Source organism: Ascaphus truei, chromosome 20 (genome assembly GCF_040206685.1).
Source record: "Ascaphus truei isolate aAscTru1 chromosome 20, aAscTru1.hap1, whole genome shotgun sequence".
In the NCBI taxonomy this organism is placed as follows: domain Eukaryota; kingdom Metazoa; phylum Chordata; class Amphibia; order Anura; family Ascaphidae; genus Ascaphus; species Ascaphus truei.
This window is the reverse complement of record NC_134502.1, coordinates 11,177,155-11,299,948: the sequence shown is the minus strand read 5'-3', so window position 1 is coordinate 11,299,948 and position 122,794 is coordinate 11,177,155. Positions and strand designations below refer to the sequence as shown.

The following is a 122,794-nucleotide window of genomic DNA, read 5'->3' as shown; positions in this document are numbered from 1 at the left end:
TGTTCTATATTAATGATTCCGCCGTATGCCTTAACAGAAGAGATTACTCTGTCTGCAAATTCTTCCGCAGTTTCTCCCTTTTTCTGTTTCATTGAATTAATCTTTCCCCAATTAACTTGCGGCGAGAAAGCCTTGTGAAGTGCAGCTATGATAGCAGTATTTAATTGTGCACGTTGCTGATCATCTCTTTGAATCCCAGCAATGTCTGCCCAATCTGGTGATCCCACAATCTTATCTTCGTTGTAAACTTTTACAAATTTGCTCCTTTCAGTCACAGTCATGATTACTGTCAGTAAATGTTTTATGTCGCCACAAGTAGGGTCATATGCAGTCATAACACTGTGCATTTGATCACAAAAGCCTTCTATATCATCCTCTGGGCGCGGGAATTGTTTTTTTAAAGTCATAATTTCATTTGGCGTCCAGGGCTGGTGCACATGTCTGACCTCTGCACCCACTCCTGCAATTTCTCTCATCGGCATAATCTGAGTGTCAGTGTGAAAAGGCTGTTCCCTTTGCAGAATGGGGGGCAATAATGCGCTTCTCAGACGCTTTGCTATGGGTGTGTATAGGTGAGGCATTGTGGGTGATTCAGGGGAAGTTGGCACATACTTTGGTGGCTGTGTATGTGACTCTGTGGTTTCTGAGTATGTAGGAACTGGTAGATCTAAATAGTCTAATCTCCGTGGGTGTAACTGTAACTGTGGGTCTAACTGTAGACGTGGGTCTAACTGCTGTAAATCAAAATACACTCTGTTGTCCCTCCTCACAGGAGTGTCTAGATGAGGGTTTGGGGGTGTGTGTTCTTCTGCTAACACTGGTGCAGGTGCAAGTGGTTGAATTATGCCTATCTGCGGTGCGTATTGTGGGGCCGTAGGGAGGCAGATCATTGCTTGATCAAGGATAAAATCTACTTCATCAGCAATAGTCTGTTTTGGCTTTGTTTTGCCGTCCTGAATCCTTACAGGATACAGTACAGACGGTGTGATGTCACAGATGTTTGATGCAGTGAAATGTGCGACATCTAGTGCGTGCCTCTCCCACTGGAGAAATGTACGCCACTCATCTCTTGGTACAATTTTTTGTGAACACACGAGGGCATTGCGCAAACATTTAACAATTACAGGATTAAATGAACCTTCTCTTGGCCAAGTAAATGCATTCGTTTTATCTGTTTCCGTTCTCTGTACCCATTTCTTCGCATATTTCTCTGCGGAAATTCCATATAAATCACTCATTACCTTTCCAGGTGTCTCTGCACTTTGGCGAGAAGCCTGGTTTCCCATAACTCCTCTGCTACAGCAATCAAATTTAATTGACCTGTACAATACTTCTACAGCATCAACTGTTAATTGACCTGTACAATTCTACGGCTACAGCAATCAACTGTTAATTGACCTGTACAATATTTCGGCTACAATAATCAACTGTTAATTGACAATGTACAACTTTAATGCGGCGAGTAAAACAACCTGATTACTCCGAATCCACTTGGTATATTATTCACAAGACAGAGCAAAGTTATAGACACAATCCCTTCCTCTTGAGAATACGAATAATTAACTACAACCCAGGTAATGTCTGGCAGCAATCCTTTAAACGTGCAAATACTCCCATTCATTACTATACCAATTTTCTTTAGGACTCTCACTTAGTCCCTGATAATACTCTAACAACTAACAACTCTGTCACTTTCAAATGGGTACAGGAACACAGATATATAAATTCACGTGAAACTGCTAGGGATTCTTACTCGTCACATCAGATAAGACACCGTTCAAAAATCAGCTCCACGCACCACTCAAAAACAATTTAAACAGGCTGTTTGTCTAAAAAATGCAGGTAGCCTTACCTTGATTCAATATGTGAGCGCTCAGGTTTGAGTGATGGAGGAGTGATTCATCCGGGTGCTCGATTCCGATGATATTGAGTCCCTATTCGGGCGCCAATCTGTGAAAAGCATAAATAAGAAACAGAATCTGAGGGTTATTTTGAAACAGAATAACACGTGAATTTATTCAAGTCAAGTGCACAACGGAGACAGCTTTTGAAAAAAAGCTCTCTAAATAATAAACATGGTATGCCATATATTTATACCCTAAATCCTAAAAAGTGTCCTCCCTCAATGGGGGCTTGCGCGTCATTAATATTACCTCATTTTGTAATACATAACAATATTAAAGTTGATGTCATTTTGTAATACATAACAATATTGTATAACTACCTGTCAGCTAGAAACCATTCTGGGGTTAAATGGGATGTGCCTATTCTGTTGCCTAGCAATATGTTATGAGAATAAGTCTACTGCAAGAATCTAAGCTTATCTCATGGGTTCTCATAACTTTTAGCCTGTTTACTCTTTTAATTTGAAGCTGATTGGATGAGGAAGAATCAATAAAATTTTGCTAGGAGCGAAAACATTCCTGTCTGCTTTACACATTTGTTTATACAGAAACGAAACACAGAAATTAGACTCACAAAGACAAGACAAAATGGCGGATTGCAATATTCACACAAAATGGCTTCATCCTAAATGCTGTTATGTTGTTATGCCAGACCCCCTAATGTCTCAACTTTGTCACCTTCATTTTCTTTAAATGTGCCAAATAGGCCGTCATGTGAGGAAGGATCAGTGTGATAGCTGGTACCTGGAAATGTACTCCAGATGTGAATGTCTGATGTAACAGAGGTGGAATAAGTGTAGTACCATAACACTGTATACTCTCATTAACCGTGACAAGTGATGCCTGAAAAGGAGGAATATCGCAATCCTTTTCTGTAGATAACACTATGTAACTCCCATTATCTAGGCTGTGAATTAATGTAAAAGGGGTTTGAATAGGCATTACAGTTATCGGGCAGTTGCTACCTTGCATTTGATTATTGCAAGGCATGTGCTGTATAATGTCATCACAAATCAAATAACCTCTATCAACACATCTTATAGTGCTGATGAAAAATTCACGATCACATTTCACAGACATGTAATGAAATGGTTGAGCAACTTGCACCCTTGCGAAATAAGAACCTGTGTGTGTTATGTGTCCAAAATGAAGCAGTTCCCAATTTGTTGTATATACGTCTCCTGGAATAAATAATTCATAGTATAAAAAAACTTCCCATAATGAGTCATCAGGGTTATGAACCCGTCTGTGGTTTCTTTCTCGTATGTCATAAACTGTGGTTTGTGAAACATATGCCAGGATTTCAGATTCTTTCGGACTTAAATTGAGAGTCTGTGTGATCAAAGTGAGATTTAAAAGTGATATGTCAACCTTTTTACTTTGCAATGTTAACCTGATAGAAGTAATGTGATTAAGAATAACCAAAGCTTTAATTTCTTCAGATAACACTGTTATATCTGAAATTGTGTAGGAAGCAAATTTTATCATGTGATCTCTTAACACCAAAATACCTCTCCTTAATTCTTCATCATTTGAGTCAGAGATTTGACTTATAACAGAAACAGAATCACTCAGCAGGTGTCCTGTGGTTATAAGAATATCATCGTTAGTAAGCAATTTTCTTGTAGATGTTTTACTTGAAACTTTACATTCATTCATGAACTCTGTGTCATTTTCATAATACACTATGGCATTAATTGTTGCATTCGTACCCCACATTGCCTCTGAGTAGGGCATGTTAACAATATTACGTGTGGTGCACGTGTCATAATCACAGGGTTTATCATCTGGAGCTATTTGAACATTCATCAAATCGCTCATCGCCCTGATTACCGTGTCAACATTCATATGCAAACTATCATTGAGACATTTCTGGAACAGGGAGTAGACTTTGTAATTAGGTTTCATAATCACTATTCGCTCCACACACCAAAAACCTCGTAACCAGAAAAATGTAAAAATCCTTGATCAATCATTTTCGGTTGCCAGTTAAAATAGCCTTGCGTGAGATTGTAATAAAAGGAACACGGTTTACAACCGTATTTGAATACTGTAGTGTCCTTATCACAGATTCCTTCATTAATCAATTTCTCCAATGTGACACCACACGCATTCTTGAAACCTTTACATGAATGGCTGTAGTATGTAGTATTGGTAAATGTAGCAAAGCGTGGTTGAGTGCAAGTGTCCCATGCTGTAGGTTCACGAAACAACATACCATCACCTTTTGTATTCCATTCTTTCGGAAGTGCTGCTGTCTTTAGCTGTCCAGTTTTAGCATCTTCCATCACATCTTGAAGTTTGTGTAACAGGTCCTCAGCGGTTATCGATGAGTTCCACCATTCTGAGTAAATACTGTCAGTACAAAAAACAGCAGATGTATAAGGTCTTACCCCTCCAGGTATTCTGTACTCTTCTTCTTCAGCACCTTCCCAGAATGCCACTCTTGGATCAGTCTGTCCATTGGGAACGAATCCGTTCTGAGTGATTTGACCTGTATTCAGATAGAAAATAGGGTATTGCTTATACCTTATATTGTCCATGGTCACACCAGGCCGAGGGCAATGATCAGCTTTCAGCTCCTTCGTTGGCCATTTACGTGTTCCTTGAAAGTCAATGAAATAGCAATGTCCAAACTCAGCATGACAACGTTGTTCACGGTAGCTTTGCTGCTTCCAATGGTCATGAAGGGGTAAATCATATTTCAGGCTTGTAGATTGCAGCTGTTGCATCTGTGCATTCAGATGTTGTGTCACCAGCTTCCTTCCTTCTGGCGTAGTTATACCAGCTTCTTTAGCTAGCACAGTAGAATCAAACAGCACAACCTGTGAAATCCCCAAAGTCTTTCGTTTCTGGATGATAGGTTTAGGAAACGGCTTCCAATACACACCTTGAGGTATACCCACCGACTGTATGTCCACCGGTTTCAAATCGTAATGTAGTCCTCGTTTCACGATTCCGGAGTCTGGTGTGGTAATACCGTGTGCTGCTGTACGTTTCCAGTCGATGATCTCTCCTTCTTGCTGAGTCACAAAATGCCATTGTAACCTGAAAATAACGCTGGCCGATATTGCTAGAAAAGCAAAACAGATTGAGAGACACAAAATAGTCTTTAACAGTCTTTTCTTTGTGATCACCTTAGCCATTGTTTGATAGGCCTTCTGGTAAATATTGCGTTGATCCGGTATGGCAGGTAACACATATATATGTCTTTGGTCACTGTCAGGGAAGTCAGCTTCAGCTTGTAGGACCTCACCTGCATGATTATTTTCCACATCCTGTTGTCTTGCAATCTGTGCTTCGAGAGGCTGCAGCTCCATCGAAGTCTGTCGCAGATACGGTGTCTCCTCCATCTTGAACAGTGACGTTACTGCAATGAGCTGTAGGCTTAAGGTTATCGATACTCACTTTTCTCTCTTTTCCTTTAGTATCTTGGATGATAAAGGTTCTTTCATTTATCTTTTTCAGTATCGTGGTAGGTTTTTTCCACTTAGGCCGCAACGGCTTTACCTTAGCAACCCTCTCCTGGACCGAATGTCCAATCTGCGGCGTCCAAACTGCAGGATTACGTGGTGTGTGGGCTGTATGGGAAAAAGAATCCCTCAATTCCTGTAAAATTAATATTTGTTCAAGTCTCCCTGGGACAGAAATAGAATCATTAGTAAACGGTGTATTCATAGGAGTACCATATAACAGTTCATGTGGTGTTTTACCAGTTACTGTGTTAGGAATATTATTTAGGCCAATTTGAACCGTAACTAAGAGTGGATACCACTGTGTAGGACGATTAGATAGCATTTTGGTTAAAAGTCGTTTTACCTCGTAATTTCTACGTTCAGCAATCCCAGCGCTTTCCGGGTGCCACGGTGAGCTGAAGGCCCAATCAACACCTAATGTTGCGGCCCACTCCTTGGTTTCTGCTGCTGTGAAAGCAGGTCCACCATCGGAATGAAAGGCCTTGGGCTTAGCCACACTTACTAAGGTGTTGAGACATTTAAGCGTAGAGCTAGATGTCGTACTACGAACGGGGTATAACCACGTAAACCTTGTACAAGCATCAACACAAACCAAAACATGTTTGTAGGAATGTGATGCTGGCAAAGGTCCAATATGATCTAAATATATTAAATCAAACGGTTTGTTCGGTATTGCATTAATAATAAATGGTGGGGTCTGATGATTAGGACTGTTTACCAACCGACATGGTTTACAGTTGCTTAGAACTGTCTTAACTGGTTTCCTCATGTTCGGCCACCAGTATTTGTGTTTCAGTGTCAACAAAACATTTTCTCTCCCTAGGTGAGGGTGTCCCACACTGTCGTGTGCTTGCGTAGCGATCTGCATCCTGCTTGCTACAGGGGGAACAATGAATTCATTAGCATCAATTACAACCATGCAATTATTGTTGACTTGTTTAAATGAGTATTTCTTAGGATACCCAGGTGGATTAGGCCTGGTGGCATCCAGACAAGCATACAACTCTGCATCGAGACTGGCTGACTTTGACTGTGCCCTTGTTAACACTTTGTTAACGGCAAACTTCTGACTTACAGTTTGCGCGAGACTATCTGCAAACTGGTTACCTATAGTATGAACCGATGAACCAAGCGTTCTGTGCGCTGGCTCGTGTACAATTTCAATATCAGGCTTTTGATCAAGATAGGCCGCAATGGCCTTCCACTTAGCTATATGCGTTAGTGGTTTCCTTTTGGCATTCAAAAATCCATTTGATCTCCAAATTGGTAGGTCCTGCAGTGCTGAACGTGCTAAATAAGCGGAATCTGTAACTATAAGTACATGTCCCTTAACTGTAAGTGCTTCTTTCATAGCAAAAGCTAATGCATGAATCTCTGCAAACTGTGCAGAGTGATCTCCAACAGGTAATTGCCAACTATGCAACAAATTCATATGTGCGTCATATTTCGCAATTCCTGAACCTGCAGATTTATTCACTCCTTCTCTGCTGGAGTCTACAGCTGAACCATCTGTGTAGAAAATGCATGTATAAAAAATCATTTGGGTGTGTTTGGTTTTCCCATGTCACTCCTTCAAACGGGGATGGGAGGTCATCTAATGTAGTTAAAGTTTTATCATGCACAAAATGTATTTGCGGATCTTCTATGATGGTATACCACTTTAACCAGCGGCTTCTTAACGCCTTCCTGTCCGGAATGGTCTGTTTCTGCAATGTTGCTAGCGAAGCTACTGAAGTGTATATATAGATATCCTGTCCCTGTGCCAAATCACGTGATTTCAGCACTGTGAGTGTAATCGCTGATAATAGTTTTTCAAGCGGCAAATATCTCTTCTCTGTGTTTGTAAATACATAAGATAATAATGTAATTGGTACTGTTTCCATAGCATTGTAAATTCTAATGTATGCAGCTAGAGGTGAAATGTTGACATAAGCTGACAATGGTTTTGTCGGGTCGCGCTGCGCTAAGTAGGAAGCATCATTAACTGCTGCTAATAACTTTCGCAATGCCTCATCCTCAACTGTTAACCATTTAAAAGGTGTTTTCGGTCTAGTCTGCTCTGACTTAATCTCGCGTGATGTTGCGTGATGTAATGGTTCAATCAGTACATTAAAATCTGGGATAAACATCATTGAAAAATTCAGTAACCCAATAATGCTTCTTAACTGTTTTAGTGATTTAGGAACACTGATGTTGGAAACTTTTTCTCTGTAATTAGTAGAGAGGCCTCTGCCATTTTCAGCTATTTCAAAGCCTAAAAATGTCACAGTTTCTCTTGCAAGTTGAGATTTCTTTAAGGAAACAAGGTAACCTGCTTCTGTCAATGTAATTAACACTTCTGTCATAGCTTTAAAATGCTCTTCTTCTGTGTCATGTGATAGATACACGTCATCAACTTAAGTTTCTGTGTTGTCAAATTTAGACAATAGTGAGACTACGTCTGCAGTGAATAAAGCTGGACTATTTACAAAACCTTGTGGTAAGCGTGTAAAAACCAATTGTTTACCTTGCCAGGTAAATGCGGTTAGCCAATAACTCTCAGGCGTGATTGGATGGGAAAAGTACCCATTGCTTAAGTCATATGTAGTTTTAAAGCGTTTACGCTGTAATCCGCTTAAGATTGAAGGTGAATGTGTGTTCTGTGCTGTCACTGAAGGTGTGACTCTGTTCACTTCCCTATAATCTAACACCATCCGCCATGAACCATCTTTTTTAGGCACTGGATATACTGCAGTATTCATTTGGCTATACTGTTCAAGCAGTACTCCTTGTTTAAGCAAATCATTGATTACAACTTGTATGCTTGGTAAGGCGGCATGATTAATTTTATATTGTGCCTGTTTCTTTGGAAGTGTAGAACATGTATTAATATTATGTACTATTCCTCTTCTAAATCCCACCTGATTTTCCCATTGCTGAAAAATATATTTGTGTGTCATTAACCAATTATACAATTGTAACCCTGGTCCCCAGCAGCTCCTGGAGACCCCCCTCCCCTGGCGCAGCTCGATCGCGGGTACTGAACAACCCGACGGCTGCTTCCAAGGGTGGGGGCTGGAGCAGGGAGCAGCGCGGCTTCTCCTGCCTGCGGCCGGTTGCCGGGGACGCGATCGGGCCGTTGCTAAGGCCGCGATCGCATCTCTAAGGTCCCGGCGGCCGCAGAGCAGGGCACCGCCATTGCGCTTCAAGTCGCGCATGCGCAGTGATCGCGCGAGGGCAGGAGAGCCCCAGATAGGTAGCGCATGCGCAGATAGGGGTAGGGAGCTAAGGCAGCTCTTAGGAGGTCGCGCGAGAGAAGGGAAGCATAGGGAGAGATTGCGGCGGCCATTGGGAGCTAGTGTAGGCAGAGGGGAGGAGCGCACGCGGCCCCAATGTTATTGTAGGGGCCTCGGGACTACAACTCCCATGAGGCATAGCGAGGCAGGCACCAGGTGCTTGATAGGAGCCAATAGGGCTGTAGGACTGCCCTGGAGGGAGAATAGGTACATTTCCCGGGCTTTGAGTCACGTCAGTTGGAGCAGCGGAGCAGAAGGGGAAGGAAGGATGCAGGGAGTGAGTGCAGCTCCTGCATCCTGATAGGTACCCTCACCCTCCAGGTAGGCCCCAACTCCCCACCAAGTTAGTGGGTAACTGATAAGGGACGGCCCTAGATAGGGAGGTCACCCTTAGTGTATGTAAGGTGCAGGTTTGGCAGTGCCACAGCGGGTAGTGCTGTGCGCACTGGCAAATAAGCACAGCGTGCGAGCAGTGTGTTTGCTGCGGGTTCCAGGTTGCTGTGTTGAGTGTTGCATGTTGACGCTGCGTGTACTGAGTGCAGTGTGTGTGCAGCGTGTGTTACTGTCTGCAGGCTGACTGTGAGAACTGTGTCGGCTGCAGGCGTGTAGTGTTAGGATTAGTGAGTTAGGAGCTAGTGGTTAGTGAGGTTTCTGGACTTGGGTAGATAAGGGAGTGGGGCAGGTTATTACCCCGCAGGCCCTAGGAGTTTTCCCCAAGCCATCCCAGGTTGCAGTTCATCAGGGACAGGCCCTAGGTTAGGGTTGCTGTTCCCATGCGGTTGGTGTTGCCGTGATCCGGTTGCAGTTCCCGTGGAGCGGTGGGACCCTCGCTGGGGTCCACCGGCAGAGTACCTGGAAAGGATCAGACGTCCGTCTGACCCTTTTAGAAGAAAGTTGCGGTCCCGAGCATCGGAGTGCTCGGAAGGTATCAATATATAAGTGCACCAACAGGCCTATAGGTTTTAGTGACTGCGCAGTCACCCATTGACTATCTCCGTAGGAGTGCGGGACAGTGGGTGTGGGGGATTCTCGGGACACTGGGTGGGATCACCTAGTGTTGGGAAACGTCCTGCGAGACGTCACGGGTAGTGTCTCCTCGTGAGAGGGACACAGGTTATGAGGTTAAGTACAGGCGATGATATTTTCTATGTTCATAGTAAAGCCCTTAGTATATATAATCACTGTGTGTGTAGTTTCTTATTGGGTTCCTATGTAGGGTCATTCTACATTTCCATAGAATCCTACATAGGTGGAGGCGCTGCAAACGAAGATCCGTTCCAGAGGATTCACCCCAGGCTCTCATTAGCGGAGGCTCAGACCTCCTGTGAGCCTACAGGTATACGCACCACACCGGTAACACTGCATGTTCTACTCACCCACACTATATATGAGATTGGGTGGGGTGGAATACCCGTTACACAATTTTGTTTTATCATTAAAAGCACTTTCATTACATTGATCTGTAATAATTTTTTCCAAGTCAAATTTCACAGTCAATTCCGTCTGCTTGCGGTTTTCTGTAACTTCCTCTTTTATTGTAAAGAAGGAAGCCACATCTTTGTATGCTATTAAAAAGTCACAACCTAATCTGTCATGTTCAACTAATTCAATAGAAATTTTTCTGTCATTAATTTTTAAGTCTAAATAATATGAAGGATAAGTGCCATTTCCTTCAATTGTTTGTATCGTGATGTCGTGTACATAATTTTCATCTATTAAAATATCAGTTCTTACAAGGGATATGTCGGCTTGTGTGTCTAATAGGCCAGTGTAATCTTTTCCCTTGTAGTGAATGTGTAACGTTAAGTTTGTCATTCCTCAAAGAGGAGGTCTGTAGGGAAGTGAGTTATCTTCCCAACAAATTTCTCTGTGCTCGCCGGTGTCGTCGCTGCTGCAGCTTGCTTAACCTCACGTTGACTGTTTGTTAGTCCTGAAGTCTGCGTAGCAAAACCTGTACGCTTGTCACGAAATTTAATTTCGCTAGCCTTGCCTTGCCCATATCTGTCAGGAGTTTTAATGTATTGTCTCAGATTATATCTGGACACTGCACCCTCATTACGAGCTTGCTGTTCAAAGCGTGTATTTTGTTGTGTAGTCTGTGGTGTAGGAGTGTTTTGTCTCTGTGTAGGAGTCTGAAAACTTCTATTATCTCTTTGAAAATTACCTCTTCTGTCCCACTGCTCGTCTCTAGGATAAACTGGAGTCTGATACTGGGTGAACGGAGGTCTCCACTTTCTCTCTTGGACAAGAAAATTTCCCCTCTTGTCTGCGTGCGATCGCTCAGGCTTCCTGTCACTGGCTTGTGGCTTAGTTAATCCAATCGGATCACCAGTCAGCGATCTGCCAACAAGAGTGTAAGTATTTTTCAGAATCTCAGGAACCATAACTGGTTTTTGTTCCACTGGTACACCTTGAATTTGTCTTTCAAGGTCTAACAGCAAACCCTGTCCCTTAATCAAAGCCTTCAGACAACCCCACACAATCTCATGATTGCCTTGTGTAAAGCGTAACCCCAGAATATAAGCTGCTACAATCCCACTAGTCTTATTAACCTGTCCCAGCGTATCTGCCAGTGATGAGATAGTAACTTTTCCATGGGTTTTCTCATACACATTGCTGATGACTGAATCCCAGTCTCGTGCTTCAGCTAATGTGATTGACAAACCCGCTGGTAGCAGGGAATTTACCAAAGCAAGTTTCTGATTTGCGGTCGGTGTAGGATACACCCCATCTAAACAATGCGTTCTCTCATTAAGCCACAATGCAATGTCTTTTGGGTTAGTTGGCAACTTTCCAATAGTAGCCTTAATGTTCGCCATGGGAATACAAACTTGTACCCGAGCTGGTACATCAATTAACGCTGGAGCAGCTCCTCTAATTGCGAAGAGGGCATTAACAATTTCTCTTAACAGCGTGATTTCTGCAGTTGCATTTCCGCGCTCTGTCAGAACGTCGCGTGCTGCTGGTGTTAACTCAGGTAATGTAACTGGTGTAAATAAGTGTGTGCGATTCTCCCCATATTTCGCACCAGAATTAATAGGACCATGTCTGTCCACGCCTGTAGCAATCACAGGCTGTTGTCCCAAAATGACAGTCGCTGCATTATGTGTCAAATTAATGATCGTGTGTATTAACGGATCATATGCCTGTTGTACGTACTGATATGTGTTTGGATCAGTTGTGGTGTCTATTGTTAGATAGCAGTATCTTGCCCCAGGTCCCCACGGGCCAAATTGAATTTCAAATGCCAGAGTTTCACCGTCAATGAGATTTCTCTGATACTGATTCCTCATTAAAACATTCAGATTTGCAGCTCGTGCAAAATCCGTAACAGCCATGATATACTATATATATATATATATATAATGAAAATTGTACCTTCTCTTTTATAAAGAGGTAATAGCATACACGTGTACTTTTAAGATTAAATGGGTAACGTAAGATTTATTATACAACTCATGAGTAATTAACCACGTTGGGCGCCATAATCTGGGTTCAATCCTACCTTCCTTTATCAAGTGTCGCCTTATGGTGAGTTATATCCTGCGCTAAGCAGAGAACACAAACCAAAATGTTGCACTTGAAAAAGTCTCGGCCACACTCTCACATATTAAGATATGGAGGGTATTGTGAGATTATTATTTATAAAGAAAGGGTACTCAGAGTTTGTATAAGAAAAGGTTTATCATTTATTGTATCACAACAATATTCAGAAATATCAGAAATATCAAAAATATCAGAACAAGCTTCTTATAAGCTAATGGCTAGCAGTTACAGTATGTTACCAATCCATTTCTAACTATGCAGAGATTATAACTAGATATGCATTGTCAATACTCACAAACCAAAAGATATTACGTCAGGTCAGCCAGTCCCAGTCTCATCTGTGTGACTTCACACTTAAGTTCGGTTCTCTCTCTCTGATCTAACATGGAGTCGGGCCAACCTATTATAGAGTGTATTGTTTACTGCGTACGTGTGTCACGTGTCATGTGTCCATACTCTGTGGTTTGTGACGTATGATGTTTACGAGTCAGAAGACTTACAGTTAGTGACCCATGATATTTCATAAGTTACTGTTCAAACCACGGCGTGTTTACCGGCGTAAGTTCCCCTTTTATGTCTATGTAACCTGTCCCAATATCCTGCCACTTCTGAGCAAAACAAGCTATTATTTCTATTACAAGAAAACCAGGATTTTAACAGTATACTCTAAGCTATACTAGGCCTTACAATGATACTATATATATATGTACCTGTGACCTGTATTCATTATGCATTATATGCCAGAAAATACCTGTAATCCATAACAAAGGGGGCTGTCACTTTGGAAACGCTTCCTACAGTACAATAGAAACATTAAAAATGTCTTTCAAACATTTTAAAAAAAATGTATGCTACAAGTTTGTTCTCATAGTACAGAACTAATTTATTTAAAAATGTTATTTCTATTACTATTGGGGGGAAAAAACCCAGATGGGACTCGAACCCACAATCCCTGGGTTAGGAGGCCATAGTTTCTTCTGATATTTCATTATAATTTAAATTGTGCAATCTTTCTTACTGCTTTACTACCAATAAAATACCAGTGAATGCTCAAATATTTCAAAACGTGGAAAAGAAAGCTAATTGGTGATATAATTGTGAGCATAGCTGCCTTCCAAGCAGTTGACCTGGGTTCGGGTTCCTGGCCAACGCAGGTGTTATTATTTTTAAATACTAAACCATTATTTGGCAAATCATGTTTGCGTGCAGATATAGGACATAGTTACAGTGTGCGTAAAAACAGCTTTTTTAATGTAATATTGATTCTGGAAATTTGTTAATTTCTTTTTCATAGCTAAAAGTATATGCCTTGTTAGCGCAGTAGGTAGCGCGTCAGTCTCATAATCTGAAGGTCGTGAGTTCGATCCTCACATGGGGCATTACTTTTCATTTACTTTTTAATACAAATGTATTTCCTTTTTGTTCACATTTGCATTTACTGTACGGTAGTAAATATTTTGTATTTTGTATGAATATTGTTGTATCACTTTTATGTAACTATTGTTTTTTATAAATATTTGTAAATATTAATAAAAACTCCTTGACCAATTACAGTACGCTCATGCCATCCAACACACAACAACAAAATGCGACGACCCCACGGGATGCCTCCTTTGTCTTTTAAAAACACAGTATGGGAACTAAAGATCAAGAAGCGTTGGTCGCGGGTGAAGACGCAGACCCAGAACCAGACTCCAAGGAGGAAGTAGATACCCCACTCACTCATAAAGAAATGCTGGTATTTGTTCAGGATATCAAGAGCTCTTTTCACTCTGAGATACACAGCATCCACCGCAGTCTCAAAGACAAAATAGCGTCTATAGGAGACCATATTGCGGACTTTGAAGAGAAGGTAGCTACAACCGCTCATGCTCAAGAAACCCAGGCCCAGGAAGTCCATGAGCCATAACCCCAAGTTAAAATAATCTTTGAGAAACTGGAGAACACAGAGAACCGGTCAAGACACAACAATCTGCAGATCAGAGGAGTGCCGGAAGAAGTGGACAATGCCAAATTAGACACATATCTTACCTGGATTTTCACGTCCGTTCTACCAGAAACATTGGTAGATAAACTCATGATGGACAGAGCTCACAGGCTTCCTAGTCCTAAAAATCATGACCTAGCAAAGCCACGGGATGTGATCACACGTCTGCACTATATCCGTACCAAAGAGGAGTATTAGATCATTTAGTGTTTCAAGTCATGTGGCAGAGAACGAGTGTTTTTACTTTGATCAGATTCTGATTCCCCATTAGATTTCTATTATTTAGAGAGAAGAATAATTTAATACAGCACTAGAGCTTTGGAAATGTGTTGTTTTTTATATACTATTATTCCTATAAAAATGGTTTATTAAGGCAGGGGTGCACAAACTTGCGGCCCTTGATTATTTATGGGGGGTACGGAGCTTACAGAGGCTCCGCTCTCTTCCTGAAAATCTTGCCTCAATATATAAATGCACTCATAACTTCCTTTTTCTAATACTTAGACAGACACCATTTCACTGGTGGCGTCTTTGCTTTCCACATGCAAACATGCACACATGCACCTAATTTTTCCAGTCTTAATTCTTTTTTATAACTGCCATTTATGCTATCTTTATACAGCGTTGGTGGTATAGTGGGGAGCATAGCTGCCTTCCAAGCAGTTGATCCGGGTTCGATTCCCGGCCAACGCAGGTGTTGCTATTTTAAAATACTAAAACATTATTATGAAATCATCTTTGCGTGCTGATATATGTATGTGGTTTGTGCTAGTTTTATCTCTTTTTGATGACTTCCTAGTGACTCAACTCGGAATCATTTTAACTTTTTGGCAAGGACGACATACCTATATAAAGGCTAATTTTGTAAGCATCAAAACTCCAGAGTTATGAAGTGTAACATAAATCTTTTTGGACTTCAACTATTTTTTTGTACAATTAATTAACATCCAGAAAAGAAGTGGACGAAGAAAACATTAAAAGGCTAATAAGTGGTGCATGCGCGACACCAGATGGGATGGTCAAATATATTTATTTTTTGTTCACATTTGCATTTATGGTAGTAAATATTTGGTATTTTGTATGAATATTGCCACCAATCACACCAGTCACACCTTTGTTTACCGCGGTTGATTTCCTTGAATTACCTGGATTCTGATTTCTTTGGGTGCAATTCTTCGCGTATCTGCCAGGTGGCAGAAATGAATGAATACTAATGTGTACAGTACTGTGCAACTGCGTCAATTTGCAGGTGTTTAAAAAACAAATAAAAGCCAAGTCTACAGAACCACAGTGGTCCATTGTGAATCGATCTTGATCCTTAAAGACGCTGAAGACGTTATCAAACTTAGGCGTTGCATAATAAAAACCTCTAAAACACAATGTTGTGGGCTTTTTTCTACATTTTTATCCCTGCACAATTGCTGACTGAACTAGACACCATGTGTACACCGTAAACGTATAAGAAACCTGACTGTAGTTATGCATTTTTAATATGTTCTGCAATTAATGCTGCAACAGATAAGCTGACGACTTTATCAGAAATATATGAATATTTCATTTCGAACTATGATTTTTACAAATGTTCACCTGACGTTCATGGGTGGAAGCATTCGGTAAGGCAAACCTTAACTAACGACCATTGCTTTTTTCGCATTGTCCCTCCTCCCGAAGATAGAAGAGGGTATTGGTGTATGATCCCAGATTTGGCAACTGCAAAATGAGAAAGGTCGGGTTTAATCCATTACGTTTAAAGCTGCAGTTCAAGCTGCTGTTTAAAAAAAACAAATGTATTCCTGCATTGTGATTGACTGAGCAGTTACTACAGTAGATACAATTGGTGAACTGCTAGGGAGAGGGTGGGGCTCAAGAGCCAGAGCCTATCAGAAGGAGAAGGGGGCTGTCACTTTGGAAACGCTTCCTACAGTACAATAGAAACATTAAAAATGTCTTTCAAACATTTAAAAAAAAAATGTATGCTACAAGTTTGTTCTCATAGTACAGAACCAATTTATATAAAAATGTTATTTCTATTACTATTGGGGGGAAAAAACCCAGATGGGACTCGAACTCACAATCCCTGGGTTAGGAGGCCATAGTTTCTTATGATATTTCATTATAATTTCAATTGTGCAATCATTCTTACTGCTTTACTACCAATAAAATACCAGTGAATGCTCAAATATTTCAAAACGAGGAAAAGAAAGCTAATTGGTGGTATAATTGTGAGCATAGCTGCCTTCCAAGCAGTTGACCTGGGTTCGGGTTCCTGGCCAACGCAGGTGTTATTATTTTTAAATACTAAACCATTATTTAGCAAATCATGTTTGCGTGCAGATATAGGACATAGTTACAGTGTGCGTAAAAACAGCTTTTTTAAAGTAATATTGATTCTGGAAATTTGTTAATTTCTTTTTCATAGCTAAAAGTATATGCCTCGTTAGCGCAGTAGGTAGCGCGTCAGTCTCATAATCTGAAGGTCGTGAGTTCTATCCTCACATGGGGCATTACTTTTCATTTACTTTTTAATACAAATGTATTTCCTTTTTGTTCACATTTGCATTTACTGTACGGTAGTAAATATTTTGTATTTTGTATGAATATTGTTGTATCACTTTTATGTAACTATTGTTTTTTATAAATATTTGTAAATATTAATAAAAACTCATTGACCAATTACAGTATGCTCATGCCATCCAACAAACAACAAAAAAATGCGACGACCCCACGGGATGCCTCCTTTGTCTTTTAAAAACACAGTATGATCAAGAAGCGTTGGTCGCGGGTGAAGACGCAGACCCAGAACCAGACTCCAATGAGGAAGTAGACACCCCACTCACTCATAAAGAAATGCTGGTATTTGTTCAGGATATCAAGAGCTCTTTTCACTCTGAGATACACAGCATCCACCGCAGTCACAAAGACAAAATAGCGTCTATAGGAGACCATATTGCGGACTTGGAAGAGAAGGTAGCTACAAACGCTCATGCTCAAAAAACCCAGGCCCAGGAAGTCCATGAGCCAAAACCCCAAGTTAAAATAATCTTTGAGAAACTGGAGAACACAGAGAACCGGTCAAGACACAACAATCTGCAGATCAGAGGAGTGCCGGAAGAAGTGGACAATGCCAAATTAGACACATATCTTACCTGGATTTTCACGTCCGTTCTACCAGAAACATTGGTAGATAAACTCATGATGGACAGAGCTCACAGGCTTCCTAGTCCTAAAAATCATGACCTAGCAAAGCCACGGGATGTGATCACACGTCTGCACTATATCCGTACCAAAGAGGAGTATTAGATCATTTAGTGTTTCAAGTCATATGGCAGAGAACGAGTGTTTTTACTTTGATCAGATTCTGATTCCCCATTAGATTTCTATTATTTAGAGAGAAGAATAATTTAATACAGCACTAGAGCTTTGGAAATGTGTTGTTTTTTATATACTATTATTCCTATAAAAATGGTTTATTAAGGCAGGGGTGCACAAACTTGCGGCCCTTGATTATTTATGGGGGGTACGGAGCTTACAGAGGCTCCGCTCTCTTCCTGAAAATCTTGCCTCAATATATAAATGCACTCATAACTTCCTTTTTCTAATACTTAGACAGACGCCATTTCACTGGTGGCGTCTTTGCTCTCCACATGCAAACATGCACACATGCACCTAATTTTTCCAGTCTTAATTCTTTTTTATAACTGCCATTTATGCTATCTTTATACAGCGTTGGTGGTATAGTGGTGAGCATAGCTGCCTTCCAAGCAGTTGACCCGGGTTCGATTCCCAGCCAACGCAGGTGTTGCTATTTTTAAATACTAAAACATTATTATGAAATCATATTTGCGTGCTGATATATGTATGTGGTTTGTGCTAGTTTTATCTCTTTTTGATGACTTCCTAGTGACTCAACTCAGAATCATTTTAACTTTTTGGCAAGGACGACATACCTATATAAAGGCTAATTTTGTAAGCATCAAAACTCCAGAGTTATGAAGTGTAACATAAATCTTTTTGGACTTCAACTATTTTTTTGTACAATTAATTAACATCCAGAAAAGAAGTGGACGAAGAAAACATTAAAAGGCTAATAAGTGGTGCATGCGCGACACCAGATGGGATGGTCAAATATATTTATTTTTTGTTCACATTTGCATTTATGGTAGTAAATATTTGGTATTTTGAATGAATATTGCCACCAATCACACCAGTCACACCTTTGTTTACCGCGGTTGATTTCCTTGAATTACCTGGATTCTGATTTCTTTGGGTGCAATTCTTCGCGTATCTGCCAGGTGGCAGAAATGAATGAATACTAATGTGTACAGTACTGTGCAACTGCGTCAATTTGCAGGTGTTTAAAAAACAAATAAAAGCCAAGTCTACAGAACCACAGTGGTCCATTGTGAATCGATCTTGATCCTTAAAGACGCTGAAGACGTTATCAAACTTAGGCGTTGCATAATAAAAACCTCTAAAACACAATGTTGTGGGCTTTTTTCTACATTCTTATCCCTGCACAATTGCTGACTGAACTAGACACCATGTGTACACCGTAAACGTATAAGAAACCTGACTGTAGTTATGCATTTTTAATATGTTCTGCAATTAATGCTGCAACAGATAAGCTGGTGACTTTATCAGAAATATATGAATATTTCATTTCGAACTATGATTTTTACAAATGTTCACCTGACGTTCATGAGTGGAAGCATTCGGTAAGGCAAACCTTAACTAACGACCATTGCTTTTTTCGCATTGTCCCTCCTCCCGAAGATAGAAGAGGGTATTGGTGTATGATCCCAGATTTGGCAACTGCAAAATGAGAAAGGTCGGGTTTAATCCATTACGTTTAAAGCTGCAGTTCAAGCTGCTGTTTAAAAAAAACAAATGTATTCCTGCATTGTGATTGACTGAGCAGTTACTACAGTAGATACAATTGGTGAACTGCTAGGGAGAGGGCGGGGCTCAAGAGCCAGAGCCTATCAGAAGGAGAAGGGGGCTGTCTCTTTGGAAACGCTTCCTACAGTACAATAGAAACATTAAAAATGTCTTTCAAACATTTAAAAAAAAAATGTATGCTACAAGTTTGTTCTCATAGTACAGAACTAATTTATTTAAAAATGTTATTTCTATTACTATTGGGGAAAAAAAACCAAATGGGACTCGAACCCACAATCCCTGGTTTAAGAGGCCATAGTTTCTTATGATATTTCATTATAATTTCAATTGTGCAATCATTCTTACTGCTTTACTACCAATAAAATACCAGTGAATGCTCAAATATTTCAAAACGAGGAAAAGAAAGCTAATTGGTGGTATAATTGTGAGCATAGCTGCCTTCCAAGCAGTTGACCTGGGTTCGGGTTCCTGGCCAACGCAGGTGTTATTATTTTTAAATACTAAACCATTATTTAGCAAATCATGTTTGCGTGCAGATATAGGACATAGTTACAGTGTGCGTAAAAACAGCTTTTTTAAAGTAATATTGATTCTGGAAATTTGTTAATTTCTTTTTCATAGCTAAAAGTATATGCCTCGTTAGCGCAGTAGGTAGCGCGTCAGTCTCATAATCTGAAGGTCGTGAGTTCGATCCTCACATGGAGCATTACTTTTCATTTACTTTTTAATACAATTGTATTTACTTTTTGTTTACATTTGCATTTACTGTACGGTAGTAAATATTTTGTATTTTGTATGAATATTGTTGTATCACTTTTATGTAACTATTGTTTTTTATAAATATTTGTAAATATTAATAAAAACTCATTGACCAATTACAGTACGCTCATGCCATCCAACAAACAACAAAAAAATGCGACGACCCCACGGGATGCCTCCTTTGTCTTTTAAAAACACAGTATGATCAAGAATCGTTGGTTGCGGGTGAAGACGCAGACCCAGAACCAGACTCCAATGAGGAAGTAGACACCCCACTCACTCATAAAGAAATGCTGGTATTTGTTCAGGATATCAAGAGCTCTTTTCACTCTGAGATACACAGCATCCACCGCAGTCACAAAGACAAAATAGCGTCTATAGGAGACCATATTGCGGACTTGGAAGAGAAGGTAGCTACAAACGCTCATGCTCAAAAAACCCAGGCCCAGGAAGTCCATGAGCTAAAACCCCAAGTTAAAATAATCTTTGAGAAACTGGAGAACACAGAGAACCGGTCAAGACACAACAATCTGCAGATCAGAGGAGTGCCGGAAGAAGTGGACAATGCCAAATTAGACACATATCTTACCTGGATTTTCACGTCCCTTCTACCAGAAACATTGGTAGATAAACTCATGATGGACAGAGCTCACAGGCTTCCTAGTCCTAAAAATCGTGACCTAGCAAAGCCACGGGATGTGATCACACGTCTGCACTATATCCGTACCAAAGAGGAGTATTAGATCATTTAGTGTTTCAAGTCATGTGGCAGAGAACGAGTGTTTTTACTTTGATCAGATTCTGATTCCCCATTAGATTTCTATTATTTAGAGAGAAGAATAATTTAATACAGCACTAGAGCTTTGGAAATGTGTTGTTTTTTATATACTATTATTCCTATAAAAATGGTTTATTAAGGCAGGGGTGCACAAACTTGGGGCCCTTGATTATTTATGGGGGGTACGGAGCTTACAGAGGCTCCGCTCTCTTCCTGAAAATCTTGCCTCAATATATAAATGCACTCATAACTTCCTTTTTCTAATACTTAGACAGACGCCATTTCACTGGTGGCGTCTTTGCTCTCCACATGCAAACATGCACACATGCACCTAATTTTTCCAGTCTTAATTCTTTTTTATAACTGCCATTTATCCTATCTTTATACAGCGTTGGTGGTATAGTGGTGAGCATAGCTGCCTTCCAAGCAGTTGACCCGGGTTCGATTCCCAGCCAACGCAGGTGTTGCTATTTTTAAATACTAAAACATTATTATGAAATCATATTTGCGTGCTGATATATGTATGTGGTTTGTGCTAGTTTTATCTCTTTTTGATGACTTCCTAGTGACTCAACTCAGAATCATTTTAACTTTTTGGCAAGGACAACATACCTATATAAAGGCTAATTTTGTAAGCATCAAAACTCCAGAGTTATGAAGTGTAACATAAATCTTTTTGGACTTCAACTATTTTTTTGTACAATTAATTAACATCCAGAAAAGAAGTGGACGAAGAAAACATTAAAAGGCTAATAAGTGGTGCATGCGCGACACCAGATGGGATGGTCAAATATATTTATTTTTTGTTCACATTTGCCTTTATGGTAGTAAATATTTGGTATTTTGAATGAATATTGCCACCAATCACACCAGTCACACCTTTGTTTACCGCGGTTGATTTCCTTGAATTACCTGGATTCTGATTTCTTTGGGTGCAATTCTTCGCGTATCTGCCAGGTGGCAGAAATGAATGAATACTAATGTGTACAGTACTGTGCAACTGCGTCAATTTGCAGGTGTTTAAAAAACAAATAAAAGCCAAGTCTACAGAACCACAGTGGTCCATTGTGAATCGATCTTGATCCTTAAAGACGCTGAAGACGTTATCAAACTTAGGCGTTGCATAATAAAAACCTCTAAAACACAATGTTGTGGGCTTTTTTCTACATTCTTATCCCTGCACAATTGCTGACTGAACTAGACACCATGTGTACACCGTAAACGTATAAGAAACCTGACTGTAGTTATGCATTTTTAATATGTTCTGCAATTAATGCTGCAACAGATAAGCTGGTGACTTTATCAGAAATATATGAATATTTCATTTCGAACTATGATTTTTACAAATGTTCACCTGACGTTCATGAGTGGAAGCATTCGGTAAGGCAAACCTTAACTAACGACCATTGCTTTTTTCGCATTGTCCCTCCTCCCGAAGATAGAAGAGGGTATTGGTGTATGATCCCAGATTTGGCAACTGCAAAATGAGAAAGGTCGGGTTTAATCCATTACGTTTAAAGCTGCAGTTCAAGCTGCTGTTTAAAAAAAACAAATGTATTCCTGCATTGTGATTGACTGAGCAGTTACTACAGTAGATACAATTGGTGAACTGCTAGGGAGAGGGCGGGGCTCAAGAGCCAGAGCCTATCAGAAGGAGAAGGGGGCTGTCTCTTTGGAAACGCTTCCTACAGTACAATAGAAACATTAAAAATGTCTTTCAAACATTTAAAAAAAAAATGTATGCTACAAGTTTGTTCTCATAGTACAGAACTAATTTATTTAAAAATGTTATTTCTATTACTATTGGGGAAAAAAAACCAGATGGGACTCGAACCCACAATCCCTGGTTTAAGAGGCCATAGTTTCTTATGATATTTCATTATAATTTCAATTGTGCAATCATTCTTACTGCTTTACTACCAATAAAATACCAGTGAATGCTCAAATATTTCAAAACGAGGAAAAGAAAGCTAATTGGTGGTATAATTGTGAGCATAGCTGCCTTCCAAGCAGTTGACCTGGGTTCGGGTTCCTGGCCAACGCAGGTGTTATTATTTTTAAATACTAAACCATTATTTAGCAAATCATGTTTGCGTGCAGATATAGGACATAGTTACAGTGTGCGTAAAAACAGCTTTTTTAAAGTAATATTGATTCTGGAAATTTGTTAATTTCTTTTTCATAGCTAAAAGTATATGCCTCGTTAGCGCAGTAGGTAGCGCGTCAGTCTCATAATCTGAAGGTCGTGAGTTCGATCCTCACATGGAGCATTACTTTTCATTTACTTTTTAATACAATTGTATTTACTTTTTGTTTACATTTGCATTTACTGTACGGTAGTAAATATTTTGTATTTTGTATGAATATTGTTGTATCACTTTTATGTAACTATTGTTTTTTATAAATATTTGTAAATATTAATAAAAACTCATTGACCAATTACAGTACGCTCATGCCATCCAACAAACAACAAAAAAATGCGACGACCCCACGGGATGCCTCCTTTGTCTTTTAAAAACACAGTATGATCAAGAATCGTTGGTTGCGGGTGAAGACGCAGACCCAGAACCAGACTCCAATGAGGAAGTAGACACCCCACTCACTCATAAAGAAATGCTGGTATTTGTTCAGGATATCAAGAGCTCTTTTCACTCTGAGATACACAGCATCCACCGCAGTCACAAAGACAAAATAGCGTCTATAGGAGACCATATTGCGGACTTGGAAGAGAAGGTAGCTACAAACGCTCATGCTCAAAAAACCCAGGCCCAGGAAGTCCATGAGCTAAAACCCCAAGTTAAAATAATCTTTGAGAAACTGGAGAACACAGAGAACCGGTCAAGACACAACAATCTGCAGATCAGAGGAGTGCCGGAAGAAGTGGACAATGCCAAATTAGACACATATCTTACCTGGATTTTCACGTCCCTTCTACCAGAAACATTGGTAGATAAACTCATGATGGACAGAGCTCACAGGCTTCCTAGTCCTAAAAATCGTGACCTAGCAAAGCCACGGGATGTGATCACACGTCTGCACTATATCCGTACCAAAGAGGAGTATTAGATCATTTAGTGTTTCAAGTCATGTGGCAGAGAACGAGTGTTTTTACTTTGATCAGATTCTGATTCCCCATTAGATTTCTATTATTTAGAGAGAAGAATAATTTAATACAGCACTAGAGCTTTGGAAATGTGTTGTTTTTTATATACTATTATTCCTATAAAAATGGTTTATTAAGGCAGGGGTGCACAAACTTGGGGCCCTTGATTATTTATGGGGGGTACGGAGCTTACAGAGGCTCCGCTCTCTTCCTGAAAATCTTGCCTCAATATATAAATGCACTCATAACTTCCTTTTTCTAATACTTAGACAGACGCCATTTCACTGGTGGCGTCTTTGCTCTCCACATGCAAACATGCACACATGCACCTAATTTTTCCAGTCTTAATTCTTTTTTATAACTGCCATTTATGCTATCTTTATACAGCGTTGGTGGTATAGTGGTGAGCATAGCTGCCTTCCAAGCAGTTGACCCGGGTTCGATTCCCGGCCAACGCAGGTGTTGCTATTTTTAAATACTAAAACTTTATTATGAAATCATATTTGCGTGCTGATATATGTATGTGGTTTGTGCTAGTTTTATCTCTTTTTGATGACTTCCTAGTGACTCAACTCGGAATCATTTTAACTTTTTGGCAAGGACGACATAAATATATAAAGGCTAATTTTGTAAGCATCAAAACTCCAGAGTTATGAAGTGTAACATAAATCTTTTTGGACTTCAACTATTTTTTTGTACAATTAATTAACATCCAGAAAAGAAGTGGACGAAGAAAACATTAAAAGGCTAATAAGTGGTGCATGCGCGACACCAGATGGGATGGTCAAATATATTTATTTTTTGTTCACATTTGCATTTATGGTAGTAAATATTTGGTATTTTGTATGAATATTGCCACCAATCACACCAGTCACACCTTTGTTTACCGCGGTTGATTTCCTTGAATTACCTGGATTCTGATTTCTTTGGGTGCAATTCTTCGCGTATCTGCCAGGTGGCAGAAATGAATGAATACTAATGTGTACAGTACTGTGCAACTGCGTCAATTTGCAGGTGTTTAAAAAACAAATAAAAGCCAAGTCTACAGAACCACAGTGGTCCATTGTGAATCGATCTTGATCCTTAAAGACGCTGAAGACGTTATCAAACTTAGGCGTTGCATAATAAAAACCTCTAAAACACAATGTTGTGGGCTTTTTTCTACATTTTTATCCCTGCACAATTGCTGACTGAACTAGACACCATGTGTACACCGTAAACGTATAAGAAACCTGACTGTAGTTATGCATTTTTAATATGTTCTGCAATTAATGCTGCAACAGATAAGCTGGCGACTTTATCAGAAATATATGAATATTTCATTTCGAACTATGATTTTTACAAATGTTCACCTGACGTTCATGGGTGGAAGCGTTCGGTAAGGCAAACCTTAACTAACGACCATTGCTTTTTTCGCATTGTCCCTCCTCCCGAAGATAGAAGAGGGTATTGGTGTATGATCCCAGATTTGGCAACTGCAAAATGAGAAAGGTCGGGTTTAATCCATTACGTTTAAAGCTGCAGTTCAAGCTGCTGTTTAAAAAAAACAAATGTATTCCTGCATTGTGATTGACTGAGCAGTTACTACAGTAGATACAATTGGTGAACTGCTAGGGAGAGGGTGGGGCTCAAGAGCCAGAGCCTATCAGAAGGAGAAGGGGGCTGTCACTTTGGAAACGCTTCCTACAGTACAATAGAAACATTAAAAATGTCTTTCAAACATTTAAAAAAAAAAATGTATGCTACAAGTTTGTTCTCATAGTACAGAACCAATTTATTTAAAAATGTTATTTCTATTACTATTGGGGGAAAAAAACCCAGATGGGACTCGAACTCACAATCCCTGGGTTAGGAGGCCATAGTTTCTTATGATATTTCATTATAATTTCAATTGTGCAATCTTTCTTACTGCTTTACTACCAATAAAATACCAGTGAATGCTCAAATATTTCAAAACGAGGAAAAGAAAGCTAATTGGTGGTATAATTGTGAGCATAGCTGCCTTCCAAGCAGTTGACCTGGGTTCGGGTTCCTGGCCAACGCAGGTGTTATTATTTTTAAATACTAAACCATTATTTAGCAAATCATGTTTGCGTGCAGATATAGGACATAGTTACAGTGTGCGTAAAAACAGCTTTTTTAAAGTAATATTGATTCTGGAAATTTGTTAATTTCTTTTTCATAGCTAAAAGTATATGCCTCGTTAGCGCAGTAGGTAGCGCGTCAGTCTCATAATCTGAAGGTCGTGAGTTCGATCCTCACATGGGGCATTACTTTTCATTTACTTTTTAATACAAATGTATTTCCTTTTTGTTCACATTTGCATTTACTGTACGGTAGTAAATATTTTGTATTTTGTATGAATATTGTTGTATCACTTTTATGTAACTATTGTTTTTTATAAATATTTGTAAATATTAATAAAAACTCATTGACCAATTACAGTACGCTCATGCCATCCAACAAACAACAAAAAAATGCGACGACCCCACGGGATGCCTCCTTTGTCTTTTAAAAACACAGTATGATCAAGAAGCGTTGGTCGCGGGTGAAGACGCAGACCCAGAACCAGACTCCAATGAGGAAGTAGACACCCCACTCACTCATAAAGAAATGCTGGTATTTGTTCAGGATATCAAGAGCTCTTTTCACTCTGAGATACACAGCATCCACCGCAGTCACAAAGACAAAATAGCGTCTATAGGAGACCATATTGCGGACTTGGAAGAGAAGGTAGCTACAAACGCTCATGCTCAAAAAACCCAGGCCCAGGAAGTCCATGAGCCAAAACCCCAAGTTAAAATAATCTTTGAGAAACTGGAGAACACAGAGAACCGGTCAAGACACAACAATCTGCAGATCAGAGGAGTGCCGGAAGAAGTGGACAATGCCAAATTAGACACATATCTTACCTGGATTTTCACGTCCGTTCTACCAGAAACATTGGTAGATAAACTCATGATGGACAGAGCTCACAGGCTTCCTAGTCCTAAAAATCATGACCTAGCAAAGCCACGGGATGTGATCACACGTCTGCACTATATCCGTACCAAAGAGGAGTATTAGATCATTTAGTGTTTCAAGTCATGTGGCAGAGAACGAGTGTTTTTACTTTGATCAGATTCTGATTCCCCATTAGATTTCTATTATTTAGAGAGAAGAATAATTTAATACAGCACTAGAGCTTTGGAAATGTGTTGTTTTTTATATACTATTATTCCTATAAAAATGGTTTATTAAGGCAGGGGTGCACAAACTTGCGGCCCTTGATTATTTATGGGGGGTACGGAGCTTACAGAGGCTCCGCTCTCTTCCTGAAAATCTTGCCTCAATATATAAATGCACTCATAACTTCCTTTTTCTAATACTTAGACAGACGCCATTTCACTGGTGGCGTCTTTGCTCTCCACATGCAAACATGCACACATGCACCTAATTTTTCCAGTCTTAATTCTTTTTTATAACTGCCATTTATGCTATCTTTATACAGCGTTGGTGGTATAGTGGTGAGCATAGCTGCCTTCCAAGCAGTTGACCCGGGTTCGATTCCCGGCCAACGCAGGTGTTGCTATTTTTAAATACTAAAACATTATTATGAAATCATATTTGCGTGCTGATATATGTATGTGGTTTGTGCTAGTTTTATCTCTTTTTGATGACTTCCTAGTGACTCAACTCAGAATCATTTTAACTTTTTGGCAAGGACGACATACCTATATAAAGGCTAATTTTGTAAGCATCAAAACTCCAGAGTTATGAAGTGTAACATAAATCTTTTTGGACTTCAACTATTTTTTTGTACAATTAATTAACATCCAGAAAAGAAGTGGACGAAGAAAACATTAAAAGGCTAATAAGTGGTGCATGCGCGACACCAGATGGGATGGTCAAATATATTTATTTTTTGTTCACATTTGCATTTATGGTAGTAAATATTTGGTATTTTGAATGAATATTGCCACCAATCACACCAGTCACACCTTTGTTTACCGCGGTTGATTTCCTTGAATTACCTGGATTCTGATTTCTTTGGGTGCAATTCTTCGCGTATCTGCCAGGTGGCAGAAATGAATGAATACTAATGTGTACAGTACTGTGCAACTGCGTCAATTTGCAGGTGTTTAAAAAACAAATAAAAGCCAAGTCTACAGAACCACAGTGGTCCATTGTGAATCGATCTTGATCCTTAAAGACGCTGAAGACGTTATCAAACATAGGCGTTGCATAATAAAAACCTCTAAAACACAATGTTGTGGGCTTTTTTCTACATTCTTATCCCTGCACAATTGCTGACTGAACTAGACACCATGTGTACACCGTAAACGTATAAGAAACCTGACTGTAGTTATGCATTTTTAATATGTTCTGCAATTAATGCTGCAACAGATAAGCTGGCGACTTTATCAGAAATATATGAATATTTCATTTCGAACTATGATTTTTACAAATGTTCACCTGACGTTCATGGGTGGAAGCATTCGGTAAGGCAAACCTTAACTAACGACCATTGCTTTTTTCGCATTGTCCCTCCTCCCGAAGATAGAAGAGGGTATTGGTGTATGATCCCAGATTTGGCAACTGCAAAATGAGAAAGGTCGGGTTTAATCCATTACGTTTAAAGCTGCAGTTCAAGCTGCTGTTTAAAAAAAACAAATGTATTCCTGCATTGTGATTGACTGAGCAGTTACTACAGTAGATACAATTGGTGAACTGCTAGGGAGAGGGCGGGGCTCAAGAGCCAGAGCCTATCAGAAGGAGAAGGGGGCTGTCTCTTTGGAAACGCTTCCTACAGTACAATAGAAACATTAAAAATGTCTTTCAAACATTTAAAAAAAAAATGTATGCTACAAGTTTGTTCTCATAGTACAGAACTAATTTATTTAAAAATGTTATTTCTATTACTATTGGGGAAAAAAAACCAGATGGGACTCGAACCCACAATCCCTGGTTTAAGAGGCCATAGTTTCTTATGATATTTCATTATAATTTCAATTGTGCAATCATTCTTACTGCTTTACTACCAATAAAATACCAGTGAATGCTCAAATATTTCAAAACGAGGAAAAGAAAGCTAATTGGTGGTATAATTGTGAGCATAGCTGCCTTCCAAGCAGTTGACCTGGGTTCGGGTTCCTGGCCAACGCAGGTGTTATTATTTTTAAATACTAAACCATTATTTAGCAAATCATGTTTGCGTGCAGATATAGGACATAGTTACAGTGTGCGTAAAAACAGCTTTTTTAAAGTAATATTGATTCTGGAAATTTGTTAATTTCTTTTTCATAGCTAAAAGTATATGCCTCGTTAGCGCAGTAGGTAGCGCGTCAGTCTCATAATCTGAAGGTCGTGAGTTCGATCCTCACATGGGGCATTACTTTTCATTTACTTTTTAATACAAATGTATTTCCTTTTTGTTCACATTTGCATTTACTGTACGGTAGTAAATATTTTGTATTTTGTATGAATATTGTTGTATCACTTTTATGTAACTATTGTTTTTTATAAATATTTGTAAATATTAATAAAAACTCATTGACCAATTACAGTACGCTCATGCCATCCAACAAACAACAAAAAAATGCGACGACCCCACGGGATGCCTCCTTTGTCTTTTAAAAACACAGTATGATCAAGAATCGTTGGTCGCGGGTGAAGACGCAGACCCAGAACCAGACTCCAATGAGGAAGTAGACACCCCACTCACTCATAAAGAAATGCTGGTATTTGTTCAGGATATCAAGAGCTCTTTTCACTCTGAGATACACAGCATCCACCGCAGTCACAAAGACAAAATAGCGTCTATAGGAGACCATATTGCGGACTTGGAAGAGAAGGTAGCTACAAACGCTCATGCTCAAAAAACCCAGGCCCAGGAAGTCCATGAGCTAAAACCCCAAGTTAAAATAATCTTTGAGCAACTGGAGAACACAGAGAACCGGTCAAGACACAACAATCTGCAGATCAGAGGAGTGCCGGAAGAAGTGGACAATGCCAAATTAGACACATATCTTACCTGGATTTTCACGTCCCTTCTACCAGAAACATTGGTAGATAAACTCATGATGGACAGAGCTTACAGGCTTCCTAGTCCTTAAAATCGTGACCTAGCAAAGCCACGGGATGTGATCACACGTCTGCACTATATCCGTACCAAAGAGGAGTATTAGATCATTTAGTGTTTCAAGTCATGTGGCAGAGAACGAGTGTTTTTACTTTGATCAGATTCTGATTCCCCATTAGATTTCTATTATTTAGAGAGAAGAATAATTTAATACAGCACTAGAGCTTTGGAAATGTGTTGTTTTTTATATACTATTATTCCTATTAAAATGGTTTATTAAGGCAGGGGTGCACAAACTTGGGGCCCTTGATTATTTATGGGGGGTACGGAGCTTACAGAGGCTCCGCTCTCTTCCTGAAAATCTTGCCTCAATATATAAATGCACTCATAACTTCCTTTTTCTAATACTTAGACAGACGCCATTTCACTGGTGGCGTCTTTGCTCTCCACATGCAAACATGCACACATGCACCTAATTTTTCCAGTCTTAATTCTTTTTTATAACTGCCATTTATGCTATCTTTATACAGCGTTGGTGGTATAGTGGTGAGCATAGCTGCCTTCCAAGCAGTTGACCCGGGTTCGATTCCCGGCCAACGCAGGTGTTGCTATTTTTAAATACTAAAACATTATTATGAAATCATATTTGCGTGCTGATATATGTATGTGGTTTGTGCTAGTTTTATCTCTTTTTGATGACTTCCTAGTGACTCAACTCGGAATCATTTTAACTTTTTGGCAAGGACGACATAAATATATAAAGGCTAATTTTGTAAGCATCAAAACTCCAGAGTTATGAAGTGTAACATAAATCTTTTTGGACTTCAACTATTTTTTTGTACAATTAATTAACATCCAGAAAAGAAGTGGACGAAGAAAACATTAAAAGGCTAATAAGTGGTGCATGCGCGACACCAGATGGGATGGTCAAATATATTTATTTTTTGTTCACATTTGCATTTATGGTAGTAAATATTTGGTATTTTGTATGAATATTGCCACCAATCACACCAGTCACACCTTTGTTTACCGCGGTTGATTTCCTTGAATTACCTGGATTCTGATTTCTTTGGGTGCAATTCTTCGCGTATCTGCCAGGTGGCAGAAATGAATGAATACTAATGTGTACAGTACTGTGCAACTGCGTCAATTTGCAGGTGTTTAAAAAACAAATAAAAGCCAAGTCTACAGAACCACAGTGGTCCATTGTGAATCGATCTTGATCCTTAAAGACGCTGAAGACGTTATCAAACTTAGGCGTTGCATAATAAAAACCTCTAAAACACAATGTTGTGGGCTTTTTTCTACATTTTTATCCCTGCACAATTGCTGACTGAACTAGACACCATGTGTACACCGTAAACGTATAAGAAACCTGACTGTAGTTATGCATTTTTAATATGTTCTGCAATTAATGCTGCAACAGATAAGCTGACGACTTTATCAGAAATATATGAATATTTCATTTCGAACTATGATTTTTACAAATGTTCACCTGACGTTCATGGGTGGAAGCATTCGGTAAGGCAAACCTTAACTAACGACCATTGCTTTTTTCGCATTGTCCCTCCTCCCGAAGATAGAAGAGGGTATTGGTGTATGATCCCAGATTTGGCAACTGCAAAATGAGAAAGGTCGGGTTTAATCCATTACGTTTAAAGCTGCAGTTCAAGCTGCTGTTTAAAAAAAACAAATGTATTCCTGCATTGTGATTGACTGAGCAGTTACTACAGTAGATACAATTGGTGAACTGCTAAGGAGAGGGTGGGGCTCAAGAGCCAGAGCCTATCAGAAGGAGAAGGGGGCTGTCACTTTGGAAACGCTTCCTACAGTACAATAGAAACATTAAAAATGTCTTTCAAACATTTAAAAAAAAAAATGTATGCTACAAGTTTGTTCTCATAGTACAGAACCAATTTATATAAAAATGTTATTTCTATTACTATTGGGGGGAAAAAACCCAGATGGGACTCGAACTCACAATCCCTGGGTTAGGAGGCCATAGTTTCTTATGATATTTCATTATAATTTCAATTGTGCAATCTTTCTTACTGCTTTACTACCAATAAAATACCAGTGAATGCTCAAATATTTCAAAACGAGGAAAAGAAAGCTAATTGGTGGTATAATTGTGAGCATAGCTGCCTTCCAAGCAGTTGACCTGGGTTCGGGTTCCTGGCCAACGCAGGTGTTATTATTTTTAAATACTAAACCATTATTTAGCAAATCATGTTTGCGTGCAGATATAGGACATAGTTACAGTGTGCGTAAAAACAGCTTTTTTAAAGTAATATTGATTCTGGAAATTTGTTAATTTCTTTTTCATAGCTAAAAGTATATGCCTCGTTAGCGCAGTAGGTAGCGCGTCAGTCTCATAATCTGAAGGTCGTGAGTTCGATCCTCACATGGGGCATTACTTTTCATTTACTTTTTAATACAAATGTATTTCCTTTTTGTTCACATTTGCATTTACTGTACGGTAGTAAATATTTTGTATTTTGTATGAATATTGTTGTATCACTTTTATGTAACTATTGTTTTTTATAAATATTTCTAAATATTAATAAAAACTCATTGACCAATTACAGTACGCTCATGCCATCCAACAAACAACAAAAAAATGCGACGACCCCACGGGATGCCTCCTTTGTCTTTTAAAAACACAGTATGATCAAGAAGCGTTGGTCGCGGGTGAAGACGCAGACCCAGAACCAGACTCCAATGAGGAAGTAGACACCCCACTCACTCATAAAGAAATGCTGGTATTTGTTCAGGATATCAAGAGCTCTTTTCACTCTGAGATACACAGCATCCACCGCAGTCACAAAGACAAAATAGCGTCTATAGGAGACCATATTGCGGACTTGGAAGAGAAGGTAGCTACAAACGCTCATGCTCAAAAAACCCAGGCCCAGGAAGTCCATGAGCCAAAACCCCAAGTTAAAATAATCTTTGAGAAACTGGAGAACACAGAGAACCGGTCAAGACACAACAATCTGCAGATCAGAGGAGTGCCGGAAGAAGTGGACAATGCCAAATTAGACACATATCTTACCTAGATTTTCACGTCCCTTCTACCAGAAACATTGGTAGATAAACTCATGATGGACAGAGCTCACAGGCTTCCTAGTCCTAAAAATCGTGACCTAGCAAAGCCACGGGATGTGATCACACGTCTGCACTATATCCGTACCAAAGAGGAGTATTAGATCATTTAGTGTTTCAAGTCATGTGGCAGAGAACGAGTGTTTTTACTTTGATCAGATTCTGATTCCCCATTAGATTTCTATTATTTAGAGAGAAGAATAATTTAATACAGCACTAGAGCTTTGGAAATGTGTTGTTTTTTATATACTATTATTCCTATAAAAATGGTTTATTAAGGCAGGGGTGCACAAACTTGCGGCCCTTGATTATTTATGGGGGGTACGGAGCTTACAGAGGCTCCGCTCTCTTCCTGAAAATCTTGCCTCAATATATAAATGCACTCATTACTTCCTTTTTCTAATACTTAGACAGACGCCATTTCACTAGTGGCGTCTTTGCTCTCCACATGCAAACATGCACACATGCACCTCATTTTTCCAGTCTTAATTCTTTTTTATAACTGCCATTTATGCTATCTTTATACAGCGTTGGTGGTATAGTGGTGAGCATAGCTGCCTTCCAAGCAATTGACCCGGGTTCGATTCCCGGCCAACGCAGGTGTTGCTATTTTTAAATACTAAAACATTATTATGAAATCATATTTGCGTGCTGATATATGTATGTGGTTTGTGCTAGTTTTATCTCTTTTTGATGACTTCCTAGTGACTCAACTCAGAATCATTTTAACTTTTTGGCAAGGACGACATACCTATATAAAGGCTAATTTTGTAAGCATCAAAACTCCAGAGTTATGAAGTGTAACATAAATCTTTTTGGACTTCAACTATTTTTTTGTACAATTAATTAACATCCAGAAAAGAAGTGGACGAAGAAAACATTAAAAGGCTAATAAGTGGTGCATGCGCGACACCAGATGGGATGGTCAAATATATTTATTTTTTGTTCACATTTGCATTTATGGTAGTAAATATTTGGTATTTTGAATGAATATTGCCACCAATCACACCAGTCACACCTTTGTTTACCGCGGTTGATTTCCTTGAATTACCTGGATTCTGATTTCTTTGGGTGCAATTCTTCGCGTATCTGCCAGGTGGCAGAAATGAATGAATACTAATGTGTACAGTACTGTGCAACTGCGTCAATTTGCAGGTGTTTAAAAAACAAATAAAAGCCAAGTCTACAGAACCACAGTGGTCCATTGTGAATCGATCTTGATCCTTAAAGACGCTGAAGACGTTATCAAACTTAGGCGTTGCATAATAAAAACCTCTAAAACACAATGTTGTGGGCTTTTTTCTACATTCTTATCCCTGCACAATTGCTGACTGAACTAGACACCATGTGTACACCGTAAACGTATAAGAAACCTGACTGTAGTTATGCATTTTTAATATGTTCTGCAATTAATGCTGCAACAGATAAGCTGGCGACTTTATCAGAAATATATGAATATTTCATTTCGAACTATGATTTTTACAAATGTTCACCTGACGTTCATGGGTGGAAGCATTCGGTAAGGCAAACCTTAACTAACGACCATTGCTTTTTTCGCATTGTCCCTCCTCCCGAAGATAGAAGAGGGTATTGGTGTATGATCCCAGATTTGGCAACTGCAAAATGAGAAAGGTCGGGTTTAATCCATTACGTTTAAAGCTGCAGTTCAAGCTGCTGTTTAAAAAAAACAAATGTATTCCTGCATTGTGATTGACTGAGCAGTTACTACAGTAGATACAATTGGTGAACTGCTAGGGAGAGGGCGGGGCTCAAGAGCCAGAGCCTATCAGAAGGAGAAGGGGGCTGTCTCTTTGGAAACGCTTCCTACAGTACAATAGAAACATTAAAAATGTCTTTCAAACATTTAAAAAAAAAATGTATGCTACAAGTTTGTTCTCATAGTACAGAACTAATTTATTTAAAAATGTTATTTCTATTACTATTGGGGAAAAAAAACCAGATGGGACTCGAACCCACAATCCCTGGCTTAAGAGGCCATAGTTTCTTATGATATTTCATTATAATTTCAATTGTGCAATCATTCTTACTGCTTTACTACCAATAAAATACCAGTGAATGCTCAAATATTTCAAAACGAGGAAAAGAAAGCTAATTGAGCATAGCTGCCTTCCAAGCAGTTGACCTGGGTTCGGGTTCCTGGCCAACGCAGGTGTTATTATTTTTAAATACTAAACCATTATTTAGCAAATCATGTTTGCGTGCAGATATAGGACATAGTTACAGTGTGCGTAAAAACAGCTTTTTTAAAGTAATATTGATTCTGGAAATTTGTTAATTTCTTTTTCATAGCTAAAAGTATATGCCTCGTTAGCGCAGTAGGTAGCGCGTCAGTCTCATAATCTGAAGGTCGTGAGTTCGATCCTCACATGGGGCATTACTTTTCATTTACTTTTTAATACAAATGTATTTCCTTTTTGTTCACATTTGCATTTACTGTACGGTAGTAAATATTTTGTATTTTGTATGAATATTGTTGTATCACTTTTATGTAACTATTGTTTTTTATAAATATTTGTAAATATTAATAAAAACTCATTGACCAATTACAGTACGCTCATGCCATCCAACAAACAACAAAAAAATGCGACGACCCCACGGGATGCCTCCTTTGTCTTTTAAAAACACAGTATGATCAAGAAGCGTTGGTCGCGGGTGAAGACGCAGACCCAGAACCAGACTCCAATGAGGAAGTAGACACCCCACTCACTCATAAAGAAATGCTGGTATTTGTTCAGGATATCAAGAGCTCTTTTCACTCTGAGATACACAGCATCCACCGCAGTCACAAAGACAAAATAGCGTCTATAGGAGACCATATTGCGGACTTGGAAGAGAAGGTAGCTACAAACGCTCATGCTCAAAAAACCCAGGCCCAGGAAGTCCATGAGCCAAAACCCCAAGTTAAAATAATCTTTGAGAAACTGGAGAACACAGAGAACCGGTCAAGACACAACAATCTGCAGATCAGAGGAGTGCCGGAAGAAGTGGACAATGCCAAATTAGACACATATCTTACCTAGATTTTCACGTCCCTTCTACCAGAAACATTGGTAGATAAACTCATGATGGACAGAGCTCACAGGCTTCCTAGTCCTAAAAATCGTGACCTAGCAAAGCCACGGGATGTGATCACACGTCTGCACTATATCCGTACCAAAGAGGAGTATTAGATCATTTAGTGTTTCAAGTCATGTGGCAGAGAACGAGTGTTTTTACTTTGATCAGATTCTGATTCCCCATTAGATTTCTATTATTTAGAGAGAAGAATAATTTAATACAGCACTAGAGCTTTGGAAATGTGTTGTTTTTTATATACTATTATTCCTATTAAAATGGTTTATTAAGGCAGGGGTGCACAAACTTGGGGCCCTTGATTATTTATGGGGGGTACGGAGCTTACAGAGGCTCCGCTCTCTTCCTGAAAATCTTGCCTCAATATATAAATGCACTCATAACTTCCTTTTTCTAATACTTAGACAGACGCCATTTCACTGGTGGCGTCTTTGCTCTCCACATGCAAACATGCACACATGCACCTAATTTTTCCAGTCTTAATTCTTTTTTATAACTGCCATTTATGCTATCTTTATACAGCGTTGGTGGTATAGTGGTGAGCATAGCTGCCTTCCAAGCAATTGACCCGGGTTTGATTCCCGGCCAACGCAGGTGTTGCTAATTTTAAATACTAAAACATTATTATGAAATCATATTTGCGTGCTGATATATGTATGTGGTTTGTGCTAGTTTTATCTCTTTTTGATGACTTCCTAGTGACTCAACTCGGAATCATTTTAACTTTTTGGCAAGGACGACATACCTATATAAAGGCTAATTTTGTAAGCATCAAAACTCCAGAGTTATGAAGTGTAACATAAATCTTTTTGGACTTCAACTATTTTTTTGTACAATTAATTAACATCCAGAAAAGAAGTGGACGAAGAAAACATTAAAAGGCTAATAAGTGGTGCATGCGCGACACCAGATGGGATGGTCAAATATATTTATTTTTTGTTCACATTTGCATTTATGGTAGTAAATATTTGGTATTTTGAATGAATATTGCCACCAATCACACCAGTCACACCTTTGTTTACCGCGGTTGATTTCCTTGAATTACCTGGATTCTGATTTCTTTGGGTGCAATTCTTCGCGTATCTGCCAGGTGGCAGAAATGAATGAATACTAATGTGTACAGTACTGTGCAACTGCGTCAATTTGCAGGTGTTTAAAAAACAAATAAAAGCCAAGTCTACAGAACCACAGTGGTCCATTGTGAATCGATCTTGATCCTTAAAGACGCTGAAGACGTTATCAAACTTAGGCGTTGCATAATAAAAACCTCTAAAACACAATGTTGTGGGCTTTTTTCTACATTCTTATCCCTGCACAATTGCTGACTGAACTAGACACCATGTGTACACCGTAAACGTATAAGAAACCTGACTGTAGTTATGCATTTTTAATATGTTCTGCAATTAATGCTGCAACAGATAAGCTGGCGACTTTATCAGAAATATATGAATATTTCATTTCGAACTATGATTTTTACAAATGTTCACCTGACGTTCATGGGTGGAAACATTCGGTAAGGCAAACCTTAACTAACGACCATTGCTTTTTTCGCATTGTCCCTCCTCCCGAAGATAGAAGAGGGTATTGGTGTATGATCCCAGATTTGGCAACTGCAAAATGAGAAAGGTCAGGTTTAATCCATTACGTTTAAAGCTGCAGTTCAAGCTGCTGTTTAAAAAAAACAAATGTATTCCTGCATTGTGATTGACTGAGCAGTTACTACAGTAGATACAATTGGTGAACTGCTAGGGAGAGGGCGGGGCTCAAGAGCCAGAGCCTATCAGAAGGAGAAGGGGGCTGTCTCTTTGGAAACGCTTCCTACAGTACAATAGAAACATTAAAAATGTCTTTCAAACATTTAAAAAAAAATGCATGCTACAAGTTTGTTCTCATAGTACAGAACCAATTTATTTAAAAATGTTATTTCTATTACTATTGGGGAAAATAAAACCCAGATGGGACTTGAACCCACAATCCCTGGGTTAGGAGGCCATAGTTTCTTATGATATTTCATTATAATTTCAATTGTGCAATCTTTCTTACTGCTTTACTACCAATAAAATACCAGTGAATGCTCAAATATTTCAAAACGAGGAAAAGAAAGCTAATTGGTGGTATAATTGTGAGCATAGCTGCCTTCCAAGCAGTTGACCTGGGTTCGGGTTCCTGGCCAACGCAGGTGTTATTATTTTTAAATACTAAACCATTATTTAACAAATCATGTTTGCATGCAGATATAGGACATAGTTACAGTGTGCGTAAAAACAGCTTTTTTAATGTAATATTGATTCTGGCAGTTTGTTAATTTCTTTTTCATAAGCAAAAGTATATGCCTCATTAGCGCAGTAGGTAGTGCGTCAGTCTCATAATCTGAAGGTCGTGAGTTCGATCCTCACATGGGGCATTACTTTTCATTTACTTTTTAATACAAATGTATTTCATTTTTGTTCACATTTTCATTTACTGTACGGTAGTAAATATTTTGTATTTTGTATGAATATTGTTGTATCACTTTTATGTAACTAATGTGTTTTATAAATATTTGTAAATATTAATAAAAACTCATTGACCAATTACAGTACGCTCATGCCATCCAACAAATAACAAAAAAATGCGACGACCCCACGGGATGCTTCCTTTGTCTTTTAAAAACACAGTTTGATCAAGAAGCGTTGGTCGCGGGTGAAGACGCAGACCCAGAACCAGACTCCAATGAGGAAGTAGACACCCCACTCACTCATAAAGAAATGCTGGTATTTGTTCAGGATATCAAGAGCTCTTTTCACTCTGAGATACACAGCATCCACCGCAGTCACAAAGACAAAATAGCGTCTATAGGAGACCATATTGCGGACTTGGAAGAGAAGGTAGCTACAAACGCTCATGCTCAAAAAACCCAGGCCCAGGAAGTCCATGAGCCAAAACCCCAAGTTAAAATAATCTTTGAGAAACTGGAGAACACAGAGAACCGGTCAAGACACAACAATCTGCAGATCAGAGGAGTGCCGGAAGAAGTGGACAATGCCAAATTAGACACATATCTTACCTGGATTTTCACGTCCCTTCTACCAGAAACATTGGTAGATAAACTCATGATGGACAGAGCTCACAGGCTTCCTAGTCCTAAAAATCATGACTTAGCAAAGCCACGGGATGTGATCACACGTCTGCACTATATCCGTACCAAAGAGGAGTATTAGATCATTTAGTGTTTCAAGTCATGTGGCAGAGAACGAGTGTTTTTACTTTGATCAGATTCTGATTCCCCATTAGATTTCTATTATTTAGAGAGAAGAATAATTTAATACAGCACTAGAGCTTTGGAAATGTGTTGTTTTTTATATACTATTATTCCTATAAAAATGGTTTATTAAGGCAGGGGTGCACAAACTTGGGGCCCTTGATTATTTATGGGGTGTACGGAGCTTACAGAGGCTCCGCTCTCTTCCTGAAAATCTTGCCTCAATATATAAATGCACTCATAACTTCCTTTTTCTAATACTTAGACAGACGCCATTTCACTGGTGGCGTCTTTGCTCTCCACATGCAAACATGCACACATGCACCTAATTTTTCCAGTCTTAATTCTTTTTTATAACTGCCATTTATGCTATCTTTATACAGCGTTGGTGGTATAGTGGTGAGCATAGCTGCCTTCCAAGCAGTTGATCCAGGTTCGATTCCCGGCCAACGCAGGTGTTGCTATTTTTAAATACTAAAACATTATTATGAAATCATCTTTGCATGCTGATATATGTATGTGGTTTGTGCTAGTTTTATCTCTTTTTGATGACTTCCTAGTGACTCAACTCGGAATCATTTTAACTTTTTGGCAAGGACGACATACCTATATAAAGGCTAATTTTGTAAGCATCAAAACTCCAGAGTTATGAAGTGTAACATAAATCTTTTTGGACTTCAACTATTTTTTTGTACAATTAATTAACATCCAGAAAAGAAGTGGACGAAGAAAACATTAAAAGGCTAATAAGTGGTGCATGCGCGACACCAGATGGGATGGTCAAATATATTTATTTTTTGTTCACATTTGCATTTATGGTAGTAAATATTTGGCATTTTGTATGAATATTGCCACCAATCACACCAGTCACACCTTTGTTTACCGCGGTTGATTTCCTTGAATTACCTGGATTCTGATTTCTTTGGGTGCAATTCTTCGCGTATCTGCCAGGTGGCAGAAATGAATGAATACTAATGTGTACAGTACTGTGCTACTGTGTCAATTTGCAGGTGTTTAAAAAACAAATAAAAGCCAAGTCTACAGAACCACAGTGGTCCATTGTGAATCGATCTTGATCCTTAAAGACGCTGAAGACGTTATCAAACTTAGGCGTTGCATAATAAAAACCTCTAAAACACAATGTTGTGGGCTTTTTTCTACATTCTTATCCCTGCACAATTGCTGACTGAACTAGACACCATGTGTACACCGTAAACGTATAAGAAACCTGACTGTAGTTATGCATTTTTAATATGTTCTGCAATTAATGCTGCAACAGATAAGCTGGCGAATTTATCAGAAATATATGAATATTTCATTTCGAACTATGATTTTTACAAATGTTCACCTGACGTTCATGGGTGGAAGTGTTCGGTAAGGCAAACCTTAACTAACGACCATTGCTTTTTTCGCATTGTCCCTCCTCCCGAAGATAGAAGAGGGTATTGGTGTATGATCCCAGATTTGGCAACTGCAAAATGAGAAAGGTCAGGTTTAATCCATTACGTTTAAAGCTGCAGTTCAAGCTGCTGTTTAAAAAAAACAAATGTATTCCTGCATTGTGATTGACTGAGCAGTTACTACAGTAGATACAATTGGTGAACTGCTAGGGAGAGGGCGGGGCTCAAGAGCCAGAGCCTATCAGAAGGAGAAGGGGGCTGTCTCTTTGGAAACGCTTCCTACAGTACAATAGAAACATTAAAAATGTCTTTCAAACATTTTTAAAAAAATGCATGCTACAAGTTTGTTCTCATAGTACAGAACTAATTTATTTAAAAATGTTATTTCTATTACTATTGGGAAAATAAAACCCAGATGGGACTCGAACCCACAATCCCTGGGTTAGGAGGCCATAGTTTCTTATGATATTTCATTATAATTTCAATTGTGCAATCTTTCTTACTGCTTTACTACCAATAAAATACCAGTGAATGCTCAAATATTTCAAAACGAGGAAAAGAAAGCTAATTGGTGGTATAATTGTGAGCATAGCTGCCTTCCAAGCAGTTGACCTGGGTTCGGGTTCCTGGCCAACGCAGGTGTTATTATTTTTAAATACTAAACCATTATTTAACAAATCATGTTTGCATGCAGATATAGGACATAGTTACAGTGTGCGTAAAAACAGCTTTTTTAATGTAATATTGATTCTGTCAGTTTGTTAATTTCTTTTCATAAGCAAAAGTATATGCCTCATTAGCGCAGTAGGTAGCGCGTCAGTCTCATAATCTGAAGGTCGTGAGTTCGATCCACACATGGGGCATTACTTTTTAATACAAATGTATTTCATTTTTGTTCACATTTTCATTTACTGTACGATAGTAAATATTTTGTATTTTGTATGAATATTGTTGTATCACTTTTATGTAACTAATGTTTTTTATAAATATTTCTAAATATTAATAAAAACTCATTGACCAATTACAGTACGCTCATGCCATCCAACAAATGACTAAAGATCAAGAAGCGTTGGTCGCGGGTGAAGACGCAGACCCAGAACCAGACTCCAAGGAGGAAGTAGACACCCCACTCACTCATAAAGAAATGCTGGTATTTGTTCAGGATATCAAGAGCTCTTTTCACTCTGAGATACACAGCATCCACCGCAGTCACAAAGACAAAATAGCGTCTATAGGAGACCATATTGCGGACTTGGAAGAGAAGGTAGCTACAAACGCTCATGCTCAAAAAACCCAGGCCCAGGAAGTCCATGAGCTAAAACCCCAAGTTAAAATAATCTTTGAGAAACTGGAGAACACAGAGAACCGGTCAAGACACAACAATCTGCAGATCAGAGGAGTGCCGGAAGAAGTGGACAATGCCAAATTAGACACATATCTTACCTGGATTTTCACGTCCCTTCTACCAGAAACATTGGTAGATAAACTCATGATGGACAGAGCTCACAGGCTTCCTAGTCCTAAAAATCGTGACCTAGCAAAGCCACGGGATGTGATCACACGTCTGCACTATATCCGTACCAAAGAGGAGTATTAGATCATTTAGTGTTTCAAGTCATGTGGCAGAGAACGAGTGTTTTTACTTTGATCAGATTCTGATTCCCCATTAGATTTCTATTATTTAGAGAGAAGAATAATTTAATACAGCACTAGAGCTTTGGAAATGTGTTGTTTTTTATATACTATTATTCCTATAAAAATGGTTTATTAAGGCAGGGGTGCACAAACTTGGGGCCCTTGATTATTTATGGGGGGTACGGAGCTTACAGAGGCTCCGCTCTCTTCCTGAAAATCTTGCCTCAATATATAAATGCACTCATAACTTCCTTTTTCTAATACTTAGACAGACGCCATTTCACTGGTGGCGTCTTTGCTCTCCACATGCAAACATGCACACATGCACCTAATTTTTCCAGTCTTAATTCTTTTTTATAACTGCCATTTATGCTATCTTTATACAGCGTTGGTGGTATAGTGGTGAGCATAGCTGCCTTCCAAGCAGTTGACCCGGGTTCGATTCCCGGCCAACGCAGGTGTTGCTATTTTTAAATACTAAAACATTATTATGAAATCATATTTGCGTGCTGATATATGTATGTGGTTTGTGCTAGTTTTATCTCTTTTTGATGACTTCCTAGTGACTCAACTCGGAATCATTTTAACTTTTTGGCAAGGACGACATACCTATATAAAGGCTAATTTTGTAAGCATCAAAACTCCAGAGTTATGAAGTGTAACATAAATCTTTTTGGACTTCAACTATTTTTTTGTACAATTAATTAACATCCAGAAAAGAAGTGGACGAAGAAAACATTAAAAGGCTAATAAGTGGTGCATGCGCGACACCAGATGGGATGGTCAAATATATTTATTTTTTGTTCACATTTGCATTTATGGTAGTAAATATTTGGTATTTTGAATGAATATTGCCACCAATCACACCAGTCACACCTTTGTTTACCGCGGTTGATTTCCTTGAATTACCTGGATTCTGATTTCTTTGGGTGCAATTCTTCGCGTATCTGCCAGGTGGCAGAAATGAATGAATACTAATGTGTACAGTACTGTGCAACTGCGTCAATTTGCAGGTGTTTAAAAAACAAATAAAAGCCACGTCTACAGAACCACAGTGGTCCATTGTGAATCGATCTTGATCCTTAAAGACGCTGAAGACGTTATCAAACTTAGGCGTTGCATAATAAAAACCTCTAAAACACAATGTTGTGGGCTTTTTTCTACATTCTTATCCCTGCACAATTGCTGACTGAACTAGACACCATGTGTACACCGTAAACGTATAAGAAACCTGACTGTAGTTATGCATTTTTAATATGTTCTGCAATTAATGCTGCAACAGATAAGCTGGCGACTTTATCAGAAATATATGAATATTTCATTTCGAACTATGATTTTTACAAATGTTCACCTGACGTTCATGGGTGGAAGCATTCGGTAAGGCAAACCTTAACTAACGACCATTGCTTTTTTCGCATTGTCCCTCCTCCCGAAGATAGAAGAGGGTATTGGTGTATGATCCCAGATTTGGCAACTGCAAAATGAGAAAGGTCGGGTTTAATCCATTACGTTTAAAGCTGCAGTTCAAGCTGCTGTTTAAAAAAAACAAATGTATTCCTGCATTGTGATTGACTGAGCAGTTACTACAGTAGATACAATTGGTGAACTGCTAGGGAGAGGGCGGGGCTCAAGAGCCAGAGCCTATCAGAAGGAGAAGGGGGCTGTCTCTTTGGAAACGCTTCCTACAGTACAATAGAAACATTAAAAATGTCTTTCAAACATTTAAAAAAAAAATGTATGCTACAAGTTTGTTCTCATAGTACAGAACTAATTTATTTAAAAATGTTATTTCTATTACTATTGGGGAAAAAAAACCAGATGGGACTCGAACCCACAATCCCTGGCTTAAGAGGCCATAGTTTCTTATGATATTTCATTATAATTTCAATTGTGCAATCATTCTTACTGCTTTACTACCAATAAAATACCAGTGAATGCTCAAATATTTCAAAACGAGGAAAAGAAAGCTAATTGGTGGTATAATTGTGAGCATAGCTGCCTTCCAAGCAGTTGACCTGGGTTCGGGTTCCTGGCCAACGCAGGTGTTATTATTTTTAAATACTAAACCATTATTTAGCAAATCATGTTTGCGTGCAGATATAGGACATAGTTACAGTGTGCGTAAAAACAGCTTTTTTAAAGTAATATTGATTCTGGAAATTTGTTAATTTCTTTTTCATAGCTAAAAGTATATGCCTCGTTAGCGCAGTAGGTAGCGCGTCAGTCTCATAATCTGAAGGTCGTGAGTTCGATCCTCACATGGGGCATTACTTTTCATTTACTTTTTAATACAAATGTATTTCCTTTTTGTTCACATTTGCATTTACTGTACGGTAGTAAATTTTTTGTATTTTGTATGAATATTGTTGTATCACTTTTATGTAACTATTGTTTTTTATAAATATTTGTAAATATTAATAAAAACTCATTGACCAATTACAGTACGCTCATGCCATCCAACAAACAACAAAAAAATGCGACGACCCCACGGGATGCCTCCTTTGTCTTTTAAAAACACAGTATGATCAAGAATCGTTGGTCGCGGGTGAAGACGCAGACCCAGAACCAGACTCCAATGAGGAAGTAGACACCCCACTCACTCATAAAGAAATGCTGGTATTTGTTCAGGATATCAAGAGCTCTTTTCACTCTGAGATACACAGCATCCACCGCAGTCACAAAGACAAAATAGCGTCTATAGGAGACCATATTGCGGACTTGGAAGAGAAGGTAGCTACAAACGCTCATGCTCAAAAAACCCAGGCCCAGGAAGTCCATGAGCTAAAACCCCAAGTTAAAATAATCTTTGAGAAACTGGAGAACACAGAGAACCGGTCAAGACACAACAATCTGCAGATCAGAGGAGTGCCGGAAGAAGTGGACAATGCCAAATTAGACACATATCTTACCTGGATTTTCACGTCCCTTCTACCAGAAACATTGGTAGATAAACTCATGATGGACAGAGCTCACAGGCTTCCTAGTCCTAAAAATCGTGACCTAGCAAAGCCACGGGATGTGATCACACGTCTGCACTATATCCGTACCAAAGAGGAGTATTAGATCATTTAGTGTTTCAAGTCATGTGGCAGAGAACGAGTGTTTTTACTTTGATCAGATTCTGATTCCCCATTAGATTTCTATTATTTAGAGAGAAGAATAATTTAATACAGCACTAGAGCTTTGGAAATGTGTTGTTTTTTATATACTATTATTCCTATAAAAATGGTTTATTAAGGCAGGGGTGCACAAACTTGCGGCCCTTGATTATTTATGGGGGGTACGGAGCTTACAGAGGCTCCGCTCTCTTCCTGAAAATCTTGCCTCAATATATAAATGCACTCATAACTTCCTTTTTCTAATACTTAGACAGACGCCATTTCACTGGTGGCGTCTTTGCTCTCCACATGCAAACATGCACACATGCACCAGTAGGTAGTGCGTCAGTCTCATAATCTGAAGGTCGTGAGTTCGATCCTCACATGGGGCATTACTTTTCATTTACTTTTTAATACAAATGTATTTCATTTTTGTTCACATTTTCATTTACTGTACGGTAGTAAATATTTTGTATTTTGTATGAATATTGTTGTATCACTTTTATGTAACTAATGTGTTTTATAAATATTTGTAAATATTAATAAAAACTCATTGACCAATTACAGTACGCTCATGCCATCCAACAAATAACAAAAAAATGCGACGACCCCACGGGATGCTTCCTTTGTCTTTTAAAAACACAGTATGATCAAGAAGCGTTGGTCGCGGGTGAAGACGCAGACCCAGAACCAGACTCCAATGAGGAAGTAGACACCCCACTCACTCATAAAGAAATGCTGGTATTTGTTCAGGATATCAAGAGCTCTTTTCACTCTGAGATACACAGCATCCACCGCAGTCACAAAGACAAAATAGCGTCTATAGGAGACCATATTGCGGACTTGGAAGAGAAGGTAGCTACAAACGCTCATGCTCAAAAAACCCAGGCCCAGGAAGTCCATGAGCTAAAACCCCAAGTTAAAATAATCTTTGAGAAACTGGAGAACACAGAGAACCGGTCAAGACACAACAATCTGCAGATCAGAGGAGTGCCGGAAGAAGTGGACAATGCCAAATTAGACACATATCTTACCTGGATTTTCACGTCCCTTCTACCAGAAACATTGGTAGATAAACTCATGATGGACAGAGCTCACAGGCTTCCTAGTCCTTAAAATCGTGACCTAGCAAAGCCACGGGATGTGATCACACGTCTGCACTATATCCGTACCAAAGAGGAGTATTAGATCATTTAGTGTTTCAAGTCATGTGGCAGAGAACGAGTGTTTTTACTTTGATCAGATTCTGATTCCCCATTAGATTTCTATTATTTAGAGAGAAGAATAATTTAATACAGCACTAGAGCTTTGGAAATGTGTTGTTTTTTATATACTATTATTCCTATTAAAATGGTTTATTAAGGCAGGGGTGCACAAACTTGGGGCCCTTGATTATTTATGGGGGGTACGGAGCTTACAGAGGCTCCGCTCTCTTCCTGAAAATCTTGCCTCAATATATAAATGCACTCATAACTTCCTTTTTCTAATACTTAGACAGACGCCATTTCACTGGTGGCGTCTTTGCTCTCCACATGCAAACATGCACACATGCACCTAATTTTTCCAGTCTTAATTCTTTTTTATAACTGCCATTTATGCTATCTTTATACAGCGTTGGTGGTATAGTGGTGAGCATAGCTGCCTTCCAAGCAGTTGACCCGGGTTCGATTCCCGGCCAACGCAGGTGTTGCTATTTTTAAATACTAAAACATTATTATGAAATCATATTTGCGTGCTGATATATGTATGTGGTTTGTGCTAGTTTTATCTCTTTTTGATGACTTCCTAGTGACTCAACTCGGAATCATTTTAACTTTTTGGCAAGGACGACATAAATATATAAAGGCTAATTTTGTAAGCATCAAAACTCCAGAGTTATGAAGTGTAACATAAATCTTTTTGGACTTCAACTATTTTTTTGTACAATTAATTAACATCCAGAAAAGAAGTGGACGAAGAAAACATTAAAAGGCTAATAAGTGGTGCATGCGCGACACCAGATGGGATGGTCAAATATATTTATTTTTTGTTCACATTTGCATTTATGGTAGTAAATATTTGGTATTTTGTATGAATATTGCCACCAATCACACCAGTCACACCTTTGTTTACCGCGGTTGATTTCCTTGAATTACCTGGATTCTGATTTCTTTGGGTGCAATTCTTCGCGTATCTGCCAGGTGGCAGAAATGAATGAATACTAATGTGTACAGTACTGTGCAACTGCGTCAATTTGCAGGTGTTTAAAAAACAAATAAAAGCCAAGTCTACAGAACCACAGTGGTCCATTGTGAATCGATCTTGATCCTTAAAGACGCTGAAGACGTTATCAAACTTAGGCGTTGCATAATAAAAACCTCTAAAACACAATGTTGTGGGCTTTTTTCTACATTTTTATCCCTGCACAATTGCTGACTGAACTAGACACCATGTGTACACCGTAAACGTATAAGAAACCTGACTGTAGTTATGCATTTTTAATATGTTCTGCAATTAATGCTGCAACAGATAAGCTGACGACTTTATCAGAAATATATGAATATTTCATTTCGAACTATGATTTTTACAAATGTTCACCTGACGTTCATGGGTGGAAGCATTCGGTAAGGCAAACCTTAACTAACGACCATTGCTTTTTTCGCATTGTCCCTCCTCCCGAAGATAGAAGAGGGTATTGGTGTATGATCCCAGATTTGGCAACTGCAAAATGAGAAAGGTCGGGTTTAATCCATTACGTTTAAAGCTGCAGTTCAAGCTGCTGTTTAAAAAAAACAAATGTATTCCTGCATTGTGATTGACTGAGCAGTTACTACAGTAGATACAATTGGTGAACTGCTAAGGAGAGGGTGGGGCTCAAGAGCCAGAGCCTATCAGAAGGAGAAGGGGGCTGTCACTTTGGAAACGCTTCCTACAGTACAATAGAAACATTAAAAATGTCTTTCAAACATTTAAAAAAAAAAATGTATGCTACAAGTTTGTTCTCATAGTACAGAACCAATTTATATAAAAATGTTATTTCTATTACTATTGGGGGGAAAAAACCCAGATGGGACTCGAACTCACAATCCCTGGGTTAGGAGGCCATAGTTTCTTATGATATTTCATTATAATTTCAATTGTGCAATCTTTCTTACTGCTTTACTACCAATAAAATACCAGTGAATGCTCAAATATTTCAAAACGAGGAAAAGAAAGCTAATTGGTGGTATAATTGTGAGCATAGCTGCCTTCCAAGCAGTTGACCTGGGTTCGGGTTCCTGGCAAACGCAGGTGTTATTATTTTTAAATACTAAACCATTATTTAGCAAATCATGTTTGCGTGCAGATATAGGACATAGTTACAGTGTGCGTAAAAACAGCTTTTTTAAAGTAATATTGATTCTTGAAATTTGTTAATTTCTTTTTCATAGCTAAAAGTATATGCCTCGTTAGCGCAGTAGGTAGCGCGTCAGTCTCATAATCTGAAGGTCGTGAGTTCGATCCTCACATGGGGCATTACTTTTCATTTACTTTTTAATACAAATGTATTTCCTTTTTGTTCACATTTGCATTTACTGTACGGTAGTAAATATTTTGTATTTTGTATGAATATTGTTGTATCACTTTTATGTAACTATTGTTTTTTATAAATATTTGTAAATATTAATAAAAACTCATTGACCAATTACAGTACGCTCATGCCATCCAACAAACAACAAAAAAATGCGACGACCCCACGGGATGCCTCCTTTGTCTTTTAAAAACACAGTATGATCAAGAAGCGTTGGTCGCGGGTGAAGACGCAGACCCAGAACCAGACTCCAATGAGGAAGTAGACACCCCACTCACTCATAAAGAAATGCTGGTATTTGTTCAGGATATCAAGAGCTCTTTTCACTCTGAGATACACAGCATCCACCGCAGTCACAAAGACAAAATAGCGTCTATAGGAGACCATATTGCGGACTTGGAAGAGAAGGTAGCTACAAACGCTCATGCTCAAAAAACCCAGGCCCAGGAAGTCCATGAGCCAAAACCCCAAGTTAAAATAATCTTTGAGAAACTGGAGAACACAGAGAACCGGTCAAGACACAACAATCTGCAGATCAGAGGAGTGCCGGAAGAAGTGGACAATGCCAAATTAGACACATATCTTACCTAGATTTTCACGTCCCTTCTACCAGAAACATTGGTAGATAAACTCATGATGGACAGAGCTCACAGGCTTCCTAGTCCTAAAAATCGTGACCTAGCAAAGCCACGGGATGTGATCACACGTCTGCACTATATCCGTACCAAAGAGGAGTATTAGATCATTTAGTGTTTCAAGTCATGTGGCAGAGAACGAGTGTTTTTACTTTGATCAGATTCTGATTCCCCATTAGATTTCTATTATTTAGAGAGAAGAATAATTTAATACAGCACTAGAGCTTTGGAAATGTGTTGTTTTTTATATACTATTATTCCTATTAAAATGGTTTATTAAGGCAGGGGTGCACAAACTTGGGGCCCTTGATTATTTATGGGGGGTACGGAGCTTACAGAGGCTCCGCTCTCTTCCTGAAAATCTTGCCTCAATATATAAATGCACTCATAACTTCCTTTTTCTAATACTTAGACAGACGCCATTTCACTGGTGGCGTCTTTGCTCTCCACATGCAAACATGCACACATGCACCTAATTTTTCCAGTCTTAATTCTTTTTTATAACTGCCATTTATGCTATCTTTATATAGCGTTGGTGGTATAGTGGTGAGCATAGCTGCCTTCCAAGCAATTGACCCGGGTTTGATTCCCGGCCAACGCAGGTGTTGCTAATTTTAAATACTAAAACATTATTATGAAATCATATTTGCGTGCTGATATATGTATGTGGTTTGTGCTAGTTTTATCTCTTTTTGATGACTTCCTAGTGACTCAACTCGGAATCATTTTAACTTTTTGGCAAGGACGACATACCTATATAAAGGCTAATTTTGTAAGCATCAAAACTCCAGAGTTATGAAGTGTAACATAAATCTTTTTGGACTTCAACTATTTTTTTGTACAATTAATTAACATCCAGAAAAGAAGTGGACGAAGAAAACATTAAAAGGCTAATAAGTGGTGCATGCGCGACACCAGATGGGATGGTCAAATATATTTATTTTTTGTTCACATTTGCATTTATGGTAGTAAATATTTGGTATTTTGAATGAATATTGCCACCAATCACACCAGTCACACCTTTGTTTACCGCGGTTGATTTCCTTGAATTACCTGGATTCTGATTTCTTTGGGTGCAATTCTTCGCGTATCTGCCAGGTGGCAGAAATGAATGAATACTAATGTGTACAGTACTGTGCAACTGCGTCAATTTGCAGGTGTTTAAAAAACAAATAAAAGCCAAGTCTACAGAACCACAGTGGTCCATTGTGAATCGATCTTGATCCTTAAAGACGCTGAAGACGTTATCAAACTTAGGCGTTGCATAATAAAAACCTCTAAAACACAATGTTGTGGGCTTTTTTCTACATTCTTATCCCTGCACAATTGCTGACTGAACTAGACACCATGTGTACACCGTAAACGTATAAGAAACCTGACTGTAGTTATGCATTTTTAATATGTTCTGCAATTAATGCTGCAACAGATAAGCTGGCGACTTTATCAGAAATATATGAATATTTCATTTCGAACTATGATTTTTACAAATGTTCACCTGACGTTCATGGGTGGAAACATTCGGTAAGGCAAACCTTAACTAACGACCATTGCTTTTTTCGCATTGTCCCTCCTCCCGAAGATAGAAGAGGGTATTGGTGTATGATCCCATATTTGGCAACTGCAAAATGAGAAAGGTCAGGTTTAATCCATTACGTTTAAAGCTGCAGTTCAAGCTGCTGTTTAAAAAAAACAAATGTATTCCTGCATTGTGATTGACTGAGCAGTTACTACAGTAGATACAATTGGTGAACTGCTAGGGAGAGGGCGGGGCTCAAGAGCCAGAGCCTATCAGAAGGAGAAGGGGGCTGTCTCTTTGGAAACGCTTCCTACAGTACAATAGAAATATTAAAAATGTCTTTCAAACATTTTTAAAAAAATGCATGCTACAAGTTTGTTCTCATAGTACAGAACCAATTTATTTAAAAATGTTATTTCTATTACTATTGGGGAAAATAAAACCCAGATGGGACTTGAACCCACAATCCCTGGGTTAGGAGGCCATAGTTTCTTATGATATTTCATTATAATTTCAATTGTGCAATCTTTCTTACTGCTTTACTACCAATAAAATACCAGTGAATGCTCAAATATTTCAAAACGAGGAAAAGAAAGCTAATTGGTGGTATAATTGTGAGCATAGCTGCCTTCCAAGCAGTTGACCTGGGTTCGGGTTCCTGGCCAACGCAGGTGTTATTATTTTTAAATACTAAACCATTATTTAACAAATCATGTTTGCATGCAGATATAGGACATAGTTACAGTGTGCGTAAAAACAGCTTTTTTAATGTAATATTGATTCTGGCAGTTTGTTAATTTCTTTTTCATAAGCAAAAGTATATGCCTCATTAGCGCAGTAGGTAGTGCGTCAGTCTCATAATCTGAAGGTCGTGAGTTCGATCCTCACATGGGGCATTACTTTTCATTTACTTTTTAATACAAATGTATTTCATTTTTGTTCACATTTTCATTTACTGTACGGTAGTAAATATTTTGTATTTTGTATGAATATTGTTGTATCACTTTTATGTAACTAATGTGTTTTATAAATATTTGTAAATATTAATAAAAACTCATTGACCAATTACAGTACGCTCATGCCATCCAACAAATAACAAAAAAATGCGACGACCCCACGGGATGCTTCCTTTGTCTTTTAAAAACACAGTTTGATCAAGAAGCGTTGGTCGCGGGTGAAGACGCAGACCCAGAACCAGACTCCAATGAGGAAGTAGACACCCCACTCACTCATAAAGAAATGCTGGTATTTGTTCAGGATATCAAGAGCTCTTTTCACTCTGAGATACACAGCATCCACCGCAGTCACAAAGACAAAATAGCGTCTATAGGAGACCATATTGCGGACTTGGAAGAGAAGGTAGCTACAAACGCTCATGCTCAAAAAACCCAGGCCCAGGAAGTCCATGAGCTAAAACCCCAAGTTAAAATAATCTTTGAGAAACTGGAGAACACAGAGAACCGGTCAAGACACAACAATCTGCAGATCAGAGGAGTGCCGGAAGAAGTGGACAATGCCAAATTAGACACATATCTTACCTGGATTTTCACGTCCCTTCTACCAGAAACATTGGTAGATAAACTCATGATGGACAGAGCTCACAGGCTTCCTAGTCCTAAAAATCGTGACCTAGCAAAGCCACGGGATGTGATCACACGTCTGCACTATATCCGTACCAAAGAGGAGTATTAGATCATTTAGTGTTTCAAGTCATGTGGCAGAGAACGAGTGTTTTTACTTTGATCAGATTCTGATTCCCCATTAGATTTCTTTTATTTAGAGAGAAGAATAATTTAATACAGCACTAGAGCTTTGGAAATGTGTTGTTTTTTATATACTATTATTCCTATTAAAATGGTTTATTAAGGCAGGGGTGCACAAACTTGGGGCCCTTGATTATTTATGGGGGGTACGGAGCTTACAGAGGCTCCGCTCTCTTCCTGAAAATCTTGCCTCAATATATAAATGCACTCATAACTTCCTTTTTCTAATACTTAGACAGACGCCATTTCACTGGTGGCGTCTTTGCTCTCCACATGCAAACATGCACACATGCACCTAATTTTTCCAGTCTTAATTCTTTTTTATAACTGCCATTTATGCTATCTTTATACAGCGTTGGTGGTATAGTGGTGAGCATAGCTGCCTTCCAAGCAGTTGACCCGGGTTCGATTCCCGGCCAACGCAGGTGTTGCTATTTTTAAATACTAAAACATTATTATGAAATCATATTTGCGTGCTGATATATGTATGTGGTTTGTGCTAGTTTTATCTCTTTTTGATGACTTCCTAGTGACTCAACTCGGAATCATTTTAACTTTTTGGCAAGGACGACATAAATATATAAAGGCTAATTTTGTAAGCATCAAAACTCCAGAGTTATGAAGTGTAACATAAATCTTTTTGGACTTCAACTATTTTTTTGTACAATTAATTAACATCCAGAAAAGAAGTGGACGAAGAAAACATTAAAAGGCTAATAAGTGGTGCATGCGCGACACCAGATGGGATGGTCAAATATATTTATTTTTTGTTCACATTTGCATTTATGGTAGTAAATATTTGGTATTTTGTATGAATATTGCCACCAATCACACCAGTCACACCTTTGTTTACCGCGGTTGATTTCCTTGAATTACCTGGATTCTGATTTCTTTGGGTGCAATTCTTCGCGTATCTGCCAGGTGGCAGAAATGAATGAATACTAATGTGTACAGTACTGTGCAACTGCGTCAATTTGCAGGTGTTTAAAAAACAAATAAAAGCCAAGTCTACAGAACCACAGTGGTCCATTGTGAATCGATCTTGATCCTTAAAGACGCTGAAGACGTTATCAAACTTAGGCGTTGCATAATAAAAACCTCTAAAACACAATGTTGTGGGCTTTTTTCTACATTTTTATCCCTGCACAATTGCTGACTGAACTAGACACCATGTGTACACCGTAAACGTATAAGAAACCTGACTGTAGTTATGCATTTTTAATATGTTCTGCAATTAATGCTGCAACAGATAAGCTGGCGACTTTATCAGAAATATATGAATATTTCATTTCGAACTATGATTTTTACAAATGTTCACCTGACGTTCATGGGTGGAAGCATTCGGTAAGGCAAACCTTAACTAACGACCATTGCTTTTTTCGCATTGTCCCTCCTCCCGAAGATAGAAGAGGGTATTGGTGTATGATCCCAGATTTGGCAACTGCAAAATGAGAAAGGTCGGGTTTAATCCATTACGTTTAAAGCTGCAGTTCAAGCTGCTGTTTAAAAAAAACAAATGTATTCCTGCATTGTGATTGACTGAGCAGTTACTACAGTAGATACAATTGGTGAACTGCTAGGGAGAGGGTGGGGCTCAAGAGCCAGAGCCTATCAGAAGGAGAAGGGGGCTGTCACTTTGGAAACGCTTCCTACAGTACAATAGAAACATTAAAAATGTCTTTCAAACATTTAAAAAAAAAAATGTATGCTACAAGTTTGTTCTCATAGTACAGAACCAATTTATATAAAAATGTTATTTCTATTACTATTGGGGGAAAAAAACCCAGATGGGACTCGAACTCACAATCCCTGGGTTAGGAGGCCATAGTTTCTTATGATATTTCATTATAATTTCAATTGTGCAATCTTTCTTACTGCTTTACTACCAATAAAATACCAGTGAATGCTCAAATATTTCAAAACGAGGAAAAGAAAGCTAATTGGTGGTATAATTGTGAGCATAGCTGCCTTCCAAGCAGTTGACCTGGGTTCGGGTTCCTGGCCAACGCAGGTGTTATTATTTTTAAATACTAAACCATTATTTAGCAAATCATGTTTGCATGCAGATATAGGACATAGTTACAGTGTGCGTAAAAACAGCTTTTTTAAAGTAATATTGATTCTGGAAATTTGTTAATTTCTTTTTCATAGCTAAAAGTATATGCCTCGTTAGCGCAGTAGGTAGCGCGTCAGTCTCATAATCTGAAGGTCGTGAGTTCGATCCTCACATGGGGCATTACTTTTCATTTACTTTTTAATACAAATGTATTTCCTTTTTGTTCACATTTGCATTTACTGTACGGTAGTAAATATTTTGTATTTTGTATGAATATTGTTGTAACACTTTTATGTAACTATTGTTTTTTATAAATATTTGTAAATATTAATAAAAACTCATTGACCAATTACAGTACGCTCATGCCATCCAACAAACAACAAAAAAATGCGACGACCCCACGGGATGCCTCCTTTGTCTTTTAAAAACACAGTATGATCAAGAAGCGTTGGTCGCGGGTGAAGACGCAGACCCAGAACCAGACTCCAATGAGGAAGTAGACACCCCACTCACTCATAAAGAAATGCTGGTATTTGTTCAGGATATCAAGAGCTCTTTTCACTCTGAGATACACAGCATCCACCGCAGTCACAAAGACAAAATAGCGTCTATAGGAGACCATATTGCGGACTTGGAAGAGAAGGTAGCTACAAACGCTCATGCTCAAAAAACCCAGGCCCAGGAAGTCCATGAGCCAAAACCCCAAGTTAAAATAATCTTTGAGAAACTGGAGAACACAGAGAACCGGTCAAGACACAACAATCTGCAGATCAGAGGAGTGCCGGAAGAAGTGGACAATGCCAAATTAGACACATATCTTACCTGGATTTTCACGTCCGTTCTACCAGAAACATTGGTAGATAAACTCATGATGGACAGAGCTCACAGGCTTCCTAGTCCTAAAAATCATGACCTAGCAAAGCCACGGGATGTGATCACACGTCTGCACTATATCCGTACCAAAGAGGAGTATTAGATCATTTAGTGTTTCAAGTCATGTGGCAGAGAACGAGTGTTTTTACTTTGATCAGATTCTGATTCCCCATTAGATTTCTATTATTTAGAGAGAAGAATAATTTAATACAGCACTAGAGCTTTGGAAATGTGTTGTTTTTTATATACTATTATTCCTATAAAAATGGTTTATTAAGGCAGGGGTGCACAAACTTGCGGCCCTTGATTATTTATGGGGGGTACGGAGCTTACAGAGGCTCCGCTCTCTTCCTGAAAATCTTGCCTCAATATATAAATGCACTCATAACTTCCTTTTTCTAATACTTAGACAGACGCCATTTCACTGGTGGCGTCTTTGCTCTCCACATGCAAACATGCACACATGCACCTAATTTTTCCAGTCTTAATTCTTTTTTATAACTGCCATTTATGCTATCTTTATACAGCGTTGGTGGTATAGTGGTGAGCATAGCTGCCTTCCAAGCAGTTGACCCGGGTTCGATTCCCGGCCAACGCAGGTGTTGCTATTTTTAAATACTAAAACATTATTATGAAATCATATTTGCGTGCTGATATATGTATGTGGTTTGTGCTAGTTTTATCTCTTTTTGATGACTTCCTAGTGACTCAACTCAGAATCATTTTAACTTTTTGGCAAGGACGACATACCTATATAAAGGCTAATTTTGTAAGCATCAAAACTCCAGAGTTATGAAGTGTAACATAAATCTTTTTGGACTTCAACTATTTTTTTGTACAATTAATTAACATCCAGAAAAGAAGTGGACGAAGAAAACATTAAAAGGCTAATAAGTGGTGCATGCGCGACACCAGATGGGATGGTCAAATATATTTATTTTTTGTTCACATTTGCATTTATGGTAGTAAATATTTGGTATTTTGAATGAATATTGCCACCAATCACACCAGTCACACCTTTGTTTACCGCGGTTGATTTCCTTGAATTACCTGGATTCCGATTTCTTTGGGTGCAATTCTTCGCGTATCTGCCAGGTGGCAGAAATGAATGAATACTAATGTGTACAGTACTGTGCAACTGCGTCAATTTGCAGGTGTTTAAAAAACAAATAAAAGCCAAGTCTACAGAACCACAGTGGTCCATTGAGAATCGATCTTGATCCTTAAAGACGCTGAAGACGTTATCAAACTTAGGCGTTGCATAATAAAAACCTCTAAAACACAATGTTGTGGGCTTTTTTCTACATTCTTATCCCTGCACAATTGCTGACTGAACTAGACACCATGTGTACACCGTAAACATATAAGAAACCTGACTGTAGTTATGCATTTTTAATATGTTCTGCAATTAATGCTGCAACAGATAAGCTGGTGACTTTATCAGAAATATATGAATATTTCATTTCGAACTATGATTTTTACAAATGTTCACCTGACGTTCATGAGTGGAAGCATTCGGTAAGGCAAACCTTAACTAACGACCATTGCTTTTTTCGCATTGTCCCTCCTCCCGAAGATAGAAGAGGGTATTGGTGTATGATCCCAGATTTGGCAACTGCAAAATGAGAAAGGTCGGGTTTAATCCATTACGTTTAAAGCTGCAGTTCAAGCTGCTGTTTAAAAAAAACAAATGTATTCCTGCATTGTGATTGACTGAGCAGTTACTACAGTAGATACAATTGGTGAACTGCTAGGGAGAGGGCGGGGCTCAAGAGCCAGAGCCTATCATAAGGAGAAGGGGGCTGTCTCTTTGGAAACGCTTCCTACAGTACAATAGAAACATTAAAAATGTCTTTCAAACATTTAAAAAAAAAATGTATGCTACAAGTTTGTTCTCATAGTACAGAACTAATTTATTTAAAAATGTTATTTCTATTACTATTGGGGAAAAAAAACCAGATGGGACTCGAACCCACAATCCCTGGCTTAAGAGGCCATAGTTTCTTATGATATTTCATTATAATTTCAATTGTGCAATCATTCTTACTGCTTTACTACCAATAAAATACCAGTGAATGCTCAAATATTTCAAAACGAGGAAAAGAAAGCTAATTGGTGGTATAATTGTGAGCATAGCTGCCTTCCAAGCAGTTGACCTGGGTTCGGGTTCCTGGCCAACGCAGGTGTTATTATTTTTAAATACTAAACCATTATTTAACAAATCATGTTTGCATGCAGATATAGGACATAGTTACAGTGTGCGTAAAAACAGCTTTTTTTAATGTAATATTGATTCTGGCAGTTTGTTAATTTCTTTTTCATAAGCAAAAGTATATGCCTCATTAGCGCAGTAGGTAGTGCGTCAGTCTCATAATCTGAAGGTCGTGAGTTCGATCCTCACATGGGGCATTACTTTTCATTTACTTTTTAATACAAATGTATTTCATTTTTGTTCACATTTTCATTTACTGTACGGTAGTAAATATTTTGTATTTTGTATGAATATTGTTGTATCACTTTTATGTAACTAATGTGTTTTATAAATATTTGTAAATATTAATAAAAACTCATTGACCAATTACAGTACGCTCATGAAATCCAACAAATAACAAAAAAATGCGACGACCCCACGGGATGCTTCCTTTGTCTTTTAAAAACACAGTATGATCAAGAAGCGTTGGTCGCGGGTGAAGACGCAGACCCAGAACCAGACTCCAATGAGGAAGTAGACACCCCACTCACTCATAAAGAAATGCTGGTATTTGTTCAGGATATCAAGAGCTCTTTTCACTCTGAGATACACAGCATCCACCGCAGTCACAAAGACAAAATAGCGTCTATAGGAGACCATATTGCGGACTTGGAAGAGAAGGTAGCTACAAACGCTCATGCTCAAAAAACCCAGGCCCAGGAAGTCCATGAGCCAAAACCCCAAGTTAAAATAATCTTTGAGAAACTGGAGAACACAGAGAACCGGTCAAGACACAACAATCTGCAGATCAGAGGAGTGCCGGAAGAAGTGGACAATGCCAAATTAGACACATATCTTACCTGGATTTTCACGTCCCTTCTACCAGAAACATTGGTAGATAAACTCATGATGGACAGAGCTCACAGGCTTCCTAGTCCTAAAAATCATGACTTAGCAAAGCCACGGGATGTGATCACACGTCTGCACTATATCCGTACCAAAGAGGAGTATTAGATCATTTAGTGTTTCAAGTCATGTGGCAGAGAACGAGTGTTTTTACTTTGATCAGATTCTGATTCCCCATTAGATTTCTATTATTTAGAGAGAAGAATAATTTAATACAGCACTAGAGCTTTGGAAATGTGTTGTTTTTTATATACTATTATTCCTATAAAAATGGTTTATTAAGGCAGGGGTGCACAAACTTGGGGCCCTTGATTATTTATGGGGTGTACGGAGCTTACAGAGGCTCCGCTCTCTTCCTGAAAATCTTGCCTCAATATATAAATGCACTCATAACTTCCTTTTTCTAATACTTAGACTGACGCCATTTCACTGGTGGCGTCTTTGCTCTCCACATGCAAACATGCACACATGCACCTAATTTTTCCAGTCTTAATTCTTTTTTATAACTGCCATTTATGCTATCTTTATACAGCGTTGGTGGTATAGTGGGGAGCATAGCTGCCTTCCAAGCAGTTGATCCGGGTCCGATTCCCGGCCAACGCAGGTGTTGCTATTTTTAAATACTAAAACATTATTATGAAATCATCTTTGCATGCTGATATATGTATGTGGTTTGTGCTAGTTTTATCTCTTTTTGATGACTTCCTAGTGACTCAACTCGGAATCATTTTAACTTTTTGGCAAGGACGACATACCTATATAAAGGCTAATTTTGTAAGCATCAAAACTCCAGAGTTATGAAGTGTAACATAAATCTTTTTGGACTTCAACTATTTTTTTGTACAATTAATTAACATCCAGAAAAGAAGTGGACGAAGAAAACATTAAAAGGCTAATAAGTGGTGCATGCGCGACACCAGATGGGATGGTCAAATATATTTATTTTTTGTTCACATTTGCATTTATGGTAGTAAATATTTGGTATTTTGTATGAATATTGCCACCAATCACACCAGTCACACCTTTGTTTACCGCGGTTGATTTCCTTGAATTACCTGGATTCTGATTTCTTTGGGTGCAATTCTTCGCGTATCTGCCAGGTGGCAGAAATGAATGAATACTAATGTGTACAGTACTGTGCTACTGTGTCAATTTGCAGGTGTTTAAAAAACAAATAAAAGCCAAGTCTACAGAACCACAGTGGTCCATTGTGAATCGATCTTGATCCTTAAAGACGCTGAAGACGTTATCAAACTTAGGCGTTGCATAATAAAAACCTCTAAAACACAATGTTGTGGGCTTTTTTCTACATTCTTATCCCTGCACAATTGCTGACTGAACTAGACACCATGTGTACACCGTACACGTATAAGAAACCTGACTGTAGTTATGCATTTTTAATATGTTCTGCAATTAATGCTGCAACAGATAAGCTGGCGAATTTATCAGAAATATATGAATATTTCATTTCGAACTATGATTTTTACAAATGTTCACCTGACGTTCATGGGTGGAAGCAATCGGTAAGGCAAACCTTAACTAACGACCATTGCTTTTTTCGCATTGTCCCTCCTCCCGAAGATAGAAGAGGGTATTGGTGTATGATCCCAGATTTGGCAACTGCAAAATGAGAAAGGTCGGGTTTAATCCATTACGTTTAAAGCTGCAGTTCAAGCTGCTGTTTAAAAAAAACAAATGTATTCCTGCATTGTGATTGACTGAGCAGTTACTACAGTAGATACAATTGGTGAACTGCTAGGGAGAGGGCGGGGCTCAAGAGCCAGAGCCTATCAGAAGGAGAAGGGGGCTGTCTCTTTGGAAACGCTTCCTACAGTACAATAGAAATATTAAAAATGTCTTTCAAACATTTTTTAAAAAATGCATGCTACAAGTTTGTTCTCATAGTACAGAACCAATTTATTTAAAAATGTTATTTCTATTACTATTGGGAAAATAAAACCCAGATGGGACTCGAACCCACAATCCCTGGGTTAGGAGGCCATAGTTTCTTATGATATTTCATTATAATTTCAATTGTGCAATCTTTCTTACTGCTTTACTACCAATAAAATACCAGTGAATGCTCAAATATTTCAAAACGAGGAAAAGAAAGCTAATTGGTGGTATAATTGTGAGCATAGCTGCCTTCCAAGCAGTTGACCTGGGTTCGGGTTCCTGGCCAACGCAGGTGTTATTATTTTTAAATACTAAACCATTATTTAACAAATCATGTTTGCATGCAGATATAGGACATAGTTACAGTGTGCGTAAAAACAGCTTTTTTAATGTAATATTGATTCTGTCAGTTTGTTAATTTCTTTTTCATAAGCAAAAGTATATGCCTCATTAGCGCAGTAGGTAGCGCGTCAGTCTCATAATCTGAAGGTCGTGAGTTCGATCCACACATGGGGCATTACTTTTCATTTACTTTTTAATACAAATGTATTTCATTTTTGTTCACATTTTCATTTACTGTACGATAGTAAATATTTTGTATTTTGTATGAATATTGTTGTATCACTTTTATGTAACTAATGTTTTTTATAAATATTTGTAAATATTAATAAAAACTCATTGACCAATTACAGTACGCTCATGCCATCCAACAAATAACAAAAAAATGCGACGACCCCACGGGATGCCTCCTTTGTCTTTTAAAAACACAGTATGGGGACTAAAGATCAAGAAGCGTTGGTCGCGGGTGAAGACGCAGACCCAGAACCAGACTCCAAGGAGGAAGTAGACACCCCACTCACTCATAAAGAAATGCTGGTATTTGTTCAGAATATCAAGAGCTCTTTTCACTCTGAGATACACAGCATCCACCGCAGTCACAAAGACAAAATAGCGTCTATAGGAGACCATATTGCGGACTTGGAAGAGAAGGTAGCTACAAACGCTCATGCTCAAAAAACCCAGGCCCAGGAAGTCCATGAGCTAAAACCCCAAGTTAAAATAATCTTTGAGAAACTGGAGAACACAGAGAACCGGTCAAGACACAACAATCTGCAGATCAGAGGAGTGCCGGAAGAAGTGGACAATGCCAAATTAGACACATATCTTACCTGGATTTTCACGTCCCTTCTACCAGAAACATTGGTAGATAAACTCATGATGGACAGAGCTCACAGGCTTCCTAGTCCTAAAAATCGTGACCTAGCAAAGCCACGGGATGTGATCACACGTCTGCACTATATCCGTACCAAAGAGGAGTATTAGATCATTTAGTGTTTCAAGTCATGTGGCAGAGAACGAGTGTTTTTACTTTGATCAGATTCTGATTCCCCATTAGATTTCTATTATTTAGAGAGAAGAATAATTTAATACAGCACTAGAGCTTTGGAAATGTGTTGTTTTTTATATACTATTATTCCTATAAAAATGGTTTATTAAGGCAGGGGTGCACAAACTTGGGGCCCTTGATTATTTATGGGGGGTACGGAGCTTACAGAGGCTCCGCTCTCTTCCTGAAAATCTTGCCTCAATATATAAATGCACTCATTACTTCCTTTTTCTAATACTTAGACAGACGCCATTTCACTGGTGGCGTCTTTGCTCTCCACATGCAAACATGCACACATGCACCTAATTTTTCCAGTCTTAATTCTTTTTTATAACTGCCATTTATGCTATCTTTATACAGCGTTGGTGGTATAGTGGTGAGCATAGCTGCCTTCCAAGCAGTTGACCCGGGTTCGATTCCCGGCCAACGCAGGTGTTGCTATTTTTAAATACTAAAACATTATTATGAAATCATATTTGCGTGCTGATATATGTATGTGGTTTGTGCTAGTTTTATCTCTTTTTGATGACTTCCTAGTGACTCAACTCGGAATCATTTTAACTTTTTGGCAAGGACGACATACCTATATAAAGGCTAATTTTGTAAGCATCAAAACTCCAGAGTTATGAAGTGTAACATAAATCTTTTTGGACTTCAACTATTTTTTTGTACAATTAATTAACATCCAGAAAAGAAGTGGACGAAGAAAACATTAAAAGGCTAATAAGTGGTGCATGCGCGACACCAGATGGGATGGTCAAATATATTTATTTTTTGTTCACATTTGCATTTATGGTAGTAAATATTTGGTATTTTGAATGAATATTGCCACCAATCACACCAGTCACACCTTTGTTTACCGCGGTTGATTTCCTTGAATTACCTGGATTCTGATTTCTTTGGGTGCAATTCTTCGCGTATCTGCCAGGTGGCAGAAATGAATGAATACTAATGTGTACAGTACTGTGCAACTGCGTCAATTTGCAGGTGTTTAAAAAACAAATAAAAGCCAAGTCTACAGAACCACAGTGGTCCATTGTGAATCGATCTTGATCCTTAAAGACGCTGAAGACGTTATCAAACTTAGGCGTTGCATAATAAAAACCTCTAAAACACAATGTTGTGGGCTTTTTTCTACATTCTTATCCCTGCACAATTGCTGACTGAACTAGACACCATGTGTACACCGTAAACGTATAAGAAACCTGACTGTAGTTATGCATTTTTAATATGTTCTGCAATTAATGCTGCAACAGATAAGCTGGCGACTTTATCAGAAATATATGAATATTTCATTTCGAACTATGATTTTTACAAATGTTCACCTGACGTTCATGGGTGGAAGCATTCGGTAAGGCAAACCTTAACTAACGACCATTGCTTTTTTCGCATTGTCCCTCCTCCCGAAGATAGAAGAGGGTATTGGTGTATGATCCCAGATTTGGCAACTGCAAAATGAGAAAGGTCGGGTTTAATCCATTACGTTTAAAGCTGCAGTTCAAGCTGCTGTTTAAAAAAAACAAATGTATTCCTGCATTGTGATTGACTGAGCAGTTACTACAGTAGATACAATTGGTGAACTGCTAGGGAGAGGGCGGGGCTCAAGAGCCAGAGCCTATCAGAAGGAGAAGGGGGCTGTCTCTTTGGAAACGCTTCCTACAGTACAATAGAAACATTAAAAATGTCTTTCAAACATTTAAAAAAAAATGTATGCTACAAGTTTGTTCTCATAGTACAGAACTAATTTATTTAAAAATGTTATTTCTATTACTATTGGGGGAAAAAAACCAGATGGGACTCGAACCCACAATCCCTGGCTTAAGAGGCCATAGTTTCTTATGATATTTCATTATAATTTCAATTGTGCAATCATTCTTACTGCTTTACTACCAATAAAATACCAGTGAATGCTCAAATATTTCAAAACGAGGAAAAGAAAGCTAATTGGTGGTATAATTGTGAGCATAGCTGCCTTCCAAGCAGTTGACCTGGGTTCGGGTTCCTGGCCAACGCAGGTGTTATTATTTTTAAATACTAAACCATTATTTAGCAAATCATGTTTGCGTGCAGATATAGGACATAGTTACAGTGTGCGTAAAAACAGCTTTTTTAAAGTAATATTGATTCTGGAAATTTGTTAATTTCTTTTTCATAGCTAAAAGTATATGCCTCGTTAGCGCAGTAGGTAGCGCGTCAGTCTCATAATCTGAATGTCGTGAGTTCGATCCTCACATGGGGCATTACTTTTCATTTACTTTTTAATACAAATGTATTTCCTTTTTGTTCACATTTGCATTTACTGTACGGTAGTAAATATTTTGTATTTTGTATGAATATTGTTGTATCACTTTTATGTAACTATTGTTTTTTATAAATATTTGTAAATATTAATAAAAACTCATTGACCAATTACAGTACGCTCATGCCATCCAACAAACAACAAAAAAATGCGACGACCCCACGGGATGCCTCCTTTGTCTTTTAAAAACACAGTATGATCAAGAAGCGTTGGTCGCGGGTGAAGACGCAGACCCAGAACCAGACTTCAATGAGGAAGTAGACACCCCACTCACTCATAAAGAAATGCTGGTATTTGTTCAGGATATCAAGAGCTCTTTTCACTCTGAGATACACAGCATCCACCGCAGTCACAAAGACAAAATAGCGTCTATAGGAGACCATATTGCGGACTTGGAAGAGAAGGTAGCTACAAACGCTCATGCTCAAAAAACCCAGGCCCAGGAAGTCCATGAGCCAAAACCCCAAGTTAAAATAATCTTTGAGAAACTGGAGAACACAGAGAACCGGTCAAGACACAACAATCTGCAGATCAGAGGAGTGCCGGAAGAAGTGGACAATGCCAAATTAGACACATATCTTACCTGGATTTTCACGTCCGTTCTACCAGAAACATTGGTAGATAAACTCATGATGGACAGAGCTCACAGGCTTCCTAGTCCTAAAAATCATGACCTAGCAAAGCCACGGGATGTGATCACACGTCTGCACTATATCCGTACCAAAGAGGAGTATTAGATCATTTAGTGTTTCAAGTCATGTGGCAGAGAACGAGTGTTTTTACTTTGATCAGATTCTGATTCCCCATTAGATTTCTATTATTTAGAGAGAAGAATAATTTAATACAGCACTAGAGCTTTGGAAATGTGTTGTTTTTTATATACTATTATTCCTATTAAAATGGTTTATTAAGGCAGGGGTGCACAAACTTGCGGCCCTTGATTATTTATGGGGGGTACGGAGCTTACAGAGGCTCCGCTCTCTTCCTGAAAATCTTGCCTCAATATATAAATGCACTCATAACTTCCTTTTTCTAATACTTAGACAGACGCCATTTCACTGGTGGCGTCTTTGCTCTCCACATGCAAACATGCACACATGCACCTAATTTTTCCAGTCTTAATTCTTTTTTATAACTGCCATTTATGCTATCTTTATACAGCGTTGGTGGTATAGTGGTGAGCATAGCTGCCTTCCAAGCAGTTGACCCGGGTTCGATTCCCGGCCAACGCAGGTGTTGCTATTTTTAAATACTAAAACATTATTATGAAATCATATTTGCGTGCTGATATATGTATGTGGTTTGTGCTAGTTTTATCTCTTTTTGATGACTTCCTAGTGACTCAACTCAGAATCATTTGAACTTTTTGGCAAGGACGACATACCTATATAAAGGCTAATTTTGTAAGCATCAAAACTCCAGAGTTATGAAGTGTAACATAAATCTTTTTGGACTTCAACTATTTTTTTGTACAATTAATTAACATCCAGAAAAGAAGTGGACGAAGAAAACATTAAAAGGCTAATAAGTGGTGCATGCGCGACACCAGATGGGATGGTCAAATATATTTATTTTTTGTTCACATTTGCATTTATGGTAGTAAATATTTGGTATTTTGAATGAATATTGCCACCAATCACACCAGTCACACCTTTGTTTACCGCGGTTGATTTCCTTGAATTACCTGGATTCTGATTTCTTTGGGTGCAATTCTTCGCGTATCTGCCAGGTGGCAGAAATGAATGAATACTAATGTGTACAGTACTGTGCAACTGCGTCAATTTGCAGGTGTTTAAAAAACAAATAAAAGCCAAGTCTACAGAACCACAGTGGTCCATTGTGAATCGATCTTGATCCTTAAAGACGCTGAAGACGTTATCAAACTTAGGCGTTGCATAATAAAAACCTCTAAAACACAATGTTGTGGGCTTTTTTCTACATTCTTATCCCTGCACAATTGCTGACTGAACTAGACACCATGTGTACACCGTAAACGTATAAGAAACCTGACTGTAGTTATGCATTTTTAATATGTTCTGCAATTAATGCTGCAACAGATAAGCTGGCGACTTTATCAGAAATATATGAATATTTCATTTCGAACTATGATTTTTACAAATGTTCACCTGACGTTCATGGGTGGAAGCATTCGGTAAGGCAAACCTTAACTAACGACCATTGCTTTTTTCGCATTGTCCCTCCTCCCGAAGATAGAAGAGGGTATTGGTGTATGATCCCAGATTTGGCAACTGCAAAATGAGAAAGGTCGGGTTTAATCCATTACGTTTAAAGCTGCAGTTCAAGCTGCTGTTTAAAAAAAACAAATGTATTCCTGCATTGTGATTGACTGAGCAGTTACTACAGTAGATACAATTGGTGAACTGCTAGGGAGAGGGCGGGGCTCAAGAGCCAGAGCCTATCAGAAGGAGAAGGGGGCTGTCTCTTTGGAAACGCTTCCTACAGTACAATAGAAACATTAAAAATGTCTTTCAAACATTTAAAAAAAAAATGTATGCTACAAGTTTGTTCTCATAGTACAGAACTAATTTATTTAAAAATGTTATTTCTATTACTATTGGGGAAAAAAAACCAGATGGGACTCGAACCCACAATCCCTGGCTTAAGAGGCCATAGTTTCTTATGATATTTCATTATAATTTCAATTGTGCAATCATTCTTACTGCTTTACTACCAATAAAATACCAGTGAATGCTCAAATATTTCAAAACGAGGAAAAGAAAGGTAATTGGTGGTATAATTGTGAGCATAGCTGCCTTCCAAGCAGTTGACCTGGGTTCGGGTTCCTGGCCAACGCAGGTGTTATTATTTTTAAATACTAAACCATTATTTAGCAAATCATGTTTGCGTGCAGATATAGGACATAGTTACAGTGTGCGTAAAAACAGCTTTTTTAAAGTAATATTGATTCTAGAAATTTGTTAATTTCTTTTTCATAGCTAAAAGTATATGCCTCGTTAGCGCAGTAGGTAGCGCGTCAGTCTCATAATCTGAAGGTCGTGAGTTCGATCCTCACATGGGGCATTACTTTTCATTTACTTTTTAATACAAATGTATTTCCTTTTTGTTCACATTTGCATTTACTGTACGGTAGTAAATATTTTGTATTTTGTATGAATATTGTTGTATCACTTTTATGTAACTATTGTTTTTTATAAATATTTGTAAATATTAATAAAAACTCATTGACCAATTACAGTACGCTCATGCCATCCAACAAACAACAAAAAAATGCGACGACCCCACGGGATGCCTCCTTTGTCTTTTAAAAACACAGTATGATCAAGAATCGTTGGTCGCGGGTGAAGACGCAGACCCAGAACCAGACTCCAATGAGGAAGTAGACACCCCACTCACTCATAAAGAAATGCTGGTATTTGTTCAGGATATCAAGAGCTCTTTTCACTCTGAGATACACAGCATCCACCGCAGTCACAAAGACAAAATAGCGTCTATAGGAGACCATATTGCGGACTTGGAAGAGAAGGTAGCTACAAACGCTCATGCTCAAAAAACCCAGGCCCAGGAAGTCCATGAGCTAAAACCCCAAGTTAAAATAATCTTTGAGAAACTGGAGAACACAGAGAACCGGTCAAGACACAACAATCTGCAGATCAGAGGAGTGCCGGAAGAAGTGGACAATGCCAAATTAGACACATATCTTACCTGGATTTTCACGTCCCTTCTACCAGAAACATTGGTAGATAAACTCATGATGGACAGAGCTCACAGGCTTCCTAGTCCTAAAAATCGTGACCTAGCAAAGCCACGGGATGTGATCACACGTCTGCACTATATCCGTACCAAAGAGGAGTATTAGATCATTTAGTGTTTCAAGTCATGTGGCAGAGAACGAGTGTTTTTACTTTGATCAGATTCTGATTCCCCATTAGATTTCTATTATTTAGAGAGAAGAATAATTTAATACAGCACTAGAGCTTTGGAAATGTGTTGTTTTTTATATACTATTATTCCTATAAAAATGGTTTATTAAGGCAGGGGTGCACAAACTTGGGGCCCTTGATTATTTATGGGGGGTACGGAGCTTACAGAGGCTCCGCTCTCTTCCTGAAAATCTTGCCTCAATATATAAATGCACTCATAACTTCCTTTTTCTAATACTTAGACAGACGCCATTTCACTGGTGGCGTCTTTGCTCTCCACATGCAAACATGCACACATGCACCTAATTTTTCCAGTCTTAATTCTTTTTTATAACTGCCATTTATGCTATCTTTATACAGCGTTGGTGGTATAGTGGTGAGCATAGCTGCCTTCCAAGCAGTTGACCCGGGTTCGATTCCCGGCCAACGCAGGTGTTGCTATTTTTAAATACTAAAACATTATTATGAAATCATATTTGCGTGCTGATATATGTATGTGGTTTGTGCTAGTTTTATCTCTTTTTGATGACTTCCTAGTGACTCAACTCGGAATCATTTTAACTTTTTGGCAAGGACGACATAAATATATAAAGGCTAATTTTGTAAGCATCAAAACTCCAGAGTTATGAAGTGTAACATAAATCTTTTTGGACTTCAACTATTTTTTTGTACAATTAATTAACATCCAGAAAAGAAGTGGACGAAGAAAACATTAAAAGGCTAATAAGTGGTGCATGCGCGACACCAGATGGGATGGTCAAATATATTTATTTTTTGTTCACATTTGCATTTATGGTAGTAAATATTTGGTATTTTGTATGAATATTGCCACCAATCACACCAGTCACACCTTTGTTTACCGCGGTTGATTTCCTTGAATTACCTGGATTCTGATTTCTTTGGGTGCAATTCTTCGCGTATCTGCCAGGTGGCAGAAATGAATGAATACTAATGTGTACAGTACTGTGCAACTGCGTCAATTTGCAGGTGTTTAAAAAACAAATAAAAGCCAAGTCTACAGAACCACAGTGGTCCATTGTGAATCGATCTTGATCCTTAAAGACGCTGAAGACGTTATCAAACTTAGGCGTTGCATAATAAAAACCTCTAAAACACAATGTTGTGGGCTTTTTTCTACATTTTTATCCCTGCACAATTGCTGACTGAACTAGACACCATGTGTACACCGTAAACGTATAAGAAACCTGACTGTAGTTATGCATTTTTAATATGTTCTGCAATTAATGCTGCAACAGATAAGCTGGCGACTTTATCAGAAATATATGAATATTTCATTTCGAACTATGATTTTTACAAATGTTCACCTGACGTTCATGGGTGGAAGCATTCGGTAAGGCAAACCTTAACTAACGACCATTGCTTTTTTCGCATTGTCCCTCCTCCCGAAGATAGAAGAGGGTATTGGTGTATGATCCCAGATTTGGCAACTGCAAAATGAGAAAGGTCGGGTTTAATCCATTACGTTTAAAGCTGCAGTTCAAGCTGCTGTTTAAAAAAAACAAATGTATTCCTGCATTGTGATTGACTGAGCAGTTACTACAGTAGATACAATTGGTGAACTGCTAGGGAGAGGGCGGGGCTCAAGAGCCAGAGCCTATCAGAAGGAGAAGGGGGCTGTCTCTTTGGAAACGCTTCCTACAGTACAATAGAAACATTAAAAATGTCTTTCAAACATTTTTAAAAAAAATGTATGCTACAAGTTTGTTCTCATAGTACAGAACTAATTTATTTAAAAATGTTATTTCTATTACTATTGGGGAAAAAAAACCAGATGGGACTCGAACCCACAATCCCTGGCTTAAGAGGCCATAGTTTCTTATGATATTTCATTATAATTTCAATTGTGCAATCATTCTTACTGCTTTACTACCAATAAAATACCAGTGAATGCTCAAATATTTCAAAACGAGGAAAAGAAAGGTAACTGGTGGTATAATTGTGAGCATAGCTGCCTTCCAAGCAGTTGACCTGGGTTCGGGTTCCTGGCCAACGCAGGTGTTATTATTTTTAAATACTAAACCATTATTTAGCAAATCATGTTTGCGTGCAGATATAGGACATAGTGACAGTGTGCGTAAAAACAGCTTTTTTAAAGTAATATTGATTCTGGAAATTTGTTAATTTCTTTTTCATAACTAATAGTATATGCCTCATTAGCGCAGTAGGTAGCGCGTCAGTCTCATAATCTGAAGGTCGTGAGTTCGATCCTCACATGGGGCATTACTCTTCATTTACTTTTTAATACAAATGTATTTCCTTTTTGTTCACATTTGCATTTACTGTACGGTAGTAAATATTTTGTATTTTGTATGAATATTGTTGTATCACTTTTATGTAACTATTGTTTTTTATAAATATTTGTAAATATTAATAAAACCTCATTGACCAATTACAGTACGCTCATGCCATCCAACAAACAACAAAAAAATGCAACGACCCCACGGGATGCCTCCTTTGTCTTTTAAAAACACAGTATGGGGACTAAAGATCAAGAAGCGTTGGTCGCGGGTGAAGACGCAGACCCAGAACCAGACTCCAAGGAGGAAGTAGACACCCCACTCACTCATAAAGAAATGCTGGTATTTGTTCAGGATATCAAGAGCTCTTTTCACTCTGAGATACACAGCATCCACCGCAGTCTCAAAGACAAAATAGCGTCTATAGGAGACCATATTGCGGACTTGGAAGAGAAGGTAGCTACAAACGCTCATGCTCAAGAAACCCAGGCCCAGGAAGTCCATGAGCTAAAACCCCAAGTTAAAATAATCTTTGAGAAACTGGAGAACACTGAGAACCGGTCAAGACACAACAATCTGCAGATCAGAGGAGTGCCAGAAGAAGTGGACAATGCCAAATTAGACACATATCTTACCTGGATTTTCACGTCCCTTCTACCAGAAACATTGGTAGATAAACTCATGATGGACAGAGCTCACAGGCTTCCTAGACCTAAAAATCTTGACCTAGCAAAGCCACGGAATGTGATCACACGTCTGCACTATATCCGTACCAAAGAGGAGTACTAGATCATTTAGTGTTTCAAGTCATGTGGCAGAGAACGAGCGTTTTTTCTTTGATCAGATTCTGATTCCCCATTAGATTTCTCTTATTTAGAGAGAAGAATAATTTAATACAGCACTAGAGCTTTGGAAATGTGTTGTTTTTTATATACTATTATTCCTATAAAAATGGTTTATTAAGGCAGGGGTGCACAAACTTGGGGCCCTTGATTATTTATGGGGGGTACGGAGCTTACAGAGGCTCCGCTCTCTTCCTGAAAATTTTGCCTCAATATATAAATGCACTCATAACTTCCTTTTTCTAATACTTAGACAGACGCCATTTCACTGGTGGCGTCTTTGCTCTCCACATGCAAACATGCACACATGCACCTAATTTTCCAGTCTTAATTCTTTTTTATAACTGCCATTTATGCTATCTTTATACAGCGTTGGTGGTATAGTGGTGAGCATAGCTGCCTTCCAAGCAGTTGACCCGGGTTCGATTCCCGGCCAACGCAGGTGTTGCTATTTTTAAATACTAAAACATTATTATGAAATCATATTTGCGTGCTGATATATGTATGTGGTTTGTGCTAGTTTTATCTCTTTTTGATGACTTCCTAGTGACTCAACTCGGAATCATTTTAACTTTTTGGCAAGGACGACATAAATATATAAAGGCTAATTTTGTAAGCATCAAAACTCCAGAGTTATGAAGTGTAACATAAATCTTTTTGGACTTCAACTATTTTTTTGTACAATTAATTAACATCCAGAAAAGAAGTGGACGAAGAAAACATTAAAAGGCTAATAAGTGGTGCATGCGCGACACCAGATGGGATGGTCAAATATATTTATTTTTTGTTCACATTTGCATTTATGGTAGTAAATATTTGGTATTTTGTATGAATATTGCCACCAATCACACCAGTCACACCTTTGTTTACCGCGGTTGATTTCCTTGAATTACCTGGATTCTGATTTCTTTGGGTGCAATTCTTCGCGTATCTGCCAAGTGGCAGAAATGAATGAATACTAATGTGTACAGTACTGTGCAACTGCGTCAATTTGCAGGTGTTTAAAAAACAAATAAAAGCCAAGTCTACAGAACCACAGTGGTCCATTGTGAATCGATCTTGATCCTTAAAGACGCTGAAGACGTTATCAAACTTAGGCGTTGCATAATAAAAACCTCTAAAACACAATGTTGTGGGCTTTTTTCTACATTTTTATCCCTGCACAATTGCTGACTGAACTAGACACCATGTGTACACCGTAAACGTATAAGAAACCTGACTGTAGTTATGCATTTTTAATATGTTCTGCAATTAATGCTGCAACAGATAAGCTGGCGACTTTATCAGAAATATATGAATATTTCATTTCGAACTATGATTTTTACAAATGTTCACCTGACGTTCATGGGTGGAAGCATTCGGTAAGGCAAACCTTAACTAACGACCATTGCTTTTTTCGCATTGTCCCTCCTCCCGAAGATAGAAGAGGGTATTGGTGTATGATCCCAGATTTGGCAACTGCAAAATGAGAAAGGTCGGGTTTAATCCATTACGTTTAAAGCTGCAGTTCAAGCTGCTGTTTAAAAAAAACAAATGTATTCCTGCATTGTGATTGACTGAGCAGTTACTACAGTAGATACAATTGGTGAACTGCTAGGGAGAGGGCGGGGCTCAAGAGCCAGAGCCTATCAGAAGGAGAAGGGGGCTGTCTCTTTGGAAACGCTTCCTACAGTACAATAGAAACATTAAAAATGTCTTTCAAACATTTAAAAAAAAAATGTATGCTACAAGTTTGTTCTCATAGTACAGAACTAATTTATTTAAAAATGTTATTTCTATTACTATTGGGGAAAAAAAACCAGATGGGACTCGAACCCACAATCCCTGGCTTAAGAGGCCATAGTTTCTTATGATATTTCATTATAATTTCAATTGTGCAATCATTCTTACTGCTTTACTACCAATAAAATACCAGTGAATGCTCAAATATTTCAAAACGAGGAAAAGAAAGCTAATTGGTGGTATAATTGTGAGCATAGCTGCCTTCCAAGCAGTTGACCTGGGTTCGGGTTCCTGGCCAACGCAGGTGTTATTATTTTTAAATACTAAACCATTATTTAGCAAATCATGTTTGCGTGCAGATATAGGACATAGTGACAGTGTGCGTAAAAACAGCTTTTTTAAAGTAATATTGATTCTGGAAATTTGTTAATTTCTTTTTCATAACTAATAGTGTATGCCTCATTAGCGCAGTAGGTAGCGCGTCAGTCTCATAATCTGAATGTCGTGAGTGCGATCCTCACATGGGGCATTACTCTTCATTTACTTTTTAATACAAATGTATTTCCTTTTTGTTCACATTTGCATTTACTGTACGGTAGTAAATATTTTGTATTTTGTATGAATATTGTTGTATCACTTTTATGTAACTATTGTTTTTTATAAATATTTGTAAATATTAATAAAACCTCATTGACCAATTACAGTACGCTCATGCCATCCAACAAACAACAAAAAAATGCAACGACCCCACGGGATGCCTCCTTTGTCTTTTAAAAACACAGTATGGGGACTAAAGATCAAGAAGCGTTGGTCGCGGGTGAAGACGCAGACCCAGAACCAGACTCCAAGGAGGAAGTAGACACCCCACTCACTCATAAAGAAATGCTGGTATTTGTTCAGGATATCAAGAGCTCTTTTCACTCTGAGATACACAGCATCCACCGCAGTCTCAAAGACAAAATAGCGTCTATAGGAGACCATATTGCGGACTTGGAAGAGAAGGTAGCTACAAACGCTCATGCTCAAGAAACCCAGGCCCAGGAAGTCCATGAGCTAAAACCCCAAGTTAAAATAATCTTTGAGAAACTGGAGAACACAGAGAACCGGTCAAGACACAACAATCTGCAGATCAGAGGAGTGCCAGAAGAAGTGGACAATGCCAAATTAGACACATATCTTACCTGGATTTTCACGTCCCTTCTACCAGAAACATTGGTAGATAAACTCATGATGGACAGAGCTCACAGGCTTCCTAGACCTAAAAATCTTGACCTAGCAAAGCCACGGAATGTGATCACACGTCTGCACTATATCCGTACCAAAGAGGAGTACTAGATCATTTAGTGTTTCAAGTCATGTGGCAGAGAACGAGCGTTTTTACTTTGATCAGATTCTGATTCCCCATTAGATTTCTCTTATTTAGAGAGAAGAATAATTTAATACAGCACTAGAGCTTTGGAAATGTGTTGTTTTTTATATACTATTATTCCTATAAAAATGGTTTATTAAGGCAGGGGTGCACAAACTTGGGGCCCTTGATTATTTATGGGGGGTACGGAGCTTACAGAGGCTCCGCTCTCTTCCTGAAAATCTTGCCTCAATATATAAATGCACTCATAACTTCCTTTTTCTAATACTTAGACAGACGCCATTTCACTGGTGGCGTCTTTGCTCTCCACATGCAAACATGCACACATGCACCTAATTTTCCAGTCTTAATTCTTTTTTATAACTGCCATTTATGCTATCTTTATACAGCGTTGGTGGTATAGTGGTGAGCATAGCTGCCTTCCAAGCAGTTGACCCGGGTTCGATTCCCGGCCAACGCAGGTGTTGCTATTTTTAAATACTAAAACATTATTATGAAATCATATTTGCGTGCTGATATATGTATGTGGTTTGTGCTAGTTTTATCTCTTTTTGATGACTTCCTAGTGACTCAACTCGGAATCATTTTAACTTTTTGGCAAGGACGACATACCTATATAAAGGCTAATTTTGTAAGCATCAAAACTCCAGAGTTATGAAGTGTAACATAAATCTTTTTGGACTTCAACTATTTTTTTCTACAATTAATTAACATCCAGAAAAGAAGGGGACGAAGAAAACATTAAAAGGCTAATAAGTGGTGCATGCGCGACACCAGATGGGATGGTCAAATATATTTATTTTTTGTTCACATTTGCATTTATGGTAGTAAATATTTGGTATTTTGTATGAATATTGCCACCAATCACACCAGTCACACCTTTGTTTACCGCGGTTGATTTCCTTGAATTACCTGGATTCTGATTTCTTTGGGTGCAATTCTTCGCGTATCTGCCAGGTGGCAGAAATGAATGAATACTAATGTGTACAGTACTGTGCAACTGCGTCAATTTGCAGGTGTTTAAAAAACAAATAAAAGCCAAGTCTACAGAACCACAGTGGTCCATTGTGAATCGATCTTGATCCTTAAAGACGCTGAAGACGTTATCAAACTTAGGCGTTGCATAATAAAAACCTCTAAAACACAATGTTGTGGGCTTTTTTCTACATTCTTATCCCTGCACAATTGCTGACTGAACTAGACACCATGTGTACACCGTAAACGTATAAGAAACCTGACTGTAGTTATGCATTTTTAATATGTTCTGCAATTAATGCTGCAACAGATAAGCTGGCGACTTTATCAGAAATATATGAATATTTCATTTCGAACTATGATTTTTACAAATGTTCACCTGACGTTCATAGGTGGAAGCATTCGGTAAGGCAAACCTTAACTAACGACCATTGCTTTTTTCGCATTGTCCCTTCTTAATAATTCATCCTCGACTCAGCATATGTCGGGATCATCTCCAAATACATCGGATCGAACACCTCCGGAGGCTTTCCCCCACTGTTACAGCCCTGGAAAAGTAATCGAACGTTCGGAGGAGAAATAATTGAGTCTGACACCAATGTGCGATCAAAAATATCTCCTGTTTATTAGGCGTTCACATTCAGGTTATATAGGCCTTGAAACAAAGATGAATATTTGCCAATTTCCATTTCCCTTATTTTGTGCTTATGTTAGACATAACATGTCATTAAATCATTTATTTGGAAACTACCGTACATCACATGATTCAAGATTAAATAGCTGAGACCGTACATAAGTTCCCGTTTGTGCCTTATTTGGTCAATACTTCCTATTTCAACACAGAAGCTCAGCCAACATTAGATACAGAAAAAGGGTAGTTGGAAAAATATTAGTTAAATCGTGTGACTAAGCATAATGGCAGTGTTAGTATAAAAATGGTTATACAGCAGACAAAATGGAGTCACCCCTGAAATATATATATTATCATCCCTCCTCCCGAAGATAGAAGAGGGTATTGGTGTATGATCCCAGATTTGGCAACTGCAAAATGAGAAAGGTCGGGTTTAATCCATTACGTTTAAAGCTGCAGTTCAAGCTGCTGTTTAAAAAAAACTAATGTATTCCTGCATTGTGATTGACTGAGCAGTTACTACAGTAGATACAATTGGTGAACTGCTAGGGAGAGGGCGGGGCTCAAGAGCCAGAGCCTATCAGAAGGAGAAGGGGGCTGTCTCTTTGGAAACGCTTCCTACAGTACAATAGAAACATTAAAAATGTCTTTCAAACATTTAAAAAAAAAATGTTTGCTACAAGTTTGTTCTCATAGTACAGAACTAATTTATTTAAAAATGTTATTTCTATTACTATTGGGGAAAAAAAACCAGATGGGACTCGAACCCACAATCCCTGGCTTAAGAGGCCATAGTTTCTTATGATATTTCATTATAATTTCAATTGTGCAATCATTCTTACTGCTTTACTACCAATAAAATACCAGTGAATGCTCAAATATTTCAAAACGAGGAAAAGAAAGCTAATTGGTGGTATAATTGTGAGCATAGCTGCCTTCCAAGCAGTTGACCTGGGTTCGGGTTCCTGGCCAACGCAGGTGTTATTATTTTTAAATACTAAACCATTATTTAGCAAATCATGTTTGCGTGCAGATATAGGACATAGTTACAGTGTGCGTAAAAACAGCTTTTTTAAAGTAATATTGATTCTGGAAATTTGTTAATTTCTTTTTCATAACTAATAGTATATGCCTCATTAGCGCAGTAGGTAGCGCGTCAGTCTCATAATCTGAATGTCGTGAGTTCGATCCTCACATGGGGCATTACTCTTCATTTACTTTTTAATACAAATGTATTTCCTTTTTGTTCACATTTGCATTTACTGTACGGTAGTAAATATTTTGTATTTTGTATGAATATTGTTGTATCACTTTTATGTAACTATTGTTTTTTATAAATATTTGTAAATATTAATAAAACCTCATTGACCAATTACAGTACGCTCATGCCATCCAACAAACAACAAAAAAATGCAACGACCCCACGGGATGCCTCCTTTGTCTTTTAAAAACACAGTATGGGGACTAAAGATCAAGAAGCGTTGGTCGCGGGTGAAGACGCAGACCCAGAACCAGACTCCAAGGAGGAAGTAGACACCCCACTCACTCATAAAGAAATGCTGGTATTTGTTCAGGATATCAAGAGCTCTTTTCACTCTGAGATACACAGCATCCACCGCAGTCTCAAAGACAAAATAGCGTCTATAGGAGACCATATTGCGGACTTGGAAGAGAAGGTAGCTACAAACGCTCATGCTCAAGAAACCCAGGCCCAGGAAGTCCATGAGCTAAAACCCCAAGTTAAAATAATCTTTGAGAAACTGGAGAACACAGAGAACCGGTCAAGACACAACAATCTGCAGATCAGAGGAGTGCCAGAAGAAGTGGACAATGCCAAATTAGACACATATCTTACCTGGATTTTCACGTCCCTTCTACCAGAAACATTGGTAGATAAACTCATGATGGACAGAGCTCACAGGCTTCCTAGTCCTAAAAATCGTGACCTAGCAAAGCCACGGGATGTGATCACACGTCTGCACTATATCCGTACCAAAGAGGAGTATTAGATCATTTAGTGTTTCAAGTCATGTGGCAGAGAACGAGTGTTTTTACTTTGATCAGATTCTGATTCCCCATTAGATTTCTATTATTTAGAGAGAAGAATAATTTAATACAGCACTAGAGCTTTGGAAATGTGTTGTTTTTTATATACTATTATTCCTATAAAAATGGTTTATTAAGGCAGGGGTGCACAAACTTGGGGCCCTTGATTATTTATGGGGGGTACGGAGCTTACAGAGGCTCCGCTCTCTTCCTGAAAATCTTGCCTCAATATATAAATGCACTCATAACTTCCTTTTTCTAATACTTAGACAGACGCCATTTCACTGGTGGCGTCTTTGCTCTCCACATGCAAACATGCACACATGCACCTAATTTTCCAGTCTTAATTCTTTTTTATAACTGCCATTTATGCTATCTTTATACAGCGTTGGTGGTATAGTGGTGAGCATAGCTGCCTTCCAAGCAGTTGACCCGGGTTCGATTCCCGGCCAACGCAGGTGTTGCTATTTTTAAATACTAAAACATTATTATGAAATCATATTTGCGTGCTGATATATGTATGTGGTTTGTGCTAGTTTTATCTCTTTTTGATGACTTCCTAGTGACTCAACTCGGAATCATTTTAACTTTTTGGCAAGGACGACATACCTATATAAAGGCTAATTTTGTAAGCATCAAAACTCCAGAGTTATGAAGTGTAACATAAATCTTTTTGGACTTCAACTATTTTTTTCTACAATTAATTAACATCCAGAAAAGAAGGGGACGAAGAAAACATTAAAAGGCTAATAAGTGAGGGGCGTGTCGATGACGTCGACCGAGACGGAAGGGTAAGAGGAGAACTCCTGAGACCCTAATGCTGCAAACCAATTAAATATAGATTTACCCCGAATTTCCCGACCGCAAAACATATGAAGCAAACCCCAAACCACTAAGGCATGTCCCACAAGTCGAAAACCCAGCCCGGGCAGGGGGTAACAAAGTATTTTCCACCGGCGAAACAAAGCTCTGACTCGAGCTCGAAAAAACAAGATGGCGCCTCCCCGCCCGGCGCTCGTGGAGCAAAGTCTCCGGCAACGGAGCGAGACCAGCTGCAGGAAACGCCGCCAACGGAGGAAGGGATAACAAAGGCCTTCTTAGAGGAATTACATAATAAACTCTACCGATCCCTGCAGTCTAACCTACGCGAGGCGGTGGACGAGCTAAAACAGGACATTCAAGGCCTAACGAAAAGAACCGTGACATTGGAAGCTAAGTTGGAGGAGGCCCTCAAACATCAAGAGGCAGCGGACATAGAAATCAACCGGCTGGGAGCGGAGGTACGCGCTCTACAGGATGACATCGAGGATCAAGAGAACCGCGACCGCCGCCAAAACCTCAGAATACGGGGGGTGCCGGAAGCGGTTCTCCCAGGCCACCTCAGAGAATACCTCAGAGACTTCTTCACCTCTGTCTGCGAGGACCTTGAGGAAAGAGACCTCGAAATCGACAGGGCCCACCGCGCGCTAGGCCCGCGATCGGACGACCCCAACCGGAGAAGAGACGTGGTCATCCGAATGCATAGATACTCGGCGAAAGAAAAAATAATAAATGCCTGCCGGGAGAAGGACTCGGTCAGATTCAGGGAAGAACCTATACAAGTCTACAGTGACCTGTCAAAGAAAACGATCGACCGTCGCAAAGAGTTGAGGCCATTGACCCTGCTATTAAGAGAAAACGGAATAAAGTATAAGTGGGGGTTCCCCTTCAGACTGATTATACCCCATAAAGGGAAGTACCTGATTATCCGCTACCCGGAAGACATACCTCAGATGGCGCGAGCTCTGGGACTGACCCCCCCTACATCCTGGCCCACGGAAGAACGCGGCCTTCGGAGGCAGGAGACTGAAGATCCCCCGATGAGAGCCTCTGAACGCCTGGCGGAGCAAAGACAAGCAAAGCCAAGATAACTTACCCGAAACGCAGAATCCCAGCTGTCCCGGAACAACCAGCAGACAGTAGCAGCCCGTCACGGTAGGACTCCACCCGCGGCAGGAACAAAGACCTTCCCAGTCCTTCGTCAACTCCCCCCAAAGGAAGAACCTCTAAAAATACTTACCCAGACCGGCTCCGGGAGATTATGCAAGCGGGACAAGGGAGACAACGACTGACTGCATCACCGGAGCAAGAGTGGAGTCTCGCGAGACTACACCATTCCCCCGTGACAAGGCTTAGATTCTGCTTTCCTCCGGCAACGCGGAGGCGGAGATCACCCGCTGGACGGAGCGACCCCCTGATCGGGATGGTGACACTCGGACTGGGTCTACTCAAAGTTTCAGGGGTGAATTGAGGCTGTTGCCTCTCCCCCGAGTTTTGCCCAACCCCCCCCTGGCCTCCGGTGAAAGGCCAGCTCCAGAAGGGTCTGTAGAATAGAGTCTATAATATGTTTAGATAGGCTACGAGTGCTGTGAGTTAACATAGTTACAAGTTAGTAGTTATATTTTAATAGTTATTTAAAATGAGGTTGTAAAAAAGGGAAAAGGTTTGTGATTTACACCCCCCCCCCCTGCCGGGCGGCCACTTACCCAGACACCATGCCCCCTCCCTCACTCCAGACCTCCCCTTCCCTAGACCCCCCATCTTACCTACCCCCTCTCCCCCTTCTTCCCACCTCCCTCCCATCCTCTCCCTCCCCCCCCCAGCTTTCCCTTCCCCCGTACCATTCTCTCCCTCCCCCACCCACTGACACTCTCAACGGGCACATCAAGACAGGGGTAAGCATATTGAGAAACACTGTACCTACTGTCCTGAGCTGCCTGTAGATAAGGCTTGAGAAATGTGGAATAAATAAGGTTGCTTACTATGTTTAAAACAAATATGTCTAAATGTTCATCCCTAGCCCTTTGTGCCCCCCACCGACACATATATACCCCCCTCCCCCTGTCCCCCCCGCCCCCTCCCCCTTTCCCCCCTATAACCCCCCCCCCCTTTCCCCTGTGCCCCCCTGCCTCCTTTCCCCTCCACCCCCCCCCTATCTTCTCTCCTTTACCCCCCCTGTACCCCCCCCTTCCTCTATAGCCCTCCCCCCCCTCCTATACCCTCCCCTCACCCTCCCCACCCCTGTCCTCCCTCCCCCCCGCGCCCCCGGATACCCCCAATACCAGACCAAGACATCTAAAGGTCTCAAAGTGATGTTACCCCACGGAAAGGGGGAGTGCCCCAGTGTGAGGCAATATATATAAAGAATGTACAAAGTTGTGTAAGTTCATATAAGATAAATGGGCTAGAACGTATATCTTTACCCCTCCCTCCCTCCCTTCCCCCTACTTGTCACCCCCCCCTGTTAACTCCAACGAGTAACCCAAGATATTCAAAGGCCGCAAAGAAATTCTGACCAAAGAATGCAGACTGCACATTTATATGAGGCGTTGACTAATGAAAAGGCATAAGACTGGACAAACCAGATAAAGCAAAACAAAAAAAAAAAAAAAAAAAAAAAATGCCAAAATGTATAAGTTTTACATTTCCGTAACCCACCTAGCACCTTTAAGCCCGCTTCTCCCCCTCCCCCACGCCTTCCCCCCCCGTCCCTCCTCCCCCGTCCCCCCTCTTCCCCTCCTCTCCCCCTTCCACCCCTTACCCCCCACCCCACTTCTACCTTTTCCCCCCCTACCCCTCCCCTTTCCTTCTCCTCCCCCCCACCCCTAGTTATGGCTAACGTATGTCTCAAGACACTCAAAGGTTCCAAAGAAACTCTGATCTCTCACTGTACGTTGCCCACTTTTACAAGGCGGTGATTAATGTAAATATAAAGGTAATTATATATTGCTGTATAATCTGTATGAAACATGGCCACTTCAATGTATAGGAATTATTTATCAGTACCCCTCGTAGCACTTATAAGTTTTCAGCTTTCCCTCCCCCCCCTTACATCCCTCCCTCCCCCTCCCCCCCACATCCCTCCCTCCCCCCTGCCCTCCCCCTCCCCCATCCCCCCCCCCTTCCCCCCACTCCTAGTCAGGGCTATCGTATGTCTCAAGACACTCAAAGGTTCCAAAGAAACTCTGATCCTCCACTGAACGTTGCCCACTTTTACAAGACGTTGATAATTGTAATTATAAATGTAATTATATATTGCCGTATAATCTGTATGAAACATGGCCACTTCAATGTATAGGAATTATTTATCAGTACCCCTCGTAGTACTTATAAATTATCTGCTTTCCCTCCCCCCCCCCTTTACATCCTTCCCTCCCCCTCCCCCCTGTCCTCCCCATCCGCCCCGCCCCCCGTCCCCCCCCCCCCCCCCCTCCGCCCCCCCTACCTCCCCTCCCCGCCCCCCCTCTCGTGATCCCTCCCCCCCTCCCTTTCCCCCCAGACATAGAACTACCCAGGAGTACAACTTACTCCCGCTGAGAATAGACTACGCCCACAAGGGCAAATAATGGGAATAAAAATAACACCCCGCTAATCTAGGATAACTCATACTAAACAGGAAAGAGAACCTAAATATAGGAGGCCTTCCCAAGACCACCAACTTCCCCTCCCCACATACCACCCAAATCTGTCCCGCCCACCCCCTACTCTCTCCCAGCAAATGGAGGCAAGTCTCACCCTCATGACCCCCCTCTCTCCATAGGGGAAAACAAAGGGGAATAGTGGGTAATACACGGATCTATAGGGTCCCTCCCTCGCCCATTCCGGACGGTCACCGACACCGGACCCACCCCCTAAGGGTTCTTTACCCGACAAACCGACTACCCGTTAAGTCGGTTTTGTTCTATTAAGACCAGAACAAGGTCTACTTTCCTCTCTTTCGGTTACCTGCTGAAACTATCCCAGCAGGCCCCCTCCCTCCCCCCCCCTCACACCCTGGTTAACTAAGGCCCACAAAAAACGAGAGTACCTAGCCACTGATCCTTAGGAGAACCTAAAAAGGTGAGATAGACAAGGGAGATAATGGCTAAACAAGGACCAATTAAATTAGTATCTCTTAATGTAAAGGGATTACAGAATAATAGAAAAAGAAGGCTAGCCCTTCAAGAATTAAAAAAGCTCAATGGTGATATTGTCTTTCTCCAGGAGACGCACTTTACTGCGCAGGAGCCGCCTAAAACATTCCAAAACGCGTATCCTATGAGTTACTACTCATCATTTAGTAGTAAAAAAAGAGGAGTAGCCATTTTGATTAGACAAGGCACCCCCTTCAATTTAACAAAAGTCACAACGGACCCAGAGGGTAGATTCGTTGTGGTGTATGGGTCTCTGGCGGGGTCCGCGATCGCCCTGATCAACCTCTATGCCCCTAACGAAAATCAGTCGGATTTCCTTAGAAAAGTACTGGAGGAAACTGACCCGGAATACTCGTCCTCACTGTTAATAGGAGGAGATTTAAATATGGTACTTAACCCGGCAGAGGACAAATCGACCACACTGGGCCGGCCACACCCGCCCCAAGCGATAAGATTGGGGAAAAATTTCAGGGACATTATAAAGGATTTCTCCCTAGTAGATGTTTGGAGAGCACAACACCAGGGACAAAGAGACTATACTTTTTTCTCGGCACCTCACCAGACCTATTCCCGTATTGACTGTTTCCTTGCTACCAAGAATGTTCTAGAGGCAACATCCAACACAGATATAGGTCCAATCACATGGTCGGACCACGCCCCAATTTCTCTATTTCTCACGGCCCCATTTATAAAAACATACACATATAACTGGAAATTAAACGATTCTCTCTTAAACAATAAAGAAACAGAAAGAGAAGTCAAAAGAGCCCTTAAGAATTATTTTAGACTAAACCTAGGCACGGTGGACTCCCCAGCTATCCTGTGGGAAGCCCATAAAGCGGCCATTAGGGGCCAACTTATTTCGATAGCATCATATAAGAAGAAAACCAAAGTAAAACTAATCAAAGAGCTTACGGACAAAATTATACAACTAGAGCAGCAACACAAACTGAACCCGTCCAGGAGAATTTACAAATTATTGACAGCCGCTAGAACCAAATTAAGGGATATTCAATTGGAAAATGTAGAAAAAGCTCTAAAATGGACGGGTCAGAGGTATTACGACAAAGGGAACAAAGCTGATAGACTCCTTGCTAGCAGGTTAAGAGGCATACAAAAAAGATCACAGATTACGGCGATCAAAAATAGGTCTGGTGAGATAATCTATAATGAGAAAAAAATAGCGGAGGAATTTACCAAATTCTACACCAAACTATACAATCTGAGGTCTGACTCCGCTATTCCAAAGTTAACTGCAGAAGCATCAATAATAAATTACCTCGACGATTGTAATCTTCCCTCCCTGACAGAGGAGGAGAATGAAAGGTTAAACGGTAAAATAACAGTGGAAGAATTGTCAGCGGCGGTAAAAGCGTCCAAATCCTCCAAAGCGCCGGGACCTGACGGCTATACAAATCTCTACTATAAGAAATTCCTACCTATACTGACACCTCATCTTCTAAACCTGTTCAATTCCTTTTTGGAAGGGAACCCAATACCAAACTCTATGTCCTCAGCTAATTTGGCAATAATCCATAAGGAAGGGAAAGATCCGACCCAGTGTGGAAGCTATAGGCCCATATCCCTTTTGAATAACGATTTAAAGCTGTACAGTAAGATACTCGCGAATAGACTAAACCCCATATTACCCAGACTCATCCATCCAGACCAGGTTGGGTTTGTCTCAGGGCGACAAGCAGCGGACAACACGCGCAAATTAATAAACATAGTGGACCACGTCCACATGACCAAAACAAGGGCAATGCTACTGAGTCTAGATGCAGAGAAGGCATTCGATAGGATAGACTGGCTATTCCTAGACAAGGCCTTGGAAAAATTTGGTTTCAAAGATAAATTCCTGGAAGGAGTCCGGGCTCTCTACCAGAACCCTTCCGCCGCGGTCAAACTCCCAGGTGGAACAGGCGAGAGATTTCAAATTAAAAATGGCACAAGGCAGGGTTGTCCCCTATCCCCTCTTCTTTTCGCTCTCACGATCGAACCACTTGCAACCAAAATTCGAAACAATATAAATATACAGGGTGTCGAGATTGGTGAAACAAATTTAAAAATATCCCTATTCGCCGACGATATCATTCTGACCCTGACCAGACCCCAAACTTCTCTTCCGAACCTTCAAAGAGAACTATCTGACTTTGGTAAAGTGTCTGGATACAAAATAAACAACGGAAAGTCAGAGGCCTTAAATATCAGCCTACCAGATGTGGAAGTGAAACTACTCAAACTGAATTTCAATTACCGGTGGTGTCCTGCATATATTAAATATCTGGGGGTAAATATATCAAGACACTACAACGCTCTATATCAGGATAACTACCCAGCATTATGGGTAACAATTAAAAAAGATTTGGAACAGTGGCAAGGTTACCAGATATCATGGATAGGGAGAATGGTCTCCGTGAAGATGAATATTCTCCCTAGAATTCTGTACTATTTTCAGACACTCCCGGTCCATGTGCCTGGCACTGATCTAAAGAGCATACAAAACAGAATGTTTAATTTCATTTGGCAGGGCAAAAGACCCAGGGTTGCAAGATCGGTTTTGTTAGCACCAAGAGGAAGGGGGGTATGGCCGTCCCGGATATACACAAATATTACATAGCAGCACAATTGAAACAAGCTGTCATGTGGAATGCCGACCCAGCCAAACACTGCTGGATCGATATTGAATCTAAATATGCCAGAATGCCTTCTCTGCAGGCCTGCCTATGGAGTTTAGATAAAGGAGATAAGCAGACGCATAACCTAAAACTACAAGCGTCCCAGTTCACATGGGATGTATGGTCAAAAAACAAGACCAGATTCGGGCTGTGCTCTGCCAGCCCACAACTCACGCCCCTATCCAACAACCCAAGGTTCCCACCAGGTTGCGAATCTAAGCTTTACGACCGACTAAAAGAGGGGGGGATCGGGACGATTGCGGACCTCCTGAGATTTAACACGTTCCTGAGTCTTCTAGAAGTCAAAACCAAATATAAAATCAGGGAATTGGACACATTTAAATATTTACAAATTCGACATTTTGTCCAAAAGATATGCCCATCCCCAGAATTCCCCTCCCTTACAAAATTCGAACGACTGTGTCAAGCGAACACATACCAAAGGGGATTAATTTCCAATATATATACCATTCTGGAAAACTCAACAACCACTCAAGAGCATGACTATATGCTCAAATGGGCGGCAGACTTGAACATCATAATAGAAAAAGAGACTTGGGAGGAAATTTGGCTGGCCGCCTCAGGAACGTCCTTATGCACCGTTACGAAGGAGAATATTTATAAAATTCTCTACCACTGGTACCTCACCCCAGCGAGGTTGAACCAGATATACCCCCTGGCGTCAGATTTATGCTGGAGAGGCTGCGGTCATAGAGGGGACATGGCCCACATCTGGTGGACCTGTCCGGAAATTGTAAAGTACTGGACTAAGGTTCAAAATTTGATAAAAGAGGTCATAGACCTAGAATTACCTATAGAACCGCTGACCTTCCTACTTGCTAGGCCAATACCAGGTATTGCCCGGACAACTGGGAAATTGATCTCCCATATTCTAACTGCGGCCAGATGTGAGATAGCGGCCTCCTGGAAGAGACAAACCACACCATCCAAAAAATCCATTAAAAAAAGGGTCAATGAAGTGATGATAATGGAGAAGTTGACGGCAATGCTGAGGCAAAAGCTTATCGCCTTTGATAAGATATGGGAACCCTGGTGGCTCCTCAACAGATGAAGGCCCTGATAGACAGAAAGCTAGCATTGGCGCAAATCAGTCTCACCCGAATCCCTATGCCGGTCCAGTAGGTCTAAGGGTCACAAGGATAGGGTCTCCAGGAAGTGAAACTCCCCCCCCCCCCATCTCCCGTCCCTTACCCCCCCCCCCCTTCTGCCCTTTCTGTCCTCTCTCTTCGAGGACCTCCTTTTCAGGGACAACCAAGGTGGTCCCTTCTTTACCCCAGAAAAAGTTAAAATGTTTATGTATTAGGCGATGTAATGAACCTGTAAATCACCTGTTGTACCAATGCCTAATAAAACTATTTGGAAAAAAAAAAAAAGGCTAATAAGTGGTGCATGCGCGACACCAGATGGGATGGTCAAATATATTTATTTTTTGTTCACATTTGCATTTATGGTAGTAAATATTTGGTATTTTGTATGAATATTGCCACCAATCACACCAGTCACACCTTTGTTTACCGCGGTTGATTTCCTTGAATTACCTGGATTCTGATTTCTTTGGGTGCAATTCTTCGCGTATCTGCCAGGTGGCAGAAATGAATGAATACTAATGTGTACAGTACTGTGCAACTGCGTCAATTTGCAGGTGTTTAAAAAACAAATAAAAGCCAAGTCTACAGAACCACAGTGGTCCATTGTGAATCGATCTTGATCCTTAAAGACGCTGAAGACGTTATCAAACTTAGGCGTTGCATAATAAAAACCTCTAAAACACAATGTTGTGGGCTTTTTTCTACATTCTTATCCCTGCACAATTGCTGACTGAACTAGACACCATGTGTACACCGTAAACGTATAAGAAACCTGACTGTAGTTATGCATTTTTAATATGTTCTGCAATTAATGCTGCAACAGATAAGCTGGCGACTTTATCAGAAATATATGAATATTTCATTTCGAACTATGATTTTTACAAATGTTCACCTGACGTTCATAGGTGGAAGCATTCGGTAAGGCAAACCTTAACTAACGACCATTGCTTTTTTCGCATTGTCCCTTCTTAATAATTCATCCTCGACTCAGCATATGTCGGGATCATCTCCAAATACATCGGATCGAACACCTCCGGAGGCTTTCCCCCACTGTTACAGCCCTGGAAAAGTAATCGAACGTTCGGAGGAGAAATAATTGAGTCTGACACCAATGTGCGATCAAAAATATCTCCTGTTTATTAGGCGTTCACATTCAGGTTATATAGGCCTTGAAACAAAGATGAATATTTGCCAATTTCCATTTCCCTTATTTTGTGCTTATGTTAGACATAACATGTCATTAAATCATTTATTTGGAAACTACCGTACATCACATGATTCAAGATTAAATAGCTGAGACCGTACATAAGTTCCCGTTTGTGCCTTATTTGGTCAATACTTCCTATTTCAACACAGAAGCTCAGCCAAAATTAGATACAGAAAAAGGGTAGTTGGAAAAATGTTAGTTAAATCGTGTGACTAAGCATAATGGCAGTGTTAGTATAAAAATGGTTATACAGCAGACAAAATGGAGTCACCCCTGAAATATATATATTATCATCCCTCCTCCCGAAGATAGAAGAGGGTATTGGTGTATGATCCCAGATTTGGCAACTGCAAAATGAGAAAGGTCGGGTTTAATCCATTACGTTTAAAGCTGCAGTTCAAGCTGCTGTTTAAAAAAAACTAATGTATTCCTGCATTGTGATTGACTGAGCAGTTACTACAGTAGATACAATTGGTGAACTGCTAGGGAGAGGGTGGGGCTCAAGAGCCAGAGCCTATCAGAAGGAGAAGGGGGCTGTCTCTTTGGAAACGCTTCCTACAGTACAATAGAAACATTAAAAATGTCTTTCAAACATTTAAAAAAAAAATGTTTGCTACAAGTTTGTTCTCATAGTACAGAACTAATTTATTTAAAAATGTTATTTCTATTACTATTGGGGAAAAAAAAACCAGATGGGACTCGAACCCACAATCCCTGGCTTAAGAGGCCATAGTTTCTTATGATATTTCATTATAATTTCAATTGTGCAATCATTCTTACTGCTTTACTACCAATAAAATACCAGTGAATGCTCAAATATTTCAAAACGAGGAAAAGAAAGCTAATTGGTGGTATAATTGTGAGCATAGCTGCCTTCCAAGCAGTTGACCTGGGTTCGGGTTCCTGGCCAACGCAGGTGTTATTATTTTTAAATACTAAACCATTATTTAGCAAATCATTTTGCGTGCAGATATAGGACATAGTTACAGTGTGCGTAAAAACAGCTTTTTTAATGTAATATTGATTCTGGCAATTTGTTCATTTCTTTTTCATAACTTGTAGTATATGCCTCATTAGCGCAGTAGGTAGCGCGTCAGTCTCATAATCTGAAGGTCGTGAGTTCGATCCTCACATGGGGCATTACTTTTCATTTACTTTTTAATACAAATGTATTTCCTTTTTGATCACATTTGCATTTACTCTACGGTAGTAAATATTTTGTATTTTGTATGAATATTGTTGTATCACTTTTATGTAACTATTGTTTTTTTATAAATATTTGTAAATATTAATAAAAACTCATTGACCAATTACAGTACGCTCATGCCATCGAACAAACAACAAAAAAATGCAACGACCCCACGGGATGCCTCCTTTGTCTTTTAAAAACACAGTATGGGGACTAAAGATCAAGAAGCGTTGGTCGCGGGTGAAGACGCAGACCCAGAACCAGACTCCAAGGAGGAAGTAGACACCCCACTCACTCATAAAGAAATGCTGGTATTTGTTCAGGATATCAAGAGCTCTTTTCACTCTGAGATACACAGCATCCACCGCAGTCTCAAACACAAAATAGCGTCTATAGGAGACCATATTGCGGACTTGGAAGAGAAGGTAGCTACAACCGCTCATGCTCAAGAAACCCAGGCCCAGGAAGTCCATGAGCTAAAATCCCAAGTTAAAATAATCTTTGAGAAACTGGAGAACACAGAGAACCGGTCAAGACACAACAATCTGCAGATCAGAGGAGTGCCGGAAGAAGTGGACAATGCCAAATTAGACACATATCTTACCTGGATTTTCACGTCCCTTCTACCAGAAACATTGGTAGATAAACTCATGATGGACAGAGCTCACAGGCTTCCTAGTCCTAAAAATCGTGACCTAGCAAAGCCACGGAATGTGATCACACGTCTGCACTATATCCGTACCAAAGAGGAGTACTAGATCATTTAGTGTTTCAAGTCATGTGGCAGAGAACGAGCGTTTTTACTTTGATCAGATTCTGATTCCCCATTAGATTTCTCTTATTTAGAGAGAAGAATAATTTAATACAGCACTAGAGCTTTGGAAATGTGTTGTTTTTTATATACTATTATTCCTATAAAAATGGTTTATTAAGGCAGGGGTGCACAAACTTGGGGCCCTTGATTATTTATGGGGGGTACGGAGCTTACAGAGGCTCCGCTCTCTTCCTGAAAATCTTGCCTCAATATATAAATGCACTCATAACTTCCTTTTTCTAATACTTAGACAGACATCATTTCACTGGTGGCTTCTTTGCTCTCCACATGCAAACATGCACACATGCACCTAATTTTTCCAGTCTTAATTCTTTTTTATAACTGCCATTTATGCTATCTTTATACAGCGTTGGTGGTATAGTGGTGAGCATAGCTGCCTTCCAAGCAGTTGACCCGGGTTTGATTCCCGGCCAACGCAGGTGTTGCTATTTTTAAATACTAAAACATTATTATGAAATCATATTTGCGTGCTGATATATGTATGTGGTTTGTGCTAGTTTTATCTCTTTTTGATGACATCCTAGTGACTCAACTCGGAATCATTTTAACTTTTTGGCAAGGACGACATACCTATATAAAGGCTAATTTTGTAAGCATCAAAACTCCAGAGTTATGAAGTGTAACATAAATCTTTTTGGACTTCAACTATTTTTTTGTACAATTAATTAACATCCAGAAAAGAAGTGGACGAAGAAAACATTAAAAGGCTAATAAGTGGTGCATGCACGACACCAGATGGGATGGTCAAATATATTTATTTTTTGTTCACATTTGCATTTATGGTAGAAAATATTTGGTATTTTGTATGAATATTGCCACCAATCACACCAGTCACACCTTTGTTTACCGCGGTTGATTTCCTTGAATTACCTGGATTCTGATTTCTTTGGGTGCAATTCTTCGCGTATCTGCCAGGTGGCAGAAATGAATGAATACTAATGTGTACAGTACTGTGCTACTGCGTCAATTTGCAGGTGTTTAAAAAACAAATAAAAGCCAAGTCTACAGAACCACAGTGGTCCATTGTGAATCGATCTTGGTCCTTAAAGACGCTGAAGACGTTATCAAACTTAGGCGTTGCATAATAAAAACCTCTAAAACACAATGTTGTGGGCTTTTTTCTACATTCTTATCCCTGCACAATTGCTGACTGAACTAGACACCATGTGTACACCATAAACGTATAAGAAACCTGACTGTAGTTATGCATTTTTAATATGTTCTGCAATTAATGCTGCAACAGATAAGCTGGCGACTTTATCAGAAATATATGAATATTTCATTTCGAACTATGATTTTTACAAATGTTCACCTGACGTTCATGGGTGGAAGCGTTCGGTAAGGCAAACCTTAACTAACGACCATTGCTTTTTTCGCATTGTCCCTCCTCCCGAAGATAGAAGAGGGTATTGGTGTATGATCCCAGATTTGGCAACTGCAAAATGAGAAAGGTCGGGTTTAATCCATTACGTTTAAAGCTGCAGTTCAAGCTGCTGTTTAAAAAAAACAAATGTATTCCTGCATTGTGATTGACTGAGCAGTTACTACAGTAGATACAATTGGTGAACTGCTAGGGAGAGGGCGGGGCTCAAGAGCCAGAGCCTATCAGAAGGAGAAGGGGGCTGTCTCTTTGGAAACGCTTCCTACAGTACAATAGAAACATTAAAAATGTCTTTCAAACATTTAAAAAAAAATGTATGCTACAAGTGTGTTCTCATAGTACAGAACTAATTTATTTAAAAATGTTATTTCTATTACTATTGGGGAAAAAAAACCAGATGGGACTCGAACCCACAATCCCTGGCTTAGGAGGCCATAGTTTCTAATGATATTTCATTATAATTTCAATTGTGCAATCATTCTTACTGCTTTACTACCAATAACATACCAGTGAATGCTCAAATATTTCAAAACGAGGAAAAGAAAGCTAATTGGTGGTATAATTGTGAGCATAGCTGCCTTCCAAGCAGTTGACCTGGGTTCGGGTTCCTGGTCAACGCAGGTGTTATTATTTTTAAATACTAAACCATTATTTAGCAAATCATGTTTGCATGCAGATATAGGACATAGTTACAGTGTGCGTAAAAACAGCTTTTTTAATGTAATATTGATTCTGGCAATTTGTTCATTTCTTTTTCATAACTAAAGTATATGCCTCATTAGTGCAGTAGGTAGCGCGTCAGTCTCATAATCTGAATGTCGTGAGTTCGATCCTCACATGGGGCATTACTCTTCATTTACTTTTTAATACAAATGTATTTTCTTTTTGTTCACATTTGCATTTACTGTACGGTAGTAAATATTTTGTATTTTGTATGAATATTGTTGTATCACTTTTATGTAACTATTGTTTTTTATAAATATTTGTAAATATTAATAAAACCTCATTGACCAATTACAGTACGCTCATGCCATCCAACAAACAACAAAAAAATGCAACGACCCCACGGGATGCCTCCTTTGTCTTTTAAAAACACAGTATGGGGACTAAAGATCAAGAAGCGTTGGTCGCGGGTGAAGACGCAGACCCAGAACCAGACTCAAAGGAGGAAGTAGACACCCCACTCACTAATAAAGAAATGCTGGTATTTGTTCAGGATATCAAGAGCTCTTTTCACTCTGAGATACACAGCATCCACCGCAGTCTCAAAGACAAAATAGCGTCTATAGGAGACCATATTGCGGACTTGGAAGAGAAGGTAGCTACAAACGCTCATGCTCAAGAAACCCAGGCCCAGGAAGTCCATGAGCTAAAACCCCAAGTTAAAATAATCTTTGAGAAACTGGAGAACACAGAGAACCGGTCAAGACACAACAATCTGCAGATCAGAGGAGTGCCGGAAGAAGTGGACTATGCCAATTTAGACACATATCTTACCTGGATTTTCACGTCCCTTCTACCAGAAACATTGGTAGATAAACTCATGATGGACAGAGCTCACAGGCTTCCTAGTCCTAAAAATCGTGACCTAGCAAAGCCACGGGATGTGATCACACGTCTGCACTATATCCGTACCAAAGAGGAGTATTAGATCATTTAGTGTTTCAAGTCATGTGGCAGAGAACGAGCGTTTTTACTTTGATCAGATTCTGATTCCCCATTAGATTTCTCTTATTTAGAGAGAAGAATAATTTAATACAGCACTAGAGCTTTGGAAATGTGTTGTTTTTTATATACTATTATTCCTATAAAAATGGTTTATTAAGGCAGACGTGCACAAACTTGGGGCCCTTGATTATTTATGGGGGGTACGGAGCTTACAGAGGCTCCGCTCTCTTCCTGAAAATCTTGCCTCAATATATAAATGCACTCATAACTTCCTTTTTCTAATACTTAGACAGACATCATTTCACTGGTGGCGTCTTTGCTCTCCACATGCAAACATGCACACATGCACCTAATTTTTCCAGTCTTAATTCTTTTTTATAACTGCCATTTATGCTATCTTTATACAGCGTTGGTGGTATAGTGGTGAGCATAGCTGCCTTCCAAGCAGTTGACCCGGGTTTGATTCCCGGCCAACGCAGGTGTTGCTATTTTTAAATACTAAAACATTATTATGAAATCATATTTGCGTGCTGATATATGTATGTGGTTTGTGCTAGTTTTATCTCTTTTTGATGACATCCTAGTGACTCAACTCGGAATCATTTTAACTTTTTGGCAAGGACGACATACCTATATAAAGGCTAATTTTGTAAGCATCAAAACTCCAGAGTTATGAAGTGTAACATAAATCTTTTTGGACTTCAACTATTTTTTTGTACAATTAATTAACATCCAGAAAAGAAGTGGACGAAGAAAACATTAAAAGGCTAATAAGTGGTGCATGCACGACACCAGATGGGATGGTCAAATATATTTATTTTTTGTTCACATTTGCATTTATGGTAGAAAATATTTGGTATTTTGTATGAATATTGCCACCAATCACACCAGTCACACCTTTGTTTACCGCGGTTGATTTCCTTGAATTACCTGGATTCTGATTTCTTTGGGTGCAATTCTTCGCGTATCTGCCAGGTGGCAGAAATGAATGAATACTAATGTGTACAGTACTGTGCTACTGCGTCAATTTGCAGGTGTTTAAAAAACAAATAAAAGCCAAGTCTACAGAACCACAGTGGTCCATTGTGAATCGATCTTGGTCCTTAAAGACGCTGAAGACGTTATCAAACTTAGGCGTTGCATAATAAAAACCTCTAAAACACAATGTTGTGGGCTTTTTTCTACATTCTTATCCCTGCACAATTGCTGACTGAACTAGACACCATGTGTACACCGTAAACGTATAAGAAACCTGACTGTAGTTATGCATTTTTAATATGTTCTGCAATTAATGCTGCAACAGATAAGCTGGCGACTTTATCAGAAATATATGAATATTTCATTTCGAACTATGATTTTTACAAATGGTCACCTGACGTTCATGGGTGGAAGCGTTCGGTAAGGCAAACCTTAACTAACGACCATTGCTTTTTTCGCATTGTCCCTCCTCCCGAAGATAGAAGAGGGTATTGGTGTATGATCCCAGATTTGGCAACTGCAAAATGAGAAAGGTCGGGTTTAATCCATTACGTTTAAAGCTGCAGTTCAAGCTGCTGTTTAAAAAAAACAAATGTATTCCTGCATTGTGATTGACTGAGCAGTTACTACAGTAGATACAATTGGTGAACTGCTAGGGAGAGGGCGGGGCTCAAGAGCCAGAGCCTATCAGAAGGAGAAGGGGGCTGTCTCTTTGGAAACGCTTCCTACAGTACAATAGAAACATTAAAAATGTCTTTCAAACATTTAAAAAAAAATGTATGCTACAAGTGTGTTCTCATAGTACAGAACTAATTTATTTAAAAATGTTATTTCTATTACTATTGGGGAAAAAAAATCAGATGGGACTCGAACCCACAATCCCTGGCTTAGGAGGCCATAGTTTCTAATGATATTTCATTATAATTTCAATTGTGCAATCATTCTTACTGCTTTACTACCAATAACATACCAGTGAATGCTCAAATATTTCAAAACGAGGAAAAGAAAGCTAATTGGTGGTATAATTGTGAGCATAGCTGCCTTCCAAGCAGTTGACCTGGGTTCGGGTTCCTGGTCAACGCAGGTGTTATTATTTTTTAATACTAAACCATTATTTAGCAAATCATGTTTGCATGCAGATATAGGACATAGTTACAGTGTGCGTAAAAACAGCTTTTTTAATGTAATATTGATTCTGGCAATTTGTTCATTTCTTTTTCATAACTAAAGTATATGCCTCATTAGTGCAGTAGGTAGCGCGTCAGTCTCATAATCTGAATGTCGTGAGTTCGATCCTCACATGGGGCATTACTCTTCATTTACTTTTTAATACAAATGTATTTTCTTTTTGTTCACATTTGCATTTACTGTACGGTAGTAAATATTTTGTATTTTGTATGAATATTGTTGTATCACTTTTATGTAACTATTGTTTTTTATAAATATTTGTAAATATTAATAAAACCTCATTGACCAATTACAGTACGCTCATGCCATCCAACAAACAACAAAAAAATGCAACGACCCCACGGGATGCCTCCTTTGTCTTTTAAAAACACAGTATGGGGACTAAAGATCAAGAAGCGTTGGTCGCGGGTGAAGACGCAGACCCAGAACCAGACTCAAAGGAGGAAGTAGACACCCCACTCACTAATAAAGAAATGCTGGTATTTGTTCAGGATATCAAGAGCTCTTTTCACTCTGAGATACACAGCATCCACCGCAGTCTCAAAGACAAAATAGCGTCTATAGGAGACCATATTGCGGACTTGGAAGAGAAGGTAGCTACAAACGCTCATGCTCAAGAAACCCAGGCCCAGGAAGTCCATGAGCTAAAACCCCAAGTTAAAATAATCTTTGAGAAACTGGAGAACACAGAGAACCGGTCAAGACACAACAATCTGCAGATCAGAGGAGTGCCGGAAGAAGTGGACTATGCCAAATTAGACACATATCTTACCTGGATTTTCACGTCCCTTCTACCAGAAACATTGGTAGATAAACTCATGATGGACAGAGCTCACAGGCTTCCTAGTCCTAAAAATCGTGACCTAGCAAAGCCACGGGATGTGATCACACGTCTGCACTATATCCGTACCAAAGAGGAGTATTAGATCATTTAGTGTTTCAAGTCATGTGGCAGAGAACGAGCGTTTTTACTTTGATCAGATTCTGATTCCCCATTAGATTTCTCTTATTTAGAGAGAAGAATAATTTAATACAGCACTAGAGCTTTGGAAATGTGTTGTTTTTTATATACTATTATTCCTATAAAAATGGTTTATTAAGGCAGAGGTGCACAAACTTGGGGCCCTTGATTATTTATGGGGGGTACGGAGCTTACAGAGGCTCCGCTCTCTTCCTGAAAATCTTGCCTCAATATATAAATGCACTCATAACTTCCTTTTTCTAATACTTAGACAGATGCCATTTTCACTGGTGGCGTCTTTGCTCTCCACATGCAAACATGCACACATGCACCTAATTTTTCCAGTCTTAATTCTTTTTTATAACTGCCTGTTATGCTATCTTTATACAGCGTTGGTGGTATAGTGGTGAGCATAGCTGCCTTCCAAGCAGTTGACCCGGGTTCGATTATCGGCCAACGCAGGTGTTGCTATTTTTAAATACTAAAACATTATTATGAAATCATCTTTGCGTGCTGATATATGTATGTGGTTTATGCTAGTTTTATCTTTTTTTGATGACTTCCTAGTGACTCAACTCGGAATAATTTTAACTTTTTGGCAAGGACGACATACCTATATAAAGGCTAATTTTGTAAGCATCAAAACTCCAGAGTTATGAAGTGTAACATAAATCTTTTTGGACTTCAACTATTTTTTGTACAATTAATTAACATCCAGAAAAGAAGTGGACGAAGAAAACATTAAAAGGCTAATAAGTGGTGCATGCGCGACACCAGATGGGATGGTCAAATATATTTATTTTTTGTTCACATTTGCATTTATGGTAGTAAATATTTGGTATTTTGTATGAATATTGCCACCAATCACCAGTCACACCTTTGTTTACCGCGGTTGATTTCCTTGAATTACCTGGATTCTGATTTCTTTGGGTGCAATTCTTCGCGTAACTGCCAGGTGGCAGAAATGAATGAATACTAATGTGTACAGTACTGTGCTACTGCGTCAATTTGCAGGTGTTTAAAAAACAAATAAAAGCCAAGTCTACAGAACCACAGTGGTCCATTGTGAATCGATCTTGGTCCTTAAAGAAGCTGAAGACGTTATCAAACTTAGGCGTTGCATAATAAAAACCTCTAAAACACAATGTTGTGGGCTTTTTTCTACATTCTTATCCCTGCACAATTGCTGACTGAACTAGACACCATGTGTACACCATAAACGTATAAGAAACCTGACTGTAGTTATGCATTTTTAATATGTTCTGCAATTAATGCTGCAACAGATAAGCTGGCGACTTTATCAGAAATATATGAATATTTCATTTCGAACTATGATTTTTACAAATGTTCACCTGACGTTCATGGGTGGAAGCGTTCGGTAAGGCAAACCTTAACTAACGACCATTGCTTTTTTCGCATTGTCCCTCCTCCCGAAGATAGAAGAGGGTATTGGTGTATGATCCCAGATTTGGCAACTGCAAAATGAGAAAGGTCGGGTTTAATCCATTACGTTTAAAGCTGCAGTTCAAGCTGCTGTTTAAAAAAAACAAATGTATTCCTGCATTGTGATTGACTGAGCAGTTACTACAGTAGATACAATTGGTGAACTGCTAGGGAGAGGGCAGGGCTCAAGAGCCAGAGCTTATCAGAAGGAGAAGGGGGCTGTCTCTTTGGAAACGCTTCCTACAGTACAATAGAAACATTAAAAATGTCTTTCAAACATTTAAAAAAAAATGTATGCTACAAGTGTGTTCTCATAGTACAGAATTAATTTATTTAAAAATGTTATTTCTATTACTATTACTATTGGGAAAAAAAAACCAGATGGGACTCGAACCCACAATCCCTGGCTTAGGAGGCCATAGTTTCTAATGATATTTCATTATAATTTCAATTGTGCAATCATTCTTACTGCTTTACTACCAATAACATACCAGTGAATGCTCAAATATTTCAAAACGAGGAAAAGAAAGCTAATTGGTGGTATAATTGTGAGCATAGCTGTCTTCCAAGCAGTTGACCTGGGTTCGGGTTCCTGGCCAACGCAGGTGTTATTATTTTTAAATACTAAACCATTATTTAACAAATCATGTTTGCGTGCAGATATAGGACATAGTTACAGTGTGCGTAAAAACAGCTTTTTTAATGTAATATTGATTCTGGCAATTTGTTAATTTCTTTTTCATAACTAAAAGTATATGCCTCATTAGCGCAGTAGGTAGCGCGTCAGTCTCATAATCTGAAGGTCGTGAGTTCGATCCTCACATGGGGCATTACTTTCATTTACTTTTTAATACAAATGTATTTCCTTTTTGTTCACATTTGCATTTACTGTACGGTTGTAAATATTTTGTATTTTGTATGAATATTGTTGTATCACTTTTATGTAACTATTGTTTTTTATAAATATTTGTAAATATTAATAAAAACTCATTGACCAATTACAGTACGCTCATGCCATCCAACAAACAACAAAAAAATGCGACGACCCCACGGGATGCCTCCTTTGTCTTTTAAAAACACAGTATGGGGACTAAAGATCAAGAAGCGTTGGTCGCGGGTGAAGACGCAGACCCAGAACCAGACTCCAAGGAGGAAGTAGACACCCCACTCACTCATAAAGAAATGCTGGTATTTGTTCAGGATATCAAGAGCTCTTTTCACTCTGAGATACACAGCATCCACCGCATTCTCAAAGACAAAATAGCATCTATAGGAGACCATATTGCGGACTTGGAAGAGAAGGTAGCTACAACCGCTCATGCTCAAGAAACCCAGGCCCAGGAAGTCCATGAGCTAAAACCCCAAGTTAAAATAATCTTTGAGAAACTGGAGAACACAGAGAACCGGTCAAGACACAACAATCTGCAGATCAGAGGAGTGCCGGAAGAAGTGGACAATGCCAAATTAGACACATATCTTACCTGGATTTTCACGTCCCTTCTACCAGAAACATTGGTAGATAAACTCATGATGGACAGAGCTCACAGGCTTCCTAGTCCTAAAAATCGTGACCTAGCAAAGCCACGGGATATGATCACACGTCTGCACTATATCCGTACCAAAGAGGAGTATTAGATCATTTAGTGTTTCAAGTCATGTGGCAGAGAACGAGCATTTTTACTTTGATCAGATTCTGATTCCCCATTAGATTTCTCTTATTTAGAGAGAAGAAAAATTTAATACAGCACTAGAGCTTTGGAAATGTGTTGTTTTTTATATACTATTATTCCTATAAAAATGGTTTGTTAAGGCAGGGGTGCACAAACTTGAGGCCCTTGATTATTTATGGGGGGTACGGAGCTTACAGAGGCTCCGCTCTCTTCCCGAAAATATTGCCTCAATATATAAATGCACTCATAACTTCCTTTTTCTAATACTTAGACAGACTCCATTTTCACTGGTGGCATCTTTGCTCTCCACATGCAAACATGCACACATGCAAACATGCACACATGCACCTAATTTTTCCAGTCTTAATTCTTTTGTATAACTGCCATTTATGCAATCTTTATACAGTGTTGGTGGTATAGTGGGGAGCATAGCTGCCTTCCAAACAGTTGACCCGGGTTCGATTTCCGGCCAACGCAGGTGTTGCTAATTTTAAATACTAAAACATTATTATGAAATCATCTTTGCGTGCTGATATATGTATGTGGTTTGTGCTAGTTTTATCTCTTTTTGATGACTTCCTAGTGACTCAACTCGGAATCATTTTAACTTTTTGGCAAGGACGACATACCTATATAAAGGCTAATTTTGTAAGCATCAAAACCCCAGAGTTATGAAGTGTAACATAAATCTTTTTGGACTTCAACTATGTTTTTGTACAATTAATTAACATCCAGAAAAGAAGTGGACGAAGAAAACATTAAAAGGCTAATAAGTGGTGCATGCGCAACACCAGATGGGATGGTCAAATATATTTATTTTTTGTTCACATTTGCATTTATGGTAGTAAATATTTGGTATTTTGTATGAATATTCCCACCAATCACACCAGTCACACCTTTGTTTACCGCGGTTGATTTCCTTGAATTACCTGGATTCTGATTTCTTTGGGTGCATTTCTTCGCGTATCTGCCAGGTGGCAGAAATGAATGAATACTAATGTGTACAGTACTGTGCTACTGCGTCAATTTGCAGGTGTTTAAAAAACAAATAAAAGCCAAGTCTACAGAACCACAGTGGTCCATTGTGAATCGATCTTGGTCCTTAAAGACGCTGAAGACGTTATCAAACTTAGGCGTTGCATAATAAAAACCTCTAAAATACAATGTTGTGGGCTTTTTTCTACATTCTTATCCCTGCACAATTGCTGACTGAACTAGACACCATGTGTACACCGTACACGTATAAGAAACCTGACTGTAGTTATGCATTTTTAATATGTTCTGCAATTAATGCTGCAACAGATAAGCTGGCGATTTTATCAGAAATATATGAATATTTAATTTCGAACTATGATTTTTACAAATGTTCACCTGACGTTCATGGGTGGAAGCGTTCGGTAAGGCAAACCTTAACTAACGACCATTGCTTTTTTCACATTGTCCCTCCTCCCGAAGATAGAAGAGGGTATTGGTGTAGGATCCCAGATTTGGCAACTGCAAAATGAGAAAGGTCGGGTTTAATCCATTACGTTTAAAGCTGCAGTTCAAGCTGCTGTTTAAAAAAAACAAATGTATTTCTGCATTGTGATTGACTGAGCAGTTACTACAGTAGATACAATTGGTGAACTGCTAGGGAGAGGGCGGGGCTCAAGAGTCAGAGCCTATCAGAAGGAGAAGGGGGCTGTCTCTTTGGAAACGCTTCCTACAGTACAATAGAAACATTAAAAATGTCTTTCAAACATTTAAAAAAAAATGTATGCTACAAGTTTGTTCTCATAGTACAGAACCAATTTATTTAAAAATGTTATTTCTATTACTATTGGGGAAAAAAACCCAGATGGGACTGGAACCCACAATCCCTGGCTTAGGAGGCCATAGTTTCTTATGATATTTCATTATAATTTCAATTGTGCAATCTTTCTTACTGCTTTACTACCAATAAAATACCAGTGAATGCTCAAATATTTCAAAACGAGGAAAAGAAAGCTAATTGGTGGTATAATTGTGAGCATAGCTGCCTTCCAAGCAGTTGACCTGGGTTCGGGTTCCTGGCCAACGCAGGTGTTATTATTTTTAAATACTAAACCATTATTTAGCAAATCATGTTTGCGTGCAGATATAGGACATAGTTACAGTGTGCGTAAAAACAGCTTTTTTAATGTAATATTGATTCTGGCAATTTGTTCATTTCTTTTTCATAACTAAAAGTATATGCCTCATTAGCGCAGTAGGTAGCGCGTCAGTCTCATAATCTGAAGGTCGTGAGTTCGATCCTCACATGGGGCATTACTTTTCATTTACTTTTTAATACAAATGTATTTCCTTTTTGTTCACATTTGCATTTACTGTACGGTAGTAAATATTTTGTATTTTGTATGAATATTGTTGTATCACTTTTATGTAACTATTGTTTTTTATAAATATTTGTAAATATTATTAAAAACTCATTGACCAATTACAGTACGCTCATGCCATCCAACAAACAACAAAAAAATGCGACGACCCCACGGGATGCCTCCTTTGTCTTTTAAAAACACAGTATGGGGACTAAAGATCAAGAAGCGTTGGTCGCGGGTTAAAGAGGAGCAGCCGAGCATGGATCCCGTCCGTCAGCGGGCGCTGGTGCGGCCTGAGGCCCGGATCAGTCCCACAACCGTGGTGACCCGGATCAGTCCCACAACCGTGGTGACTCCCAGTGCGGAGGAGGGGGCGATCGATAAGACCCTCGAGGAGCCCGATCTCATCAAAAGCCAGCGGAGCGGTAAGGAGTGTCCATCACCCCCTTATTCCCGCCAGGAGGAGACCATAACCACGGAAGACGAGAAGGAGAGGCTTGAGGCCTACTTGTTCGGCAGTACCGCGGATGCTCTGCCAACGCCCATGCCGGTCCTCGACGCACGTCCGGTGCGTGACCACGGGGCGGATGGTGACTCGGCGGGCACCCCTGATGACATCGCGTCCGGTTCCACTGGAAAGAGAAGGCCGTGAATGATGTTTTCAACCCAGAGTATCGAAGCGGCCCTTGCCCTGGCTAACCTACGGAGCCGCGGCTCATCGAGAGAAACAAGGAGTCTGCGGAGAACGAGTCAAGGAGAGGGTCCCTTGGTCGCGGGATTACCCGTTTGCTGGACACTGATCTTGACGTTTCCCCAACCCCAGCCCCTAGTTCCACTGCCCCGGCCACTGCCCCTGCTCCGTCACAAGAGGTGCCACTGGGACCTACCAGGGATAAGTTGTGTAAATTCCCCAAATACTCTAAGGACTTGTGGGATTTGGAACTAAGTGATGTGGGATCTGATGGGGAGATACCATAGTCAAGTAGAATACCTGTGCCTAACCCTGTACCATTTTGTCCTACAGCTAGAGGGAGAGCTCGCGGCTCGCATACTCCAGCAGACACTGGGCCTTCCAGACCACTGGTGCACAAATTGAATCCGACAGTGTACATAAATGCTAAGGGGAGGAGAGATTGCTCGCGGTCTACTGATGCGGGTATGTCCGGTGTATCGTCTCAGGTAGAGTCAGAGGGAGAACACACGAAGCGTGTCACAGAATACGAACACCGCGACAAGTGGTGGGCACCCCTATTCACTGGTTACCACGAAGGGATGGACCGTACGCGGTTCCTATTAATCAAAAATATTGTTGTTGATCATTGGTGGGTGGCTGGTTCTTTCACTCAACAAGAGGTGGAGGATGAGTTAGACCATAGGTACAGGGAAATAGAGCAGAAGCTTATTGTACCCCAAGGCCCTAGTATTTTGTACGACGAAGTAGCTCCAGAAGAGCCATAGTTTTGGGTACTGCCAAGCAGGGTGGGTCACAGAACGCTTACCAAGTTGAGTAGGGCTGACAGAGCCATAGTGGCCAGATACAGAAAGTCACACAGTTATGAGTACCCTTATGTGCCTGAGCCTATCATACGAGAGATTGAAGAGAACCGGGACAATTGGCTTAGGGAAGCAGTCCAAGAGTACTTACGGATCAAGTTCGGTAAGGCCGGTTATCATAATGAGGATAAGATCAGCGAGCTAGTACGCATATGGAGCATAGTGAGATGTATCTACATGCATGGTGTGAATTATCGACCAGAACATGGGTCAGTTCAGTCGTTTGCTGTAACGGTCACTGATCACAACGGCAGGAAGATAAGGAAGCCGGACCCAAAGCATTATTATTAGGTTCGCCATGTTAGGAGTAACTGGGTTTCAGTTGTGTGACAAATACTACCTCATAAATGTTTGATTAAGATGTGTATAACCTGTGTTTGTTCCCCAGGTTTTTCACTGCAGGATGGTACTGCCAAAGCGAGGTCCAAGTGGGGACCATTGGGAGAATGTAGCCCCCTGTAAACAGCGACCCCGTGCAGAGGGGGGGTGTCTTGTTGATGTCATAGGGGCGGGGCTGACCAAACTTAGGTGGCTGTCCCTGCCGGTGAGGAGGTCAGTCTGGGTTAGTCCTAAGAGAGTCTAGTTTTGGAGCGGAGGAGTGTTGGAGTGTCTGGCTGGATAGTCAGACAAGATTATAGAGTGTGTAGCTAGGTTCCTGTGGAGTTAGGGACTAGCGAGCTAGTGGTGGACCGATGCCTCTCGCCCTGATTAGGGGGTGAGGGAAGAGCTAGCCCCACCCGTGGTGCCCTCGGTTGCGGGTGGAGGCAGGGAGAAATATACCCCTCAGACCATCCTGCGGAGAGCGATCTGGCGGGAGAGGAGGAGGAGGAGGAGGTGTACCGTGTACCTGCACATCTGCCTGTGTGCTGCTATTTCGTGCCTGCTACAGGAGTACAATAAAGGCTCTGTTACTTTTCACCACTGTGCCGTGTGATTCTGGAGCATTCACCCCGGGACCAAGGGGGTTCTTCTATAAGGGTCTCTTCCCACATCCCTGGGAATTATAGGAGATGGAGGCGCTGCACCACTAAGATACCATGGAGGCCAATACCTCAGAAGCCGAGTCCTGTCTCCCCCATAACATCGCGGGAAGCTCAGGCCCTCCTGTTCCTCACAGGTATGCACCACCACTCACAACCATGTAATCCGCCCTCAAGCACCCTAGATACATCAGTTGAGTCTAGGGGGGGGGGAGGAGAAAGGGGTTACATAACTATAAGAGTAGAAATATTTTGTGTAGTGGTGGAGAAAATGTGGTATTTATATATCTGACAATACGGCTAATATTATACATGATATACTAGGTATAAAAAGAATAGTATTTAAATTGGAAGACTTTTTGAAAAGTATTCTATAGCAGGAATTTGGGATTTGGCACATGGTTTAAATTACTAGAAGCGAAACTTGTGTGGTGATGATTATATGTGTATGTGTGGTTGTTGTCATAATCCTTCTTATCCTTTGCATTAAAGGATTGATCACCAATCTAACCGTTAATGTTATTCTCTCCATGCCCCACTAAGAAGATATATAGGAAGAATAAACAGAAATCTCTCTTGTATAATAATACTCTCCTGATGTGACCCAACAACAAATAAATGCTTGCCAGGAGAGGGAAAAACAACTGCGAATGGATATGGCGTGGGTGAGACTCCAAGAGATTGAGATTAAAGTAACGCCCATATTCCTAGTGAGAGTTGGAATCTGGAACCTATTTATGGCTGTTTGAGGCCATTTTTAACCAAGTTTAATGAGCTGCAAGATGATTGGTTTAAGAATTAAGGAGGGGTTAGTATAATCTGTCTAGTAACAGTTTTAGACAAAGGAACAAAAAAATGTATAAAGAGGCTGCCTGGACACTCCCTGGCAGAGAGTCTTGTGGACTTTTGAATGAATATGATCATACTAGACTATGTATTAAAATAAACTACTTATTATCAACTGAACCCCGTTTGTCAATTTGGAACATTGACAATCACTATGAAGGCCATCCCGGTAATTCGATTAGCCGGGATGCCTGCACAGAGATAGTGGATCAAAGGGGAGGATGGGAGTCGAAAGTGCAGGGGCATCTGGTGAGCGTGGAAGGGCGGAGAACCAGGTCCAGAGACAAAGCTCCCCTTGGGGAAGACTCTTTGTTCTCTCAGCTGGGAGGTATGTGGCTGGCAAATGGAAGCCATTGCTCATAGACACGGTTCCTATTGGCTAGTTTGAATTTCCTGCTCGCTGTCTACCTGAACCCCTCAGCACGCCCCCTCCTCTGCCGTGTGCAGCAAACCAAACCTCCAGCTTATGATTGGCTGTTGCAGTTACAATCTGTTCTCTGATTGGTCGCCAGTCCCTCTTCCATGTTAAACATAGGACACCGAGGTCTATGTAAGGGGACTGCCCAATCAGAGAACCAGACTATTCCTAGACTTGGTCCGGTGAAGCGCTGGAGGGATTTCAAAAGTGCTTTGCTCGGAATAGCACAGCACTAGGTATTGAGGTGCCAGGGAAGCCTAGCTTAGCTGAGGACAAGTTCTAGGGACTCGTGGCCAAGTTCTACAATCGAATGAAGATCCGGCCAGCAGGGTAAGCCAGGTATCAATCCCGTAGATAGTACCGTGGTGTTCCTGGTTGTGGAGCAGACAGGGTAAGTCTTCCCGAAGCAGGCGCCGTGCACCTAGTGAGGCTAAAGACTTTGGTATGTTTTCCCTGTTTTGTGCTATTTTTTATGCCTGATAGTTTTACCAGAATAAACCTAATTTTATTCCACTATCTTGTCCTGCCTAGTGAAATTGATCCGGAAGGTAAAGGTGTTAAAAGTACTGGTCTCCCGTGGCATCCCCCCAATGTGGAAAGATCACAGAACACCTGGGCCCCAGCCACAGCCTGTTACACATCGGAGAGGACGTGTCCCCGAATAACCCCCGTGTGCTGAAACAAATCATGAATTTAAATCTCCTAAACACGCCAAAATCTACTCCCTACTCCCCAACACAACCCCCCCCCATGTAATGAATGCCAGCATCTTTACCGCCGCCGTGCTCTAATGTGTACCTGCCACACTGCTTACGGAAACTCTTGCTAGCCGCGTGGTCTCTGCCACACGTTGAACGCTTGTGGCAAAACTTACAGGTCTTGTTGAACCTGCATGCGCTGTCATTATAAAGCCGGCGCCCCTCCCCCCTCCCTCCGAAGGCCATGAGCTTTGCAAACCGCCGGCCGCTGACCCAAATGGACCCGGCCTCCGAGGCATCATTATGGGCAGCCACAGATCCATATCCTTATAATCTCACCTGATCTTCCTTCTTGTTTACTGATGCGTGTTACTGAAAAGCCTCACCGTAACGCACCCACAATCCCTCCCACTCCCCCAACAAATCTGGTGAGCCCCCGAATGGGGTCTGTTGCAGGGTACATGCAACTACACACGCGGGTTTCTTGACAAGGCTTATTTATTTAGCCTTAAAAGATATACAGCACACAAAACAAAAATAGCTTTTCTTCAGCAGACAAAACAAAATTCCTTGTCTTCAGCATGGCAAATAAAAGAACTTCTCTTCAGCATGATAAACACAACAGTTCATAACACATGTGGTTTGCAAAACAGACCTCAAATCAAGCTGTTCTCTCTCCAGAGTTTCAGGTTATTTCCCTGCTTCAAGTAACAATAGGTCTGTCATGCGCATCAGTGCAATTGACCAGGTCTGGATGCTTCAGACACTGGAGCCATGCGAGGGAGTAATGCCAGGCCACAGATATAACCGGTGCAGGGAGAGGGGTATGATACTTCACCTGCTTTCCTCCGGTTTGGGGCCCACTCTCCTCGTTAGCTCCTGCGTGCCGCCGTCAATAGGTATCAGGAAACTGGAAGGAAAACGGCGCTACTGCGCATGTCCGGAAAAAAGCTCCCAGAGTAATCTTCACACAACTTTATTGAACACACACAGGGCTACACCAGCATCTCCCCCTCTACGCGTTTCACCCTTTCACAGAGGGTGAAACGCGTAGAGGGGGAGATGCTGGTGTAGCCCTGTGTGTGTTCAATAAAGTTGTGTGAAGATTACTCTGGGAGCTTTTTTCCGGACATGCGCAGTAGCGCCGTTTTCCTTCCAGTTTCCTATTTCCCTGCTTCAGACAGTATACAAAAAGACAGACCTTATAGCAGTAATCTAGTTCAGTATTCCATTCCTCTCTCCTGACCAGCTAGGCAGCATGTGTCTTTGCCTGGGTTTTTTTAACACACCTTGATTAGGCAGCTGGGATCCAACTAATTGTCCTGAGGTTCCTAGTTGAAGTTAACCTTGTCACTGCTGCACTGCAGACTAAACATATGTCTGCCAGGCATATAGCTGGTGGCTTTTATTTACCCTGTCAAATTCCTCCCCTGTTAGTGTGTGGCTGGGGCTACGCATGGCTGAAGCCCGACCATCCACCCCTTCTCTAGAAAAGAAGTCAGTATTTGCGTTTTCTTTTCCCGGCCTGTGCTGACTCTCAAAGGAGAAGGGTTGGAGGGCCATATACCACCTAGTCAATCTAACAATGGAATCCTTCATACTATTTAACCACTTCAGTGGAGCATGGTCCGTCACCAAAGTAAAATGGACTCCTGCCAGGTAATGTCTCAAAGCCTCGATTGCCCACTTTACTGCGAGGCACTCCTTCTCAATCACTGAGTAGTTTTTTTTCCCTCGGGAACAATTTCCTACTCAGGAAAAGGACAGGGTGTTCAACTCCCTCAAACTGTTGTGACAACACTGCCCCTAGCCCTATCTCTGATGCATCTGTTTGCACTACAAAAGGGCTGTTGAAGTCTGGGCTTCTAAGGACGGGACCCTCTAATAGACACCATTTTATGTCCTCAAAGGCTCTCTGACACTCCCTTGACCATACCACTTATGTAGGGGCACACTTTTTTGTGAGGTCCGTTAAAGGGGCTGCCACTTCTGAATAGTTGGGGATGAACTGCCGGTAGTACTCTGCTAAACCCAGCAGAAAGCATACCTGCGTTTTTGTTTGGGGGGTCAGAACTTTTTTCAGGGCAACTACCTTGTCGGCTAGTGGCCTTACTTTTCCACCTCCCACTGCATACCCTAAGTATTTGGTTTCCGCCTTACCCAAGGCACATTTCTTAGGGTTGGCTGTGAGCCCTGCCTCTCTTAGAGATTTGAAGACTGCTGTCAGCGTATTTAGATGGGCCCGCCAGTGTTTACTATAAATGACAATGTCATCTAGGTAGGCTGCGGCATAAGTCCTATGGGGTCTCAGCACCTTATCCATGAGTCTCTGAAATGTGGCTGGGGCTCCATGCAGTCCAAATGGCATTGTCACAAACTGGTATAAACCCATGGGAGTGGCAAAGGCTGTTTTGCACTTGGACTTTTCCTCTAAGGGTATTTGCCAGTATCCTTTTGTCAAGTCCAGCGTGGATATATATTCCGCGTTACCAAGGGCTTCAATTAATTCTTCCACCCTTGGCATCGGATATGCGTCAAACTTGGATACCGCATTGACCTTTCGAAGGTCCACACAAAATCTTACCTTCCCATCGGGTTTAGGGACCATAACTAGTGGACTACACCACTCACTGCATGATTCCTCAATCACTCCTAAGTGTAACATTTCTTGTACCTCCTTCTATACCAGAGCTCTACGACTTTCAGGCAACCTATAAGGACGGGAACGTACTTTTACACCAGGTGCTATCTCGATCGTATGTGAAATTAAGTTAGTTTGCCCTGGTAAATCAGAAAAAACATCATGGAATTGTGTAATTATTGCTAACAAATCCCCTTTTTGTTCAGAGGACAACTGTTTACCCATTGGGATTTTATCATCACTCACGATGTTCTCCCGTGAAGGCTGAGGACCCAAGTCCGTTTCCTCCTCCACCGGGTGGATGAATAGAGACCGCTGCATCTTCCAGGGTTTTAGCAAGTTCACATGGTAAATTTGTTTACCCTTCCTGGACCCCGGTTGAGCGATCTCATAATCCACATCACCCGTACGGCGGAGTACTTCGAATGGGCCCAGCCATTTGGCCAGGAGTTTACTCTCGCAACTGGGTAATAATAACATCACCTGGTCTCCCGGGTGAAACACTCTCATGCGAGCATTCTGATTGTAATGTCTCTCCTGACTGTCCTGGGCTGATCTAAGATTCTCCCTAGGAAAATAGCCGACCACATATAGGCGCTTCCTAAGGTCTAGTACATATTGCAGGGTATTCTTAGAAGGGGGACACTGTTCCTCCCAGGACTCCTTTAGGAGGTCTAGGATACCCCGGGGTTAGCGGCCATAGAGCAGTTCAAATGGAGAGAATCCCGTGGAGGCCTGGGGAACTTCCCGCACTGTAAACAGCAGAAATGGGAGACGTTCATCACAGGCTCTCTTTTCTGAGTCTACAAATTTCCTCAGCATCCCTTTTAGAGTTTGGTTAAATCTTTCCACCAATCCATCAGTCTGTGGATGGTAAACCGATGTCCAACAGACGACCTCTAGTAACTTTAAGACATCCTGCATCAGTTTAGCCATAAAATTTGTACCTTGGTCTGTCAACATAACCTGGGGATGTCCAACCCGTGAGAACAGTTCCAACAACTTGTTGGCTACTTGCTTCGCCGTTGCTGTTCTCAGGGGGAACGCCTAAGGATATCTTGTTGCATAATCAAGAATACACCTGTGTCCTTTCGCAAAAGGTTCTAGAGGTCCTACCAAGTCTACCCCAATCCTCTCAAAGGGAACTGACACCAAGGGTAGAGGAACCAAAGGGGCTGGTTTTTGTCTCTTTGGACTAGTTAGCTGGCACCCTGGACATGCCGCACATAACTTAGCAATATCACTATGCATCCCTGGCCAATTGAATCGGGATGAAATACGGTCCAATGTTTTATCCCTGCCCAGGTGACCACCCCAAGGGACAGTATGGGCTAGAGTGAACACAGATTTAACAAACGCCCTGGGAATCAATATCTGTCTGGTGACCTCCCCTGCTTGTGTCTGTCTATTCACCCTATACAGGATATCATTTGATAGCTCAAAATGGGGGAATACTACCACCCCCTGTGCATTCAAAATTTGCTCATCAATTTTTACCACCTTGTCATACTGTCTAGCAAGGACTGGGTCTTCCTATTGCCTTTGGCAAAAATCAGGGAGATATAGGTCTGGTAAATATCCAGGGCCCATATCCCCCTCCCTCTGGCCATCCCCAGTCATCACTTGTGACTTCTGGCTATTAGAATGGTCACCTTGAGACCCAAATTTCTGCAACCAGTCCTGTTTGTCAGAGCGTTTTTGCTTCCGAGTCTTTTGAACCCGGTGTCTACTGGGAAAAAGGTCTGCCAAGAAGGGAAACAGTTTGCCACAGTTCTCCTGAGCCATAGAATAAGGCTCCTCGTTAAAGATTGGAGCCATTAGGTCTGAAAAGAAAGGCCAGTCCTGGCCGAGCACAACGGGGGCAGGGGGCCAATGAGCCACTCCTACTTCGAGGTAGGCCTCCTGGCCTTTTACCTGTAGCCAGAATTTGGCCGTCGGATACCGCTTTATATCGCCGTGTATACATTCTACACTCCATGGGGAGTCAAAAGAACACACGTTAGGCGGTAACAGTTCCTGGAAGACCAGAGTTTTCCCAGAGCCCGAATCTACAAAGGCCTGGATGTTTTTTTCCCCAACCTGGGCTGGAAGTTGCCAGGGCTTGTAATTTTCTCGAGTGAAGGCGAGGTGACGGTCCTGCTGAAGGAACAATCCATCTGTGGACAGTCCACGTACCGGTGGCCTTGTTCTCCGCAGGCGGAACATGGAGAGGGTTCCCTCGCAGGAGGGGGCCATGGATAGTGCTCCGCTGGACCGGATACTGGAGACCAGACATCTGGTGGGTCTTGTGGGCAACGTCCTCAGAAGTTCCTCTCATTTTGTGACAAGCCGACATCAGGAATGAGATGAGGGTCTCGACGGGGAGCAGAATTTTGACTCCACAATTGCTGGAATGACTGCTCCTTCTGTTGGACTTGGCGGTTGCGCGTGGACGGGCCGTAGGTTCCCCGTTGGTCCGAGCTCCCTCTTTGGGTGTCCGCAGGTGCCGGTGGAGTCGGATCCGTCGAGTTCAGGACACTCGCCTGTTCCTCAGCCCAAAGGACGTTCTCCACGAGTCGGACCGCCAATGCTAGGGTTTCAGCCGCATGGAGTTTTACCCACGAGCGTGCGGAGGGGGTATTATTTGTAGGAATTGTTCCAAAACCACCTGCTCAAGAATTTCCTACTTAGTGCACTCCTCAGGTTGTATCCAGCGCGTACACAAGTCCAATAACCGCTGAGCGAGGACCCGGGGTCTCATCTTAGCGGTGTACTTCATGTTCTGGAACTGCTTCCGGTAGGTGTCTGGGGTCAGACCTAAGTGATCCAGTATGGCGGCTTTCACTTGTCGGTAGTCCATTGCCTGATCTGCCGGGAGGCCCTGATATGAGGCCTGGGCTTCTCCTATGAGGAGCGGGGCCAAAGCAGTTGCCCAGCGATCTGAGCTTCGGCAACCCTTTCAAATGTCAGTAAAAAAGCCTCTGGATCCTTGTTCAGAGCCATTTTCCTCAGGAGTATTGGGCGTTTGTTTGCAAGCTCTGGACTGGCAGACCCCTTGAATTGGTTCAGCAGCTTGGCCATCCGCTCCTCCTGTGTTGCATGCTGCTGGGCAAGGAGCTGGGTTTGCTGCTGCAAGAGTCTTTCATCTCTCTCTGCTTGTAGTTGGGCCTGCTCCTGCATTAACAGTCCCTGCTGTTTGGTCTGCTCCTGCATTAACTGTCCCTGCTGTCTGGTCTGCTCGCACAGAAACTCTTAAAAAAATTCTTCCATTTTTCTCATCCTTGTGTGTGTGTGTGGCCCTTTAACTGCAGGAGCCTTTTGAAAATCCCACAGCTAACACCATATGTTGCAGGGCACATGCAACTACACATGCGGGTTTCTTGACAAGGCTTATTTATTTAGCCTTAAAAGATATACAGCACTCAAAACAAAACTAGCTTTTCTTCAGCAGACAAAACAAAATTCCTTGTCTTCAGCATGGCAAACAAAAGAACTTCTCTTCAGCATGATAAACACAGCAGTTCATAACACATGTGGTTTGTAAAACAGACCCCAAATCAAGCTGTTCTCTCTCCAGAGTTTCAGGGTATTTCCCTGCTTCACACAGTATACAAAAAGACAGACCTTATAGCAGTAATCTAGTTCAGTATTCCACTCCTCTCTCCTGACCAGCTAGGCAGCATGTGTCTTCAGCCTGAGGTTTTTAACACACCTTGATTAGGCAGCTGGGATCCAACTATTTGTCCTGAGGTTCCCAGCTGAAGTTAACCTCGTCACTGCTGCACTGCAGACTAAACATATGTCTGCCAGGCATATAGCTGGTGGCTTTTATTTGCCCTGTCACAGGGTCCATATAGGGAATTAGTGCCGGGCACTTCCATGGCTCTTTCTCCATGATTATCATGGCCAAAGTGGCATACGCCTCTAGCCAATTCCAAAATGTTTTTGGAATAGTGTCCCTGTCCCCATCCTTATCTTTGTCCTTTGACCTATCCGACCTCCCCTTAGCATCCTTATAACCTGGCAACAGAGAGAATATTTCTACGTAATTGTCACGGGAGACCAGATTATTTTCACCTTTTTACCGGGATCATTCATTGAGCAAAACAAGGTACAGAAATAAATTGTAATTTATTCGGCATAAATTATCTTACACACAATGATACACAAAATACAGACGAAAAGACACACTTTCTTTGGGGCTGGGGTTGAAAACTAGACTCTCCTAGGTGCAGGGAACTCAATGGGAGAGTTTTACCCTGACCGAGACTTAGCCCGGAATCTCCTGGAACCCAAATCGGCATAAAATTCCACACGCCACCGCTATGTTCTCTTTGAAAAACTCTTTCTATAGACGAAACGCGTCAGAGTGGTGCTATGTATGCTCACTGTGGAGCTTAATAAAGTTTTTTGAATTTTCCAAGCGTTGGTTGTGTGGAGTGCTGTGACCACGGTTACCAAATCCTCCAACTCTATGGGAGAGTTTTACCCTGACCGAGACTTAGCCCGGAATCTCCTGGAACCCAAATCGGCATAAAATTCCACACGCCACCGCTATGTTCTCTTCTGAGAACTTGGTCCCTCCTGACCGTGAGTCAGCCCAACTCTCCTGGAACTCAAATCGGCATAAAATCCCAGCCGTGTCCGCCATGTTCGTTTCTGAGAACGTGGGTGCAAAAGTCGAGACTTAGTTTCTGGTGGGAATGCTTTTCAGGCTTGAAATCGAAGCCGATTGCTTTGTATTACTTACCAGAACACCTTCCTACTGTCTCTGTACGTTCTTCCAACAACCAATTAGATTGTAAGCTCTTCGGAGCATGGACTCCCTTTCATAAATGTTACTTTTATGTCTGAGCACTTCTTCCCCTTGTGTTATTTATATCTTATTATTTAAATGATTGTAACTATTACTGCTGTGAAGCGCTATGTACATTAATGGCGCTATATAAATAAATACATACGTATATATATACATACAAATATACATACATACTGCTGCCAATTGGCATGCTCATGTTAGGGCCGTGAATTCTGCTACTTTTACTCATGCCCCGCCTGTGTGCCATACTCCATACTCATCTTTACTACAAGAACCAACCAGCAAACCAATTCCAAAATGATCTCATTTTTAGTTAGCCTGGCCCCCCAACAGGTCAGATTCTCAGGATATCCCTGCTTCAGTGCAGGTGACTTAGCCTCTGATTGAGCCATCTGTGCTGATGCAGGGACTGATTGAGTAATCTGTGCTGAAGCAGGGACTGCTTCAGCAACCTGTGCTGAAGCAGGGATGGATTGAGCCACCTGTGCTGAAGCATAAACTGAGCCACCTGTGCTGAAGCTGGGACTGATTGAGCCACCTGTGCTGAAGCAAAGACTGTACTGAAGCTGGGACCAATTGAGCCACCTGTGCTGAAGCAGGGCCGATTGAGCAACCTGTGCTGAAGAAGGGACTGATTGCGCCACCTGTGCTGAAGCAGTAACTGAGCCACCTGTGTTGAAGCTGGGACTAGTTGAGCAACCTGTGCTGAAGCAGGGACCAATTGAGTCATCTGTGTTGAAGCAGAGATTGATAGAGCCACTTGTGCAGAAGAAGGGACTGATTGCGCCACCTGTGCTGAAGCAGTAATCGAGCCACCTGTACTGAAGCTGGGACTGATTGAGCCACCTGTGCTGAAGCAGGGACTGTGCTGAAGCTGGGACAGATTGAGACTCCTGTGCTGAAGCAGGGACCAATTGAGACTCCGGTGCTGAAGCAGGTACTGATTCAGCCACCTGTGCTTAAGCAGGGACCCATTGAGCCACCTGTGCTGATGCAGGGACTGATTAAGCAACCTGTGCTGAAGCAGGGATGGATTGAGTCACCTGTGCTGAAGCAGTAACCGATTGAACCACCTGTGCTGAAGCAGGGACTAGTCAAACAACCTGTGCTGAATCAGGGACCAATTGAGTCATCTGTGCTGAAGCAGGGACTGATTAAGCCACCTGTGCTGAAGCAGGGAATGATTGAGCAACCTGTGCCGAAGCAGGGATGGATTCAGCCACCTGTGCTGAAGCAAGGACTGCACTGAAGCTGGAACCAATTTAGCCACCCATGCTAAAGCAGTAACCGATTGAGCCACCTATGCTGAAGCAGGGACTAGTTGAGCAACATGTGCTGAAGCAGGGACCAATTGATTCATCTGTGCTGAAGCAAGGATCTATTCAGCCACCTTTGCTGAAGCAGGGATCTATTGAGCCACCTGTGCTGAAGCAGGAACTGATTGAGCCACTTGTGCTGAAGCACAAATAAAGACATACATACATCTTTCAGCTCAGACTCATGGGGAACACACAATCTGATTGGCTCGCGGCTTCTTATAGTATTCTCCGCATCATTCATAAAATAGAAGCAGAGAGGACAGCCAATCAGCGCGTGGAACCTTCCCCGAGCAGCCAATCGGAGCCGAGCCGGCTACAAAAGCCACGTCAGCGGGAAATTCTGGCAGAACAAGTGGCTTCCGAAGGACGGCCATTGATCTCCGGACCTAGTACCCCACATTTCCCCGCTGACCAAATGCTGTTCGCACCTCCGGACTTCCTCTGGCTGCTTTGAACACCGATGTCCAGCAGACATACCGGCGCCTATGGGTTTGCACTGGATGCCGGTTTGGACATCGGTTCCGAATGTTTAAACATATTAAAATATACTTTAATACACACTGGGTCTCAAGGACCCCTGTAGCTAGGTGGGACGCTAGGTGGGACGCTAGGTGGGACGCTAGGTGAAGGGCTTGGGGTACTGGAGACAGAAAAGGAAGAATGTTATCTCTTTATTTCTGCTTGGCAGCAAAATACAGATAAACTGTCCGTGCTGGAGCTGACCAGTTAGGAAGGTCCCCCCCTCGCTGCTATCCGTGTGAGAGCGTCTCCTCAAAAACGCGTCTAAAGGAGTCCCCAGAAACAAGAACAAAATGCACACAGAGCGCACCGGGGGTTAGCAACAGGACTTAAATAAAGTAAATTACGGAAAATAAAATATAAATGCAAAAGACTATAAAATGAAGGTGCCAGTAACTACACAACAGCTGCTGAGCAGACAATTGTAAATGTATTGATCAATTGTTAGGAATGTGAGCACACAGCGCCTCAGGCGGACCTCACGGCTCTCTCCTTACACTGCTCAGACCCTTCCACTACAACCACGCAAGCCCCCTTCAGCTTCATCACTTACCCCTCGGCATGGTGGGACGCTCCACGAGGTTCTTCCTCCACCCTCTGCGCCACAGCCGTCGGCACGGAATCGCCATCCCGCGCGGACGTGCTCACCCCACGTTGCTTCCTCTCATGCACACGTTGGACTTACAGTGCTCACACAAAAGCCCTTGAACTTATCCCCACTCAGGCTCTGCCCCCAAACACCGCATGGTTACAATCTGGCTCTTGCTGAGTGTCACCTGAGCTCTAAGAACAGCATCCAATGCACTGAAGCTCCCTGGGCTCCTCCAGGCACGCCCCCTCTCCTGGTTGGCTGTTCCAGCTTTATATACCCTCTCTGTTCTGTGCTTCCTCGCTCGTCATAGTTTTTGTATGGGTGTTTCACAGTGCTTGTTCTTTGATTCTCTCGGTTTTGACGCGGCTTGGCTGACTACCCCCTTTGGCTCTCGACTTCGGATTGTTCCTGTTTACGTACCTTCTGGCTCCCTTCGACCACGGCACTCATCTCGATCCCTCCATACGTCTCCTACCCCTGATCTCGGCAACGGCAACGACCATTCTTCTGGGAAAACGGTATCGGCAAGTATTCTCGCAATACACCCCATCTGGCCTGGCACCATCTAATACCACAACCCGGACACGTCCCTCGCTCTGTCGGTGTCTGTATTCATACCTACCACCTCAGTTCTAGGGACAGGTCTGGTCTGCGGGCTACTCCGGCGTAACATTTTGACGAGCTCACAAGACGCAGACCAGGCCGAACTGGGGCAAGCAATCTCTACGCTGATACAGCAAAACCAGGCCATGGCCGATCAGATTGTGGCCCTAACACGCCAAATGGCCAAACTTTCGGCTCTGGTACCGGAAGCACCTTTTCCTCTTTCTCCTCCACAGGCTGCAGAACCAGTCAGACCCAGCAGTCAGGACGTGAAGATACCGCCTCCCAAGCCGTATGCTGGCAACCCGCAGGAGTGCAGAGATTTCCTTAACCAGTGCGAGGTTCAATTTGAAATGGCACCCCTTCAGTACGACACCGGCCGGAAGAAGGTAGCCTACGTGTAAAACCTACTGATGGGCAGCGCGTTGGCATGGGCCTCGCCAGTCTGGGAGTTGCACCCGGACTTGACACAAGACTACCTAGCCTTCAAGGGTGAGTTCCGACAAGTCTTTGATTCCCCTGCACGCCGGGAGATGGCGTCTGTTTCTCTCCTCCATATAACTCAGGGGCGAAGATCGGTGACACAGTATGCGGTGGAATTTCGCATGCTCGCCGCCGAGATGAACTGGGGACAAGAGCCGCTCGTCTCCATCTTCTGGCAAGGTCTCTCGGAGTCCATCAAGGACGAGCTTGCTCGGCAACCCAGGCCAGACCAATTGGAGGCGCTCATCGACTTGGCCGTACGCATTGATCAACGCATCCAGGTACGACGCTCGGAGCGTCAGCATGCCCGGCCACTAACCTTCCAAGCACCCTTCCCCAACTCTCCTCTGGTTCCTAGACTGCCTCCTTCGCAGCAGCTGGCATTGGAGCCTCCCGAGCCAATGCAAATAGGGGTGCAACAGATCCGGAATCCACTACGACAACACCGCTACGTCAGCGGACTCTGTTTCTACTGTGGATCCCCTGAACATCTGGTCCGTGCATGCCCTTTGCGTCCGGGAAATGGGAACACTCAGTGAGTATGGAGGGGCTCTCACTGGGTGTTATCTCTTCTCGTCCACTCCCCAAGGAGGCACTGCCTAAGAAACTTACGATTCCATCTCTCTCGCAGGCGCTGAGTTTCGCACATCTACTGCTGCCTTTATCGACTCCGGTGCTGGAGGAAACTTTGTAGACCTCGATTTCGACAAACAGAACCGGATACCTTTGGTGAAGAAGGCCCAACCTATTGCCTTGGTTGGGATTGACTGTCGTTCGCTGTCTCCAGCCTTAATCTCGCTACAGACCGTACCTCTCCTCCTATCTACCTACTCCCACAGCGAGACTCGGGTCCTTGACGCCATACAGGCCCCAGGTACGCCAGTAACCCTCGGCCTACCTTGGTTGCAGAAGAACAACTCTCCAATTGACTGGGTCTCACCTACCCCCATCACCTGGAAACCGAGGTCAGGGAAGTCTCCCAAACTCTTGGCTAACACAATAACTCAGGACTACATTCTTCCCCCTGTGTATCACCCTTTCCGCGAGGTCTTTAACAAGGTCCGCTCAGAACAATTGCCTCCTCATCGGTCCTACGATTGCCCCATCGATTTTGTCCCAGGATACACCTTGCCCAAGTCCAAGACTTACCCATTGTCGATACCTGAGTCTCAAGCCATGGAAGACTACATAAAGGAGAATCTTGAGAAAGGATTCATACGGCCCTCCAGTTCCCCGGCGGGAGCAGGGTTCTTCTTCGTGAAGAAAAAGGATGGTACTCTGAGGCCATGTATTGATTACCGGGGCTTGAACGGTATCACCATCAAGAACCGCTATCCTCTCCCCTTGATCACGGAACTCTTCGATAAACTGCGTGGGGCTAAGATATTTTCCAAATTGGATCTCCGTGGTGTTTACAACTTGGTCCGCATCAGGCAGGGCGACGAGTGGAAGATGGCCTTCAACACCCGCTGTGGGCATTATGAGTACCTCATCATGCCTTTTGGTTTATGTAACGCCCCGGCTGTCTTTCAGGACTTTATTAATGACGTTTTTCGGGAGGTGCTCAACATCTTTGTTATTGTCTATTTAGATAACATTTTGATCTTCTCCAAAAATCTCCAGGATCACATTCGTCACACCTCGTATGTCCTCTCACATCTACTCAAACATCACCTGTACGCCAAACTAGAGAAGTGTACCTTCCATCAACGCTCTACCCAATTTCTGGGCTACATTATTTCGGACGAAGGCTTTTTGATGGATCCAGGTAATCTCCAGGCAGTTACGGAATGGCCCAGACCAGAGACTCTCAAGGCTATCCAGCGCTTTTTAGGATTTGCGAACTACTATCGGAAGTTCATTCGCAATTTCTCCACTCTGGTGGCCCCCATCACGGCGTTAACTAGGAAAGGGGCTGACCCTTCTGCCTGGTCCGCCGAAGCTATCTCCGCCTTCCAGGCCCTTAAAGAGGCATTCGTCACGGCACCGATCCTGCGCCACCCCAACACGGATCTTCCCTTTGTCATAGAAGTTGACGCATCAGACTGCGGTGCAGGGGCTGTACTATCACAGAGTTACTCCCCCCAGGATAAACTTCCCTCTTGTGCGTATTTCTCCAAGAAATTTTCCTCCACCGAGAGGAATTACGATGTCGGCAACAGAGAGTTATTGGCCGTTAAAATGACACTACAAGAGTGGAGACATCTGTTGAAAGGGTCAAGGGAGCCATTTTCTATTTTAATGGACCACAAAAATTTACTTTATATCGAAGGAGCACGTCGCCTCGGTCCTCGACAAGCTCGCTGGGCACTCTTTTTTTCTCGCTTCAACTATCACCTTTCTTATATCCCGGGAACGAAGAACGTGAAGGCAGATGCGTTGTCCAGACAATACTCCTCGGCAGACAGGCCTGAGGCAACTTTGGAACCTATCCTACCTCCCGAAAGAATTTTGGCTACTTCCACCTTCAAATCGCTAGACAAGATCAAAAGGGACCAGCAACAGATCCCTTCAAACACGGCGATCCCCTCTAACAGGCTCTTCGTCTCGCCCAGGTTCATTCCAGAGGTCCTAGATTGGGGACACTCTTCTAAACCCGCAGGTCACCCGGGCTTCAGAAGGACGTTAGACTTAATTCGTCGGAACTTTTGGTGGCCCAGTATGTCTAAAGACATTGCGGAATACACTTGCGCTTTTCCTGTATGCACCCAGAACAAGACACTTCCACAGAGATCTCAGGGACTTCTCCTCCCATTGCCAGTGCCTGCTCGTCCATGGATTTCATAGTCGACCTCCCTAGGTCTAGGGGCTTCAACACCATTTTAGTTGTCGTAGACAGGTTTTCGAAGATGGCCCACTTCATCCCCCTCAAGGGACTGCCCTCCTCTCCCGCCCTAGCAGACATTTTCTCCTAGCATATCTTTAGGATCCATGGCATTCCGTCTTCCATTGTCTCTGACAGAGGATCCCAGTTCGTCTCCAAGTTCTGGAGGACCTTCACCAAAGGACTGGGAATTGTCTCTTCCTTCTCCTCTGCATACCACCCCCAGTCCAATGGACAGACAGAGAGAACTAACCAGTCGCTGGAGAAATACCTCAGATGTTTCATCTCCGATTCCCAGGACGATTGGTCCCAACTCCTCCCGTGGGCAGAGTACGCGGTCAATTCGGCCCAAAGTGAATCCACCCGAGAATCTCCATTTTTTGTCAATTATGGGTTTCACCCTCCCTGCCTACCCATTTCCAATCTGGCTTCTGGGGTACCGGCGGTAGACGAACGGATTTCCACTCTCCAAGACATTTGGTCCAAGGTACAAAAGTCTCTCCACAAGGCCGCCGATACTGCTAGACTTCAGGCCAATCGCCACCGTCGGCCAGCACCCAACTACAAGCCAGGGGATTTAGTATGGCTCTCGTCAAGAAACATCCGCTTGAGAGTCCCTTCCCCTAAACTGGCTCCTAGGTTTTTGGGACCCTTTCCCGTCGTGGAGCAGATTAACCCAGTGGCATTTCGCCTTAAACTACCACCCTCCATGAGGATCCCAGACGTTTTTCATGCCTCGCTATTAAATCCCCACATTGCCAATCGTTTCCTAAACAGACCAGCAAGCCAGATCCAGTCACGGTACTCAATAACGAGGAATACGAGGTACAACCCTTACTGGACTCCCGCATCTCCAGGGGGCAGCTTCAGTTTTTGGTCCACTGGAGGGGTTTCGGACCCGAGGAGAGGTCTTGGGTTCCGCTCAAAGACATCTATGCACCCAGCCTCCTGAAGACTTTTAGGAGGAAATTTCTGGACAAGCCGTTCTTGGATCGTCCTGAGGCCGATCCTGAGGAGGGGGGTACTGTTAGGAATGTGAGCACACAGAGCCTCAGGCGGAGCTCACGGCTCTCTCCTTACACTGCTCAGACCCTTCCACTACAACCACGCAAGCCCCCTTCAGCTTCATCACTTACCCCTCGGCATGGTGGGACGCTCCACGAGGTTCTTCCTCCACCCTCTGCGCCACAGCCGTCGGCACGGAATCGCCATCCCGCGCGGACGTGCTCACCCCACGTTGCTTCCTCTCATGCACACGTTGGACTTACAGTGCTCACACAAAAGCCCTTGAACTTATCCCCACTCAGGCTCTGCCCCCAAACACCGCATGGTTACAATCTGGCGCTTGCTGAGTGTCACCTGAGCTCTAAGAACAGCATCCAATGCACTGAAGCTCCCTGGGCTCCTCCAGGCACGCCCCCTCTCCTGGTTGGCTGTTCCAGCTTTATATACCCTCTCTGTTCTGTGCTTCCTCGCTCGTCATAGTTTTTGTATGGGTGTTTCACAGTGCTTGTTCTTTGATTCTCTCGGTTTTGACGCGGCTTGGCTGACTACCCCCTTTGGCTCTCGACTTCGGATTGTTCCTGTTTACGTACCTTCTGGCTCCCTTCGACCACGGCACTCATCTCGATCCCTCCATACGTCTCCTACCCCTGATCTCGGCAACGGCAACGACCATTCTTCATCTGGCCTGGCACCATCTAATACCACAACCAGGACACATCCCTCGCTCTGTCGGTGTCTGTATTCATACCTGCCACCTCAGTTCTAGGGACAGGTCTGGTCTGCGGGCCACCCCGGCGTAACATCAATAAAACACAGTATTTAAAACTAGGGTCCACCAAGGACCACAAACCCACACAAAGCAAGCGGTACCTAGACCGCTAATACACTCCTAAAATAGCCAGGCACTAAGCTGTGCAATTATACACACATACTAATAGCCCCTGTGCTCACAATCAGGAATCCCTCTGGCACCGCAGTAGAACTGTGTCAGAACCTGCTACCGGGTACAAGCTGAGAGGGGGGGGGCACTTACCCAAAGAAGCACGAGCTGGAACCGCACACTGATGCCAACGGTCCGGACTGCACCAGCGGCGGAGATCGCATCATAACAGGAGCTTCCTGGTTCTGCCTCTATCCCAGCCTAACAGCACACGCGTAGTGACCTCTCATGACCTCTACGCATTTCGCAACCACGTGCCGCTGGTGCAGTCCGGACCTTTGGCATCAGTGTGCGGTTCCAGCTCGCGCTTCTTTGGGTAAGTGCCCCCCCCCTCTCAGCTTGTGCCCGGTAGCAGGTTCTGACACAGTTCTACTCAGATGTGGGTCAAAACAAGAAGGGTCTAGGGGGAAAAGGGGGGGGGATAACTCTCCTTTTCCCCTCCACCATCAGCTTTGCTGCTACAGATATGCGTTCTATGGTATCTCTAGAGGATGTAATTCTTAGTTTTCTTAGTCTTCAGGCCATACCTCCCAAACCTCATAGAATAGGTCTACTCTTTGATTGAGTTGTGCTGAGAGGAGTTCCATCAGTTTAACTTCTTTGACCCTTCTTAATACGGTTTGTCTAGAGGGGACATTAGTTTTTTACTAGGCCGCTGCAATAGAGCAGCGGGCTGCTGTGAGGACATGTGAGATCATTTTCTTCATTTGAGGTATGCAAGGGAGACTTGTTAAGGTGAAATTAAATAAGGCTTTTATTGCGCCTGTTTCCTTAACATCAGAAAACCATCCAAACATGTCGA

At 41.0% G+C, this 122,794-nt stretch overlaps 39 non-coding genes across 39 annotated transcripts; all 39 read left to right on the top strand.

Annotated features, from left to right (window-relative positions):
* The first annotated feature begins 13,507 nt into the window (after positions 1–13,507).
* On the top strand, positions 13,508–13,580 carry TRNAM-CAU (transfer RNA methionine (anticodon CAU)). The gene has a single exon. It is a non-coding gene; the product is annotated as a tRNA-Met (tRNA).
* Positions 13,581–16,619: 3,039 nt separating this feature from the next.
* On the top strand, positions 16,620–16,692 carry TRNAM-CAU (transfer RNA methionine (anticodon CAU)). Its single transcript has one exon. It is a non-coding gene; the product is annotated as a tRNA-Met (tRNA).
* Positions 16,693–19,720: 3,028 nt separating this feature from the next.
* Positions 19,721–19,793, top strand: TRNAM-CAU (transfer RNA methionine (anticodon CAU)). The gene has a single exon. It is a non-coding gene; the product is annotated as a tRNA-Met (tRNA).
* A 3,028-nt stretch (positions 19,794–22,821) lies between these two features.
* TRNAM-CAU (transfer RNA methionine (anticodon CAU)) lies at positions 22,822–22,894 on the top strand. Its single transcript has one exon. It is a non-coding gene; the product is annotated as a tRNA-Met (tRNA).
* Positions 22,895–24,113: 1,219 nt separating this feature from the next.
* Positions 24,114–24,185, top strand: TRNAG-UCC (transfer RNA glycine (anticodon UCC)). The gene has a single exon. It is a non-coding gene; the product is annotated as a tRNA-Gly (tRNA).
* Positions 24,186–25,924: 1,739 nt separating this feature from the next.
* Positions 25,925–25,997, top strand: TRNAM-CAU (transfer RNA methionine (anticodon CAU)). Its single transcript has one exon. It is a non-coding gene; the product is annotated as a tRNA-Met (tRNA).
* A 1,219-nt stretch (positions 25,998–27,216) lies between these two features.
* Positions 27,217–27,288, top strand: TRNAG-UCC (transfer RNA glycine (anticodon UCC)). The gene has a single exon. It is a non-coding gene; the product is annotated as a tRNA-Gly (tRNA).
* Positions 27,289–29,025: 1,737 nt separating this feature from the next.
* On the top strand, positions 29,026–29,098 carry TRNAM-CAU (transfer RNA methionine (anticodon CAU)). Its single transcript has one exon. It is a non-coding gene; the product is annotated as a tRNA-Met (tRNA).
* A 1,219-nt stretch (positions 29,099–30,317) lies between these two features.
* On the top strand, positions 30,318–30,389 carry TRNAG-UCC (transfer RNA glycine (anticodon UCC)). The gene has a single exon. It is a non-coding gene; the product is annotated as a tRNA-Gly (tRNA).
* A 1,739-nt stretch (positions 30,390–32,128) lies between these two features.
* Positions 32,129–32,201, top strand: TRNAM-CAU (transfer RNA methionine (anticodon CAU)). Its single transcript has one exon. It is a non-coding gene; the product is annotated as a tRNA-Met (tRNA).
* Positions 32,202–35,215: 3,014 nt separating this feature from the next.
* TRNAM-CAU (transfer RNA methionine (anticodon CAU)) lies at positions 35,216–35,288 on the top strand. The gene has a single exon. It is a non-coding gene; the product is annotated as a tRNA-Met (tRNA).
* A 3,029-nt stretch (positions 35,289–38,317) lies between these two features.
* On the top strand, positions 38,318–38,390 carry TRNAM-CAU (transfer RNA methionine (anticodon CAU)). Its single transcript has one exon. It is a non-coding gene; the product is annotated as a tRNA-Met (tRNA).
* Positions 38,391–41,417: 3,027 nt separating this feature from the next.
* Positions 41,418–41,490, top strand: TRNAM-CAU (transfer RNA methionine (anticodon CAU)). Its single transcript has one exon. It is a non-coding gene; the product is annotated as a tRNA-Met (tRNA).
* Positions 41,491–42,647: 1,157 nt separating this feature from the next.
* On the top strand, positions 42,648–42,719 carry TRNAG-UCC (transfer RNA glycine (anticodon UCC)). The gene has a single exon. It is a non-coding gene; the product is annotated as a tRNA-Gly (tRNA).
* Positions 42,720–44,456: 1,737 nt separating this feature from the next.
* On the top strand, positions 44,457–44,529 carry TRNAM-CAU (transfer RNA methionine (anticodon CAU)). The gene has a single exon. It is a non-coding gene; the product is annotated as a tRNA-Met (tRNA).
* Positions 44,530–46,971: 2,442 nt separating this feature from the next.
* TRNAG-UCC (transfer RNA glycine (anticodon UCC)) lies at positions 46,972–47,043 on the top strand. The gene has a single exon. It is a non-coding gene; the product is annotated as a tRNA-Gly (tRNA).
* A 1,739-nt stretch (positions 47,044–48,782) lies between these two features.
* On the top strand, positions 48,783–48,855 carry TRNAM-CAU (transfer RNA methionine (anticodon CAU)). Its single transcript has one exon. It is a non-coding gene; the product is annotated as a tRNA-Met (tRNA).
* Positions 48,856–51,884: 3,029 nt separating this feature from the next.
* Positions 51,885–51,957, top strand: TRNAM-CAU (transfer RNA methionine (anticodon CAU)). Its single transcript has one exon. It is a non-coding gene; the product is annotated as a tRNA-Met (tRNA).
* Positions 51,958–53,176: 1,219 nt separating this feature from the next.
* On the top strand, positions 53,177–53,248 carry TRNAG-UCC (transfer RNA glycine (anticodon UCC)). Its single transcript has one exon. It is a non-coding gene; the product is annotated as a tRNA-Gly (tRNA).
* Positions 53,249–54,987: 1,739 nt separating this feature from the next.
* On the top strand, positions 54,988–55,060 carry TRNAM-CAU (transfer RNA methionine (anticodon CAU)). Its single transcript has one exon. It is a non-coding gene; the product is annotated as a tRNA-Met (tRNA).
* A 1,219-nt stretch (positions 55,061–56,279) lies between these two features.
* TRNAG-UCC (transfer RNA glycine (anticodon UCC)) lies at positions 56,280–56,351 on the top strand. Its single transcript has one exon. It is a non-coding gene; the product is annotated as a tRNA-Gly (tRNA).
* Positions 56,352–58,089: 1,738 nt separating this feature from the next.
* On the top strand, positions 58,090–58,162 carry TRNAM-CAU (transfer RNA methionine (anticodon CAU)). The gene has a single exon. It is a non-coding gene; the product is annotated as a tRNA-Met (tRNA).
* Positions 58,163–61,190: 3,028 nt separating this feature from the next.
* TRNAM-CAU (transfer RNA methionine (anticodon CAU)) lies at positions 61,191–61,263 on the top strand. The gene has a single exon. It is a non-coding gene; the product is annotated as a tRNA-Met (tRNA).
* A 1,229-nt stretch (positions 61,264–62,492) lies between these two features.
* TRNAG-UCC (transfer RNA glycine (anticodon UCC)) lies at positions 62,493–62,564 on the top strand. Its single transcript has one exon. It is a non-coding gene; the product is annotated as a tRNA-Gly (tRNA).
* A 1,736-nt stretch (positions 62,565–64,300) lies between these two features.
* TRNAM-CAU (transfer RNA methionine (anticodon CAU)) lies at positions 64,301–64,373 on the top strand. The gene has a single exon. It is a non-coding gene; the product is annotated as a tRNA-Met (tRNA).
* A 1,219-nt stretch (positions 64,374–65,592) lies between these two features.
* On the top strand, positions 65,593–65,664 carry TRNAG-UCC (transfer RNA glycine (anticodon UCC)). Its single transcript has one exon. It is a non-coding gene; the product is annotated as a tRNA-Gly (tRNA).
* Positions 65,665–67,401: 1,737 nt separating this feature from the next.
* TRNAM-CAU (transfer RNA methionine (anticodon CAU)) lies at positions 67,402–67,474 on the top strand. Its single transcript has one exon. It is a non-coding gene; the product is annotated as a tRNA-Met (tRNA).
* A 1,219-nt stretch (positions 67,475–68,693) lies between these two features.
* TRNAG-UCC (transfer RNA glycine (anticodon UCC)) lies at positions 68,694–68,765 on the top strand. The gene has a single exon. It is a non-coding gene; the product is annotated as a tRNA-Gly (tRNA).
* A 1,737-nt stretch (positions 68,766–70,502) lies between these two features.
* On the top strand, positions 70,503–70,575 carry TRNAM-CAU (transfer RNA methionine (anticodon CAU)). Its single transcript has one exon. It is a non-coding gene; the product is annotated as a tRNA-Met (tRNA).
* Positions 70,576–71,803: 1,228 nt separating this feature from the next.
* TRNAG-UCC (transfer RNA glycine (anticodon UCC)) lies at positions 71,804–71,875 on the top strand. Its single transcript has one exon. It is a non-coding gene; the product is annotated as a tRNA-Gly (tRNA).
* Positions 71,876–73,612: 1,737 nt separating this feature from the next.
* TRNAM-CAU (transfer RNA methionine (anticodon CAU)) lies at positions 73,613–73,685 on the top strand. The gene has a single exon. It is a non-coding gene; the product is annotated as a tRNA-Met (tRNA).
* A 1,228-nt stretch (positions 73,686–74,913) lies between these two features.
* On the top strand, positions 74,914–74,985 carry TRNAG-UCC (transfer RNA glycine (anticodon UCC)). Its single transcript has one exon. It is a non-coding gene; the product is annotated as a tRNA-Gly (tRNA).
* A 2,276-nt stretch (positions 74,986–77,261) lies between these two features.
* Positions 77,262–77,334, top strand: TRNAM-CAU (transfer RNA methionine (anticodon CAU)). Its single transcript has one exon. It is a non-coding gene; the product is annotated as a tRNA-Met (tRNA).
* A 1,228-nt stretch (positions 77,335–78,562) lies between these two features.
* TRNAG-UCC (transfer RNA glycine (anticodon UCC)) lies at positions 78,563–78,634 on the top strand. The gene has a single exon. It is a non-coding gene; the product is annotated as a tRNA-Gly (tRNA).
* A 10,556-nt stretch (positions 78,635–89,190) lies between these two features.
* Positions 89,191–89,263, top strand: TRNAM-CAU (transfer RNA methionine (anticodon CAU)). Its single transcript has one exon. It is a non-coding gene; the product is annotated as a tRNA-Met (tRNA).
* A 3,037-nt stretch (positions 89,264–92,300) lies between these two features.
* On the top strand, positions 92,301–92,373 carry TRNAM-CAU (transfer RNA methionine (anticodon CAU)). The gene has a single exon. It is a non-coding gene; the product is annotated as a tRNA-Met (tRNA).
* A 3,036-nt stretch (positions 92,374–95,409) lies between these two features.
* On the top strand, positions 95,410–95,482 carry TRNAM-CAU (transfer RNA methionine (anticodon CAU)). Its single transcript has one exon. It is a non-coding gene; the product is annotated as a tRNA-Met (tRNA).
* A 3,041-nt stretch (positions 95,483–98,523) lies between these two features.
* TRNAM-CAU (transfer RNA methionine (anticodon CAU)) lies at positions 98,524–98,596 on the top strand. Its single transcript has one exon. It is a non-coding gene; the product is annotated as a tRNA-Met (tRNA).
* A 3,053-nt stretch (positions 98,597–101,649) lies between these two features.
* Positions 101,650–101,722, top strand: TRNAM-CAU (transfer RNA methionine (anticodon CAU)). Its single transcript has one exon. It is a non-coding gene; the product is annotated as a tRNA-Met (tRNA).
* The last annotated feature ends 21,072 nt before the right edge of the window (positions 101,723–122,794 follow it).